This window comes from Syngnathoides biaculeatus, chromosome 2 (assembly GCF_019802595.1).
Source record: "Syngnathoides biaculeatus isolate LvHL_M chromosome 2, ASM1980259v1, whole genome shotgun sequence".
NCBI classification, from domain to species: Eukaryota; Metazoa; Chordata; class Actinopteri; order Syngnathiformes; family Syngnathidae; genus Syngnathoides; species Syngnathoides biaculeatus.
Window position 1 is genome coordinate 40,251,335 of NC_084641.1, and position 143,033 is coordinate 40,394,367.

Consider the following 143,033-nt stretch of genomic DNA (forward strand, 5'->3'; position numbering starts at 1 on the left):
CAAGGTGCGACAGGTGATCACTGTCACAGGTACTGAGATACTGGAACATTTGATGAACCAAGAACGGTTGATGGCACCATTGGGTGAGTCATTTTTCCTTACTCTTGATTTCCCACGATGGCCCTAAATTTTTCATGATGGCCCTAAATTTTTTCCGTGACAGCCCTAAATTTTTCGTGTCAGCCCCTCAGAATGCCCCTAAAAAGCCCTTACATTTTTTTGGTCAGACTGAGTATGAACCCTGCGAGCAGCAGCTCTTTGTGAGAGGCAGTGTGCTGCCGTGGTTAAAAAAAAAAAAAAAAAAAGAAGTCAGCCTGTAGTTCACTGCGCTGGATCTGTTTTCCTCTGCGCTATGAGTGTGTGACAAGTATGCAAATGTGCAGTTGTGCAGTTTAGAGGGAACATTGGCCACAGGTAATAGAAAAAAATCTAGAAGCTACTGGAGAATTACGCAGTCAAATCATTGAGGGTGACCACAGCATAACACTTCCTCCTTCCCTCGCAAACCATCACACCGCCACCAAAAAGGTAAATGATACACATTGCTTTAAGTTTATGCATTTTTAAACTTAAATTTAAACTAAATTTTTTAGGGGGAGGGGGGCGCTGTCGAGCAGCGAAACAAGATGGCAGCATAATATCGAGGCTACGCTCAACTCCACATAAAAACATTTAACTACCTGAATACAAATGTAAGAGGGACTTTGAAAAATGTTTGAAACCACATCAACGACCAGCGGTAAAAGCTACGGCTGGACTCGTGGGACACAAAAGCCAAAATCTAATCAGCAGCACGAAGAAGAGCACGAGGAGGCCTGTGAAAGCGTGCCAGACACGGCGGCTGTGCTAATGGAGCTAAAAGCCCTCCGCTTGGTTTTTGCTTCCAAGTTCGACACCATAACCCGCCAATTGAAAGACATGAACGACTCTATCAACGCTTTGGAGCAAAGGATGGTTGAGGTCAGGAACAACGCAGCCTCCAATACAACGCGTATAACTGAAGCCGAGTAGCGTATATCATCTCTGGAAGATGATTTAGAGGTGGCTAAAATGGAACTAGCCACTGCTGCCAAAAGCATCGGTCTTTTGGAAACCAAGGCGGAAGATTTAGAGAACCGGGGGCGCCGCAAAAATATTCGTCTGTTTGGCCTACGTGAAAATGCTGAAATGAATCGGTCCTTATTGGAGCTTGTGGAGAACGAGTTACCAACATAGTTGAAACTAGGCGGTGACAGGAGCTTCATTCTTGAGCGTGTACACTGGTGCGGCCAAAACCAGGGCAAAGTAGAGCTGTGATCATTCGATTTCTGAAGTTTCAAGACAGAATTTGTTCTACGCACCGCTAGGCAGCTCAACATTACCCATGAAGAAAAGAAGCTCACGTTTGCACCAAATTTGTCGGTCGAAACCATGCGCCAACGCAACGAGTTCAACATGGTGAGAAAGAAGTTTGTGGAGAAAGGGCTTTACCGTGGATTCCAGATTTTCCCCTGCAAGTTAAGAATCCTACATGAAGGAAGAATACAGCTGTTTGCCACGCCTAGAGAAGCTGAGAACTTTTATCAATCACTTGAATGTTATGGTGAGCTTCATGATACACTCTTATGTCAGACCTTTATAAGTTGTGCCCCTCTACCGGTTTTTGGTTTATTTTATACAGTTATTGCTCAGTGTGTGCTTGGTCAACATTGCTCATTTTTAGTTAGTTTGACCTATTACTTTTTCTTTTGATTTTATTCATTTATGTATTCTTGTGGAGGGGGGAAAAAGAGTAGTAAGTTTCATGTATGCTAGAGTTGCTACTGTATTATTTATTTACTTTTTGGACGGGTTAGGTGGATGCCACCATTTGTTTCTTTCCATTTTTCGTTTGCTCGAGTAGTTTTACCACCATATCTGTTTTATTTAGAGTAAGGGATGGGGATGCTTTATAGATTTTTGTTTATAAAGGTTCATGTTGTGTTGTTTAGTTTAAATTGCACAGACATTATGTTAATCCAAGTCATTGTTTTGATATTGTATTTTGTATGCTTATGGAAAGTACAAGTCATAAAATTGTTGATTTAAAGATTACAAGTTGGAATGTCAGGGGTCTTAAAAATCTTAATAAATTGAAACAGGTTATTAATACAATTAAATTATTGAATGCTAAAATAGTACTCCTTCAGGAGAGTCATTTGACTGATTCAGAAATCAAAAAGGTTAGAAATAAGTGGCCTGGAAATGTACTATATGCATCATACAATAATTATGCACGAGGTGTTTTAATTCTTGTTCACGAAACTATACCATTATAAATCACTAATACAATTCAGGATCCAGCAGGGCGATGGTGATAATCCAGGGTACTATTTTCTCTCTTGCATTAAATTTGGTATGTGTATATGGTCCAAATGAGGACAATCCTAAATTTTTTTTAAGACCTTTTTCTCACAATTTATAGTTACACAGTTATACAGTTATAATTGGCGGTGACTTTAATTGCACATTCAATCCTGTACTGGATCGTACTACAGGTTTAGATCCAAGTAAAGCGAAAACAAGGAAAATTTTAAAACAATATAGTGTTTATTTAAATTTAGTTGAAGTTTAGAGATATTTTAATCATTCTAAAATGGAATTTTACTGTTATTCAGGCTCCCATAAATCTCGATCGCGCATTGATTACTTTTTTGTCTCTCAAAACCTTGTCAAAGGTTAAAAACTGCTGGTATGACAGTATCGTGATTAGCGACCATGCACCAATATCTATGAATATTCAAATAAACAAACTTTGTCACTGCCCCTGCAATTGGCGATTTAAATCTATATGGCTGCAGAACTTTGTTTCCTTCATAAAAAGTAAAATTTATTTATTTTTTTAAATTAATACAGATCAAACGGGAGCCTGTACAAGATTGGAAGCATTCAAAGCTTACATTCGAGGAGAAATTATTAGTTATACAAGTTCTAAATCTAAACAACAAAAAGCAGAGATGTGTGATTTAGAGAAGCAAATAAAGGAGATAGAAAATTATTTAGGTCAAGTAGATGATCCACTTAAACATAAAGAATTGCTGTTTTTAAGAAGTAAATATAATAAATTATCAACAGATAAAGTGGCAAAAAGTTTATTATGGCTTAAGCAGCGTTATTACGATCAAGGTGAAAAAGCGGGTAAACTCTTGGCTTGGAGGATTAGGAAATTACAAACAGAACGGGCAATTAATAGTATAAAGACATCCAATGGAGATTTGACTGTTGACCCTCAAGAAATTAATAGTACTTTCAGGGATTTCTATGAACAATTGTATAAATCCGAGATACAACAGACTTCGTTTGAGAGGGATGCATTTCTTGATTCACTTGTATTTCCAGTGCTATCAGAGGAGGCAAAGCAAAACTAAGATAACCATCTCACAGAAGAAGAAATTTCTGCTGCCATTCAAAGTATTAACACTAATCGTGCTCCTGAGCCCGATGGCCTGACTATAGAATTTTATAAAGCATTTCAAAAACAATTATTGACTCCATTGATGGACATGTATATAGAATCATATAATAAGGAGACTCTTCCTCCTACATTGAGACTTGCGTTGATTACCCTGATCCTCAAACCTAATCAGCCTTCCACAGAATGTTCCTCGTACAGACCAATAAGCTTGATGGGATGCGATACAAAAATACTTTGCAAAGCCCTGGCAATACGATTGGATCAGTATTTACCTAGTTTAATACATAATGATCAAAACGGTTTTGTTAAAAAACGTCAAGGATTTCACAATATTCGAAGAGTTTTGAATATATTACATGAAAAGGCAGAGTGTAAAGACACAGCACTCCTGTCGTTGGATGCACGTCAGGCCTTTGACAGAATTGAATGGTCATTTTTATTTAATGTTCTACCGCGGTTTGGATTTGGCAATAATTTTCTTAAATGGTTAAAAATTTTATATTCAAACCCTGCTGCTAGTATTATCACTAACAGTATTTCTTCTAAACCAATTGTTTTGGAAAGGTCTACACGCCAGGGCTGTCCTCTTTCCCCAATTTTGTTAATTTTAGCCTTAGAACCCCTGGCCATGTCGATTCGATTATAAAATCTGGATGAGATCCATGATTCTGAAACAGGCATTTTCGCCAAGAGCAGCACAGTCGAACTGATGGCACAATGGCTGGGCATCCTTCGGAGTTTTGGCATTAAGCCAGAAAAAGTCAGTGCAGAGCCTCAAGTTCCATGATTTTTTTTTCCAACCATCCCCAATGCCGAGGCATAGTCACTGATGGGCTTGCTGATGATGCGCTTCATCTAAATTTCTGAGAAAACATCTCTCAGCTTATGATAGTGCGCTGGGGAAATATGACGAAAAGATAGCCCAAAGGGGCAGTCATCAATGAGTTCAATACGATGAACAAATTCCTTAGATTCCCAATGGTTCAGCTTGTCCTTAGAGACATATTGATAGGCCAACACCAGCTCAGCGAACTTCCTCTTCCATTCCTCTGACACCTCACAGCCACTGATGTTCAGGTCACTCAACCCACGTTATTTAAGCTGTTGAAACAGGTCAGGTGCTGAGTTGGTTTGGTCAGCTGGTCAATTCTGAGATTTGCACCGCCCTTGAAAAATGGAACTATTGTCAACAGCAACACAGGTGAACACATCATCAATCTTGACATTGTGCTTAAGTGTCACTGGAACAGTGTGGGGTTCAGAAGCTTCATGGGGATCCAGCAATCCCCCACATGGGCATTATGACTCGTTCCACCATGATGTTCTTAGAAAGTGGAACGTGAGGATGAAGGTTTGACCATAATAGTGCTCCCATGTGGGACTAGCACAGATGGTGGCAGTTTCCCCCACGCAACATACTGTGCCAATCAGGCTGCCATCTTGGTGCCTGATCAATAGGAAATACAAGATGGAAGCTGGAGAAACTTCACATTCCCTGTCAGTGTTGCTTGAGGAAACAAGCACCCAGTACTTTTCATCTGATATCTTGAATGAGCAACTTGGTCTCAATGATGAATTCATCTCTTTGCCAAAAACAGGACTCCCAGGCAAAGGCATACTGTTCAAAGTAGTTTTATTCCAAACTGAGGTCATACACGGTTTAAGCAGTCTGAGAAGGCAGAGGTACAAAAATGCAAGGTTAGAGGCAAGGTCCAAAATCATTCAGCAAGAGCCGATCACTACGAGACAAACTTGGAAACGTGAACAAAAACGTAACAAGACTATGGAGGCACAGATGCGCTGGGACAAATGGATTCTCTACACAAGGCTTGCAAACTTACGCACAATAGCAGAGACTCCAACATGCAGTAACGCAATGCAACAAACTGGCAAATGCAGATGAACTTAAATGGCTGGTCTAATTAGTGTCCAATGCAAAGCAGCTGTTTGACAGCTGCCAGAGGCCGTACAGCCCAGGGCAGTAGCTTGGCTATACCCCTTACAGAGCCCCCTCCCCTTTCCAAGGTGTGAATCCCAGATGCAACAGAATGACAAAAAATTACCAGGGGAGGGCACAAATCCCCCACCCAGTCTGTCTGGTGGCCGTCCAGGCCACCCAAATCGAAGTGTCTGGCCGGGCAGGTCAGGAGGTCGGCCCGGACGCCAAGCACCAGGGTCCCCACGGGACGATTCAGGTAGACGCCCTCGAGGAGGAACCCAAAGGCGAAGCAGGAACCAGAGGGGAGCAGGCGCTGGCCCCGGTCGAAAATCTCCCAGGACATGGTTATGAGGCAGCCAGGGATCACTCGCCATCAAGGCTTGGTCGTGAGGCGGCCGTGGATCGGTCGCCACCAAGGCTAGGTTGGGGGGGCGGCTGAGGATCGGTCACCATTGAAGCAGGAGATGGAGGCGGCAACCATCAAGACAGGGGCATGAGGCAGCTGTATACCTGTCGCTGTCGAGACAGGAACTGGAGACGGAAGAATACCTGTCGGCGTCAAGACAGGGGCGTGAGGCAGCCACGTGCCAGTCGCCATCGAAGCAGGAGCTGGGGGCGGCCACGGGCCGGTTGCAGTCTAGACAGGAATGTGAGACGGCCGAATACCTGCCACCGTAATGAAGGGGACCGTGATGTCGTTGTTGCCGGGGCGGGAACAGGAGACGTCTAACGAGCCTTTGCTGCTGCTGGGACAGGAATGTGAGGCGGCCGACAAACCTTCGCCACCACCGGGACAGGAACATGAGGGGGCCGATGAGCCGTCGCCGCCACCGGGACAAGAACATGAAGTGGCCGACAAGCCTTCACTGCCGCCGGGACAGGAACATGAAGGGGCCGATGAGCCGTCGGCGCCACCGGGACAAGAACATGAGGTGGCCGAAAAGCCTTCTCTGGCGCCGGGACAGGAACGTGAGGCGGCCCACGAGCCTTCGCTGCTGCTGGACAGGAACATAAGGCCGCCGAGTAGCCGTTGCCTGGACAGGAACGTGAGGCGGCCGACGAGCCGTCGCCGCCGCTGGGACAGGAACGTGGGGTGGCTGAGTCGATGTCGCTGGGACAGGAGTGGGAAGCTCTCGCGGAGTCATAGCTGCCGCAGGGACAGGAACGTGGGGCGGCCGACGAACCTTTGCTGCCGCTGGGACAGGAATGTGAGGCGGCCAACAAACCTTCACCACCACCGGGACCGGAACATGAGGCGGCCGACGAGCCTTCGCCACCGCCGGGACAGGAACATGAGGGGGCCGATGAGCCTTCGCTGCTGCCGGACAGGAACATAAGGCAGCCGAGGAGCCATTGCCTGGACAGGAACGTGAGGTGGCAGACGAGCTATCGCCGCCGCTGGGACAGGAACGGGGGGGGGCCAAGTCGACGTCGCCGGGAGAGGAGCGGGAAGCTGTCGTGGCGTCATCGCTGCTGCTGAGACAGGAACATGGGGTGGCCGACGAGCCGTTGCCGTCACCTGGACAAGAACCCGAGGCGGCAGAAGGACTGTCGACGTCACCTGGACAAGAACTTGAGGCGGCAGTCGGGCTTGCCGGGACAGGAACATAAGGCAGCCGAGGAGCCGCCGCCTGGACAGGAACGTGAGGTTGCCGACGAGCTGTCGCCGCCTGGACTGGAACATGAGGTGGGCGACGAGCTGTCGCTGCCGCTGAGACTGGAATGTGAGGTGGCTGACGAAGTCTCGCCGCTGCCTGGTCAGGAACGTCAACCGGCCGGGAACCTGTAACCGCCGAAACAGGAGCGTGGTCCACCAGGAAGACTGTTGCCACCACAATGTGGGTGTGGCTCGGCAGAGGGTCAGTTGCCACCGCAACGTTGGCGTGACTCGGTAGTGGATCGGTGGTTTCCGCTGCTTTAGCGTGGGTCGCCAGGAAATCTGTCGCTACTCCAACGTGGGTGTGGCTTGGCAGCGGGTCAATGGCGACTGCGGCGTGAACGTGGTTTGCCAAGAAGTGTGTCGCCACCGGGAAGTGGGTGCGGCGCGGCAGCGGGTCAGTTGCCACTGCAACGTGGGCTTGACTCGGTAGCGGATCGGTGGTTTCCGCTGCGTTAGCGTGGGTCGCCAGGAAATCTGTCGCCACTCCAACTCTAACCACACACACACACACGCACATATACACAGGGTTTTTCGATAAATATGCATTTAGTGTGTTTGTCAATACACAAAGAAGAAAGACACAAAAATATAAACTTTTTTTTCCTGCTATAATTTAATGCCATTCATCATTTCATTTAACGTCATTTCAGTGACTGTTGTGGGTGTGTGTGCTCAGTCGTAAAATTAGCTCCATCTGCTTGAGAATGAAAAGAGTTCATGGTGCCTCCGTGACACCCCCCCTCCCCAGCACTGTCATAGTGCACCGTTCCGACACCCCAGTTTTCAAACCACTGGCATAATGCACGATGTATCGTGTACTTTGAACTGGATTATTTTTTTGTTTGTTTTTTGTTTTTTTTGTCAGTGAGGATTTATCTCTTCTGATTGGACCAGTAGCCCTCGTATCTGCTAAAGTCAATGAAAAATATATTGAGACAGTGCTTGGGGCTGGTGGGTAGTGCCGTTCTTGCTGAATCATTTCATTTCATTGCCTGGTGTCCTCTTTACCATCTCCCAGAGGAAGCATGTAGTTAATTAAGAGATTGTAATTGAAATGTCCACTCAAGAATGAAGTTTACTGATACAATTTTGTGACGTTGTTTGCTTTTAGAAATATTTAACATGGAGTTAGATAATAAAAATATAAAAACTCTGAATTGTGATTTTTTTTTTTTTTTTTTTTTCAAACTTCTCACATAAAGGCATTTGGGATAGGCTCCATCGCACCTGTGGGCCTAATGAGGACAAAGACTATGTGGCATCTTCGATACACACATCTGCCGGGAGGAGCTTGAAGAGCTGGTGGCCAGGATGTGGAGGGCCTAAAAGGATCCTGCCCACTCCGGGAACCTTGTTCGCGTTGTGTGCATACAATACAAGATCTATGTGATCTTTTTCCAAGAGTCACTGCTAAATTGAAAATTCTGATTGTGTCAATCAAAAATATTATCTTTGTGGGCTAAAGGAAAAATATGCCACTCATATCATCATTTTTTCATCAACTAGAAAATATGTTTAAAATGGCAGCTATACCTTGCATCTCTATGGCATCAAAATGATCTTAACAACCAATCCCCAATAACAGAGCAGTGGGACTGGTTTTAGCATATTTGATACTGAAAATAAACTTAATTATATGTTACCCTTTTATTGTATCTTGGAGCCTTTGCTGACACAGCATATTAATGGTTAGCATTCCTACCTGAGGTTCGGGCTTTGAATGAAACCTCCGCCACCCTTGTGTGGACTTTCCATGCTCTGGCTATGCTTATGTGGGTTTCTCCAGCTTCATCACACATCAAGGATGCACATAGCTTTTGAACGTACTGTAAAGGTGAATTCTTGTTTGATTTAATGGTCTCCCGGCCATTCCAAGGTGTACCCTGCCTCCCTCCTGAATTAGGCGGGGATAGACTCCAGCTCACTCATGAACCAAAAGTAGACGGTTGTTAAAGAAATGGGAAGGACCATAGACTTAGTATGGTAGTCTTATGTTTTAGAAGAAAACCAGGGACACACCTTACTTCCCATTCCTCCCATCTTTGTCAGCATTATTTTTGGTTCCATGTTTTGATGATGAGTAACCTTACCTTAACAGACCGAGAAACTAATTCCAAAAAATCTTTGGAGAGGTTCTTTATCAACAGGAAAAGATCCAATCACAAGAAAAGCGGAAACTTTAAGAAAATGTATAGTGCATTTTTCTTCGCAGTTTAGAACTTTAAGTGATATTTTTTTTCATATGCAGGTCAAAAATGACCTGTATCACAATGTGTTGTTTTTTATGTTACATATTCACTTCGACCAGCATACTCGGTGTGTAAAAAAAATTGGTGTGGGCATGGTTATTATAGTATATGAATTGCTGTCACTGTTGGGTAACACGACACGGTGGACAATTGGTGAGAGAACTGGGGATCAAATCCCAACTTCGCTTGATAGGAGTTTAGATATTCTCCTTGTGCCTGCGTGGGTTTAGACCTTGGTAAGTATAAGTGACACTCTTTTCATGCCCAGTTTTCTCTGGGCACTCCGGTTACCTCCCACCTCCCAAAAAGATGCATTGATTGTAGACACTAAATTCCCCATAAGTGTGAGTGCGAATGCTTGTTTGTTCATATGTGCACTGATAGCTGGGATAGGCTCCAGCACTTGAAGGTAAGCGGCTCAGAAAATGGATGGATCGAAAGATGTTAGGTAGCAGTGGGCAGAAGTCCATTTTCCCTCGTTCACATGCACATTTTGAGAAATCGTAAACGTGGAAAAAAGTCAATCAATACCAACATCTACGATAATGTAGATCTTTTATGTTACATATCACTTTGTTACCATATATTTTTTAATCAAATGATGCTCATTTCTGAGTTGGCCAGATTGGATCTCTTTGCTTATCTGCGCTACTGACCTACGCCGTGGCTCATTTTGTTTATAAATGATTTGCACATCTGTCTTTGTTCACTTGAAAAAAATGTAACCAATTCCCTGCACCAAAGGTCACGTTGTTACGGAATCACCAAAATTCCATTTAAAAGTAATATTTAGTGCCATATATTCTGTATTTTGCTAAATGGTGGTGGGATTGGTATTTAGTAGTTCCACTAACTCCTTGTGCTAGATTTTGTACCAGAACTGCTTGCTTCTTTGGTTTCTCTGATATTTGTGTTTGCGTGAACAGTGAATTTCAACAACAGATTTGGCCAATGTTTGGTTAAAGACCATCACTTCAGATCATTTTTAGCTGGAGGCATGCCCAGCGTTCATGAGTTGACATAAAAAGAGAATGAGAAGTTGCAGTAGTAATATAAAAATGTGATCCTGTAAAGCCATAAATACGAACAAAACCAAATCCTGGATGAGACAAATAGTCTCAGCACTCCACCCCTTTCAGTAGCAGTTTAGTTTGCATAAACAAGACAGCTTCACCATCCGTGCCCCCCCAATAACATTGCTCTTTACTCCTCCCTCGTCCCTGCACACAGGCCGGTCAGCGTGCCAGTGTGTAACAACTTGTCTCTTGTTTGTCATCTCTCCTCACCATGTGAAGTGGGATCCTTCCAGCCATTTGCCTGCAGCATTACTCTGGTGATGGTGAACAAGTAGGTTTCTAGATATTTTCTTTGTATATCTGTGAATAGCTTGTGTTCCAGAGTGCATGTGTCCCATGGGCCAATCAGAGCATGACGCCTGCACTTTGTCCTACTCTGTACGCTCATTTTCCTTCTCACTGATTGTATATTTGACTTCAATTACAATATGCCAATAAGGCATTTGTCGACTTTCTGATATTTTTTGTGTCTTTTTCCATTGTCGTTTGCGATTTCTCTTAGATATCAATCAGAAATTTTAGTTGGCCCACAGGCATGCATCTAAGATGATAGAAACAATTGGATTTTCGTATTGTATTGCTCAAAATAGAAAGAACAGGATGAAATAACTATTCCTACAACAGTACAGCTCACGACAACAGTCGATGGCACCACAGAAGTGGGGCGGGTGTGATGAGTGAGAGATGTGAAGAATGGAGAAGTGGCATCAGTGCAGCTGCGCTTCTTTAGGATTCCTGGTTCCTACCTCCTCTCACCATTGCCAAACCGCTATCATTAGGTTTGGCAATTTACTGAACAACCATTGTGATGTGGCCGTGGCCCGTTAGTGTTTGCTTTTAAGTGCAGCTAAACTAAGTCCATTCACTTGTAAAAGAGTGCGGCCATTGGCAGATAGTTGGCAGGTTGCACAGAGAGGCCATTCACCTCTGTAGGAAGGAACTAGGGGTGAGCCTTTGAAATGCTCATCCCCGCTTGAATATTTTAATGGGAAGACTGGATGCCTCTGAGGTCCCTACATGGTCCTGTCTGCAGGACCTGACTCCACTGCTTTCCAACTATGTCAATTAGAGGGGACATTCCTTTTTTTTTATCATATAGAAGCTGCTAATGTTGCAGTTGGGATTTTTTTGGGGGTGGAGGGTGATTTTATTCAAAGAAAGAGCAATCAGATTTTTGAATCCCAGGAGCCAGGTGGGTGGCTGGGTTCAGTGAGGGTGATTCACTGTGCTTCTTGATCATGTTTGGATGGACTCCAAGTACTCTGAATTAGACCAGCCTCATCTATACAAAGTCAGGCGCAAGGGATTTCTTTTATTTGGGATGTCATGCGGAACAAATTAAATCCCTTTTGAATGAGGACATAACAACTTGTAATCAATATCCTTGTTATAAGTAAGGCCAGTAAAAAGTTCTTGACTGGATTTTAATGAAGCACTCCTCATGTGTGCATTCAGTGTTTTAGCATGTCTGTTGGTAGGAGGCTACCACAACAACTTTTCATCAAACAATATCATGTTTAAACTGTCATAAACAAAAAAGAAACTATATAATTTCAGGGTGGCACAGTGGATCAGCTGGAAATGTTGGCCTCAGAGATTTGAGGTCCCGGGTTCAATCCTGGACCCGCCTGTATGAAGTTTGCATGTTATTCCTGTGCCTGCGTGGGTTTTCTCCGGCCACTCCAGTTTCCTCCCACATTCCTAAAACATGCATTAATTGGATACTCTAAATTGACCCAAGGTGTGATTGTGAGAGCGGCTGTTTGTCTCGATGTGCCCTGTGATTGGCTGATAACCAGTTAAGGATGCAGCCCACCTCCTGCCCTTTGACAGCTGGGATAGGCTCCAGCACTCCCGCGACCCTCCTGAGGATAAGCAGCTAAGAAAACGGATGGACGGATGGTTAGTTTTACTGTTTAATTATTTGCTACTACACCACAGATAAGAGAGAAATGCTATTTCAGGTATGTCATTACGTCAATTTGTGATTGATAAATTATGCTAACCCAGATCAATCCGGTCCTGGAGGCTATAGGTGAATGTGGCTTTACAAAAATCCACAAATAGCGGCAAAATAATGAAAAAGATAAAGCACAAAACTGGAGCGCTAAAAGCTGCTGCACCCGTCCGCACCACTTGTCTCTGGAGTCATGCATTTTGTGTCCAAACCTCTATTCTGTTTATGACGATATTTACAGTAATTGAATACACCACAAAGAGACTAGATTTAATGTTCCAACTGGTAAATTCGATTGCTGTTTTTAGCAAATAATCATTATCCATGTTTCAAATTGTCTTTGGAAATTGTGGATGTCATGTCCTCCGTGCCAAAGAGGAAAAGAAACATCCGGAATTTTATGGATGCAAAGTCAAAAGCCAGCATCTGTTATGGTACGGGGCTGTGTTATTGCCAATGTCATTGTTAACTTATGCATATATGCTGACATCCAAGCAATGACTTTTTCATTGACATTTATTTCAGCAAGACAATGACAAACTACATTCTGCACGTGTTACAGCAGTAGTAAAAGTAGTAATAGACTGGCCTGCCTTCAGTCCAGACGTGTCTCTCATTGAAAATATGTGCCGCACTATGAAGCCTAAAATATGACAACAAACCCCACACTGTTGAACAGTTGAAGTTGTACATCAAGAAAGAATGGGAAAGAATTCCATCTACAAAGCTTCAAATTAGTGTCCTCGGTTCCTAAACATTTATTTCTGTTTAACACAATGTCCCAAGTTCATTGGAATTGGTTCTTGTGGCCTGGAAAGTATCTAAAACATACAAACTGCTGCTGCTGCAAAAAAAAAAAAAAAAAAAGAAGAAAGCAAGTTAAAATTGCACTTGGAGCAGTAAAGCTCAGTTTACCTTTCGTGCATGTTTTTGGGATGTGGGAAAACTTTTAGGGCTATGCTATACAACTGCTCTCTATGTTCTAATGTGACAATTTGTCTTTGATTTGTTATTCGATTTGTGTCATGCCGTGCAGGTGTGATGCATTCCGTACAAACCAAATCATGATGGAGTGGTGTGTTTACAGTGAAGAAAAAAAGTATTTGAACACCCTGCTATATTACAAGTTCTCTCACTTGGAAATCATGGAGGAATCTGAAATTTTCATTTTAGGTGCATGTCCACTGTGACAGAGATTATCTAAAAAGAAAAATCCAGAAATCACAATGTATGATTTTTTTTTAACGATGTATTTGTGTAATACAGCTGCAAAAAAGTATTTGAACACCTGAGAAAAACAATGTTAATATTTGGTACAGTAGCCTTTGTTTGCAATTACAGCGGTCAAACATTTCCTGTAGTTGTTCACCAGATCTGCCCACAATGCAGGAGGGATTTTGGCCCACTCCTCCACACAGATCTTCTCTAGATCAGACAGGTTTCTGGACTGTTGCTGAGAAACAGAGTTTCAGCTCCCTCCAAAGATTTTCTATTGGTTTTAGGTCTGGAGACTGGCTAGGCCACAGCAGAACCTTTATATGGTTCTTATGGAGCCACTCCTTGGTTTTCCTGGCTGTGTTCTTTGGGTCATTATCATGTTGAAAGACCCAGCCATGACCCACCTTCAATGCTCTGACTGAGGGAAAGAGGTTGTCCCGCAAAATCTCACAAAACATGGCTGCGGTCATCCTCTCCTTAATACAGTGCAGTCGTCCTGTCCCATGTGCAGAAAAACACCCCTAAAGCATGATCCTACCACCCCCATGCTTCACAGTAGGTATGATCTTGGGATGGAACTCATCATTCATCTTCCTCCAAACACAGTTAGTGGAATTATGACCAAGAAGTTCCATTTTGGTCTCATCTGACCACAGAACTTTCTCCCATGACTCCTCTGTATCATCCAAATTGTTATTGGCAAACTCAAGACGGGCATTGACATGTGCAGGTTTGAGCAGGGGAACTTTCCGTGCCATGCATGATTTTAAACCATGACGTCTTAGTATATTACCAAGAGTCATCTTGGAAATGGTGGTCCCAGCTCTTTTCGGATCATTGACCAAGTCCTGTTGTGTAGTCCGGGGCTGATTCCTCAGCTTTCTAAGGATCATTGAGACCCCACGAGGTGATATCTTGCATGGGGCTCCACTCCAGTTGCGACTGACCTTCATGTTTAGCTTCTTCCATTTTCTAATGATTGCTCCAACAGTGGACCTTTTTTCCCCAAGCTGCTTGGCAAATTCTCCGTAGCCCTTTCCAGCCATGTGGATTTGTACAATTTGGTCTCTGGTGTCTTTGGACAGCTCTTTGGTCTTGGGCATGATACAAGTTTGAGTCTTTCTGATTGTATGTGCTGGACAGGTGTCTTTATGCAGCTAACGACCTCACACAGGTGCATCTGATTCAGGATAACACATGGAGTTGAGGTGGACTTTTAAAGGCAGACTAACAGGTCTTTGATTGTCAGAATTCTAGATAATAGACAGATACTTATTTGCAGCTGTATCACACAAATAAATAGTTAATAAAATCATACATTGTGATTTCTGGATTTTTGTTTTAGATTATCTCCCTCACAGTGGACATGCACCTACAATGAAAATTTCAGACCCCTTCATGATTTCTGAGTGGGAGAACTTGCACTAGCAGGATGTTCAAATACTTATTTTCTTCACTGTATACTCCTCGTTCAACCACAATCAAAATCACTACATCGTGGCATTATTTATCCTGATAGTTTTTGTTGTGTTTTTGAATGTCAAACTGGAAAGAACACAATTCAAAATGAAATGAGGCTTTTTTTTTTCAGTGCAAGGAGTAGAAAGTACTTACATTTGCCTGATAATGTAAGGAGTGGAAGTAAAAATTGGGCTGAAAAAGAAACCTCAATAAAGTATAGACACGTCACATTTCTACTTAAATAAGGTAACAAAGTATTTGCACTTCATTACTTAGCACCTCTGACTGATATTGAGGTTCACTATAACTGGATAACAATGTTGTTGAGATTGACAAGCATCTTTTTGCCTTCTGCAGGTGGTTCCAGAATACCTTATAGAGGATTGGATGCAGTTGTAACTATGATCACAATGGGGTGGGGGGCATGGGCCCTCTCTCCCTGTGGCATCGTGCTGGTTATCAGCATACTTTTGTGTCTGTCCCGGCCACCCCCGATCAAAACTGCAGACTGCGATCGAAAAGACCATCCGGTTGTGTCCAACCAAGGTGAGTAAAATGAGTAAAAGTGGGTTTTTGAGATCTGATTTTGATGACAGTTAGCCATAGACCTTGTTTATGTAAAATGTATGTGTAACTGTCTCTTTCAATGAGCCACCAGTAATTTCTGTACAAGTGAATTTCAAGGGGGGGTGTGGTTATGAGGAAAATCCAGCCACATGTTGAGTTTGCATGTTCTCCCCATGCTTTAGTGGGGTTTCTCTGACCACTACGGTTTACACCATATACCTCAAGGAAAAAAGAAAAGATGCATGTGAGGTTAATTGAAGACTAAATTCTCCGTAGGTAGGCGTTGAATGGTTATTTGTTTATATGTGCCCTACAATTTGCTGCGGACCATTTAAGGGTATTGGTTTATTTCTTGATTCTGATGGATGGATGAATTTTGAGGACTACTAGATGAACTACAACAGTTATACTCAGCCATACTCTCATACACACTACATACTAAAGTCTCAAAAACTGTGCTGCTAAGGGGAACCAGTTTCTGCGTGTACATTGACCATGGTGCCTTGCTACTTTTAAAGGAAGACTCTGCCCGAAATTCATTTGTACAATAAACCCATCAATGTGGAGTAATATTATCAATACATATATTTTGGCGTAAAAATTGTGCCAAACATATATATGCGTTCATCTGAGATGATATGCTGTGGCGACCCCGAAAGGGACAAGCCGAAAGAAACACACATATTTTGGACATTAATTGTAAAAAAAATGAAAATAAAGAATATTTTTGAAATCCAAGCAAAATCTTGGTGTGTGCCAGCTTTGACAGCCAAACACGGAAGAAACATCCTTGACTCAGCCCCTGACGTCACTGTTGCCTAGCATTACATGCCTTTCGTTCTAGCTAAACCAAGATGCCAACGTGTTGTGCAACAAAACTATGAAAAAGCACCCAAATTTCTCCTTCTTTAACCTCCCATGGAGTTAACCTGACAGGATAAACCTGTGGCTGTCACAGTTGAGGCTCAAAATTTACACACATCTAATCATTCCTGGTTATTAGCTGCTTAGTTATAGCCTCTCGTGCTAATACTGTATAAGCAACAACATATTTTATAAGGCGGCACGGTGGCGCAGCTGTTCAATCCCGGACTTCCGTGTGTGGAGTTTGCATGTTCTCCCCATCTCTGCGTGTGTGTAAATGTGCCTCCTGTCCATTGTCAGCTGGGATAGGCTCCAGCATTCCTGCGACGATCGTGCGGCTAAGAAAATGGATGGATGGATATATACGTGTAAGCACACAACACTTCGCGGTTAGTATTTATGGTGATGCGCGCATGCAAACCCACTTGCACCCCTCTCCCCACCCATGCCGCCGGTGGATCACGAGAAGCTTTGCTGCTTGATAAGTACAACATGGTGTTAAAAAAAAAAGTCTGTCCACCTGCTATTTACTCTCTACATCCAAACCAATTCCTCAAAAAGCATCAAATCTCCACGTTCCATTTCATGGGACTATTATTGTTCGTCGTCAGCACCACTCCCCTCCCAACACATCGACTTCCGTGTGTGTTAATTCTGGCTCAAATGCTTGAACATTGTTATTTTTGTTTCGTATGCTCAATGGCGGGAATACTAATAGTTGGGAGGATCGACTTGTTGTCACACTCACTTTGTTGGCTCTGAGCACACAACACTTCCTGGTTACTGTTTACGGTGATGCGCGCTGACTGCTTGCAAAGTACAATTTGGTGGGTAAAAAAAGTATGGCCACGCTTGCTGTATAATCTCTATATCGAAAGCAACTCCTCAGAAAAGCATCAAATCTCCGAGGTCCATATAATAGGACTGTTATTCTTCGTCGTTGGTGCCACGCCCCCTCTATAACACGTCAAGTGTTGGATGTGTGTGTAGCGCCTCTCTAGTATAAAATACTTCGACGAGTAGGCACCTGAGTTCTTTTCTTACTCCAAAGTACGAAACTAATAAATTAACTCAATGTTAATTACTCTAAATGTCCATTACAATTTTACTCTTTACTTGTGCGTTTAATTCTCTATCAAAAGTCTCTGAAATAATATTTCCCCTTATGAGTTAATATTATCCTACTTTAAATAATCAAGCTACCAAATAAACTCACCACTATTTTAACTGTCTTGCAGATAGTCAAATAATAAACCTGGTTATGTAACAAAAAGTGTGAATATTTAATAACAAAATAAAGGATGGAAAAATCAAACATGTGTTCACAACAGTCAAATAAACAGTCAATTTAACAGGTACACAATGCACACATGCTGAGGGCCCAAACAAATATGAATATAGCTGGCAAGCAAACAAAATTCAAACCCCAATGTCACTGCGGTGCTTCCCGAGGCAGGAGTGAAGAAAGGTGAAGGTATTTTTTCCTCTGTCTGGCGTCCTCAAGGTCCTCGTCCCTTTTTCTTCCAAACACAGCCTTGCTAGCCATGTTAGCTCGACGCTAGCGCCTTTGTCCTCTCCTTCGTGGTCCAACACAGGCCTCTCTAGCTAGCGTTAGCTGGTTGCTTGCGCCCAAGCCAAGTCCCATGCATGCACTTTGCCCCTGTGGTAGCGGCTAACTCCACCACGTTATAGCATGATTTGAGTAGTCCACTCAAACGACACACTATCCCAGTTGAACTTTCAACAGTCCTTGTCGAACACGTCAATAAACTTTTAAGAAATGTCCACCGTTCACTTTCTTTCTCCTTTCGTTATCCTCCCACAACCACTCACCTCTCACTCCGGGTCACCCTTTTTTCTCTCTCTTTTTTTCCGTGTCTCCTCAACACGTCACTTCCTGTCCTTCTTAAACAATGGTTACAACAATAATATGACAAACAAAAGTTCACAAATGAATCAAACATATTTAAATACAAATCATGAGAAGAGACAGAAAATAAAGTCAGCACACACACAGTTTAACAGATATTCCACCACATTGCATAAAGAAAACCTATAAGCTAATTGCTACTCTATTATACAGAAATTTCACCTGTACCAACTTTTAACAGGGTTACATGTGTATTCTGGCTCAAGCGCCCAGGCTTCTATACTATTGTACGTCATGCTACTTTTGTTTTGTTTGTTTGTAATTATTTTTTCACAAAAATCATCCACAAAATGCCAGATGGTGGACATTCTCTGTTCGGTGGAACGTATCCATGAGAAATGGGGGGTCAGAACAGGAAGCACTGCAGGTGTGGCAAACGCTGATTGGCTGTCCGTTTTCCAGCCCAACTCATTGGAATGTCTGAGCGAGAGAGGAATTTCGATAATACTTTTCCAATTTAGAGATGTTTCTTGGTGAAATCTGTGGATAACTCTGGCATTAAAAGAAACACTGAACCCTCATCTACTAACTTTTAATGTTTGCTCCCATTCCTATTAGTTTCGACAAAGTCTTCCTTTAACCATAGAGCAATACTGTATGTTGATACAACAATATGGCCTTTGCATGTTATCACAGGCCTGAAGACATGGATGTCAGAGTTCTCACACCCAGGAGTAAAGGACTTTTCTCACCTGGTCTTGGACCTGAGCAGAAACCAGCTTATTGTGGGAGCAAGGTGCACATATTTACACACTAAGCAGAGAACAAAAGAGTAAAAATTATGACTTTGTTCCAAACTTATTTTTACAGAAACTACCTATTCAGCCTTAGTTTGAGCAATGCCTCCCTCATACAGGTAACACTCACAGTTTTGTACTTTCTGAGTGCTGCAGTTTGTGTTGGCAAGTTTTAAATTCCCAAAACCAGTTTTTGTTTGTTTGTTTGTTTCAGGAAACAGAATGGACACCCGATGAAGACACAATGCGCTCTTGCAAGGGCAAGGGGAAGTCAGAGGTAGTTCTTAAAATGTCACTTCAAAATGTAGTTAATGTCACTGGCTCACGTCACGCTTGTATGCAGGAGGAGTGTCAAAACTATATACGGGTTTTATTGCTTAACGGGAGGACGTTTGTCACGTGTGGGACCAATGCTTATACTCGTGTCTGTATGATCAGGCAGGTTGGTGCCATCTTGATGTTTCACCAATCGATAAAAGTTGTCATCTTCCAGACTACAAAAGTAACCTTTATACACACAGTGTCACGCTTTCCTATTTGCTGTCAGATTGGTAACATCAGTCAAGTGTTGGACACACTAAATGGTATTGCGCGCTGCCCCTATGACCCTGGCCATAACTCCACCGCCATGATATCAGAGAAGGGTGAGCTGTATGCTGCCACAGTGATCGACTTCTCTGGACGTGACCCTGTCATCTACAGGAGCCTGGGAAACATGCATCCACTCCGCACGGCCCAGTACAACTCAAAATGGCTCAATGGTAAACAATGACACATAGTCTGTCAGACTTTTCCTCATGTCATCCTTTCTGTTTATCACATCTCCCCCTTTAGAGCCTCAGTTTGTGTCTGCTTATGATATCGGCCGATTCGCCTACTTCTTCTTGAGGGAAACTGCTGTTGAAAACGACTGTGAAAAGATGGTGCTCTCACGAGTGGCACGGGTGTGTAAAAATGACATGGGCGGCCGTTTCCTTTTGGAGGATACCTGGACCACCTTTATGAAGGCACGATTAAACTGCTCACGCTCAGGAGAAATACCCTTTCATTACAATGAACTACAGAGCACCTTCTACTTACCAGAGCAGGACTTGATCTATGGCATTTTCACCACTAATGTGTGAGTGATCCTTAATAGTGCTGTGATTATACCCTCCTCTTTATAAAAATTATTGACTCTTAGTATGAGGACCCTGTCCACTCAACCTTTAGGTTTGATGAGGCTCCTTTGCACCAGGTCATGCTAGAACTATCTTTCACTGTGTAATTATTGCACTGACATTTAGGAATAACTGGTGTGGAGTGAAAATATTCTGATTACTTGAGTCATCATGTTATTTTTTTAATAGAGCAATGGGTAATGTTAACTGAAGTCAGTCAGTTAATATTATCCATTTCTTTGCAAATACATACATGTATTTGATCCAGCTTGCAGATTTTTTTCTTCCATAACACCCCTTCATTTTTTGAAAAACCCCTCACAGGAACAGCATGTCTGCCACTGCTGTTTGTGCCTTCAACATGACTGCCATCACGCAAGCCTTCAATGGACCTTTCCTCTATCAGGAGAACCCACGCATGTCCTGGCTCTCTGCTAAAAATCCCATACTCAATTTTCAGGTTACCCTTGTCCAGATATGGTTTCCTGTATTTAAAGTGCCACTGACACATAAAACATAAAATATTGTATGTTTTTAACCAAAAATAATCATCCGGAATGGACCCATCCGTTTTTTCACGGCAAGTCAGAATGTTGCAGAATATCATTTTTTTCCATCTCCCGCCATGGAAAGTCTCTCTAGGATTTTGTGTTGAGGAAGAACCAGGAAGTGACATTTTTTGCAGTAGCGGGGTCGAGTGTCTATACCTATTGTACCAATGAAAAATTACCTGTATTTTCTGCGTGTTAGCCAAAATTCCACCTCGCTGTATTGCTGGATTTTGCTTGAACGCTTGGGAGAATGGATTCACTCTTCACATGTTTCCAAAAGACCCGGTTCATCGTGAAAACTGGATTGCACAGGTGCAAAGGACAAGAACTTTGTGGGTTCTAAATGACAGGTAGGTGTGTATAGAGCTATTAAAAAAATGTATAATAATTGCAGGGAAATAATTTTCTCACAGTTCATAGCATATGTTATGTGAAAATTTAAAATAAATTCCCTTGGTCAACCAACAAAATCTAACAAAGCACTTCTATTGCATTTAAGAAAGTTTATCACACCCAATACAATACAATACAAAACAATAACAGAATTACAATGACAGTTTAGTAGCGTGTAACACGAGCTAACTAGCCAAACTCGAACAAATGTTATTTCAGTGAACGTTCCAGTAATCCAGTTTGGTATCTATGTACTTGTCCGAAAGCAGCATCATTAATAAAAAGCTCCGTCCGCGTCCGACAACATATTCCTTCTCTCAGAACGTACCAAAAGATATATCACTGGTGGCCGTCATTAGCCACCATTAGCCCTGACACGGAGGTGGAACGGGTGGGGAGGTGGTTTGGCCGCGTGCAGGGAAGAGAAACGAGTTCTCCTCCCCACCGGCCACTAGTGTCTGGGCACCCCTGAAGTAGTTACTTTGCCCGGCATGGGCCCTCCTGAGTACTCTACATACACAAGACTTGTAAAACACTTGGGAAATTGAACAATAATAGGCATGTCATTTTGAATATTTCATCGGGTTCCTCATCCATCTGTCGGGGAGTCTGTTGTTAGAAGTGATCCGCATGTCTTCTAAATATGGCTCGAACTGATCGGGTAATATGGCTCAATTCTGAGATGTTCTCTTCTTCGAAAAGAGCTTCAGTCTCAGAAGGGCCGTCAGAAAAATCTCAAAATCTCTCTTGTCCAGCTCCCAAAGCAGGTGGCACAGCGTGTTTTCAATGGCGAGTGTCCTTGTGTGACACCTGCAAGTGACGTTGAAGGCAATATGGCCACCAGTGGGATATCGAGTGAGATTTCTGCAACTTTGCACATTAATGACACACTCGCCGCTGATTTATTTTTTTATTTTTTGGATAGACATTGAAGTGATATTAAGTAACATTAGATGTAATTTTCATAACAATATCTATTTTAAAATGTATATCTGGGTGTCAGTTGCACTTTAAGCAGACATTTTCTTATGGATGAGCACCATTAAAGACTATTTTTTTCCCCATGTATTATCAGTGTGGCACACTGGATGAAGGCGGCACTGGTGAGAACCTGACTGAACGCAACCTGCAGGATGCTCAGCGACTCTTTTTGATGCACGATGCGGTGCAGCCGGTGACAGTCAATCCTCTGCTCACCCAGGACAACGTACGCTTCTTGAAGTTGGTAGTGGACGTCGTGCAGGGCCGTGATGCCCTTTACCATGTCATGTACATTAGCACCGGTAAGAGAGTAAGGACACTGACTAAAATCAGTATCCATATGAATGCCTTGGCTCTTTACTCTTCGCCAATCAGAATATGGCACCATCTTGAAAACTCTTGGGACAACAAATACACTTCTTCATGGCTGTTACTTGGAGGAGCTGAGGATCCTTCCTGATGGGCAAACTGGGTCAATCAAGAGCCTGCAGATCTTCCACAGAGACAGATCTCTGTTTGTGGGGCTTGATGACAGATTGGTGAAGATCCCATTAGAACGATGCTCCAGCCATCCAACTGAGCAGTATGGGAGTGTTTGTTAAATAATCCTGCATGCATTAACAGACTTTTGAGCATTGATCCATCACATGTTCTAACTAGACGCTGTCTGGAAGCTCGGGACCCATATTGTGGTTGGGATCACAAACAGGAGCGATGCACAACTATTGACGACACTGCCGGCATGAACCAGTGGATCCAGAACATCACCCATTGCCCAGTAAACCTTCCCCTTCTCTGTCTGTCTTTCTGTCAGTCTCTCTCTTATACTTACAGCACATTTGTTCCTTCTCAAGGTGAGGAATCTGAAGCAGGATGGAGGATTTGGCCCTTGGGCACCATGGCAACCCTGTGACCACAATGACGGCGAGGGTTCCATCAGCAGCTGCATCTGTCGGTCCCGCTTCTGTGATGGGCCTGTGGCCCAATGCGGTGGGGTCGACTGCAAAGGCCCAACCATTCAGGTGGCCAACTGCTCCAGGTAAGTTCAAAATCCTTCGGAAAAGTGTTTCTTTATAATTTATCACTAGTATTATTACAGCAATGGACAGCAAGCACTAAAGATCCACCTTTTACCAAGAGACAGCATTCAGTTTGGTTCACCCTGGTACAGTTAAATGAAATTAATCCGGATGAGTCTTGTGTTGCACAGCAAGGTGTGTCAACCTCATAAATAGTGAGATATATGGCAACAGCATGAAAATCACCAACCAATAAGACCCTAGCAGTACACCAGTATATTAGAGTCTGAACCACCCCCACGTTGACCACATCACTGGAGACATGTTCCATCTTAAGACTTCAAACGCCACATCAGGCTTCTATACTCCTTCCAACCTTAATTCCTTATAAACCCCATAATTCCTGTGGCATTCCTGAACTTCTGAATGTGTAGTTAATACCCGAGGAGTACAGGGTGTTTATGAGTAGAACAAGGACTGGAGTCCTGTGGTGCTGTAGTGTTCCAGGGTTTGGCCAGAGAAGAACTTGCTTTGGTAGGAAGGGGGGGGGGGGGGGTTCCAGGCAGGGTAACAGACAACAGGTCCTTGCCAGAAGTTTGGAGCGGATGCATTGTCATGAGCACGCGGCGAGGGACAGGATCCAAATGCAAGACATGACGTTGTGGGTGGTTTTATTCCAGGCTTAGGTCATACACAGGTAAGCAGTCTGAGAAGGCGGAAAGACAAACACGCGAGGCTGCAAGCAAGGTCCAAAAACATGAAAAGTGAGGTCCGATAACTACTAGGCAAAACTTGGAAACATGAATAAGAACGCAACAAGACTGTGATGGCACAGGAAGTCTGTAACGAGGTGAAGCACTCATATGCTTACTACACATGCATACTCACACACGATGATTCAATGTCTCACACACACACACACACGCACACACACACACAAACACACACACACTCACGCACACCCAGGCACACGTACACACACACACACCCACGCACACATACACACACAGACACACACACACACCCACGCACACACACATGCACACACACACACACACGCACACACACACGCACACACACATACACAACGAACTGGCAAATGCAAGAGACAAACTCAAGGCTTAAATGCCTGGTCTAATTAGCATCCATACGCCGCAGGTGTGGAGCTGCTGCCAGGGCAGTGGCTTGGCCATGTCCCTGACAGCTTAATGTGTGTCTCGATCCTTATCTTGGGCGCTGAAGCCCCACGAAGGGTAGCTTTGAGCGCGTGCAGGTTGAGGTTTGATTTGAGATTTGAGGTTGCTCCGATGTGTCCACTTCACCTAGGGTGAAGTGAGACCTTTTGGCTGGTCTGAGTGGTTGGAGGACACGACATGAGCGAGCCTGGGGTAAGAGACTGCAGGCAGGCAGCCAGGAGCGAAATCAAAGATGAGCCATGACCATGCATCGCCCCAACCTTTTTATGGCTGAAAATAGACAAAAAGGGGTATTTTTACACCTCCGTTCTCCTTCCTGTCTCACCACCAAACCAAATCGAACAGCACGCAAGACCCCGCTCACCCTGACCGTTACATTTCCATCCATCATCCATCCATCCATCCATCCATCCATCCATCCATTCATCCATCCGCTTTTTGAGCCACTTATCCTCATGAGGGTCGCGGGAGTGCTGGAGCCTATCCCATCTATGTGTGCTTAGTGGGCAATAGGCAGTTGCCAACCAATTGCAGGGCACACAGAGACAGACACCAGTCGCACACACAATCACACGTTGGGGCAATTTAGAGTCTCCAATGAATGCATGTTTTTAGGATGTGAGAGGAAACCAGAGTGCCGCGAGAAAACCCACGCAGGCCCGGTGGATATATAAAATATCACTTCTTTGATTTCAGATAATGAGACCATTTCCCACCTACCATAGTCCCACACTCATCTCTAATACCTATGACAAATGTTTCAAGTGTTATGATTATGGAAGACTGACATTTCAACATTTGTAATGTGACATTTGTGTGGAGATGTTTTTATTTCCATCTGCCGCAGTTGACAAACAGATTCGATATCGGCAAACAGAAGGCGCTCAGAGCTGATCCCTGATGCAGTCCCACATCCACCTGAATTTTTTCTGTCACACCAACGGCACAGCTCACCACTGTTCTGCTGCCCTCATACATGTGCTGTACTATTCTAACATACATTGAAGAAAATGAGTATTTGAATACCCTGCTATATTGCAAGTTCTCCCACTAAGAAATCATGGAGGGGTCTGAAATTTTCATCGTAGGTGCATGTCCACTGTGAGAGAGAAGAGAAATCCAGAAAATACAATATAGAATTTTTTTCAACTATTTATTTGTGCTATACAGCTGCAAATAAGTATTTGAACACCAGTCCATCACCAAGAATTTTGACCCTCAAAGACCTGTTAGTCCGCCTTTAAAATTCCACTTCCACTCCATGTATTATCCTGAATCAGATGTACCTGTGTGAGGTCGTTAAAGACACCTGTCCACCTCATACAATGATTCATCCATCCAACCATCCATCCATCCATCCATCCATGTCACGTCCCATCTGAACGAGAGGTAGGACCCAAATGCAGGAACTCGGAAGATGCAAGGTAGTTCAAGAAGAGACACGTTTATTGTATGCCGAGGTCGGGGATCGAGCAGGCAGTCCGGTGCAGCAGCGGTTGTTGGGGCGTCGGGCGAAGAGAGCAGATGAGTGGGCAGGCAGTAGTCGGTACACGGGGAAACAATCAACGCAGGCAGAAGTGTCAAGGAGTCAGGCTTACAGGGTTGGTCGGAGAACGGACGAAGGTCGGTACACACAGGTTCAGTCAGGAATACGAGAATGCTGGAACGGGACATAAAGCTCAACGAACTGGCAGAGGACCAGTCGTCACCAGGTCCTATATATATACGGGGGATGATCAGGCCGCATGAGGCACAGGTGTGTGCCTCCCAATCAGCGCAGCCGCACAGCTCGTGCTGAAGCGGCAGGATCATGACAGTACTCCCCCCTCAAAGGCACGGCTCCCAGACGTGCCTAAACGAAAAAAAAACAGACACTAATTAACACAGGCAGGGGTGGGCGGAAGGGGGTCCGGAGGAGGGCACGCCCCCCCCCCGAACCCCAGACTGGTGGCCATCCAGGCCACCAAACACGAGGCGTCCGGGTGGACAGGTCAGGAGGACGACCCGGACGCCAAGCACCAGGGTCCCCATGGGGCGATTCGGGTGGACGACCTCTGTGAGGAACAAAACTGCGAAGCAGGAACCAGAACGAGGCAGGCCACTGCTCCGGACGAGAACCTCCCACGCCGTCATTGCAAGACGACCAGGGATTGGTCGCCAACGAGGCCAGGTCCTGAAGCGGCTGGGCGAACTCAGGAGCGAAGAAGATGGAGAGCAGGACCAGAGCCATGACCGCCACCCCGAAGTCTCTCCAGCTCCTGGGTGGCTCCACAGAACTCCCCAGCACCTGCGCCCCCTCCTGGACAGCAACTTGAGAAGGCGGCGCCAGTACCTCCCCCTCCTGGACAGCAACTTGAGAAGGCGGCGCCAGTACCGCCCCCTCCTGGACAGCAAGTTGAGAAGGCGGCGCCAGTACTGCCCCCTCCTGGACAGCAACTTGAGAAGGCGGCGCCAGTACCGCCCCCTCCTGGACAGCAACTTGAGAAGGCGGCGCCAGTACCGCCCCCTCCTGGACAGCAACTTGAGAAGGCAGCGACCCCGTCGCCGCCGCCTCCTGGACAGGAACTTGAGAAGGCAGCGACCCCGTCGCCGCCTCCTCCTGGACAGGAACTTGAGAAGGCAGTGACCCCGTCGCCGCCTCCTCCTGGACAGGAAAGAGAGAAGGCGGCGACGTGAGGGCGTGCCCGTCGCCGACAGAGCAGGAATGGGGAGCGACCGCGTGCCGGTCGCCGACAGAGGAGGAGTGTGGAGCGACCGCGGGCCAGTTGCCACTGCCACTCCAGAGCACGGACGAGAAGCGCCTGTGGAGACGTCGCCACCTCCTGGACAGCAACGTGAGGCGGCGTCGGGTCGGTCCCCACTGCCACGTGAGCTTGCACTGCATCTGTTGAAACGGCAACGTGGGCGTGGCGCGGTGGCGAATCCGTTTCCAGGGCAACGTGAACCTGAGTAGGCGGAGAGTCAGTCGAATCTGACACGTGGGCGTGTCTCGGGAGCGGGTCAGTTCCGACTGACGCGTGAGCTCTGCTCGGAACCGCCAACACTGCGACGTGCACTTGAGGTGGCGAGTCTGTTCCCACTGTGGCGTGCACTTGACAAGGGGGCGGGTCGGTCTCCACGGCAACGTGAACCTGAGTCAGCAGCGAGTCCGTCGCCGTTGCGACGTCAGCGTAGCTCGGCTGGATCGCCAATCCTTGCTGGACCTGGGCCGTGAGAGCAGCCAATTCGGCGGTCTGCCTCTCTAACTGCGCTCGCATTTCGCGACAGAACGCCTCGTGATTTGGCAGCACCTCCTCCCTCTGGGCTGGAAGCCTCACCACCAGCTGCGGGTCTGCCGGTCTCACCGTTGCCGGCGAGGAGTGGGAGGACGGTGTCTTCGTTGCCGCGCAGCGAGAGACACCAGGGAGCGCCCGGCCGGGGCGTCTCCTCTGGCCGCCACGCGGAGGTGCCGGGTAGATGGCCAAGCGGGTTCCCTCGTACCGATAGGTGCACTTGGGTCTACCGGGCGAAGTCACTCGGGTGCTGGAAACGCGGGAAGGCGGGGCAAACTGACTGGGATCAAAAGCCGGGCAAAGAGACTCAAAATCAAAGTCGTCGGAGTCGTACTCAGGCAGGCCGGCATACAAATCACGGTCCTCCTCATATTCCGAAAAGTCAGAGTCCAGAAGAATATGAGGAGCCGGACGGGTCGTGTTCGGGACGTATTCGTACTTCGCTGGCGGAGCGTAAGACACGGAATCGGAGGACAGGGAGCCTACCCGGATCGGACAGGCTTGGTCCTCCGGCAGACGGTCTACTTTGCGTTGGTCCCGGCGACGCCGGGTCTTTCCTGCTGGGTCCTGTGATGGCCAGTTCGTTCTGTCACGTCCCATCGGAACGAGAGGTAGGACCCAAATGCAGGAACTCGGAAGACGCAAGGTAGTTCAGGAAGAGACACGTTTATTGTATGCAGAGTTCGGGGATCGAGCAGGCAGTCCGGTGCAGCAGCGGTTGTCGACATTGAAGAGAATAATGTTATATGTATTTTTCATGACAATATCTACTTTAGAATGTTTATAGGGATGACACCTGGGCTTTAATCACCCTTACCCGCTGCACGTCCTTCCCATCTCTATCCCTCTGTTTGGCCAACCTGTAGAGATCCTTTTCTCCTTCTTTCGTGTCCAACCTGATGTACATGTCGTCATATGCCTTTTGTTTAGCCTTCACCACCTCTCCCTTTTCCCTACGTCGCATCTCAATGTATTCTTTACACCTTTGTGGTGCATTTCAAATCCAAGGAGGCAGGGCGCATGGATCAGGAAACAAGATGGACCTGACACCCACAACCTCCCAACCCTGTACCAAACCCCCAGGAACCCTTTGATATGGATATATATGGATCTTTTTTCTTTTTTTAGAAGTGGTTTAATGGCAGCTACTTTAATAGGTTTAGGAAACTCACCGGACTGAAGTGTGGTTATTTGTGTGATTATTTCCTGTAAATCAGCTAGCACAGTTTTGATATTGAGTTAAGGCATCTTATTTATGGTTTCAGTTGCTGACCATTTTTTTTCAGTTGTTTTATTTTTCGGTCAACTGTATCAAATGCTGGCAGGGTGATAGAATATTTCCTGGGTGATTTGAGGTTTTTTATTGTCCTTTTTCTTTATTATTATTATTTTTTGATAATTTTGCTGATTTGTGCTATTTGATCCAATGGATTGTAGATGCGAAACACCATGAGTGTGGGTTCAAAGCAATAAATCTTTTAAAACCAATGATCAAGCCCAACTATTAAAAGAAAATGGTGAAACAGTATTAAAGGGAATAAAGCAACTAAATCTTTCAACTGAAGATATCAAAACCAATATAATATTTTAATAATATGTTGGATCACAACTAAGACTTGTGTAAAAGTATGTTGATTTTCCATTTCCCGCTCAGGAATGGTGGTTGGACTCCCTGGTCTTCATGGGGTCATTGCAACAGTAGTTGTGGTATTGGCTTTGAAGTGAGACAGCGGTCCTGCAACAATCCTTCGCCTCGTCACGGAGGTCGAATCTGTGTTGGTCAAGGTCAGGAGGAGAGGTGAGGGTTATAGATGAACGTGGATCATGACCATAGAGAAATATATATTTTTTGGGGTTCAAAAGGAAAAAAAAACAATTAGCAAGTTGCACATGGTGAGCATTAAACGTAAATATTTAGAAAGAGTTGTGTATTTGTTGTGTATCAGGCTGTGCAACGAAAAAAACCCATGCCCATCACCGGTGCTGTGGACTGCATGGAGGTCATGGGCGCAATGCAATGCTGAATGTGGAGGAGGGGTACAAGCCAGGAGCAGAACCTGTGAGAATGGAAACACCTGCCCTGGATGTGCCATGGTACTGTACTCTTGTGTATTGAATGTATTGAATTGTATTGAATCGCCTATCAGTTTTAGTGGCCTGTAACCGCAATCCGTTCTGCTTTTTAGGAGTATAAGACTTGTAACCTGGAGGCCTGCCCTGAGGTACACCGCAATACCCCGTGGACTTCCTGGATGCCAGTCAACATCAGTCAAGATGGATCACGCCAAGAGCAGAGATACAGATATATGTTCCGGGCATTATTAAAGGATGTCCAGCAGCTTCAATTTGGAAAGAAGAAAATAGAGACCAGGTTTTGTCCAAATGATGGTTCTGGAACCTGCCAGAGTGACTGTGAGGATATGAGATCACAACACATTTAATAACTGGATTGAGAAGTACTAGGCCTGATTTTAGAAACTGTTTTCTGTATATTGCTTTCCAGCACTGGTCAATGACTTGGTAAGTTCGAGTGGCTGGACTGTGTCACAGCCTCAAGGTATACACTGGGGATCTTGGGAAACATGGTCCACCTGTTCCCAGCAATGTTCCAGATGCTTTTGAACGCGCAGACGTGTTTGCTCAACAGCAGAGGGCAGGACCAATCCAAGTGCGTGTGTTGGATCTGCGGTGGATTATCAAGACTGCAACATGCAGCCGTGCCCAGGTAGAATGGTTGTCATATTTTGGCACCTTGGTCAAGCAATATTCTAAAACTGAACAACTGAGGGGACTAGAATACCTTCAGACAATAAGCACAAGCACACACAAAGTCCACAAAGACATTTTTGCGCATTAGATTGATCCAACCTGGAACCAAATTGCGTGCCTTCTAGTTGTATCGTGTGCCCAATACTACGTCCTACAAGAGATTTTATTAGGCGCACCACCAATTAGTAATTTTCATATGCTTACGAAAAAAACGTATTTTTTGTATTTCCAAGTGTCATCAGTTTATAACATGTCACCAAATTTAAAATGCGTTTTAAAATAGTCCTTTTTTTCCCTTTATTTTGTAACTGTTATTTACTTCTAAACAAATCATGTGTGACTTGCTGTAACAAGCCTCTGCTTGGACAAACAAAGTTGCAATAACTTTACCTGTCTTTTGCCGGATCTCCCTCCTTCTTTGTTCTGGACAGTTTCATTCATTTTAACTAGTTTACAAAGTTCTCTGGGTTCACAGAAATATATTCATCCCTCCCCGCAGAGAGCTCAAGAAAATACCGATCATGATCAGCCGGAGGAGGATGGGGTGGGTGAGACAGAGCTTGTTTAGCAATTTGATTTGTTATGATTATATTTGGGAATTGCTTTACGTGTGAACCTATTTTAGCGTTTTCATTTTTGTTGTTAAAGCATTGGAAATTTGGAACTTCCTCATGAAAACGAAGGATTTATCCATCAAAAATTTCATTTGGATTTCTTTCACTCAATAATCATCTTTTTTTATTTTTCTGATTTAATTTAGTATTCAATAGTTAAGTTAGGTTGGCATGGTGGAGCAACTTGTTAGAGTGTTGACATCACAGTTCTGAGGACCAGGGTTCAAATCACCGCCCTGCCTGCGTTTGGGTGACATTGCGTTAGAAGCTCGGTTATCCCAGAGTGGCTCGGAGTTGAGCCGCTGCTCCTCGGCATTTAGAGGAGTGAGATGAGGTGGCTCAGCCATCTTATTAGGATGACTACCAGACGCCTCCCTGTTGAAGTGTTCCAGGCACGTCCCACCGAGAAGAGAACCCAGGGGGATCCCAGGGTATCCTGGAGAGACTGTTTCTCTCAGATGACCTGGTAACGTCTTGACATCGTCTCAGAAGCGCAGGATTCGGTGGCTAAGGAGATGGAAATCTGTGCTTCCCTGCTGAGGCTCCTGCCCCCGTGACCTGACCTTGGATAACAAAGAAAAATGGATGGATGGATGATCTAAAAACAGAGCCTTTACCACTCATGCTTGTTGCTTCCCAAGGGAGAATTTTCCAGTTTTTCTTGCCTCTGTTCCCTAGTTCTGGGTTTTTTCAGGGCACTCCAGTTTTCTCCCACATCCCAAAAACATGGATTAATTGGACACTCTAAATTGCTCTTAGGTGTGACTGTGAGTCCCACTGTTGTCTGTCTCCATGTGCCTTGCGATTGGCTGGCAATCAGTTCAGGGTGTACCTCACCTCCAACTGATAGCTGGATAGGCTCTAACACTCCATGACCCTTGTGGGGATAAGCAGCTCAGAAAATGGTTGGATGGATGGACCCCGTTAGGGGTCGCCACAGAATATATCTCTATCTATCTATCTATCTATCTATCTATCTATCTATCTATCTATCTATCTATCTATCTATCTATCTATCTATCTATCTATCTATCTATCTATCTATCTATCTATCTATCTATCTATCTATCTATCTATCTATCTATCTATAATTTGGTAATCTCACCAAATGGCCAAGTCAGCCCTGCTGTATGGTCAAAGACTGTAACTCTGCCTCCATGTTTGACTGTGCTTTTGTTCCAGTGGCCCGAGCTTGGTCATGTTGGGCTTCATGGTCCCAGTGTTCTGTGAGCTGTGGGGGCGGCCACTTTCAACGGACGAGGTCATGTGACAATCCAGTTCCTGCCAATGAGGGTGGGATCTGTGTTGGTCTCCACACTGAAGAGGCACTTTGTAATACACACAATTGTGAAGGTACTGTACATTATTCATCAAGATGATTCCACTGTATGTGATTGTATAGATCGTACATTCATCCATTTTTATGCTGGCACCTATCCCAGCTATTTTCAGGCGAGAGACGGGGTACACCTGGAACTGATTGCCAGCCAATTACAGGGCACATACAAACAAACAACCATTTACACTCACATTCACAGTTACAGGCAATTTAGAGTCTTCCATCAACCTGTCAGACATGTTTTGATGTGGGAGGAATTTAGCGTACCCGGAATAAAACACGCACACATGCTCAGAACTTGGAAACTCCTCAAAGCCTAGTTCAGATTTAAACCTCAGAACTGTGAGGCAAATGTATTAACCAGTTCTCCCCCATGTCGCTCCTGTATAGATAATTTATACTGATAATTCATGTCATGCAAAGTGTTTAGATTAAGTGGAATTTGTGCAAAGTGTTTAGAAAAAGTACAGTTCATTCAGTTTATTTTAAGGGTTAAACATAACTATGTTAAAATGAGTTAAATCACCTGACTTCAATTAACAACAAGCGAAAGAGGAGCGAATGGGAACGCATCTGCGGCTGTCCATACTTTGGGGTCAGAACAATGCAGTAGGTGAAGTAATAAAAGAAGCAGTGAGACATTAAGGTGGGTGTGAAGTGGAGGACAGTTGCCCACCACCAAAGTGTGGCCAAAACAAGCAGAAAAACTGACATGGTGGGCCTCGTCCCATTCAAGGAGAGAGTCATTGTAATAATATAAAGGGGGTGACAGACAATCCTCTCACATGTGGCTGACTGATTACCCCACGAGGTTAATACCATGTATTTATTACAACTCGTAACAAATGTCTTCATAGAGCAAGCTACACTCAACCCTATGAGATAAAGGTTCATCTGTAAATATTATATGGTACTTGTAATAAATATTTTCAGAAGTACATTAGCATATCAAAGAGAATATAAAAAATGTTGACTCATGTTTAATGACTCAATTATTTTAATACACAGAGCACATGCACACTGATAAAAAGTCATGTGAATTAGATGTAATTTGAACATGTACATCTTTTGCACGTGATTAAAATGTGTTAAAAGGACATTTACCCCTCCTCTAAAAAAAAAAACAAAACAACAACCTAATTTTAACATTTTAATCATGTACAACCAATGTATATGTTCATCCACCCATTCATGCATTTCCTGAGCCACTTATATTGATAAGAGTCATGGGAGTACTGAAGCCTATACCAGCAAACTTTGGGCAGGAGACGTGGTACAGCCTGAACAGTTTGCCAGCCAATCACAGGGCACATACAAACAAACAATCATTTACACTCACAATCACACCTACGGGAAATTTAGAGTCTTCAGTTAACTTACCATGCATGTTTTGAGGAAACTGGAATGCCCAGGGAAAACAAATGCAAGGATGGAGAGAATATGCAAACTCCACACAGGCGGGTCGGGATTTGATCCCTGATCCTCAGAACCGTGAGGCAGACGCTCTTAACAGTAGTCCTGTTCCTCCTGTACATGTTCTAATTAAGTAAATTCAAAGGACTGTTTTTGGTCCGTGCATGTGCTGGAGTCACAAGAAGCAATTGAGGGGGCAATGGGTGGCGTAAATCACCTTGCTCAATGAATTTGAATTAATTAATTGTCTCAGTGATTCATTAAATACACTGGTCAACAAGTGAAATCTTAGTCCTTGCATTGTTTAAATTTTTGATATCAAATGTCGGGCATTAATTGTTCATGAGTGCTAATTCTTCATGTATTTCTGATGATTTATACTTCGGTATACACAGTAAGTGGTATAAAAGATGGATAGATACATGAATGGATGGAGTGTTCAATCAGTTTCCCTCATCAAATAATGTTTTTATATAAACTGCAGAAAAATTGCTTTCATATATTAAGGGGTCAATCAATATGTGCTTTGAGACGTCAAACAGTATCATGATGAGACTTAATCAGAATCATCTTTATTTTGCAGAGAATCTCAAAAACACAAGAATTTGTCTGCAGTAGTTGGAACCTCTCTAATACGATAGACAGTCAATTGACAGAGAATACTTTTGAGACATAAAGACATTGGAAAAAAACACAAAAGGACTTTAAGATATGTATGCAGTTTAAAATGGCTAGCACTGCGATATTCTGGGATATTGTCAATTGTCCAAATTTTGCAGATACTTCTCAGTCGATTGTGCAAATGGTGCTGATGACACTCATGCACATGAATAGCCAGTATTGCTCTAAAACAAATGTGCAAATAGTGCACCGTGGCAAGACTGCTCCACTGAGTGCATGAATTGTGTTTAATTGACCCGACAGAAATGTGACATCATACTCAAGACAAAAAAATTGGCAGCATGCTACAATGGAATTGTGACTGAAAGGTAGACTCTCCCCAAAATTATAGGAATGGGAGCACACATTAAAAGTTAGTGGATGAGGGTTCGGTGTTTTTTTTTATTGCCAGAGTTATCCACAGATTTCACCAAGAAGCATCTCTAAATTGGAAAAGTATTGAAATTCCTCTCTCGCATTCATTCCAATGAGCTCGGCTGGAAAACTGACAGCCAATCAGCATTTGCCACGCCTGCAGTGCTTGCTGGTGTGACACCCCATTGTTCATGGATGCGTTTCACCGAACAGAGAATGTCCACCATCTGGCATTTTGTGGCCAATTTTTGTGAAAAATAATTGTAAACAAACAAAACAAAAATCGCATGACGTACAATGTTCAAGCCTGTGCGATTGAGCCAGAATACACGGAGGCGGACATGTTGGAGAGGGGGCGTGGCACTCACGACAAACAATAATCCCATTATATGAACCGCTAAGATTTGTTTGATCCTTTTCTCAGGAGTTGGTTTAGATGTAGAGAATATACAGCAGGCGTGGCCAGACTTTTTTTTTTTTTACCCCAATTCTACTTTTCAAGCATCTAAGCTCTCGCGATCGACTGGTGGTGAGGGATTTGGGTGAGGGTTGCACGTGCACATTGCTGTAAATAGTAACTATGCATGATTTCAAACCATGATGTCTTAGTATATTACCAACAGTCACCTTGAAAATGGTGGTCCCAGCTCTTTTCAGGTCATTGACCAAGTCCTGTCATGCAGTCCTGGGCTGATTCCTTACCCACGGGGTGATATCTTGTATGGGGCTCCACTCTGATTGAGATTGACGGTCATGTTTAGCTTCTTCCATTTTCTAATTTTTCCAACAGTGGACCTTTTTTCACTAAGCTGCTTGGCAATTTCTCCGTAGCCCTTTCCAGTCATGTGGAGTTGTACAATTTTGTCTCTGGTGTCTTTGGACAGCTCTTTGGTCTTGGCCATGTTACAACTTTGAGTCTTACTGATTGTATGAGGTGGGCAGGTGTCCTTCACGACCTCACACAGGTGCATCTGATTCAAGATAACATATGGCGTGGAGGTGGGCTTTTCAAGGCGGACTAACAAGTCTTAGAGGGTCAGAATCGTAGCTGATGGACAGGTGTTCAAATGCTTATTTGCCGCTGTATCACACAAATAAATTGTTAAAAAATCATACGTTGTGATTTCTGAATTTTTCTTTTTAAATTATCTCTCTCACAGTGGACGATGAAAATTTCAGACCCCTCCATGATTTCTAAGTGGGAGAACTTGCAATATAGCAGGGTGTTGAAATGCTTATTTTCTTCACTGTCCAATGTTCAAGCATTTGAGCCAGAATACACACAGGCGGAACTTGACGTGTTGGAGAGGGGGTGTGATGCTCATGGAGGGCATAACATAGATGTTCCAGACAGGCTCGTTTCGAAAGACTGGTGTTCATGTTATCTTTGTGACCTAATGCCAACTGTGGTGGAATGCCAGTGTTGTCATGAGTTTGAAAAGGAGGAGGGAGGTTACACACACGCAGACACAGGGAGAACAACGGGCAGGAGGCAGGTTACACACACGCAGACACAGGGAGAACATGCAAATTCTACACACAGAGGTTGTGGATTGAACAGCTGCGCCACCGTGCCACCTCATACAGTATGTTGTTGCTTATACATACTGTGTATGACTAAGTGGCTAATAACCAGTAATGATTAGATGCGTGCAAATTTCACCGGCTGATGAATGATCAACTGTGACAGCCACATCTTTATTCTGTCAGGTTGACCCCACGGGAGGTTAAATGTCAAGTATCATCCTTATAAACATTCTAAAACAGATATTGTAATAAAAAATACGTATAACATTATTCATCTGAATGTCTATATAAAAAAATAAATATGAGCGGAGAGCACGTCATCCATGCCCAAAGTTGTGGAAGTGTCATTCGATGACATCCAAGTGGTCACCATATTGGCTGCATTTCCTGCCTGTGACGTCACCCCGGACATTTGGCATTGAAAACACGCTGTGGACTCTACTATAGGACATGCCCGTTCTGACACAAAAGCTCTTTTTGAGGAAGAGAACATCACACAACCGAGTGAAGTTACCGGGGCAATATTACCCTCTTGTTTCAAGCCATATTCAGATGATATGCGATCACGGCCAAACCGCCTCCCCGTCCGATCCACTTCCGCGGCGGAGATGAGCCATCGTGGGCTGGCGCCGCGACAAGACACCCTGGCCGACAAGGCCGGCCGGCTCAGCTTTGTCGACAAGGCCGCTAAGGCCGAGCCAGCCAGCCTTGTCGGCCAGGGTGGCTCATTTTCGCCGCCGAGGTGGCTTATCACTGCGCTGAGACGGCTCCAAACAACCCTGTCGGCAATAGTGCACTCAGCCGCATGCGATGACAAGACCATAAAGCGGCCCGGCTTGGCACCGTGATAAGCCACCTCGGCGCCAAAGATGAGCCACCCCAGCCTACCTAAACCCACACAATTGTTTGGTATGGTCTACCTACCTTCAGTGTTGAAGCATTATTATCCTTAAGTATTAATTTTTATCACATTTGTGTTATAGGGCGCTTTCAAAAGGTACTCAAAGACACTAAACAAATAATGAGATTTTTTTAGTCAGCAGTATTTTTCCCTTGGAACTCTGCCATGGAGGCCATTTTTTTCCAGTCTCTTCCTTATTGTTGAGTCACAACATCCTTGAGTCAAGGGAGGCCTGCAGCTCTTAAGATGCTGTCTTAGGTTCCTTTGTGACATACGAGGTGAGTCATCGCTGTGCTCTTGGTGTAACCTTTGAAGTCCAGCCACTCTTGGGAGTTTCACCACTCAAGATTTTTTCTTTACTTAAAGATAACTGGTCTCACCATTGTTCGCTGGGGTCTAACATTTTTAGAAATTGCTTTGTAACTCTTTCCATCATGATGGATTTTAATTACTTTATTTGTCATCTGTTTGTAATTTGAATGTGGGAATTTGTTGTAGTTTTTTGGTCAACTTCATTTTGTCGAACTGATTCTATTTAGGTGATTTCTTTATTGATTAGGTCTGGAGGTAATCAGGTTTGGGTGCGGTTAGGGAAAATTAACTCAGCATCCCCAAAAATATGATTCGCCAGTTAATTCATGGCTTAACAATATTACTATTCATATTGAACATTATTGCTTTTCAACACACAGGGACAAGTAGCTTTGAATATTTTTTTCCATTAATAAATAAAACCACAATTTAAAGCTGCAATTTATCTTTACTTGGGTTGTATTTATCTGACATTTACATTTACTTGATTATCTTGAACATTAAATTGGAGAAACTATGGAAATACTTTTTTCACAACACTGAAGTTTAACATTTGGATCTATCATAAAGGTGTGAAAATAAGTTGACCACTAGCTATATTAATTATGTTTTGTCTAACCCAAATTTTATTTCCATTTGTACCCTTTCAGTCATTTTGCCTGACCAGGAGGACCATAACTGTGAAAGTGAGTGAAAGAAAGCAGTCTTTCAATTTCTACGGATTATTAGCTCACCGCCCATTTTCTTTTTGACAGTCTTCACGTTGTTCCAGCTGGTCGCTGTGGGCATGGCCAGTTTTTTTGTAGCTGTTCTCTTGTCTGCACTGGCTGTCACCTATTGTCATCATTTGAGCCGGCCCTCCACAGATTCAGAGGTTATCCACCCCAGCACGCATAATCACCTCACCTACAACAAACAGGACAACGCCATGCCAAAGAACGAGAAATACATTCCCATGGAAGTCGTGGTGGGTCATGGTCAAATCTTTAAAATTTTCAATTTTCTACTCATGGCTGAATTTTTTGGTAACTCGGTCTTCGCCCATCTCTGCAGATGCGACACAAGAACAATCTCCACAGAAATGACGACACCAGCCACCACTTCCCTTCCTCTGTTCTTTCCAGCAACATGTTCACCACCACCTCCTACTACCCTCCCAACCTGAGGAAATACGACTTTCCTCCAGAAGCAAAGTGCAGGGCATACATACACAGCTAACAGCACACCAGCTCAAACTGAAACACCAAAAGCCGTCTGGTGCTCATAGATGCTAAAATACCCAAATTTCTTTGTGATTTTTTTTTTAAGCACACGGTGCCAACATCTTAACAAAGCATTGCCATTTGGGGGGTATAATACAAACAGCATGATACATTGCCAAAATAATTAACTGAAGAATAAATTTAGAAAAATGAAAGCAACAACATCCCGAAGTATTTGCTAAGCAAGAACACATTACTATTATTACTGGTTTATTATTATTTATACTGTACATACATACTATAGGTGTGTTACATAACTCACAGGATGGGGTGTTCTAGTTTTGACAGTCTTAGACATTTCCGACTTGTAGATAAAATAGTTCCTCAACTAAAGAATGCTGCTGAAATATGAATAAAAACAGTTAAGCGGCATTTTGTAAACCACACTTGCACTTGCAGGGCAAAAGCATGAAATAAGACCAAGAAGTCAACAGGCACAAAACAACAATGAAGACAACAATTGATGGTGATGAGGTTTGAGGCTTTTTCTTCATTATTATGACTACGAAAGAATGATTTTTGGTGCACGGTTAAGGGCCTGCCACAGAGTTCTGTGGGCTGGGATGCAAATCTTTGCATGTTCTACCTGTGGTTGTTGTTTTCATATTTTTTCCGGGCTCTCCAGTTTCCTCCCCCATCCCCCAAAAACATACATTCATTGGAGACTCGAAATTGCCCCGAGGTGTGAACGTGTGTGTCAATGTTTCTTTGCTCTTATGTACCCTGTGATTGGCTGGCTACCAGTTCAAGGTGTACCTCGCCTACTGCCTGAAGAAAGCTGGGATAGGCTCCAGCATTCAGACAACCTTTGTGAGGATAAGCAGCTCAGATAATGGCTTGATGGATGAATGATTTGTTCACATACAGTTAATGCTTTTTGTTTTTCATCCATTTCACATCACCTATCTGAAGACTTTTCTGGAAGAAAAAAATGTCTACTAGAATCTTCAATGCGGCACAGTGGCGCAACTGGTAAAGCATTGGTCCCACAGTTCTGAGGTCCTGGGTTCAATCCCGGACCCACCTGTCTGGAGTTTGCATGTTCTCCCTGTGACTGTGTGGGTTTCCACCAGGCACTCCGGTTTCCTCCAACATCCCAAAAACATGCAACATTAATTGGATACTCCAAATTGCCCCTAGGTGTGATTGTGAGTACGACTGTTTGTCTCCATGTGCTTTGCAACCTGTTCAGGGTGTACTCTGCCTCCTGCCTGAGGACAGCTTGTGTGTGTGTGTGTGTGTGTGTGTGTGTGTGTGTGTGTGTACACACACACACACACACACACACTGTACATCCACTACATCACGTGACGAGTTTGTAAAGTATTGCGGGAAACCAAGTTTTTAAAATCTGGACCTCGGTGTAAAAAAAAAAAAAACAAGGCTAAGGACTAAATGTACAACTACACTACAAATTTACTTTCTTTTCAAATGCTGCCACCTACTGGAACTTATCTGGACCATGGTGGGACGATGACAAACAGTGACTTGAAAAGGTACTCATCCTCTTCTCAAAATGTTCTGCTTTTGTATAGCTTCTCCACTTTAAAGTTTAAATTCATCATCCATCCATCCATCCATCCATTTTCCAAGCTGCTTATCCGCACAAGGGTCATGAGAGTGCTGGAGTTCATCCCAGCTATCATCAGGTTGGTGGCAGTGTACACCCTGAACTGGTTGCCAGCCAATCACAGGGCACATGGAGACAGACAACAATCACACTCACAATCACACCTCGGGGCAATTTACAGTATCCAATTCATGCATGTTTTGGGAATTTCGGAGGAAACCCGAGTGCCCAGAGAAAACCCACACAGGCACAAGGAGAACATATAAACGCTACACAGGCGGTCTGGGAATTAACCCTGGACCTCAGAAGGCCAATACTCTACAGCTGCTTCATCATCCCGCCTTAAGTTAATCAAACAAATGTTAATATGAGACAAACATAATTCAAGTGAACTTAAAGTGCTGTTTTTGAACGGTGACTTCATTTTTTATGTTTAAAATAAATAATGAATTTAAAGAACCCCCCTTTTGCCAAGTCATGACAAAAATAAAATTAATTGATAATGTGTGGCTTCAATTTCCTAATGTGCTCCCTCAGTTTAGTAAACTGCACCCTCAATTTAGAATCATAATCAGCTTTAATGGCCAAGTATGTAAAAACACACGAGGAAGGTACTCTGCACGCTCAGTTTACTTCTCTGTTCACTCTGTGTAATACATTTTCCACTCAATTTATTGAATGTCTACGTTTCTATCACAAGGATCAGCAACCCAAAATATTGAAAGAGCTATATTGGACCCCAAAAAACACTATGGAAAGATCTGTCTGGAGCCACAAAAAATTAATAGCCTTATTCAGGGCAGTAAAAAAGTATTTCACACCCTCCTGATTGCTGATTTTTTTTATTCTTATATTATGCACAAAGATTCAAAATTATCAAACCAATTTTAATATCACTCAGAGGCAACCCAAGGAAATACAAAATGCGATTTTCAAATAATAATTCCTTTTATTAAGGCACCCCAAAAAAATCTAAATCTCTCTGACCCTCTGTGAAAAACTAATTGTCCCACACTTGTTAAATAACATGACTAACCACAAATATGGGAAAGGTGAGTTAAATTTCATGAGCCACACCCAAACCTGATTACCACCGTACATGTTCAATCAAAAAAATTACTTAAATAGAATCTGTCAGAGAATGTGAAGTTGGCTACAAGAGGTCAAGAACCAATGCATCATGCCACAATCCAAAGAAATTCAAAAAGAAAAAAAGTGATTAAAATCCATCAGTCTGGAAAAGGTTACAAAGCAGTTTTCAAGGTTATCTGCGTTCATGTTGATGGTCACTTAACCCCATACGAATGAAAATGCACACCTGGGCTGTGTCACTCTCGTCGATGGATTCGTCCAACTGCAGTGAGAAACACAATCTCTAATGTCCTTCCACACATCAGGCATGCCTTCACAGCGCCGTGTAGCTGTATTCCTTTACAGCTGCAGAGATTTTATTGAAGATAATATTTCCGCCTTATTTTCAAAAGATCGGAACAACGAGTCAACTATCTTGTTATTCACGATGATGGTGGCTTTCGCTGTTGAACTATGTTGTGTGAAAAGTGACTGCTCTGCGGCCAATTGGGATTTTAGTTCGCTCACTTTTCTCATTCTCAGCTTGCTTTTCGCTGGAATGTTGGTCTCGTGTTTTCCATGAACAGTTTGACAATTTCACATTTCACTACACTGGCTGGTGAGGCAAGTGCATTTCAAAAATGACATTGTTAAAAAATTGTCCGCCTCCAATTCCATATGAAAGTGACATGTTTTTGTCCTCTTTACTGGAGCATCCATACTCATGTTTGTTAAGATTTCTTAAGCGAGAGTTTAAAATGGGGGAACTCACTGACAGTGTGTTTTCCTGTACTCTCGTTGTTTGCACATGCGCGGTCAGCTAAAGTTAAAAAAAAATACGGATGATGTCTTTGTCACCGACCGAAACTGCCTTCAATCGGTCGATCGCGATTGACGCATTGAGCACCCCTGGTATAGACACTAATTAGGCCAGGTATATAAGCCTTGAGTTTGTCACTCTCATGAGCCAGTTCATTATGTTTGTGACTGTAGTTGTCTGTGTAAGTATACGAGCCTCTTGTTATGTATTAGCGTTGTTGTCATGGCCAGCATTCCTGAGCTACCACAGCTAAGTCAATCTTATTTTTTGCCTAGTAGTATTCCAACCTCGTTTTCGTGTTTTTGGACCTTCCCTGTTGCCATGTGTTTTTGTACCTCTGCCTTTTTTGGACTGCTTATTTGTGTAAGACCTCTGCCTGGAATAAAACCACCCTCAACATCATGTCCTTGCCTCGGAGTCCTGCATTTGGGTCCAGCTCCATGTCGCATGCTCGTGACAATTATCCCCAAATGGAGAAAACTGGGAACAGTGGGAAACCTTCCCAGGATTGGACAACCAACTAAAATTACTACTACAATACTTACTTACTGGAGCGATTCACAGCCGAGTGTGAAGCAGCTGAGATGAGAATCAGCACCCCCAAATCCGTGACTATGGTGCTCAGTCGGAAAAGGGTGGCGTGCCCTCTTCGGGTCAGGGATGAGCTGCTTCCCCAAGTGGAGGAGTTCAACCATCTTGGGGTCTTGTTCACAAGTGAGGGATGAATGGAGCGGGAAATTGACAGACGGATCAGTGGAGCGTCTGCAGTGATGCAGACTTTGTATCTGTCCGCTGTGGTAAAGAGGGAGCTAAGTCGAAAGGCGAAGCTCTCAATTTACCAGTCGATCTATGTTCCTACCCTCACCTATGGGCATGAGCTGTGGGTCGTGACTGAAAGAACAAGATCCCGGATACAATTGGCCGAAATTAGTTTTCCTGTGCAGGGTTTCCGGGCTCTCCCTTAGCGATAGAGTGAGAAGCTCGGTCATCGGGGAGCGGTTCAGTGTCGACCCGCTGCTCCTCCGCATTGAGAGGAGCCGGATGAGGTGGCTGGGGGATCTGATTCGGATGCTTCTTGGACTCCTCCCTGGTGAGGTGTTCCGGGCATGTCCCACCGGAAAGAGACCCCGAGGACGACCCAGTACACACTGGAAAGACTATGTCTCTCGGCTGGCTTGGGAACGCCTCGGGATCCCTCCGGTAGAGCTGGAAGAAGTGGCTGGGGAAAGGGAAGTCTGGGTATCCCTGCTGAAGCTCCTTCCCCCGCAACCTGACCCGGAAAGGCAGTAGATAATGGATGGATGGATGGATGGATGGGTGCAGAAATCCCTATTACACTTTTCCACATGTGAAACCCGAGAGTAAGTATCGTCCTGTAATAACCAATAATAATAAGAATTGGATTGAGCGATAGAGCTTGTGCACCTACGTCACTGAAATCACGTGACTGGTCATATTGCCTGTCAAACAAAGCATTGTTCAATGCTAAGTCCACTGAGACGAGACAAAAATATGTCTTATAGCACGACGCCCAGCATTTTGTCTGATACCGTTAAACTTTTAGAAGGTGATAATAAACGACAGTATGTGGAAAAATGAGATACACTTGGCATGGAGGACCCATTTTTAATGCCGAAGTCAATGTTTTCGCCAATAAGAAATTGGACTGTTAATTTGCTTCCGCTTGTCTTGGACAACTGGATGTACACATGTATCTGGTGAGTAAGTCATTGAGATTCACACAGAAATGTTTGAAAGCGTATAAAATTCTGTACGCATACAAATACTTCATTGCTGGATCTGTTCTCAACGGGTAGATGGCTCGTAAACGTGGAAGCGTATTTGGCTACCTGTTAACTTCTGGCGAAATCCATCGCTCTTTTCAGCTGGTATTCAATACAAATACCATTATGTAAATAATAAATGACCCCTGGTTTTCTACAAACTCGCAAACATTAACTATGAATGAAAAAAAAAGACGATGGGTTGATGGCTCGTGAACATGGATTTGCATTCGGCTAAAAGTTAACCTTTGCTGAAATCCATTGGTCTTTTAACCTAGTATTCAATACAATTACCAATATTTAAATAACTAACCTCTGGTTTTACAAACGCGCATTCATTAACATGATAGGAAATGAAAAGTGGACAGCGAGTTTGCTCCTCCGTACACGGAAGCGCATTGCGGCCACACGTTAAACTTCGGTAAACCCTCTGTGACAGACGTTTTTTTTAAATATGCGTTGTTCTCAAATGACTCCAGTTCGTATTTAAAAAAAAGAAAATAAACCACTGGGATAGGCTTCAGCCCCGTACACAGAAGCGTGTTGCAGCCACACATTAACCTACATAAACCTCTCTGCAACAGACGGTTTATTTTCTTTTTTTAAATACACATTGGACTCATTTGAGAACGATGCATATTTTAAAAAAAAATTCCCTCAGGGAGAGGTTTACCAAAGTTTAACCTGTGGTCGCAACACGCTTCCATGTATGTTGGAGACGACTCCCTGTCTTTTTTTTTTTTTTTTTTTTTTTACTCATTGTTCTCAAATGAGCCAATTTGGCATTATAAATACTTCTTTGGAATTTGAGATTGAGAAGAATAATCCCTACCTGTAATGAAGTGATCACTCCAAAGTAGTGGGTATTGGGTTGGGCACCATCCACCACATTTAATTTCTGAAATCCATTGATCTTTTCTCATCTTTTCAGATGGTATTCTATAGAATGACCGCTTTGATAATCTGTCTCGTCTGTTGTAACAACCAACAGCACAAGTCTTGGGCATTGTGAATATTCTGCTCTGGTTTAATGTCCCCCACACTTTCGAGCAGCTCTCTTTGACCGGCAATATGGCAGCGTGCAAACTGTGGCGTCACGTGCACGAGCTCTATAGTACTTCTCGTAGATAGCAAGATCATAACAACTCTCACTCATAGTCATTGTGATTCAACCCTGTGTGTATCTTACTGGTAGTTTGAGTACGGTAACATTGTGAGTTTGATCCTCTTAGTTCTGTGTTTACCTTGGATGTCCTTCGGCTGCAGCTTTGTCCACTGGTCCAATTTGCTATTTAATAAATTATGCTTATTTTTACGTGGACCGTTTTGTCCCCACCAACTTTAGTGTGGACAATTACAGCTGTTGCTGGGGAGTTACACACACCTTGAGTTGCCCCATCCTCCTTGTACCCTACCTGCAACCCTTTGGTTATTAAATCAAGTGTACATAACTGCCACCAGTCTGCTTTTTGGGTTCCTTTATTTCCTTCTACTTTACACAACAGAATAATCTGGCCAAAAGCATTGACCCCGCAGACCCTTGTCAAGTCCACCTGGCCTTAATGAGCCAAAGCAAATTGGTGGGTCATCATGAGCAAGCATTGCAGAGGCTCATGGAGGTGGTGATGGTTTTGACCAATAATTTAGATACGCTACGCACACAGGTTAACCGACTTGGTGCTCAATTAGACGCGGAGAACCCCACCCACTCTGTCGCGGTAGGATCACTTACCAATGAGGTACGCAAACTGCCTCCTAAGTGTTCCCATCACAGGTGAACCCGATACACTGCATCCACCCTGTTATTCAGGGGAGTTTGGCTTGTGTGTGCAGTTTATTCACCAGTGTTCTTTAGTGTTTGACGCCCGACCATCCACTTATGCACAGGAATGTGCCAAGTCCACTAATGACTCATGACTTTACTTACCGGCAAAGCAGCAGCATGGGCGATGGTGGTGAGCAATGCTAAACCGGCTGTTCAGGTATCGCTTGACACTTTCTTGACCGAGATGCGCAGAGTTTTTGATCACCCAGTTAGTGGCAAAGAAGCTGGTGGTAGATTGGACGAGCCGGTCATGCCTTGTGAGTACCCCGTGGCTACAGAGACCTTCTGTGCGACTGATTTCCATTCGTGCTCAGATTATTATGGTCACTGCACTCAATGACTCTGGGTCGGATGAAAACTTTGTGGACATTTCTGTTGCAAAAAAATCATTATCTCCTTTGTTTATGCTGGAGTCTCTCATGGGGGTTTCAGACATTGATGGATGCCCTCTGGCAGTGGTGACCCTGTATACGGATATCTTATCATTTAAGATGTTGTACAATCACTACAAAGCCAAAGACCTTAATGTGATGCCCACGCATTGTGTGGTGTAATTTTGGGTTTTCCATGGTTGTGACTTAATGATGCACATATCAATTGGGAAAAACCGGGGATTGAGAACTGGAGTGTCTTTTGTCATGATAAATGCCTTGGGTCCCCGAGTAGCACCAGGACGCTCCCTAACAATACTGTCGAGCAGATTAACCTGGTCAATGTACCTTGACTTGTGGAAGGTCTTAAGTAAGGACCGGCCCCGGTCCCTACCACCACACTGTCCTTACGATTGCGTGATTGACCTTATACCAGGACCACTGTTTCCTAAAGCCAAATTCTATCACATCTCTCAACCCGAAGAGAAAGCTTTTAAGAAATACATCTCTTGCCTTGGGGCTCATACAGCCTTCTACTTCTCACGTAGGGGTTGGGTTCTTTTTTACTAATAAGAAGGATGAGACTCTTCGTCCATCTGTATATTATCATGGTCTTAATGACATCACTATTAAGAACAAATACCCGGTCCCATTTATGGACTCAGCCTTTTCATTGCTGCATCCTGCTACCATTTTTACAAAACTCGACCTCCGAAACGCCTACCATCTGGTGAGAATCAGGGAGGGAGATGGGTGGAAAACTGTGTTTAACACCTCATTGAGTCACATCGAGTACCTCGTAATGCCATTCAAGCAGACCAATGTGTTTTTTCAGTACCTAATTAATGATGTTATCCGTGACATGATCAACCGTTTTTGTTTTGTCTATTTGGATAACATGTAATTCCAACCCGAAACTGCCAGGACCATGTTCAGCATGCCTGCCTAGTTCTCCAACGCTTGCTGGAGATTCAGTTGTATGTCAAAGCAGAGAAGTGCAAATTCCATTCTAGTTTGTTTCAGTTCTTGGGATTCAACCTAGAGAACTGGAAACTTAGAGCGGATCCAGCCATGATCCAGGCGGTGGTAGATTGGCCTCCCCCCACTTCTAGGAGACAACTGCATAAAATAGTGGCGGCAGGGGCGTGTCAAGCCTGGGCAATGCGTTTATCTGAGTGCCTTTTATTGTACGAGTGATTGACAGGTCAGAAACGTCCATTGATGACTGCTGACCGCACGTTAACACGTTATGGCAGACATACACTGGAAGTGAATGGCTACTGTGAACTAACAAGCACATACAAAGGAAAGTCATCAGCAGAGAGCTTCTATATAGAGAACTGCAAAGGTCTGCAAATCCTTGGCTTCAAAGCTTGCAAAGCCCTGGGCCTCATCAAAGTGGTGTATGCAGTGGAAAAGCAAAGAGCATCCAGTCAGACCACATCCTGCATGAATATTCAGATATTTTCAAAGGTACTGGAACATTCGCAGGTGAATGCAGTTTTAGAATTGATCCTAACGTTGCGCCAGTTGTTTGCTCGCCACAAATGGTACCATTTGCCCTTAAAGAGCGTCTAAAGACCAAGTTAGACAAAATGGAAAAAGACGTGATAATCTGCAAGGTGACAGAGCCGACAAAATGGGTTAATGCCCTGGTTGTGTGTGAAAAGCCAAAGACACACAAACCTATGGAGTGCCTAGACCCAAGACTATTAAACAAATACATAATAAGGCTACACTATCCCCTACCCACATTGGAGGATGTGGCATACAAAGTAGCAGGGGCAAAGTATTCAAGGACTTTGGATGCAAGATTCATGATTTGGACCATCAAGTTAAGCAAGGAGTCCTCAATGCTCATTACATTTAAGACATTATATGGAAGGTACCGGTTCCTCAGGCTGCCCTTTGGCATCGTGTCTGAGAAGACGAATTCCAGAGGAGGGTGGATAAGACTTATGAAGCCCTGAGAGAAGTCGCGTGCATTGTGGATGATATCGTCCTGTTTGGAAAAACAAAGCATGACACCAATCTCCGAGCCGTGCTTACCTGCACCAGAGAGAGAAACATACACCTGAACCCAGACAAATGCCACATCTGTGTTTATGAGGCGAGTTACTTTGGCCACAAGCTCACAGCCAACCAGACCCACTCAAGGTGAAAGCCGTCAGAGACATGTCACCACCAAATCGTGAGGCAGAGCTTGAAACTGTGCTTGGCATGGTTACTTACCTGGCAAGATTTGCACCCAGTATAAATGACATGTGCGCACCACTAAAACAACTGTTTAGGCAAGAAACCGAGTACAAGTGGAATGTAACACATGAAAATGCATTCCAGAAGATGAAGGAGATCATCACAGCAGACCCAGTGTTAGCCTAATTTGATCCTGGAAAAGAAGTAACACTACAAGTGCATGCATCAAAACATGGCCTAGGTGCAACCATCATGCAGGAAGGCAGCCAGTAGTGTATGGATCCAAGCTGCTCAACAGCACTAAACGAAATTACACACAGATTGACATGGAACTCTATGCAGTCCTGTACGGGTTTAAGAGGTTCCATGTTTCTACGGGAGAAACATCACTGTGGAATCTGATCACAAACAACTGGAGACCATACTCTGAAAACCCCTAGCTCTTGCTCCACCACTCTTACAGGGCATAATGCTTGCGTTGCAAAACTACAGCATAACTCTAATCCACAGATCCGGCAAAGAGATCCCAGTGGCTGACACACTGTCAATAAAATCGCTGGATTAAGAGGACACGTCTCTAACCAAGGCTATGGAGACACAAGTCCACACAGTCATCAGCACAGCCCCAGTAAGTGCTGGTAGGCTAGATTACATCAGGACACAGACAGCTCAGGATGAGCAGCTCTCCACTCCGAAGCAAGTCATTTGGTCAGGCTGGCCAGAGTCCCGAAGGCAATGTCACCCACTCATCTATGAGTACCGGAACCACCGTGATGAGATCACAGAAGCTCATGGGATCCTGCTAAATGGTGAGAAAATAATAATTCCACACAAGCTCAGACCACACATGCTAAAATGTATTCACACAGGATATCTTGGTGTCGAGAAAACCAAATATGGGGAACGAGATGATGTTTTGGCATGGGACAATAGATTGAAGAAACAATGAAAAAGTGTGACATATGTCAATCACACCGCAATGAAATTGAGCATCTGCATAACATCACCACATGCCATTATCCAGAAAATTAAAGCTGTGTTTGCGAGGCTTGGAATTGCCCGCCAGGCTGTCAGCGACAATGGACCATGTTTCAACTCCGGGGAATTCAAGCAGTTTGCAGAATTGTGGCACTTCCACCATGTTACCTTGAGACCACATTACCCTCAGAGCAACGGGTTGGCAGAAAAAAATTGTCCAAGCTGCAAAGAAAATCTTCACCAAGGCCAAAGAGGATAAGAAAGACCCATATCTCTGTTTTAAGGAGAATAGAAACACACCTGCCGATGGCTGCAAATCACCAGCCCAGATCTTGATGAGCCATAGACTGCGTTCTATCCTGCCTGTGACAACACAGCAATTACAACCTCAGGTGGATCCTGAAGCAACTGTCCATGCAAGGAGGGAGAACTGTCAGCAGCGTCAGAAGAGACACTACGACAGATCCACTGTTGACACTACCTTCTAGCGCACCCATCCGTTTCCAGCAGGAAGATGGCACCTGGAAACCAGCGACATTCACTCAACCAGCTGAAACACCACGAAGCTACCACATCTAGAGGAGTGATTGCCAGTTCTTCGCAACCGGCGACATCTGCTGGACAACAGTGCACCTACCACAGAGCGACCAGAAACCAATGAGGGCAACTCCTATTCTACGCAAGAGCACCCAAATGAAGTGCGTCATCACACCGAGTCTGAGTGCGAACCTGATGATGCTGAGCCTTACTAACTCACCAGGTTTGGACATATCATTAAGCCGAGGAAAATCTTCGACTCATAATCGATTGAGTGTAGAGGGTGTAGGCAGCTCGCTACCAATGAAAAAGATAATATTTGTAATAAAAAACCCTGAACTGGTTGTCAGTCAATCGCAGGGCACATGGAAACAGACAACAGTCGCACTCACAATCACACTTTGGGGCAATTTAGAGTGTTTAATTAATGTTGGATGTTTTTGGGATGTGGGAGGAAACCGGAGTACCCAGAGAAAACCCACGCAGGCATGGGGACAACATGCAAACTTCACACAGGTAGGACTGGGAGTGAACCTTGTACCTCAGAACTGTGAGGGAAACGCTTTACAGCTTTGCAACCGGGCCTCCTGCTATTTACTAAATTATGCTTATTTTTACGCATCCATTTTGCGAGTTACACCCACCTTGAGTTGTCCTGTCCTCCTTGTACGCTATCACTATCCCTTTGGGAAATAACTTGAGTGTATGCAACTCTATCACGTGTCTGGTTTTTCCGGTCCTTTATTTCCTTTCACGTTACCCAACAGAGATGACAGCTTTGTGAATTAATTTTTAATAACATTTTGACATTTGTTCTCTTTTAACATTAAGCCCTTTTAATTCTATTTACTCAGATTTGTTTAAAAATGATGTCATATATTTTGTATGACCTTGTATATTATTCCAAATAGACCTGTTTCACGTGTGGGCCTGGAATAACACTTGTAATGTCTAAAATAGCCTTCAATTATCCCTTGCCGCAGACTAAATAAAGACCCCCCTCCCTCATCCATCACTCGGGTCCATCTGCTTATGAGTGGGCGTGCATCACAATCATCACCATCATTAACATCATCATCTTCATCATTCTTATCCTTATCACAAGCTTCCCAGCTCACAACAGCAGCAGCAGGAGCACCAGCATCCACATAGCTGAGATTAGACAGCAAGCGTCCATGTCCCGCTGCGCGGTGTGAAGCTGGAGCACACAGCCTGCAAGCCGCCACCCCTCCGCTGGGCCACACCGGAGCAGCCAGCAGTCTGGACCGATGTCCTGGCTGAAATGTCCCGACACATCTACATACGAAACAAGATTGGTGAGGGCATCCAAGCGCCCATATTCCAGGTATCTTTTCTAAATTGCTTCTCATGGACTGAAATCATCCATCTATCCAGCCATTTTCTTAGCCGCTTATCCTCACAAAGGTCGCGGGAGTGCTGGAGCCTATCCCAGCTGCCAACTGGCAGGAGGCAGAGTACACCCTGGACAGATTGCCAGCCAATTGCAGGGCACATAGAGACAAACAGCCACACTGACAATCACACCGAGAGGCAATTTAGAGTGTCCAATTAATGTTTCGTGTTTATGGGATGTGGGAGGAAACCGGAGTGCCCGGAGAAAACCCACGCAGGCACAGGAAGAACAGGCAAACTTCATACAGGCGGGTCTGGGATTGAACCCGGGACCTCAGATCTCTGAGGCCAACACTTTACAGCTGATCCACTGTGCCGCCCAGAAATTATATTGTTTCTTTTTTGTTTATGACAGTTTAAACATAATATTGTTTGATGAAAAGTTGTTGCAGAAGATGACAGCTTTTCCATGGGAACCTTTTTACTACAATGTTTAGATGATTTACTGATCTTTTTAAGATTTTTGCCTTTCAGTTTGCCCATCACCCTTTATCCAAACGATAGCAATTGTATAGTTCTAATGTGTGAAAACAATGCTGTACTGCTGTACAAAAGCTCTTAAATAGAACTCCATCTTATTTTACCAAGTTATTTTGAGACCTTTTGTTGGCATACATATGGCAACAGAGCGAGATGGTGACCCAGATGAATGGCCTTGTTTTAGGCATTGAGAGAGGTGGGGCTTGACTTCTCTGATATTGTCATTCACTCTGGAGACATGCACAGAAATGGGACAAATCACTGGGAGATAATTAATTATCCTCTCTGGAGTGTAAGTACGTTATCATTTATTCGAGTGTGACAAAGAGAGGACGTACTGAGGACAGCTCGAAGGAGTAATATCGCCATCCATTTTCTGAGCCGCTTATCCTCACAAGCGTCATGGGAGTGCTGGAGCCTATGCCAACTATCGGGCAGGAGGTAGGGTACAGCCTGAACCTGAAAACCTGTTGAATCTTGCACAAATTTTCTTTTGCGTTGTCTTATGTGACTGTGGGTTTTTTTTCTGCCTCTTTCCTGCGTTTACAATATATGGCCTTGAGCAGCACATTTCCCTTATTGGCCACTATAGAACCTGGTCTGGTCACCCACCAATCGCGTGGTCCCTACAGACAGAGAAGCATTCACAGGAACAATTTTGAGTCTCCAATAAGACTAACATGCATGTTTTTGGAATGTGTACACCAGTGATTCCCAAACAGTGTGCCGGGGTACATTAGTGTGCCGTGGGGAGTTATCCAATTTTATGTAATTGCTAAGAAAAAAACATTTGTTCCAGGAAAAAAATGTATCTTTATTCATCTATTTATGCCAGTGAGGCACAATGACAGACAGAACAAAAAAAATCTTCTCCTCGATGGCAGGAGGTACACACAGTAATTAATCGATCCATTTTTGGTGACATTTACTTTTGTTGGTGTGCCGCGGGATTTTTCAATTGTAAAATATGCCTTGGCTCTAGAAATGTTGGAAATCACTGGTGTACACAATGAAGTACCAGGAGATATCCTATGCAAGGGAAGAGAGAATATGGAAGACAACTATGATACTCTACACAGGAAGGCCCAAGCTCAGATTCTAACCTAAAAACTCTAGAATGTCTGCCAAATATGCCAGTGAACCCTGTCATAATGCGGTGGTTAGGGTCCCGAAAATACCCGTTTTTATCTTTTGTGTTTTTTGTTCATTATATATATATTTTTTCATTTACAGGATATTTATTTTCTTTGCAGTGCATGTGTTTTTCTTTACAGGTTTGTCATTTTGTTTAGTCTTATCTTTTTTTTTTCATTTACATTTGTTTTTAATTTCGTTTATGTTTTAAGGATCTTAAATCCCTAACCACACATATTATAAACTTTCTCAGAAAACAATTAACATTTTCTCATATTCCTCTAGTTTAAACACTCTCAAACTTCAAACATTTGTAGATTTAAAAAAAAAGTTCACAACTGTGTTCTAGAATTAAACCTAATATTAAACATTTTTGATGCCAAAGCATTTATGTGAGAAATAAATATATATTTATAATAAATATAAACGTCCCTCGATCCAGTTTCTCCTTTATCATGCACTGAGTAGAAATATTTTCCTATTCATCCATTCCTCCATCCATCAATTTTCTGAACCGCTTATCCTCACGACGGTTCCGGGAGTGCTGAAGCCTTTCCTACTCCTTGGGCAGGAGGCGGGGAACACCCTGAACTGTTTCCCAGCCAGTCGCAGGGCACATGGAGACAGACAGCAGTCACACTAAGAATCACCCCAAGGGGCAATTTAGAGTGTCTTATTAATGCATGTTTTTGGGAAGTGCGAGGAAACCGGAGTGCCTGGAGAAAACCCACGCAGGCATGGGGAGAACATATAAATGCCATACAAACGGCGGGGCTGGGATTTGAACCCCGGTCATCCAAGTAGAGCTCAGCTTTATGCCTCCCACTTCACAAAGCCCACCCCGTGCCAGGTAAAATCTGCCAGTGAGTCAACTTATTCTATATCACCCATGATTCCCATTTCACGTTCCCGAGTCTCTGTGCACTCTGCCCCTCTTGCATCGACTCCTACCAACCCCCGGTAGCAGCAGGCTGAGGAGGCACCAGCAGACCCCGCTCATGTCTCGGCGGTGCCTGACCCTGAGTTGTCTCTTGCTCATGTCTCGGCAGTGTCTGACCAGCAGCCCCCTGTCACCCATGTCTCTGGGGTGCTTGATGAGCAGCCGCCTCTTGTCCATGTCAGTTTTGAGTTATAAATGACTTAAACACGGAACACACACAAAAATACAACCAAGAGTAGACATTTATAGTATATTTAACATCTACAAAGGGGTTTAACTTAAGAAAGTAAACAACACTAATAATGATAAAATGGGCATACAAAAATAGAAATAGAACATTGTGTGTTGGACTAAAGGTGAAAACGTGAGCGTTTGCTGCATCTAGTGCAGCTGGGAGAGAGCAGACAAAATTGAGATTTAGTAATTTTCAACAAATTATTAAGCACTAACATTGTAGTCTGGAAAAACCTTGTTTTATAATGCTGTAATATTTAAAAATACACTAAATTTCCCAGAGAAAATCCTTGCTGCATGGGGAGAACATGCAAAGTCCACAGAGGGGGTGCCAGGATTTGAACCGAGGTCCTCAGAACAGTGATGCCAACGCTCAACCAGTTGTACACCATGCCGTGACAGTGATATTGAAATATTAATATTATTGTTATGATTAGCTATTCAACAAATTGATGCATTATACTTACATGGTAATAGCATTTTAATGGTGTAAAAATAGATAGATGGACAATGTGAATCAGTGCATTTAAAATAATGAAGTTTTGTGGTTTTCTTTTATGCTGTCTTTGCTTGGTCTAGGGGAACCGGGGGACATACTCAAGGAGAAGCCGCCTGAAGAGGTCTGACGGAAGCACAACATCGACGAGCTTCATTCTTAGACAGGTGCTGAGCAGTGAGATGCACACACACTCATGAAATTGTGATTGTACGCCATAACATTTTGTCCCGTGCACTCTTGGGTTCTTGTGCATGGCATCTGCATGTTGGTCACACACTTCCTATTGACTGCCAGGAGGTTGATGTACATTTGTGGTTCTCAAACTTTATACGTTACATACCACTTAAAAAGAACAGTCTTCCCTCTGAGTACAACCATAATTCCTAATAATCATAAACAGTGGTGTAATTAGCCTCGTGGTTCATCAAAAATAATAGTTTTCTTCCTAAAAAGTATATTTGATATTACTGTAAACTACTGTAACATTGCACAGTTTGAGCATTAGCGGTCCGTTGAAATATCCATGCAGCCCTCCATCCATTTTCTGTCCCACTTTTCCTCACTTGGGTGTTGAGCTACACCACACTATGAGAATCACTGCATTACACCAATTAAGGAGAGGATTTCCAGCAGCTTCATTTCACATCTTCAAACAACAAAAGATTAACAAAGCGACAGGCCCAGCCAGAGTGTGCCATCCTACCTGAAACTCTGCGTGGACCAGGTTCCTCAAGTCTTCACACAGATCTACAATAGATCTCTGGAACTATGCAAAGAATCATCCAGTTTCAAATGCTACAACATTGTCCCAGTCCCCAAGAAACCTGCAATCTCGGGTCTAAATGACTGCAGATCTGTCCCCTTACCTTCTGTGGTAATGAAGTCCTTAGAATGTGTTGTGCTGGACCACTTCATGAGTGTCACAGGTCCCCTACTGGACTCCCTTTCAGTTTGCCTACTGACCAAAGAGATCTGCAGATGATGCAGTCGTCATGAGACTGCATTTCATCCTAGAACACCTCAACGGCGAGGGGACCTCTGCGAGGATCCTTTTCGTGGACTTCAGCTCTGCATTGAACACCATCATCCCTGAACTGCTCTGCTCCAAGATCCTCCAGCTCAGCGTCTCACCTGCCATCTGCCAGTGGATTTATAGCTTGCTGACGGGCAGTACAGAGTAGATGTGGCTGGAAGAGATCACCTCATCTACACGCAACACCTGCATTGTGCATTGGAGCACCCCAAAGTTCTGTCCTCTCTCCGCTACTCTTTTATCTCTACATGAACAACTGCACCTCAACGTACCCGGTGTCAAACTCCTGAAATTTGCAGAGGAGACCACAGTTATCGGTTTCATCAAAGACAGTGACGAGTCGGCATATCGACAAGAAGTGGACTGGCTGGAGCTGTAGCATGGCCGACAACATGGAGCTCAAGACACTCCAGACTGTAGATATGATTGTGGAATCCTGGAGCCATCCTTCACCACAGCTGCCCCTCATTCTGTCCAAATGCCTTGCCACCTATTTCAAGGGCATGTCCTCTTGAGCATAAGGGAACATGACCTCTTCAAGTATTTTGACATATGCAAACCAATCCATGATCCCTTGCATGTGATAAATAGGCCCAACACATGCCCATATTATGATGCTTCCACCACCATGCTTCACTGTCTTCACTGTGTACTGTGACTTGAATTCAGAGTTTGGGGGTCGTCTCACAAACTGTCCGCGGCCCCTGGACCCAAAAGGAACAATTTTACTTTCATCAGTCTATAAAATGTTCCTCCATTTCTCTTTAGGCCAGTTGATGTGTTCTTTGGCAAATTGTAGCCTCTTCTGCACATGCCTTTTTGTCAACAGAGGGACTTTGCGGGGGATTCTTGAAAATAGATTCACTTCACACATGTCTTCTCACTGCCACAGTACTTACAGGTAACTCCAGACTTCAATCTCCCCATCCACTCCATCCAGCTATTCCAGGGGGATCCCGAGGCATTCCTATGCCAGCCGAGAAACCTAGTATCATGTTTTGGGTCATTCCCTGGGTCTCCTTCCAGTGAGATGTGCCTGGAATACCTCACCAGGGTGGGATCTGGCAAGCATAGGAAACCAATGCCCAAGCCACCTCATCTGGCTCCTCTCAATGCAGAGAATGAGCGGCTCTAATCTGAGTTATTGCTGGATGACTGAGCTTCTCACCCTAACCTGGACAGCCTGTAGAGGAAATTAATTTTGGCCGCTTATATCCGGGATCTTGTTCTTTTGGTCGTTACCCACAGCTCATGGCCAGAGGTGAGGGTAGGAGAGTAGATGGACTGGTAAATTGAGACCTTTATCTTTCAATTTAGGTCCTTCTTTACCATCCATCCATTCATCCATCCATCCATCCTTAACCACCTACTGTATCCTCACAACGGTCGTGGGAGTGCTGGAGCCTATCCCAGCTGTCAATGAGCAGGAGGCAGGGTACACCCTAAACTGGTTGCCAGCCTATCGCAGGGCACATGGAGACAAACAACAGTCACATTCACAGTCACAACTAGGGGCAGTCTAGGTGTCCAATATATGTTGCATGTTTTTAGGATGTGGGAGGAAACCGGACTACCCGGAGAAAACCCATGCAGGCTCGGTGAGAACATGCAAACTCCACACAGGCAGGGCTGGGATTTGAACACCGGTCCTCAGAACTGGGAGGCCAATGCTCTAGAGCTGTGTCACCATGCTGCCCTCCTTCTTGACCACAACAGAGCATTACAAAGTCTGATCACTGTAGACGTCGCACTGATATGCCCGTCGATCTTGTGTTCCACTCTTCCATCACTTGTGAACAAAAAATACTTCAACTCCTCTACTTGGGACAGGATCTCATCCCTGACCTGGAGAGGGCACGCCACCGTTTTCCGAGTGAAGACCATGGTCTCAGATTTGGAGGTGCTGATTCTCATCCTAGCCACTCCAGTGAGAGTTGTAGATCCTGGTTTTGGTGAAGCCAACAGAATCTGAATTCAACTGAATTTACCATCTGTAAAAAGCAAGGATGCAATACTAAGGCCACCAAACCGGACCTTCTCTATGCCTCAGCTATGTCTAGAAATGTTGTTCATAAAACTTCTGAACATAATCACTGGCAAAGGGCAGCCTTGGTGGAGTCCAATCCTCACTGAAACGAGTCTGACTTACTGCCAGCTATCTGGACCAAACTCTGACACCGGTTTGTTCAGAGACCGTACACCCCATGTCAGGGGGTTCGTTACCCCACAGGACTCCCAAAGCACCCCCTATGGGACTCCCTGAGGAACACGATCAAACGCTTTCACCAAATCCACAAAACACACAGGTACACTGGTTGGGCCAACACCCATGCACCCTCGAGGATTCTGGAGTGGGTGTAGAGCTGGTCCACTTTTCTACGGCCAGAATTAAAACCGCATTGCTCTTCCTGAATTTGTGATTCAACTTCCTGACAGAATATTCTCCCCAGCACCCCTGAATAGACCTCATTGGGGTGGCTGAGGAGCGTTATCCCCCTGTAGTTGGAACATATCCTCCTGTCCCCTTTTTTTAAAAAGGGGTTGTTGTCCCTCTTCTTAAAACGGGGGTCCAGCAGCCCAGTCTGCCAATCCAGAGGTACTGTCCCTGCAATGTTGCAGAGGCATTTCAACTTGGACAGCCCCACAACATCCAGACCCTTTAGGAACTCCAGGCTAATCTCATCCACCCCTGGGGCCTTGCCAGCGAGAAGCTTCTAAACCCCCTCTATGACCTCAACTCTGGAGATTGAAAAGCCTGTTTCAAATAACCCCAAGTCTGCTTCCTCACGGGAATACATGTCAGTGGAATTGTGGAGGTCGTCGAAGTATTCTCCCCACCGATTGACAACGTCCTGAGTCGAGTTCAGCAGCGCCCCATCCTCACTGTGCACAGTGTTGATGGTGCACTGCTTCCCCCTCCTGAGATGTCGGATGGCGGTCTAGAATTTCCTCGAAGTCGTTTGGAGGTCTTTCTCCATGGCCTTACCGAACTCCTCCCATCCACGGGTTTTTGCTTTCAGGGAGTCTGAAATCTTTCCATTGTTTTGGCAAAATCTTTTTCTGACACCATAAGTAAGGAAGCAATCGTATCTTTGTGGGTTTTTATTACTAAAAGAAACAAAAGTTTTTGCAAAGAGAGGAAAGTCCAAAAGGTTGTCACCCCTTCCTGAAGTTCAGTCTAGACGTCCCTTCTTTATATTAAAGTGAGAGGGACAAAGAAAGACAAAATCTAAACAATGATCTATATCCAGCTGCACCAAGTTTTACACTCGTGGAGCCAGTAGAACAACATAACAATAAAGCATTTATGGACACGTTTTTACAAACAGCATGATCAGGAGAGCTAGAAGCCACAACAGAACAAATGCTGGGAAAGTTGAAGGTAGACTAATAGAACTAATATTAGATATATATGAAATACCTAAAATATCCAACACACCATATCTACTGTAACAACTCACAGGTTCCCACTAATGTTTAGACACTATAAAAGTACACCACCACACCACTCATCAGTAGCTCAGCGTTTCTCATTTCCCACATCCTGTCCATCTTGTCCTATTTACTTTGTAGTTAGCTCTTGCACCAGGTGTCTGCCCTGTCCACAAAAAAAGAACACAATTTGATCTTGTAACACTCCTTCTTTTTCTTTCGGATTGTCCCGTTAGGGGTTGCCACAGCGTGTCATCATTTTCCATCTAAGTCTGCTCTCTCTCTCACCTTGTCTCCAAAACATCCAACTTTGGCTGTCCCTCTAATAAGGTCATTTGTAATCCTATCCAACCTGTTCACACCAAGCGAGAAACTCAGCATCTTCATACTCACCATTGCTTTGTATTGTTAACCCCAAGTATTTGAAGTCGTCCACCCTCGCTATCTCTTCTCCCTGGAGCTTCACTCTTCCCCTCCCCCCTCCGCCCCTCTCATTCACACACATATATTCTGTTTTACTTCGGCTAATCTTCATTCCTCTCCTTTCCAGTGTGTACCTCCATCTTTCCATTTGTTCCTTCACCTGTTCCCTGCTTTCACTGCAGATCACAATATCATCCACAAACATTATGGTACAAGGGGATTCCAGTCTAACCTCATCTGTCAGCCTATCCATTAGCACTGCAAACAGGAAGGGGCTCAGAGCTGATCCCTGATGCAGTCCCACCTCCACCTTAAATTCTTCTGACACACCTACGGCACATCTCACCGCTGTTCTGCTGCCGTCATACATGTCCTGACCTAGTCTAACATAGTTCCCTGGTATTCTGTCATAGACTTTCTCTCGATCCGCAACCACACCAGACTTGCACATCCAGTTCCACAGTTTCTCTTTTGGTACTCTGTCATAGGCTTTCTCTAGGTCTACAAATATACAATGTAGCTCCTTCTGTCCTTCTCTGTACTTTTCCACAACCATTCTCAAGGCAAATAATTCATCTGTGGTACTCTTTCTAGACATGAAACCATACTGTTGCTTCAGATACTTACTTCCATCCTGAGTCTAGGTTCCACTATTCTTTCCCATAACTCCATTGTGTGACTCATCATCTTTATTCCTCTGTATTTTCCACAGTTCTGAACATCACCTTTGTTCTTAAAAATGGGGACTAGCAAACTTTTCTTCCATTCTTCTGGCATCTTCTCTCCTGCTAGTATTCTATTAAATAAGTTGGTCAAAAACTCCACAGCCGCATCACCAAATTGCTTCAATACCTCCACTGGTATATCATCGGGTCCAACTGTCTTTCCATTTTTCATTCTGTTCAGTGCCTTTTTAACTCCCATTTTCTTCATTCATTAACTTCTCAAAGTACTCTTTCCATCTACTTAGCTCACTACTGGCACCTGTCAACATATTTCCATCACTATCCTTAATCACCTTTACTTGCTGCACATCCTTCCTATCTCTATCCCCCTGTCTGGCCAACGTGTAGAGCTCTTTTTCTCCTTCTTTCGTATCCAACCTGGAGTACATGTCGTCATATGCCACTTGTTTAGTCTTTGCCACCTCTACCTTTTCCCTTCGACGCATCTCAAGGTTTTCCTTACGCCTCTCCTCAGTCCTCTGCGTGTCCCACTTCTTCGCTAATCTCTTTCCTTGGATGACTTCCTTACACTACTGGTAGTATTACACTTATGTTACACGACTTATCTAACTATTGTTTTGCTGTGGTTCACACCCCAATTCTTCTTCTCTGTACTATCCCTTGGTCTATCCCCTAAAACTCTTTTCTGTCAGGTTGCATTTTCAATCAACATCAGAATGGTTAAATTGAAAGGGCAGGGGAAGCATTACAAACTTCACTGTTTCTGTCCTCAGTTCCTGAACGGTTATTGAGTGTTCTTAAAATAAAAGGTGATGTGTTAGTGTGTTAGTGATATGTCCCTTGTCCATCTTTTTTGGAACGTGTTGCAGGTATCCAATTCAAAATGAGTGAATATTTGCGAAAGAAAAAAAAACATGCCAAACAAACATCAGGTGATCGGTGTGACCATTAGATATCCTATTTCTGTCACGACCCATCGGAACAGAGGTAGGACCCAAATGCAGGAGGACACAGAAGATGCAAGGTAGTTCTGGGAAAAACGTTTATTATTAAATGGTCGGGGATCGGGCAGGCAGTCAGGTGCAGCAGCGGTAGTTGAGACGTCGGGCGTAGAGAGCAGGTCAGCGGGCAGGCAGGAGTCGGTACACGGAAGGCAGAAGTGTCAAAGGAGTTAGGCTTACGGGGTCAGTCAGAGAACAGGCGGAGGTCGGTACACACGGGTTGACGATCAGGGATACGGGAGTACTCGAACGGGGCATGAAGCTCAACGATCTGGCCGAGAACCAGTCGTCATCGGGGTCCTATATATACAGGGGATAATCAGCCCGCATAAGGCACAGGTGTGTGCCTTCCAATTAGCGCGGCCGCGCGGGCACCCGCACAGCCCGGGCTGGAGCGGCAGGATCATGACAGTTTCTGTCTCCCCAAATAAATATAGGTTGAAAAAGATTTGCAAATCATTGTATTCTGTTTATATTTATTCATATTTAAATACTGTATTATAGTTTTACACATCTCAACTTCATTGGAATTGGGGTTTGTATAATACATAATAATAATAATTATAATGATAATAATTATTAAATTAGTACCAATAAAGAAATTATTTATTATTTGTATTATTGGCAGTAGTAGCTTATTTTTATTAGTTGGTTGATTTTAAGAAAATATCTGCTCTCCTCTGAGAAAGCACTCAAAAAGAGAAATGGTTGGAAGCTGCTTCACCCCCCTCCAACGCTGATTCCTCCTTCCTCTAAGGTGACTGGCCCGCAAGCCGGCCAATCATATTGATGCACACTTGCTCAGTCATCAGACTTGGATATTCAGGCAGGATCTGCTGCTACTACTCGCTGTTTGCCTGTGATGAAATGAAATGCCAGGATTGGGCTACCTCCAGAGAGAGTCTCTCCATCTTATAATGTGAAGCAGCTCTGTGGGACCAGGGAGACGCTGCATCCGTCAAGGCTCCAGAGGACCATACGCCATCCAACGGGAGGAGACAGATCTCTTTTTTGAAAGAGCTTTCTGTGCTGTGAAAAGAAGAGATTGTCGTCATCCCATCCATCCTTCTCCCCCTTCTCTGGTGCCCCCTCCTTCTTCATTTGCCTCTACACTTGCTCTTCCCCCTCATTCCGTGTCAAAGCTGTGCATTGGAATAACAAACCTCCATGTATGACAATTTGTATCTGCATGGATTTGAAGACTCTGAGGCGGTGAGTCTTTGGATGTTTGGTGCGGTCTTTGTGCATACACGCAGCATGCTCGAAAGGCCTTTGAGCCAATAGAGTTTGATGGTGGGCTCTGCTTTGGCTGGAAGGGGGGTTGGGTGGATGCGTGTGTGTGTGTGGTGTGTGTGTGTGTGTGGTGTGTGTGTGTGTGAGTCAGGGTGGGGGTGCACATTTGGCAGATGGCTTCTGATGTCTGTCTTCCATCAATTTTATCTATTTCCACACCATATGTGTGCATGATGTGCGGCTGCTGCTGCAGTGTGAAGCCATTCAGCATTCATCACGCTAACGCTCACAGATATTCAGCTCATCCTCGGACCAGGAAGAAGACTGAACGATGATCATTTTGACATGGCTCTTCTCACAATAGACGAGACCAAGCATTTTCCTCTCTACTAGGGCAGCCCGTTGTGTAGGTTCTACTCGGGCTGGGACAATCACACATCGTGATGTCATTAAGTGGATTGAGATGTTGATGAGTCACATACTGAAGATACTTGGACAAGGGCTTGGATGCTGCAAAGCATCCAGACAGATGAAAAGATGCTTTGCTTAGTGATTCGGCATGGAAGTTAAAAATGGTGTGAGCACACATGCTGTTATTTCGTTACTTGTGATGGAAAAAAAATATGAGCGGCATTGGACCTCACACTCATTTCCTCGGAAACTCAACACCAATCCACTTCAGATGCCACATTATTGTCTATATTTCATAAATTTGTAAATGAGCTGAAGTAACCGTTTTGTCTCTTTGAGCCAGTTAAGAAAAAGCCATTACACAGATGACTTCCTCCGCTAAGCAGAGCATGCTCTGCCCAACTGATCTTGCTGTACGGAATCAGCAAAATGTTCCTTTTATTTAATAATTCCAAAAGCGATCAAATCAAGCAGCGGATACTATTTTGTCAGTGGCATTTGTGTTCTATTTAATTGTGGTCCACATTCCACCCTGTTGTCTAAATGATGCCACAATCACAATGTTTGTGGCTGATCTCATGGGAGAGTAGTTTGTACATACTGTATCGTAGATAGGTTGCAAGTAAATATTGATTTGATATCAACCTTGAAACATCTGAATGTGCTGCCTTTTCCACCATTCCTAAATGCATTATTGAACATTCCAAAAATCCTGAAATTGCTGATCCTATATTGCTGCTAGCTGAAGGAAGCCTCTGCTTCTGTATGACATGTTTGCAGGGCTCAGCGGATTCATATACTAGTAGACCATCAGACTCAGATGTCTCTCTGGAGGAGGAGCGTGATGTGCAGGCCCAGGTCCAGAGCCAGAGCCCAAGCCAGAGCCAAGGACCGGGACAGAGCCGACAGGAGCGGGAGCAGCAAGCCACCATCCAGCTAGAGAGAGCCAAGGTAGCCAAATACATCATACATATGATTGGTGTCAAGATTTCAGGTACTTTTCTAGTCACAAAACACAGTGTGACTGTGCCTTCAGACCAAACCTGTAGCGTTTGCTGTGAGGACCAATGTCAGCTACTGTGGCGCTCTGGATGAGGATGTTCCAGTTCCCGCCACAGCCATCTCCTTCGACGCCAAGGACTTCCTCCACATAAAAGAGGTTCTTTTGAACTTTTTTGGTTACTCTATTTCTCACGAATGATGAACAATTTGGTGCTGTTGTGTCCTATCTTCTGTCGCTAGAAGTTCAACAACGACTGGTGGATTGGACGTTTGGTGAAAGAGGGCTGCGAGATTGGCTTCATCCCGAGCCCCCTGAAGCTGGAGAACATCAGGCTCCAGCAGGAGCAGAAAAGAGGGCGAGTCCAAGGGTAAGTAGCAAAAGACCATGCTCTATATTGTTGTTTACAATTTGTGGGAATTTAGCTTCCTCTAGTTAGGAGCCTATGGACAAATCTTTGAAATGCCTAATTGAGATAATATTCTAACTATGTGAAAGTGTCACATGCAAAAATGTAGAATGGGACTTTAAAAAAACACCACACTCTGCATACATGTGATATTTGAATAAAGACTTTTTCTTTAAGTACTGTGAGTTCATTGGCAGCAGTAACGGTGTCGTAAATATATGCATGCTTTTGTAGAGAAGTACAAAAACTACTATCATGTTGCAGTCCACCTGGGTTAATTTTATGGATACCCATACTTATACGAATGCATACTGTTGTCTGATTTAAACACGAAGCATTAACAGTTGGTTACATTGAAATGATAACAGTTGTTTTTCCAGAATCTGCATTTAAAACCATGTTTCGTTTGCATTTCCAATGTTTTTACTGAATTTAAGTATTAAAGTCCCTGTAAAGTGAAAATAAAAATCCCTTGACAAGCACACATACTTGACACACCATAGAATAGTGTTAACAAAACTGTCACATTTGAATAATTAAAAAAAATCTAGAAATACAGGTACAATATTGTAAAAACAAGAAACTTCCTCCCAGCTGTCATCAGGGCATGTCCACCGACTGAAAATACAACCTAAAAAATCCAAACAGCTGAAATGTGAGCACTATATTGGTCTGAGTCTTTGGATATTGTTTTAACTTTGAAAATGTTTGGTGTATTTAGAAAAAAAAAATCACTGAAATCACTACACCAGAGCATAGAGGGTCTTTATAGCTAAGTAAATGCTAAAAACCTCTTGAACTCTCGACTGGGTACAAACCTGTTTAACTCATGCCTACATAGACCATCCAATCTACTCAAGCAATGGCTTTCAACGGCCCTAATAATAGGTCCCATTAACTTTGTATGCGATTTCTTGTGTGCTTAATGTGTCTTGAAGGTTATGTCACCCAGCTTTTGTACAGTAACTCGTGCACTTTTTCATGCCTCATAGTCGGCCTTAACACTAACTCTGTGGAGTTTGGTGACTGACATCAAAGCATCTCAGACACGCGGACACTTTCAATTTCACTATAGTCGGAATTCCTGGACTGATCTCTTGTCGTTTCATCACATTTTCTGCATTAATGCCATGCTGTGTTTCTGTCTCTCTTCATCCCCCTCTTATGTTTTCCAGTAAGTCTGGAAGGAACTCTTCTTCCAGTGTAGAGGATGAGGTTTCTGCCTCTGTCCGACCCCTGATATCCTCGGCAGGTGAGCGCATCAGGCAGGGGGAGAGGGCCCTAAGTAGCCAGCCACCTACTTAGAGATGAGTCTCCAGAACCACAGCAGTCTAGAATAAGAGCATAAAACCTTACCGTGTCTCTGCTTAGAGCCTACGGTTGTTGGTACATTTTTCCATGATCCTCCTCTTCCTCCAGTTGAGGACTGCAGGCGTTCTGAGAGTGGGGCTTACCACAGTGTGAATCCAACGACAAGACTATGAATCCCCCTGAACAGCACTCGGGATTTTGTGACTATAATAGGAGCATAGAAACACATTTTCTCATTTTCTATCCTAGTTGATAGTTGCTAGGTTTTCTTTGCTCATGGCATTCAAGGTTTCTGACTGTGACTCCTCCCCCAACCAGCCACTGATGACAGTCTTTTCTCCCCTTCCACAGGAAAGCAGAAACAAAAAGTGGTAAGTTGGTGAGACCCACTCATGAAGCATCCACTGAGTTCTTGTGGCCTCCATTGCTGAATGACAGGAGCTTGTGCCGCTACAGCAAGCGGCCACATATCACTTGGAGCACAATCCTTCAGACTCACTGAAGTATCAAAGTTGTCTTTTTCTACATCTATCAAAATACAAACTGTAATCAACTAGTTAAGTCTGTTTCAAGACAACATTGCCATGTTGCTCCTCATCCTTTCATTCTCTTCTTGCATTCAAGGCTTGTTTTCATCAATCATTACGGTTTGATTGAGTACATTTACATTGTTGTTAAAGTGACCAAAATACAACATTCTGTGGACCAAAAAGGGTGGCAATGGGGACAAACAGTTCATGCATTGATTACAACAAAAACTTCACATCAAAAACAAATGGGAATGGAATGGGAAGAGCACAAAATACCTTTTCTCAAACACATTTGTGTTATTCGTATAAGATGCGAAATAAATACCACACATACTGCTGGATGTGCTCTGTCTTCATTACTTGTTCACATACCTTATATGTGTCCACCTATTTGAATATTTATCTCGGATAGGACACTATTTTGTATTTAGATTACACAGCTAACCCCCTCCCACATAAATGTTTTCCAATGGAAACACAGTACTTTAGGACATGCTGTATTGTTCCAAATTAAACCAAACTGTACTGCTTGGTGGAAACATGGCTTTTGTGAGTTTGCATCATTTCAACAAGTGATTGTAATTGACCCCTCCGTACAGGGCTCTTAACCACGCCTCCTGAAGTGACGTCACGTCACGTGCGCTAACGTCAGACAAACAATTAGCAAAAATGGCAGCGCAACAAGAAAAGAAAAGGGCGAAACTGTCCGATTTACCGGCTGATTTCTCACTCGCATTCTTAGCTAACAGTGAAATATCGTTGAAAAGCAGACAGCAGGGCTTCAAGTATTTCAGCGAAGGGTATTTCAATGGTATTTACATGCATATCGACGGAGAAACCATTGATATTAGCGCGAGATCTTTCCGGAGTCAGAGGAAGACCGAGAAGCCACATAATATAATATATTATAACCCAAAGACGAATTCGTCATTGACAGTTTCCTATTTTCGTGTTACCTATCACACTTGTGTGCAGAATCTGTATGTGTATCTGTATAGCCGTTTGTGAACCGCCGCATGAAGGAAAAGAAGAAGGCGAGGCTTGATTTACGAGTTGTTTCTCTCGTTTTCTTTGCGTAACGTCACACGCTCCCCTCAATAATTATTCTTAAATTAATGCCGAACCTATGTAAGTCCCGACCGAGTACGGCAATCACTACTTTATAGTGTCCTCAAACATCCTTCCTTTAGTCTTGGTGTCTCGGTGCACGTCGAAGGCTTTTAGGACTCGCTAGTCCGGTTTAGCTTAGCTCGGGAGCCGCCAACAGAGACACGTTTGTGCAGTCAGATCATCGCAAAAAATCGCTCAACACAGATCAAATGTGTCAATCATTCACACGTAGCTAAGTTATGCAAGCGAAGAACTGCTAATTCATTTATATGAGACATGTATTGAAAATCAAATATAGGGCATACCTTCGTGCAAACACAGTCCTGTTTACCGTAGCTGGCAACAAAGCGACACGTTTGTGCAGTCAGATCATCGCAAAATATCGCTCAACACAGATCAAGTGTGTCAATCATTCACACGTAGCTCTGTTATGCAAGCGAAGAACTGCTAATTCATTTATAATTTCTACAGAGGGGTCTATTCACGTTCATTCGCTGCCCGTTGGAGGTGTTCAATTCTGTTATTTTGGCTCCATTATCTCCCTCTCCTATTAAGCAGGCTGCTGCTGACTAAATGTTTCGATTGACAGACGGAGCACATCCCCCCATATGACGTTGTACCCTCCATGAGACCAGTGGTGCTGGTGGGACCCTCACTCAAGGGTTATGAGGTGAGCTTTAGAAGCCTTTGTATGTGATGTACTTGCAGTGGGTTTTCGCCGAGTACTCTGGCTTCCTTCTTTCCTGAGCCATCACCCTATAGTGACGTCCCAAGGAGCTACAATAAACTGTCAAGAGTTTACAGCTCAGGGAAAATAGCTCCAAGATGAGACACCAGACAAAGCATGCTCTCGAAACTCCCTATAAAGAATAGAATTATTAGACAATGTGTACCCTCTCCTGGATGGTCAATGTGCTTTAAGTAATAATATGGGTCAAAGCCCAAAGTGATAACTTGGTCCTGCTTCCCATGGGTACCCTCTCCTGGATGGTGAATGTGTTTTAAGTAGTAATATGGGTCATAGCACATAGTGATAACTTAGGTCCTGCTTCCCATGGGTACCTGTAGGAGGGGCCAAGGGAGTCCGATGCATAGTGAGTGAGTCGGATGGCGACAAGGATGGGAACCAAGAATGGAAGCTGCGAGCTGGTTCTAGGGGATGTGGAATGTGCCTCCTCTGGCAGGGAAGAAACTTGAGCTAGTGTGCAAGGTCAAGACGTTCTGAGTTGACAGCCAGTCTCACCTCAACACAAAGCTTGGGCATGGGTAACTATCCTCTTCAGAGAGGTTGCACTCTCCTATTCTGGAGAAAAAACAGTGAGAGGTACTGAGAATGTGTGAGCTTACTTATTGTCCCCTGACTCAGTGCCTGCAGTTTGAGGATCACACTGGTGGATGAGAGGGTAGTCTTACTTGGTCATCAGGTAATTGGACTGATCCTGATTTTTGTTCTTGTTGTTGTTCCCTTTGTTCAAACACCAGCTCAGAGCACCAACCCTTTTTTAGCCCTTGGAGAGGGTCCTGTCGAGTACTCATGCTGGGGAACACTAATTTTCCTGGGGTGACTTAATTCACGTAGGCAATGATAGTAGGCAAAGATAGTTACACTTGAATGGGCATGATGGGAGAAACGGCCAGAGCCAAAGAAATGTTCTCTTATTGGGCTCCTGTGATTATCATGCACGGCGGTTCAAGCACATGATTTGCTCTCACGGGCCACAAAAAAAAAAAAAAAAAATATATATATATATATATATATATATATATATATATATATATATATATATATATATATGGCTGCCAGGATCTGGCCCCCGGGCCTTGAGTTTGACACCTGTGCTCTAGATTAACTGTAAATGTGAATGATTGTTTGTCTATATGTGCCCTGTCATTGACTAGTACTGATCAGACCCGGGTGAACTGTCTCTCAGACAAAAAGATTTTGGATAAACTCCAGCTAATCATAAACCGGACAAGTGCATAGAAAAATGGATGGATGGATGGATGGATGGATTAAAAAAAATGACAACAGCACAAATAAGAGCTTTGTAGCAGATGGCATTACAAATGTAAAACTCATCTGTGCAGGTGACTGATATGATGCAGAAAGCACTCTTTGACTTTCTGAAGCACCGATTTGATGGCAGGTGAGAAAACTGCAATGCTTCCTTTGTTTCTTTCTCTTTTTTTCAATCAATCTGCAGAATATTTGCTTCACTCACAGAATATCAATCACAAGAGTCACAGCAGATATATCTTTAGCCAAGAGGTCCGTCCTCAACAACCCCAGTAAGCGGGCCATTATAGAGCGATCCAACACCCGTTCCAGCTTAGGTAAGAAATTACACTTTAAATACTGCCTATTAGAAAGCTACATGTTGTACGGATAGAGTTCTGTGTTAGTGTCTTCAGCCGCTCCTCACTCATGTCTTGTGTCATCAGCTGAAGTTCAAAGTGAAATTGAGCGTATCTTTGAGTTGGCTCGCTCACTACAATTGGTAGTGCTCGACGCCGACACCATCAACCACCCTGCTCAGCTCCTTAAGACCTCCTTGGCCCCCATCATTGTCCACGTCAAAGTGTCCTCACCAAAGGTAAGTTTGAGCAAGTCCAGTATAATGGAGGTCATGTTCGTCGGCATAATATAAAGCTTGTTAAGAGGTCACAGAAAACTCATTCAGCAAGGACAAACTCAATTCCATAATATTTTGGTAACAGTGACATGTTAGGTGGGTCATTTTCTTGCTTTCTTCAATCTAAATTGAGTGATTTTCACCACAGTACCTTTACATGGAGGTGGGTTACTTGATGTACAACAACAACTACTAAAAATGATACAAATATTCCAAAACAAATCTTCATCTAGATAGAATTAGTGTACAGACCTTCCTCTCATCCCCCCTCGCCTGAAACCACCATCAACTAATCAAAAGGCCTTGCCTCCACCCATGAAGACTATCTGTAAATCTGACTGATAATTACCGGGTCTTTTCCAGAATAACTCGGACCCCTAAGGAGATCAGGGATTTTTCATCCTTGTAATTACAAGGGACAGAAAGTTGGTCAAAAAGATATGGCACCAAAAAAGTAGAACCTTCGACTTAGTGAGGATAAAGTGTGAGTCTATCGAACCATTCTCTCCAGCCATCTCAGCAAGACTAGCTCTTTTTAATATCAGGTCACTGGGTAACAAATCAATGTTGATCAATGATATCATTACAACCTATGGTCTGGACTTTTTGTTATCAAATGAAACATGGTTAACGGAAAGTAGCTATAATACCATTTTAAATGAGGCAACACTAGCAGAATTTAATTTTATGAACAAGTGTCAAACTGGGGAAAAAAAAGGTGGTGGTATTGCTGTTATTTTTAAATCATCATTTCAATGTAAATAAATTATACTGGGTGATTTTAGCTCTTTTGAATATCTGTGTTTTTTTAGTTAAGGGTGACCCAAAGGTTATCATTTTAATAACTTATAGACCTCCAACACACTGTGAAAAATTTAAGGAGGATTTTTCAGAACTGCTGTCAGTTATTTGTACTAAGTACAACTATTTTGTCATGGCAGAGGACTTTAACATTCATGTTGACAATAACATGGAAAAAATATCCAAAGACCTTTCTGCAATACTAGACACATTTGACCTCCCTCAACATATTAAGAGTCCAACTCACACTCAAGGTTACATCTTAGACCTGGTCATCACTAAGGATGTTGAAATTCTATCACTTGACATTAAGAATATGGCTATATCTGATCATTTTTGTGTATTTTTTTGAATTACAGATTCTTCCAAAAGTTCAGACAACCTCTATCTCTATTAGGGAAAGGTACATAAATGAGAGTATTCCCACTAAGTTTATAGACACTTTGACTGTGCTACAGACTTTGAATCCTGAGACAGTTGATGAACTTTTGGACAATTTCACCTCGAAAATCACAAATGCCATGAATGCTGTCGCTCCTGTTAAAACCAAGACCATCCTGAGGCGACCTAGAACACCATGAAGGAGCACAATGATGGTCAAGGGATCTAAATCGGAGTGTAGGAAATAGGAACACAAGTGCAGAAAAACTAAATTCCAATTTGACTATGACCTCCACAGACAGTCTCTTTGTAATTTTAACCAAGAGTTAGAGCTATACAGCAACACTTTTCTGAAATCATTAGTAAGATTGTCAACAATACTCGTGCTCTATTTGGTGTGGTTGACAACCTTACAAGCCCCCCCCCAAAAAAAAATCAGATCCAGAACTCGTAACAGCTGACAAATGCAATGATTGCCTGTTATTTTAGAGAAAAAATAAATCCGTTAGGTTAAACGTCAGCACAAATCAGCAAAAAGATAGAACGATCTCAGATATGAAGCCACCTAAAGAAAACTCTAACTATAAAACTTGTCAGAATTTGATACAGTTGACCAACAAACTGTAGAGAAAACTGTTCAGCAGTTGAAACCATCAACGAGCTGTCTCAACTCAATACCATCTGACTTTTTCAAAACTATTGTGAAGTCAGTGCTACCTGATTTGCAGCAAATAATCAATTGCTCACTTCAATCTGGCAAGGTTCCCCAAGCTCTCAAGTAGCTGCTGTTAAGCCTCTTCTAAAAAACAGAGCACTGGACGACTCCATGTTAGCAAGCAATAGACCCATCTCAAATCGCCTGTTCATAGCCAAGATTCTTGAGAAAGTTATTTTTAATCAACTCAGCAATTTCTTGAATTTAAATGGACTTTTTGACAAATTTCAATCATAGTCCTGAACGTATCACAGTACAGAATCTGCTCTTATGAAAGTGCTAAATGATATAAGGTTCAATACTGACTCAGGAAAGGTGTCAATTTTAGTCTTCTTGGATCTCAGCGCGGCTTTTGATACGTTAAATCATAATATACTGCTAAACAAGTTGGAAACGTGGTTAGGACTGAATGGAACGGTCCTTAAATGGTTTACGTCCTACGTAGAGGAAAGGAGCTACTTTGTGACCATTGGAGGTGCTTGGTCTCAGCGAATGGCAATGACCTATGGGGTCAATCAAGAGTCAGTTCTTGGACCTCTCCTGTTCAACCTGTATATGCTACCCTCGGGTTAAATTATTCAAAACTTTAATTTTGACTACCATAGCTATGCAGATGACAGACAGTTATATTTAGCAGTGTCTCCAGATGACCACAGTTCAATTGAGGTATTGTGCCACTGTCCAAATCAGATAAATTACTGGATGAGCCAAAATTTTCTTCAACTAAATCACAACAAAACTGAGACAATTGTTTTTGGCAATAAAGAAAAGAATATTGCTATTAGTAAACACCTGGACTCTCTATCTTTAAAAACCAAAGACCAAGTCCGAAACCTTGGTGTTCTGATTGATTCCGACCTGACTTTCAACAATCATATCAAATCAATCATAAAAACTGCCTTCGACCATCTGAAAAACATATCGAGAGTGAAATCTTGTATGTGTCAAGCAGACCAGGAAAAGCTCATCCATGATTTTATCTCAAGTAGACTTGACTACTGTAATGGTCTTCTGAATGGACTCCCCAAAAAGATTATTAAACAGCTGCAGCTCATTGAGAATGCTGCAGCTCGCGTTCTGACCTAAACAAAGCGGTCAGAGCATATAACTCCTATCCTAAAGTCCTTGCACTGGCTTCCAGTCAGCTTTAGAATAGATTTTAAAATTCTGCTACTGGTCTATAAATCACTAAATGATTTAGGTCCTGAATACATGAAAGGAATGCTTACGGAATACAAACCCAGTAGAGCTCTGAGATCGGCTGACTCAGGTCAAATAGTGGAGAGCAGAGTCCAAAGCAAACATGGTGAAGCAGCATTTAGCTATTATGCTGCACACAAATGGAATAAGTTGCCAACAGAGGTAAAGTCAGCCCCAAGAGTGAATGTTTGTAAATCCAGTTTGAAAAGACTTATTTTTTTCATGGTTTTTAGAATCTATCCACTTTTTGATCATATTACTTGCACTGTATGCAGTTTTAGTTGTCTTTTTTTTTAAATATTGTGTTTGTCATTTTTATTGTTTTTATCCTGTTTTAAATGTTTTGTCCCTTTGTTTTTAAATGCTTTTAATCATGTAAAGCACATTGAGTTACCTCGTGTATGAAATCTGCTATACAAATAAATTTTCTTTGCTTTGCTTTACATTTTAAGGGCAGTGATGCACTGTTTATGTGGAGCTCACAAAAACTTACACTGACCATATGCATTACATACTCGTGACTGACTGGATGTCTGCCCAGGTCCACCAAAAAGCTGCAACGTGATCATAGGAACACATTTGTCTTTCAGGTTCTGCAGAGGCTCGTCAAGTCCAGAGGGAAGTCCCAGAGCAAACACCTGAATGTCCAGCTTGTGGCTGCAGACAAACTTGCTCAATGTCCTCCAGTAGATGACCGATTTCATATCATACTGGCCTATTTTCATTGAAATGATGAAAAATAATAATTGTCGAGCTTTTGCTGCCAACAGGAAATGTTTGATATCATTCTGGATGAGAACCAGCTAGAGGATGCCTGCGAGCATCTTGCAGAATATCTTGAGGCCTATTGGAAAGCAACACATACCTCCTTGGCGACGCCCCTCAACCCCTTGCTGGGACGCAACCTCGGGACCAGCACCCTCACGGCATACACGACCACCATCTCCGGACTACAGGTATGTGCTGTCCAATTCAGGCTCTTGTTGGTTTGACACATGGGACCCTTTGTATCATGTCTTACTTGTCCCTTATTAAAGCAGAGCCAAAGAATGCAACAGAACAACCACACAAGCGACCATTCTACAGCAAACGAACGTCGTAACCTGATGACATCTGACGAAAACTACCATAATGAACGGGCGCACAAGGGACGCAATCGAATATCATCTGGCTCACAGAACAGCCGAGAGGCGCAGGACCCCTATCAGGACTACCAGGACCCCTATCAGGATGCATACAAGCCACACCGGAACCGCAGCTCCCCGGGCAGCTACAGTCATGACTCCCGGCATCGGCTCTGAACCTATGTGAATCGTCACGGGTCCCCAACTATTCTAAATTCTTTCCATAAATGATCACTACAACAGAGCCAAGATCGTCCCGAGTTTTCCTTATTTTCAGGGAGGTTTTTTGTGTATGAAACCTCCAAAAGATTCATAAAAAATTGAGTTTCATGATGCGCAGCCTACTGCTGGACCTTCTGGATTATATTCTGAAGACGTTGCATTGATTGTGCTTGCTGCCATCAGCAGTTTTCACACGTTACTGATGTGAAGTCACAGCAGTGGAAAGGTTGTCCAGTGGACACCGAGACCCTTGCCGAACAATGTAAAATCCCTCTCACCTTTTATCTTACTGCATGCTAATAGATGAATGTCTGCTTCCTTCTTTAATAGATCTTTTGTGTCTATCCTAAGGTCAGATTTTCTCAAAGACAAGATTGTAGACACGTGGTCTGGGGTTGTCTTGAAAGCGGGTGTATGGGCACTTGTCTACCGAGCTGCCAGTTGAAAAATTGGTGCTTAATATTATTGAACTATTTTGGTCATCGAACGTTACTTCGTGGTTCATCTAAGAGAGGAAAAGTGCTGCAAACAGGTCAGACTGAAATGTAGAAATAAGTGTTCTGCTTCTTTAATCAGTTTGGAAACTGGAATAATACTATTTGGAGAACCTTTAAGGAGCGTCTGCTCGAAAAGTTTCAATTCAAAAGCATTAAATTAGAGGTGGGTTGTTTTTTTTTTTTTGGGGGGGGGGGGAGGGGTGGGGGGGGTTCAGCGTTCTTTTGGTGAATTACTCCCTGTGACTTGTTTCACCAGGGGTTCCTGAGGTCCTTCCCAGACCTGTCCACCTCCATCATTGCATTTAGTTCCTGGTTTTCTAGGTGCATATTTTTGCAACTTGTTTTTTTGTCTTTGTACATTACTAGCTAAGTTGTATTTAGTTTCATTTCCACCCTTGCATTCCATAAATCATGCAAAACATCTTCATTGACACATTTATGGCAAATGAAACTACAGTACAGTAAGTCTGCATAGCCAGCTGGACATTATCCCCCTAAACTTGTATTTCAATCCAGCACAGCAACGACTTTTAGAAAGTGTTTGCACCGTGACCAAATAACTGAACATACACTGAAACAATAAAGTGGAGATGTAGCTACTAATGATTTCAAGGTAACTTATGTTGCGGTTTTGCTGTACCTAAAATATTTGGGGGAAATAGGATCCCATGAAATTAGTTTCTAATGACAAGCACTACCAGTCAATGTTGTTGACACAAACAATTGAGAGTAAATTAGTGGATTGATTTAATATGTGAATTTTGTAGCTTAGATAGCAGTATCTTCCATTGGGGATAATAAAGCAAACATTTTGCCCTGTTTCAGTCTGTTAAAATTTTGAAAACACATCAAATATAAAAAAAAGTAACTGGAACAACTTTTTTGACCATTTTGTCCCATAGTATAACCAACCATCTGATTGTAAGAGAGGAACACTTTGAAAAGGTTACAATAATAATAAAAGATTTAATAGGGTGTACATTTTTCTTTTTTGTTACATTAGCTGAAATGTTGGTAAATTGAGGGAAACAGTAAGAAAAATAACATTTATTCTGGTCAAAAAGTAAAAAAATTAGCATTTTTGATTCTGATAATAAATGTACATATAGTATTTTGAGAGATGCTCTGCACAGAGATACAACTACAAAAGGTGCCAGTCATGTGCAACTCAAAGCAGCGTGGTTAGCATTAAAACGAGAATCTTCATGTACTATGCAATTCCAAATTTCATGGTGTGGCCTCTCTGCACCTCCCATTTTCCACATAGCTTCATCTGGACCACTGAGAGAATCTTGTGTTTATTGTAGATTTGTCCGTGGAAGATGAAAATCCCCAACTCCTAATGCAGTATTGCATGCGTAATATACCATTCTAATTTATAAGGAGATTAAAGAAAACGGTATGACTTTGGAGGCAGCTGTGTTTAAGACAGCTTTTGGTGATGACATTTCTTTTGCAAAATAAAAGCCCTGATATTGTCTGCTGTATTCTTTTTAGTTCACACATGCAAAACAACAGTTAGTGGTAAATAGAGTTGATAAACAATAAGGAATTAACTTAATATGTAAAGAACAATCAAAGGTTTTGTGACATAAGAGCCCAAGATATTTAATTACAAAGCTTTTTACACTATTAATGTTACCAACAACATGTACAACTCAATTGAACAAAAAATCTTTTCTGGAGGTGATGCAAAAAAAATCAACCACTGTCAGCGGGCAGGAGGTCCTGAACTCGTTGCCAGCCATTCACAGGAGAAACTCAACTCAAACTTCTTAATCATGAATAAATTTCAGATACTCTAGTAGGCCACATGACCCCTATGATGAAAAATCAGAATGGATTGAGGTTACCCTCGCCGGAACACTGGTCACTCCGTCCCCCTCTGGAGCCAGGCCTGGAGGTGCGGCTCGAAGTATAGTGTCTGGTGGCCTTTCTTGCACTGATGGGGCTTGATTGGGCACAGCCCAAAAGAGTAACGTGGGTCCTCCTTGCCATGGGTTCACCACCCGTAGGAGTGGCCATATAGGTCAGGTGGAATGTGAGTATGGCGGTCGGTGAAGGGACCTTCGCGATCCGATCCCCTGCTACAGAAGGTGGCTCGAGGGACGTGGAAGGTCACCTGTCCTGCAGGCAAGAGCCCGAACTGGGGTGTGACATCGAGAAGTTCCAACCAGATAGAGTCGGGGCCGCCTTCACACATGGCTTGGACTATGGTACCAGTCCTTTAGAGGGGTTGGACTCTCTTCCATTCTGTAGTTGCGGTGAGAGCTGCCGCGCAGGTGAGGTATACTTACTCGCCCCCGGCTCAACGCCTGTATGCCCGAGAGCCTCTTTCCACCTTCGTGTGGGGAGATAGGTCCTGACTTTAGTTTGTGCCTGTGCACCAAACAGCACTTCAGATTACCCAGCCTTTTTGGGGTCTTGGAGACCACTCCCACTCAGAACTCTATTGTTCTGGTGAGGGAATTCACTGCTCACATGGGCACAGAGAGTGACACCTGGAAGGGCATGATTTGGAGGATCATCCCCCCTTCCCCACCGGATCATAACATATGCGGTGTATTCTCTTATTGGACTTCTGTGCTCATCACAGATTGTCCATAACAAACACCATGTTCAAGCATAAGGGTGTCCACACGTGCACCACGACATCCTGGGTCGCAGTTCAATGATTGATTTTGCATTGAGTCTGAGTGGACTATGTTCCGCGGCTCCTTTGTTGTGGCCTTAAGGTGGTCAGTGCCTATCGTGGTGGCAATCCTTGGAGGGAGGGCGTCAAGAGGAGGAAGAGGAAAGGAGGAGTCCTATTGGGCCTTTATGGCCTGTGAGACTTCTGAAGCAGTTGTTGGATCCCGCCTGATTAAGCGGATTGGAGCTTCAGTGGTCGCTAAGGTGAGGCCATATAGAAAAACTTCCAGAGGGCTTCAAGAAAATTCTGGTCGACCATCTGACATCTCAGGAGGGGAAAGCAGTGCACCTTTGTCACTGTGTATACTGGGGATGGGACACTGCTGACCCTGATTCAGGATATTGTGAGTCAATGGGAAGAATACTTTGAAGACCTCCTCAATTCCACCAACACACATTCCTCACATGAGGAATTCCCCCAGAGTTCTTAAAGGCTGTGGATGTTGTAACCCTCTACAACATTGCGTGGACAGAGAAAGGGACAATGCTGCTTGATTGGCAGACTCAGGTGGTGGTCTCCCTTTTTAAGAAGGGGGGTCAGAGGGTGTGTTCCAACTACAGAGCAAACACAATCCTCAAGCTCCCTTTTAAGGTCTATTCAGGGTTGCTGGAGACGAGGCTCTAAGATTCAAGAGGAGCAGTATGCTTTTCATCCTTGCCATTGAACAGTGGACCAGCTCTACACCCTCGGCAGGGTAGTTGAGGGTTTACGGGAGCTAACAGCCCTTCCAGTCTACATATGTTTTGTGGACTTTCAGAAGGTGTTTGACCATGTCCCTCTGGGAGTCCTGTGTTGGGTGCTCCGGGAGTAACCCTGAACCGAACCTACTGATAGAGGTTGTTTGGTCCCTGTACGACCGGTGTCAGAGTTCGGTCCACTTTGCCGGCAGTAAGTCTGCCTTTTTTTTTCCAGTGACTGTTGGACTCCCCCAAGTCACCGATTCTGTTCATTACCTTTTGGGACAGAATTTCTAGGTACAGTTGATTAATAGAGGGGTTGGGTTTGCTGGCCCTACTAATGCATCTCTGCTTTTTTCAGATGAATTTTTCTGTTGGCTTCATCAAGCCATGATCTTAAACTCTTACTGGAGCGTTTCATGTGCGAGTTCAAGTGTGAATCGAAGTCCAATGACAGAACACTGCTCGGGTTGTAATCGTTCTTCCCAACCACGCCCTTCCAGGTTTCACTGTTATTGTCCACGTGAGCATTGAAGTCCCCCAGCAGAACAATTGAGTCCCCAGTGGGAGCGGCCTCCAGTGGTCCCTTTAAGGACTCCATAAAGGGTGGGTACTCTGAACTGCTGTTTGGTGCATCGGCAGAAACAACAGTCAGGACCCATCACCCCCACCCAAAGGCGGAGGAAGCCTGCCCTCTCGTCCACTGGAATGAACCCTAACGTACAGACACCAAGCCTGGGGGTAAAAAGTATACCAACAACGATTTGTCACCTCTCACAGTGGGCAACTCAAGAGTCCAATCCATCTCACTATTCCTTATAACAGGGGTCCCCAACCCCCGAGCCGCGGATTGGTACAGGTCTGTGGATCAATTGGTTCCGGTCAAAGAAATAATCAATTAGTTCCGTTGCATTCATTTTCCAAGTCTGAACAATCTTTTATTTTGAAAAATGACTGGATTCTTTTGGTTACATCTCGGTCATTTCAGCGCCAAAATTTACCCCCACAGGCTTGCAAAATGAGTAAAAAACACATTGTCAAAAATGAGACTCGAGGGCAGACCCAAATGCAGGACTCAGGTGACAGGTAAGGAGTGAGGAATAAGCCTTTATTCGTTCCAATGTCAGTTACCAGGGAGTCAGTCCAAACAAGCAACAGGATCAGTAACGGCTGGCTTACGGGGTAGGTCGGGAGACAGGCGTTGGTCGGTACACGGAAGGTTTGCGTCAGGAGGACGGAAGTGCGGGAACGAGGCATGTAAAGCAACGATCTGGGTAAGACCAGTCATCTCCAGGGTCCTATAAATACCGAGGTTAATCAGTCAGGATGATGCGCAGGTGTGCGCCTCCTAATCAGCGCCGGTGTGCTGGCCACGCCTAGCCAGGACTGGAAGGCAGGATCATGACACACATCTTTATAAAATTTCTTTTCGAACGGGGAAAGGCTCAGTGAAGAGACAAGAGCCTACAACTTCCAAGAAAAGAAAGTTATTAACAACATCAAAGCACACGGCCTTAACTCGCGACTTTTTGACGTGGAGCTCACACAGCTTCTCTTATTCATAAGAAGTTATCCAGAAGGAAATCGCTCGCAAGAGTGTTTGAATGGACCTTTCCAACGGGCGATCTTCAGCTCCGTCCCCCTTAGCAACAATTGCCATGCCTCACAACCTTCCAAAATGGCAAGTGAACAATACATGTTTGAAGTGGATTCTCTATCACGTATTCCCGGTAACATTGCGGTTGTTTGTTTGTTGTATGTTTTTTGCCAAATGCGCCAGACTTGTCCAAGAGGGTTCTACAGAGAGGTCGCAACTATTTCATGCAAGGATATGTTCATGGAATTAAGATTTTGGATGGAGCAGGACACAGTGTGAGAGTTCCAGCTAAATGTTGGCGATCGATGCTAAAAAGTTTGGCGCCTCACAAACGTCATGTTGAAATTCAACAGGATAAAATAGTGGAATCATACTGCACATGTAACTATGGGGGCACAAACCAGTGCAATCTGTAGGCCGGTCCCAAGCCCGGATAAATGCATAGGGGTGCGTCAGGAAGGGCATCCGGCATAAAAACTGTGACAAACAAATATGAGCGTTTCTCAGAGATGTTCCTAGAAAAACAGTTCAGACAAGCCTGAGGACTGTAGAGAGTGAACTCAAACAACCAACATTGTCTTTTCGTGCACGGGACAGAGGGAGGACACACTGTGAGAGTGCGCTACCTCAGACTGCCTGAAGTGGTAGTCCCTGTCTGCTCTTTTTTATTGCATTCTCAGGTCAAAGGGTTCCATGGTTACACAATGAAAATGCTGACACAGATGGCTACACCAACAGCACACAAACACTAAGGTACATATTTCTTCAAGGCCGCAAGAGTGTCCTGATAAACCCACAAGAGAAAAAGCAGGGCAATGTTTAAAGACATGTTTATGGCATTTGGGGTTTTCCTGCGGTAGAAGGGTGTTATCTCCTCCCGGTGTTGAGGAGTATCTGCTGAAGATCAGAAGGGAAACATGCTGAGGCCAGGATGGAGACATCGCTTCCCAGTGTTCAGGGGCATCATCTTGAGGTCGGCAGGGGGGCATCACCTCCCAGCTGTCACTGGGTCACACTTCAAGACACGCACGCAGCTCACAAAGAGAGCAATTCAGACTAAGACTAACAGAAACAAATGCATGATAAAAACAATCCTAACAGCAACTATAGTAGTAGGGATATACTTTTATCATGATAACTAACATGGTAATAACTTCTTTATCAGCGTTCATCTAAAGAATCCCATACCGGATCGGTCGTGGCCCGGGTTAACAACGCACGCCCCCGTCACTGCTAACCTGCAGGGCATCAGTGGAAATTCAGCAACTGTGGGTCGAAGACAAAGAAGAGGAGGAAACCCGATCCGTCGTCAAAAGAAAAAGAGGAATGCACAGAGCCTACAACTGAGTGTAGGGACTTTGGATGTTCGGACTATGACAGGAAAAGCTTAGGAGTTGGTTGACATGATGATTGCGAGAAAGGTTGACATACTCTGCATCCAAGAGAGAAGGTGGAAAGGTAGTAAGGCTAAAAGTTTAGAAGCAGGGTTTAAATTATTCTACCATGGAGTAGATGGGAAGAGAAATGGAGTAGGGGTTATTTTAAAGGAAGAGCTGGCTAAAAATGTCTTGGAGGTGAAAAGAGTATCAGATCGAGTGATGAGACTAAAATTTGAAATTGAGGGTGTTATGTATAATGTGGTAAGCAGCTATGCCCCACAGGTAGGATGTGACCTAGAGTTGAAAGAGAAATTCTGGAAGGAACTAGATGAAGTAGTTCTGAGCATCCCGGACAGCGAGAGAGTTGTGATTGGTGCAGATTGTAATGAACATATTGGTAAAGGAAACGGGGGTTGAAAAGTGATGGGTAAGTACGGCATCCAGGAAAGGAACTTTGAGGGACAGATGGTGGTGGACTTTGCAAAAAGGATGGAGATGACTGTAGTGAACACTTATTTCCAGAAGAGGGAGGAACATATAGTGAGCTACAAGAGCGGAGGTAGAAGCACGCAGGTGGATTATATTTTGTGCAGACCATGTAATCTGAAGGAGATTACTGACTATAAAGTAGTGGTAGGGGAGAGTGTAGCTCGACAGCATAGGATGGTACTGTGTAGGATGACTCTGGTGGTGGGTAGGAAGATTAAGAAGACAAGAGGTAGAGCAGAGAACCATGTGGTGGAAGCTGAGAAAGGAAGAATGTTGTGCTGCCTTTTGGAAAGAGGTAAAACAGGCTCTCGGTGGACAGCAGAAGCTCCCGGAAGACTGGACTACGACAGCCAAGGTAATCAGAGAGACAGGCAGGAGAGTACTTGGTGTGTCTCTTGGTAGGAAAGGGGAGAAGGAGACTTGGTGGTGGAACCCCAAAATACAGGGAGTCATACAAGGAAAGAGATTAGCGAAGAAGAAGTGGGATACTGAGAAGACTGAGGAGAGGCAAAAGGAGTACATCGAGATGCGACGTAGGGCAAAGGTAGAGGTGGCAAAGGCTAAACAAGATGCAGATGAAGACATGTACACCAGGTTGTACACGAAAGAAGGAGAAAACAGATCTCTACAGGTTGGCCAGACAGAGGGATAGAGATGGGAAGGATGTGCAGCAGGTAAGGGTGATTAAGGATAGAGATGGAAATGTGTTGACTGGTGCCAGTAGTGTGCTAAATAGATGGAAAGAATACTTTGCGAAGTTGATGAATGAAGAAAATGAGAGAGAAGGAAGAGTTGAAGAGGCAAGAGTGAAGGACTAGGAAGTGGCAATGATTACTAAGGGGGAAGTCAGAAAGGCATTACAAAGGATGAAAAATGGGAAGGCAGTTGGTCCTGATGACATACCGGTAGAGGTATGGAAGCAATTTGGAGAGATGGCTGTGGAGTTTTTGACCAACTTATTCAACAGAATACTAGCGGGCGAAAAGATGCCTGAAGAATGGAGGAAAAGTGTTCTAGTTCCCATTTTTAAGAACAAAGGGGATGTTCAGAGCTGTGGGAACTATAGAGGAATAAAGTTGATGAGCCACACAATGAAGTTATGGGAAAGAGTAGTGGAGGCTAGACTCAGGACAGAAGTAAGTATCTGCGAGCAACAGTATGGTTTCATGCCTAGAAAGAGTACCACAGATGCATTATTTGCCTTGAGGATGCTCGTGGAAAAGTACAGAGAAGGTCAGAAGGAGCTACATTGTGTCTTTGTGGATCTAGAGAAAGCCTATGACAGAGTACCAAGAGAGGAACTGTGGTACTGCATGCGTAAGTCTGGTGTGGCAGAGAAGTATGTTAAAATAGTACAGGACATGTATGATGGCAGCAGAACAATGGTGAGGTGTGCCTTAGGTGTGACAGAGGAATTTAAGGTGGAGGTGGGACTGCATCAGGGATCAGCTCTGAGCCCCTTCCTGTTTGCAGTGGTAATGGATAGGCTGACAGATGAGGTTAGACTGGAATCCCCTTGGACCATGATGTTCGCAGATGATATTGTCATATGCAGTGAAAGCAGGGAGCATGCAGAGGAACAATTGGAAAGATGGAGACATGCACTGGAAAGGAGAGGAATGAAGATTAGCCAAAGTAAAACAGAATATATGTGCGTGAATGAGAAAAGTAGAGGGGGAAGAGTGAGGCTACAGGGAGAAGAGATAGCGAGGGTGGACGACTTCAAATACTTGGGGTCAACAATACAGAGCAATGGAGAGTGTGGTCAGGAAGTGAAGAAACGGGTCCAAGCAGGTTGGAACAGCTGGCGAAAGGTGTCTGGTGTGTTATGTGACAAAAGAGTCTCTGCTAGGATGAAGGGCAAAGTTTATAAAACAGTGGTGAGGCCGGCCATGATGTACGGATTAGAGACGGTGGCACCGAAGAAACAACAGGAAGCAGAACTGGAGGGAGCAGAAATGAAGATGTTGAGGTTCTTGCTCGGAGTGAGCAGGTCGGATAGGATTAGAAATGAGCTCATTAGAGGGACAGCCAAAGTTGGATGTTTTGGAGACAAGATTCGAGAGAGCAGACTTCGATGGTTTGGACATGTTCAGAGGCGAGAGAGTGAGTATATTGGTGGAAGGGTGCTGAGGATGGAGCTGCCAGGCAAAAGGAAGACCAAAGAGAAGGTTTATGGATGTGGTGAGGGAAGACATGAGGGCAGTTGGGGTTGGAGAGGAAGATGCAGGAGATAGGCTAAAATGGAAAAAGATGACACCCTATGGCGACCCCTAACGGGATAAGCCGAAAGGAAAAGAAGAAGATACTGCAGGGTAATACTAAAGATACTAAAAAGATAAAGATAAAGATACTAAAGCAGGGTAAGTACTTTTTACTTGGAAAGATGACGAATAATATAATTGTAGTCTTGATAAGTGAGTGAGTGTATTCATTTGACTTGGCCCGTAATCAAACCCAGTGCTATGTCTTAAAAGTCCGATGTGATACAAATAGGCAAACAGACATTTCTCTTGCATGACATCGCGCAATTACATATCCCAAACCTGACTTGTTGGCATAAAACATTAGACACGTCATTCAGCAAGTCAGTGATACACTAACAAAGTGAAAGTTGTCCTCCTGCAATGTATAAAGTACTGATAATAATGAAATCAAACTCAGAGAAGCTACTTCTCTCACTTACCTTCGAACATACAGCCTTGTGTTTGTTGATATTTTTCACACTGAGTTGTACGTGAGGTCTTCTGCAAGCTTTAATCACTTCGCCAACTGTGTTTTAAGCTTTGGAAAATTAATCAACCGGGCCCCTTGTAACGTAGCAGGATATCTTTCGTCAGAATTGTATGTTCCCAAGCGAATCTGAAGACCGTTTTCTTCCTAACATTAACTTTTCACAACGAACACCACCAACAAACAATGTTGTTTGTGGGACATAGCTGCGGGAGGGGCAGGACCAGCCAGGGGTTAAGACAAAGTGGCTATCTGATTGGGTGTTATTGTACAAGTGGTTGACATGTCGGAAAGGTCCATTACGAGAGCCACTGCAAAGAACTCTCTTAGCAAAGAAGTCGCCACCAACCGCACATTCATTCTCCCAGTTGATGCACAATCACCTGTCTTTGCTATTAAAAGAATTCAAGCGCTACTTCCCAACCAAAAAGGACCAACAAACTGCCAAGGGATGGATCCGTGACCCATTTATCAACAAACGAGGTGAATCCAGCATGTTTGTGTAAGAGGAGCAACTATTGGAGATGGTAAACGACGGTGGCTTTAAAGAGCCCCTGTCATAAAATGCATGATTTTTCGTATGTTATTAATGAAAAAAGAAAAACGGCAGCCGACATGGGCCCATGCGTTTTTTCACCACAAAACATGATTTTGACTTATACAGCTTTTTGTAACTCACGCCATGAAAATCCTCTCGAGGGATTTTTTTCGAGAAGCAGCAGGAAGTGACGTACATGGCAGGACTGCCCTCTAGTGGACTCGTTTGTTTCTATTAGTTTTACCTCTAAGAAGGCAGCTCGTTGTTCCTTCGTGTTAGCCAAAATGCTGGCTTGTTGCATTGCTGGACATTGCTTGAACACTCAGGAGTAAGTTTGCAAGTTTGTGGTTCTCGTGAAAAATGGATTGCACAGGTGCAAAGGACGAGAGCTTCGTGGGTTCCAAATGACAGGTAGGTGTGTATACAGCTACTAAAAAAAATAATAGTTTGGGGCGGACTATGTAATCGGTCTCTCATAACGTAACAAAAGATCTGCGTACGTATGACAGGTGTGCTAAATGTGTCCATGTGCGCGTCAGACAGTGTCGGGCTCACCGGCGAAGGCTGCTGCATCACCTCCCCAGCGAAGGCTCCCGCGTCGGCTCGCGGATGGCAGCGGCTATTAACAACGCTCCTGACAATGGTATCGTAAAGCACCACAGTTCGGCGGTGTTGTTCATCGCGGACAGCGCCGGCTATAAACGCCGTAAAGCGGCCCAGCTCGGCGCCATGATCAGGTACCTCGGCGCCAAAAACGAACCACCCCGGCCGGCAGCTGTGCTGGGGTCACTTGTCGCAGCCGGCCACCGGGTTGGCTCGTCGCGCCGCCGGGCTGCGATGGCTCCTCTCCGCCGCAGAAGTGAATCTGACGGGGAGGCGGTTTGGCCGTGATCGCATATCATCTGAATATAGCTCGAAACAATATCATAATATTGCCCCGGTGACTTCACTCGGTTGTGTGCGAAAAGCACTTCCATGTCAGAAGGGGCATGTTCGTCTCCCATAGTATTGTCCACTGTGTTTTCAATGGCGAATGTCCTGGGTAGCGTCACGGACAGGGGATGCAGCCAATATGGCAACCACTTGGATATCGTCGAATGACGCTTCTGCAACTTTGCACATACATGGCACTCTCTCCGCTTATATTTTTTCGTATAGACATTGAAGTGAATGTTATGAATTTTTCATTACAATACCTCTTTTAGAATGCTTATGGGGATGACACTTGACCTTTAAAAGGTATTTTCGAGACAACTCTGCTTATGCTCTGGATTAAAGTCATGGCAGAAATCCCAGAGATCACCACCAAAGCACTGAAAACCCTGTTGCTATTTCTGACATCTTATCTGTGTGAAGCGGAGTTTTCTGGAGTGATAGCAGCCAAAACAAAACAGAATAAACTGGACATAAGCAACACATTTCAGGTGACATTGTCTCCCATTACCCACAGGTGGGACCATCTCATTGCAGAGAAACAAGCTCAGGTGTTAGCGTTCATTTTCGTGGCCTATCTGTATCTTACTTTGAAGGCATATTGAAACATTATTATAGTAACCAGTCACGTTACGGCTGTGGTCGCCAACAGAGTGAAATGAGGCAGAGGGGAGAGGAGATGGTTCAAACTGACCAATTTATTTAATCTATTGAAAAATTTAGTGTTTAATTTAAAAAAATGTTTTGTGTAGATATGTATCAATAAAGAAATATGGAAGTGCTGCTTCTTGTTTATTTTTCCACGTGTATTTTTTTTATTATTTTATTTCATTATTATTATTATGATCATGTTTATAATATTAAATTTTCAATACAAACAATATTCAATACAAACAATCTACGTAACATAACCCTCCCTCGGTCCGTGTAAAAATTGTAAAGTATTGACCGGTACAGTTATAAAAAGGTTGGGGGCCACTGCTTTATACAGTAAGACATGCATATAAACTCTACACAGGTAAGTGTGATAGCGTCCCACATTGTTTTAAGATAGTACAGAGTGCCTTTACCTGTTCATGGTTCTCCTTATAGAACATTGCAATGTCAATTGTGCAAAGGGAGCAGTTTCAAGTGACGAATCGTGCCCTCCGGTTTCCTCCCACATTCCAAAAACATGCAACATTAATTGGAAACACTAAATTGCCCCTAGATTTGATTGTTAGTACAGCTGTTTGTCTCAATGTGCCCTGCGATTGGCTGACAAGCAGTTCAGGGTGTACCCCGCCTCCTCCCCGTCGACAGCTGGGATAGGATCCAGCACTCCGCAACCCTTGACGATAAGCAGTGAAGTAAATGTGTGGTGTTTACATAATTCACCCGCGGGACCTCGAGTTGGGGTGCGGGGTTCCGCACGGACTGTTTTTGTTGTTGCGCTTCCGGAGAAAAAGTTAACAGAGTTCCCGCCGTTATGCGAGTAGTGTTTTGATGTCGAACAATAAAGCAAGTTCTGTTCCTGTGTCCGACATTCCGCCTCCGACTCCTTTTCTCCGGCGCTACACTGGTGACCCTGACGTCAGTCCCGGCGTTTTCGAGACTGAAACGAACATGGCAACCGCCATCCTCAAATTGCCGGAGTTTTGGGAGATGTCCGCGGCAGCGTGGTTCGCACAGACTGAGGCTCAGGTCGCCCTCCGCGGGATCTCAGATGATTCCACGCGTTACTACCACGTTGTCTCAGCACTCGGGAGCTCAACGGCGGCCAGAGCAGTGAACTTCATCACCTCTCCCCCGGCCCGAGATAAGTATGCTGGGATCAAGGCTCACCTTCTTAAGGTTTTTGAGCTTTCACGGCCGGAACGTGCCCGACGTCTGTTGGCTATTAATGGACTGGGGGACAGCAAACCTTCCAAACTCATGGAAATGATGCTAAACCTGCTGGGCACGGAAGAGCCCAATTTCATTTTCATGGAACTATTTCTCAGGCATATGCCACCGCATGTTCAGATGGCGCTCGCGAACAGTACTGTCACTGAGCCCCGGGCCCTGGCCGAGGAGGCCGACCGTTTCTTCCTGGCAACCCAGCACTTCTCTCCTGAGACGCTGGCCGCGACGCGCAGTTACTCACCTTCGGGCGCGGGGGTGGCATCCAGCAGGGGCCCCTTCGGCACCAACGGCCGTGCTGGCACAGGCTTGTGCTACTTCCATGCCCGTTTCGCTGCGAAAGCGAAGAGGTGCCGCGCCCCTTGCAACTACGACGCGTCGGGAAACGCCAAAGCCCACGCTTCGCAGCGGCCGTGAGCGTGGGCGCGAAGAGCCGGCTGCTGTTCGTCAAGGACAACCTTTCCGGGCGCAAATTCCTTTGCGACACCGGCGCCCAGAGGAGCGTCCTGACGGCCACTGCGGAGGACGCCGCTGGCGGGACTCATGGGCCACCCCTACTGTCCGCTAATGGCTCCCCTATCCGCTCTTATGGCATGAGGACTGTGGACTTGTGTTTCGGGAGTCAGCGCTTCACATGGGACTTTGTCACTGCGGATGTCTCATTCCCTCTCCTCGGCGCTGATTTTTTTTTTGTGCCCACGGGCTGCTGGTGGATATTAAGAGGGGCCGTCTGGTGGATGCACTGACTTTTTCCACGGTCGCCTGCGTCCGCAATGAGGCGACTTATGGTGGTCTCTCCAGTTCGCTATCGGACGGCAACAAGTACCAACTCCTCCTTGGTGAGTTCCCTGGCTTGACACGGCCCACTTTCTCCTCTGCCACGACTAAACATGGGGTCGAGCACCACATTGAGACCAAGGGCCCCCCGATCCACGCGAGGGCCCGACGGCTTGATCCCGAGAAGCTAGCAGTCGCTAAGTCCGAGTTTGCCAACATGGAGCGTCTGGGCATCGTCCGCCGCTCGGATAGCCCGTGGGCCTCGCCACTACACATCGTCCCTAAACCGAGTGGTGGGTGGCGACCGTGTGGTGACTACCGCCGCCTTAACGACGCCACTACGCTCGACCGCTACCCTGTTCCACACATTCAGGACTTCTCAGCCCACCTGGCAGGCAAAATCTTGTTCTCCAAGGTCAACCTGGTGCGTGGGTATCACCAGGTTCCCGTGCACCCCTCAGACGTTCCCAAGACAGCTGTAATCACTCCGTTTGGACTGTTTGAGTTTCTGAGGATGCCGTTTGGTCTTAAAAACGCGGCACAATCTTTCCAGCGTTTAATGGATTCTGTGCTCAGGGACTTGCCATTTGTGTTCATCTATTTGGATGACATTCTCGTTGCCAGCTCCTCGGAGGATGAACATCTGATGCACCTCCGCGACCTCTTCGCAAGACTTAAGCAGCATGGCCTGATCATCAACCCGGCGAAGTGTGTTTTCGGGGTGCCCTCTATCCAGTTCCTCGGGCACCTCATAGACAAGAACGGCGCCGCCCCCCTTCCGGCAAAGGTGGAGGCCGTCTCCGCTTTTCCCCGACCTCGCTCGGCTCGGGGCCTCTGGGAGTTCCTGGGGATGGTGACTTTCTACCACCGGTTCATCCGCCGGGCGGCCCACATCATGCGCCCGCTCTATGAGGCTCTTAAAGACAAGGCCCCCAACCGGGACGTTGAATGGACGGCCGAGAGGATGGAAGCCTTCGAGGCTACGAAGGCCGCACTGAGTCGTGCCGCTATGCTGGCCCACCCGACCCACGGGGCCCCTGTCGCTCTCACTACCGATGCATCGGACTACGCTGTTGGAGCCGTATTCGAACAGTGGGTCGGCGGCGCCTGGCAACCGCTTGCCTTTTTCAGCCGTCAGCTGGTCCCCAGGGAGCGCAAATACAGCACGTTCGATACAGCTCCTCGGCCTCTGGCTGGCGATCCGCCACTTTCGCTCCCTATTGGAAGGCCGTGAGTTCACGGCATGTGGACCATAAACCCCTCACTTTCGCCATGTCCAAGGTGGGCGAGCCGTGGTCCGCCCGCCAGCAACGCCAACTGTCGTTCATCTCTGAGTACACTACGGACATCCGACACATCGCCGGCAAATCCAATGTGGTCGCGGACTGCCTCTCCAGGGCGATCGTCGGCACTGTGCATCTGGGTCTTGACTACTCCCGCATGAGCGCAGACCAGGCCTCGGACCACGGGCTGCAGGCCCTCAAGACTTCTGACACAGGTTTGCGCCTGGAGGAAGTCGCGGTTGGTGACTCGGGCGTCAGGTTGCTGTGCGACCTCTCAGCTGACCAGCCTCGGCCGCTGGTCCCTGCAAACTGGCGAAGAGCTGTTTTCGAGGCGGTCCACAACCTCTCCCACCCCGGAAGGAAACCGTCCGTGAGGCTGGTGGCCCAGAAGTTCGTGTGGCGCGGTCTCAAGAAAGATGTGCAGGCCTGGGTCGACTCGTGCGTGGCCTGTCAGCGGGCTAAGGTGCATCGCCACACAAAAGCCCCCTTGGAGCCCTTCGCTGTCCCCGAGAGGTTTGACCACGTCAACGTCGACTTGGTAGGTCCACTTCCTCCCTCGCACGGATTCACCTACTTGCTCACCATGGTGGACAGGACGACCCGCTGGCCCGAAGCCGTTCCCCTCTCCGCAACGTCGTCAGACGTGGCCCGGGCGTTCATCGGCACGTGGGTTGCACGCTTCGTGACACCGTGCGACCTTTCCTCAGATCGTGGCCCTCAGTTTACCTCTGAACTCTGGAACGCAGTCGCTGAGAGTTTGGGGGTCAAGCTGCACCGCACTACCGCCTATCACCCCCAGGCGAACGGTCTTTGCGAGCGGTTCCACCGCTCCATGAAAGCAGCCCTGCGTGCCGGCTTGACGGCAACTGGTTGGATAAGCTCCCGTGGGTCATGCTCGGCCTCAGGTGCGCCCCCAAGGAGGACCTGTTGTCCTCATCCGCCGAACTCGTCTACGGCCAGCCACTGCGGGTCCCCGGCGAATTCATCCCGGACGCCACAACGCCCTGGTCCGCAGCCAGGCAACGGTCCTCCCTGCTGGAGGCCGCAAAAGGGTTCGCGCCGGTTCCCACGTCGCAACATGGCACCCCAGCTGCCCGGCTGCCCAGTCACCTGCGCTCTGCGGATTTTGTGTTTGTTCGTCGTGACGCCCAAAGTGGACCTCTCCGCCCCCCATACGACGGGCCGTTCAGGGTCCTGGAGCACGGGGATAAGAGCCTGCTCGTGGACATTGGCGGCAGACCCGAGACTGTTTCCGTGGACAGGGTCAAACCCGCGCACCTGGACATTGCCCAGCCTTTGGGGTTGGCCCTCCCCCCGCGCCGGGGTCGTCCCCCTTTGCCCTGTGCCCCTGCGCCTGCCGGGGTACCCTTGACCCCGCCTGAGCCCTTGTCCCGTGACTCAATGGACAGTGCGGCCTCGCCCCCCTCGGCCCCTACAGTGCACACCCGCCGGGGTCGGGTCATCATCCCTCCACGGCACAAGGATTTTGACTATGGGTGAATTCTGGGGGCGCTTGTGTGGTGTTTACATAATTCACCCGCGGGACCTCGAGTTGGGTGCGGGGTTCCGCACGGACTGTTTTTGTTCTGGAGAAAAAGTTAACAGAGTTCCCGCCGTTATGCGAGTAGTGTTTTGATGTCGAACAATAAAGCAAGTTCTGTTCCTGTGTCCGACACTCCGCCTCCGACTCCTTTTCTCCGGCGCTACAAATGGATGGATATATATAAATCAATCAGATGTACTTTGTCCAGGTTGTCCAGTACTGTGAACAGGATGTGCCACAGCTCCAGGGACCCACGACACTGGTACAGCAAAACATCCTGCTCTACTTTGCCTGCACGTAAAGAACAAAGACACGTTAGTCCAGGGGTAGGCAAACTACGGCCCGCGGGCCACATCCGGCCCGTTGGTCTTTTTAATCTGGCCCGGCTAAGATTTGTACAGAATTAAGGTTTGGTGTGAATGATTTCATTTATTTCATTTGACTTTTAATGACAGGCATTTCAACACCAGATGGCGCAGTAGGTGCAGTGTCTTGATTTTACTGAGTCCGAGCCATTTCCAGTTATCTCTTCTTCTACTGGTCAGATCAGAACCCATCTACAGCAATGTCAAAGAAAAGTCGACAGTGAGTGCCGGGTGTTTAACAAAGAATGGATGCCTAAGTACTTTTTCAGTGAAGTCCGATCCAAAGCTGTGTCTTATTTGGCAAGAAACTTGCAGTTTTAAGAGTACACTTTTACAACCAAGCATGCTAATTACGCCAGCAACCTTTCAACACAAGAACGTACGGCTACCGCTGACAGGTTGGTAGCGAGCTTGCAGGCTCAGGAAAACACCTTTATTCGAGCAACTTCCATCCCAGAAGCACAAACACAAGTTCTTTACTGGCATTCAAACTAGCAAAAGCCAGCAAGCTTTTCTCCGAAGGAGTTCCTTAAAGAGTGCATGGTAATGTCCTGAGGAAAACCACGTGGAGAGGATTTAACAGCGTGTCAGCGGTCATACAGAAGCACAAGTTAATGTAGAGAACGCTCACAAACGTTACTACAGATGGATCACCAAATCTGACAGGAAAAACGTTGGGATGCTCAAGAGAATTCAGGACAGGGTGAAACAGGACAACCCTGACCAGGTAATTTTCCTACACTGCATAATTCACCAAGCAGTGTAAATATGTGTTGCAGCTTGAGGATGTAGTGAAGCCGGTTGTGAAAGTCAAACTTTATTCAAACAAGGGGACTTCACCATCGTCAGTTTATTCATTTTCCTGAAGAAACTGATGCTGATCACGCGGACTTACTTTACCATTCTAATGTCCGCTGGTTAAGTTTGGGAAAAATATGTCAACGTGTACGGGAGCTCAAACAGGATATTATTTCATTTTTGGAGCTACTTGAGAATACTGACAATTTTCCTGAGCTGAATGATAGATTGGCTTTGTGATTTAGCTTTTACTGTGGACATACTGACACACATGAACAAGCTGAATGTGAAGCTACAAGGGAAACACCGGTTTGTTCATGAAATGCAAACGTCAGAGCCTTCAAAACCAAGATGGTTTTATTTTTGAAGCAAATGTCAGACTAGTCATTTGCTCATTTCCCCACACTGGCTATATTAAGAGGCCCCACGACATGTGAAGAAATATAGGAAAACACTGGATGACCTGCATGAAGAACCGGAAACGGCACCACAGGAGTTGGAGTTGAAACTGATCTCCAATGTGACATGGTGTTAAGGACAAGTTCAACTCCCAGAAACTGGATGAGTTTCATGCTTCATTAAGTGCAGCCAAATTTCCAAACATCCAGAAGATGGCGCAGAGGATGCTGTTATTTGGCTCTACATGTGTGTGTGTGAACAGACCAAGCAAGCCTGAGTGATGAACACCTCAGATCTATTCTGAGAATTGCCACAACAGAAATACCACCAGACTTCGATGCACTGGCTAAAATGGGTGATCAACATTGTTCTCGTTAAAAAGTATGTTCATACTTCAATGCTTTTTTTTTTTCGTTTGATATGTAGTTAACAAATGCAGTTTTTTATATGTATTGTATCTTGTGCTGACCCGGTCCGTCTGTCAAATTTTAAAAGTCAATGTGGCCCCCAAGCCAAAATTTTGCCCACCCCTGCTTTAGTCTGAATTATCTGCCAAGTGACCAGTTGTTGCTCTTACTCTCCTGTCTGGCCGGGACAACACTATTGTCGTCATAATAGAAGGGTACTTCTGTGTCATGAGCAAATCCTGCCAATGGAGAATGAGTTGAACAATGAAGGATGAGGTAAACAGACCTGCATCCCAATTCTGGTACAGGACTGACATTTTTCCAAAGGATGACAACTAGCAAGTTTGCACCTCTCCAATATACAAAGCTGAAATGTGACATCTTAATGGCTTGAGTGGGCTTGTCCAGGTGAAGGATCACATCCTTCCAAACCAAACTGAATTGAATTGAATTGAATTGAATATCGGGCTGTACTTGTCCATTTCATTACACAATGTGTCAAGGTCAAAGTCCCTTAGCTCTTGTTCGATGGTAACATGGTTGTATGTCGCCATGCTAGAACCTCCTGCCTTTGGGTAATGCAGATCCACCATCTCCTGTTTACAAACACCACCATTACCACCACCTGGAACCAGAGGCTCTGATGTGTCCCACTGCCACACCGGGCAGTTGTATCGCTGGAGTGAGGGTTGAGCACGTTTGTGCTTTTCTTTGCCGGTAGAAAGGACAAACATGGTTCTGACGTCTGCCACTGAATCCTGGAAGGAGATTTGCAGATTTACATACTGGTAAATGCAGTGAAACCCATATAAAATTCCCCTCAGACGTTGTAACGTTTTTAGAAAAATAGAATTCAACCAGTGTCCGAGAACGGATTTTTGTTCAATCTTAAAAATGACATCATGTGAAATTTTAATTGCTTGCATACAAAGAGCTGAAGTGCCTGGCCTTCCATCAAGTTGGAACTTAATCAAGTAAATCTTTTGTTTGTAGCATATTTTCGAAAATGTGGCTGTGAGGGAGCTATTCTGAAACTTGCCAAATTTTGACATCACAGATTGCAATAACAACTGTGCCGCACCATGTTGCTCAGTCTTCCTCCCCACTTTCAAGCCCTGGCCAGACTCATGAGACGCTCCGAAACAAGTTATCATGCTAAACTTGGACGCAGAGAACAGCATTAGCATAGAAGCGGAACTTGATTGCTTGGTTAAGGCATTGGCGCAGCGAGGGTGGGAAAAACGTGTTTGGCGATGAGTCTGCATTTTTCACTGACTAATGCAGTTTGAGAAGGGTTGGGGACTGAAGTCACATGACTTGACTCGAGTTGCATTTCAGTTGCCATTTTTAGGACTTGGACTTGCTTGGCTAAAATCTGCGAAACTCTCGATGTTGACAGTAATCCTGAGACGTGACTTGACAACGTGACTTAGTAATTCTTGCTCGTTTCACATTGAAATCTGCATTTTTCCAGTGTGACGTTTTTTTATTTTTAGTATTTTTGGGGGCATTATGCACAAATCTGTGAACCCACCAAAAAGTGATGATGTAAATTACAGAGGTTAGTGGAGGTGATTGGACAAAAACAAACATAAAAAATATTCATACTCAGTTTTGCTCTGAACCAAAGGCTGGAGCGAGGCTGCCAATGGGTGAGTGTGGCAATGCAAACTGATGGCTTTGATTGCTATGTGGCATGTGGAGTTGGGATATGGGGCAGCCAGGTACCTGCCTCGTGGGACTGTTAGAGAGTCGCCGCCGTTGGGGTGCAGCCCTCGTCAGGCAGACGAAGCCGGGCGCACTAGGACACTTGAATTCAGCTGCTTTCCTGTCATGAGCACCGTGGAGATGAGGAACCTTCGGCTGATTACACTCTTATACTCTCTTCCAGGCAAGTGATCCTGTAAAGCCACATGTGTGGGTGACAGGCCCTGCAGGGGGACAAGTCTTTGGTTGGTCTGGACTCTAACTTCGCTTCGCTGATTAGCGGCCTTTCAAGCATCACCACAAACACGCAACAGGAATAAAACACCACTTTTGGTTGCATCCCGTTTTTCTTTGTGCCTGAGAATCAGTAGATGGGCTAGAGGACCCCCCCTCGCTCTCTCACTTTCTCTTCCTCCCTCTCTCTCTCCTTCTCCGTGACATTGTTCCCTCACCTTGTCTCTGAACAGTACAAATCAACCTAGACAGCTGTGATATACACTGAGTATCCATAAACTGATGCGTGTTCACGTAGTTTAGTTTTATTTAGCTTTACCTTTTCCAGGTAAGGCAATTGTGAACAGATTCTCATTTGCAATGCCGACCTGGCAGCAGACAGCAGAGTAAAACAAAGCAAAACAAATGAAAATACAATTTACATTGAAAACTAACTGTACAGTGTTATTATACAAAGTGAGGCGAGTATTTCTAGACTTGTGCAAAAGTGCCCTAAAAAAAAGCGTATGTTGCAATTTGGCATGATAGATATAAAACTAAATTGAATTTAATTACATGGAAGAAATCTTTCCTGCCTAGAAAGTAGACATAACACAATACACAATTGTATCTAATTGTGTATAAATCGATCTTACTCACCCATCAAGTATCAAAAATAAGCTAGTAATTCTTTTGTTCGTAACCTATTTCTGAAAATGTGTCAGTGAGAGCTATTCTGCACTTCCTTCCACCCAACTCTTACGTAACAAATGGGGCTAGTTTGGACAATAACCGCCACAACGTGTAGTTTGTCCTCAAAGATGCAAGCCAATGAATGTGGTGGAGGCATTTGTGTTTGGCAATGTGTCCATGCACTATATGCACATGTACTGCAACACTGTATTGTACACTTGGACAGCCTCTGCAAGTAAAAATGCTTTTTACAAAAACATCACACAGACATGTCAGCAAATTGTTTAAAATTAATTCATTAAACCTGGGTATACCGTGCCTCCCGCCCAAAGATAGCTGGGATAGGCTCCAGCACTCCCGTGACCCTTGTGAGAAGCAGATCAGATAATGGAGAGGATTTTTTTTCTTTTTTTTAGAAACACGTCTCATTTAAATAACTTAAGTGTTCCTCAGAAAGTTTGTTCCAGGCACAGTGATCAACTCACAGTTACTGGACTGGAAATCTGGATGTCAGGTTTTAGCAGCCTAGGACATTTAAAGTAAAATTATCAAGGAAGGAAGAGGAACTTCTGGGTCGCGAGGAGAACGTGGGATGTGTCTCTTCCACAATCATAGTCATAATCTTATCACAATTTGGCAAAATCAAGACAGTGCTTGTCACGAATACTTTCTTTATGTTGCAAAATGCTTTTTTCGCTTCAGCCCTCCATTTCAACAATGTAATTTTTAAGTCTTCCTTATTGCATCATTTTGTGTAATGGAGCTGTTAATTTGGTACCCAAATTCAGCATTTATTTGTCAGTCCCAAAAAATGACAAATTGTTAATTTGTTGTGGCTTTAGTGTTTGTAAAATGTTTAAGCTGTTATTGGCAAATTTCGAGTTTCTTTTTGCTTTTTGTCTGTCCTCAGCCAGATGCTTTAAAAGAGCCACTGTCTCATGTTTCCTTATCAGGGGAATCTATCGGTACATCATCTAAATAACCAATGGAGTTGAAATTTTGACTCCAAATGTAAATGCAAACCAAATTTGGCCTTCTTTACACACTGGGGTTGAGAAAAATGCATTACTTATCTATTACGGTGAATATTATTGCACCAAATCTGAGGGAATTAAAGTGTCAGGGTCAGGCACGCAAGCTAGTCTTATTTTGTATGTCCTGAGGTGCAGTCGGCACACTCCCCTTAAAGTTTTGTCCAAGTCCAGTCTGTCTCACTTGGTCATTATTTTATGATGTCATGTCATATTGTGAAAAAGGCAGTTGGGGATAGAGAGGAGCGTGTACTCACCTCTCTGGTCTTAATTTTTAACTTTCCATGGTTGTCCTGATGTCAGTCCTGTCTTGTCATCATCTCTTCTATGAAACATTTAATTTTCTTTCTCTCACCTTTCTCATCTTTGACTCCTGATATTTTCATCCAATATTCTACATATCTCTTTATTATTACTTATTATATACTCTTGCAAGGTCGCTATTTTCTGGCTATTTTACTGACCAGTGAAATTGTGTTGATTCTTCTTCTTTTCCTTTTGGCTTGTCCCATTAGGGGTCGCCACAGCGTGTCATCTTTTGCCATCTTAGCCTATCTCCTGCATCTTCCTCTCTAACACCAACTGCCCTCATGTCTTCCCTCACCACATCCATAAACCTTCTCTTTCTCTCTCGCTCTTTTGCCTGGGAGCGCCATCCTGAGCATCCTTCTACCAATATACTCACTCTCTCGCCTCTGAACATGTCCAAACCATCGAAGTCTGCTCTCTCGAATCTTGTCTCCAAAACATCCAGCTTTGGCCGTCCCTCGAATGAGCTCTTTTCTAATCCTATCCAACCTGGTCACTCCGAGCGAGAACCTCAACATCTTCATTTCTGCCACCTCCAGTTCAGCTTCCTGTTGTTTCTTCAGTGCCACCGTCTCTAATCCGTACATCATGGCCGGCCTCACCACTGTTTTGTAAACTTTGCCCTTCATCCTAGCAGAGACTTTTCTGTCACATAACACACCAGACACCTTTCGCCAGCTGTTCCAACCTGCTTGGACCAGTTTCTTCACTTCCTGACCACACTCTCCATTGCTCTGTATTGTTGACCCCAAGTATTTGAAGTCGTCCACCCTCGCTATCTCTTCTCCCTGTAGCCTCACTCTTCCCCCTCTACTTTTCTCATTCACGCACATATATTCTGTTTTACTTCGGCTAATCTTCATTCCTCTCCTTTCCAGTGCATGTCTCCATCTTTCCAGTTGTTCCTCTGCATGCTCCCTGCTTTCACTGCATATGACAATATCATCTGCGAACATCATGGTCCAAGGGGATTCCAGTCTAACCTCATCTGTCAGCCTATCCATTATCACTGCAAACAGGAAGGGGCTCAGAGCTGATCCCTGATGCAGTCCCACCTCCACCTTAAATTCCTCTGTCACACCTAAGGCACACCTCACCATTGTTCTGCTGCCATCATACATGTCCTGTACTATTTTAACATACTTCTCTGCCACACCAGACTTACGCATGCAGTACCACAGTTCCTCTCTTGGTACTCTGTCATAGGCCTTCTCTAGATCCACAAAGACACAATGTAGCTCCTTCTGACCTTCTCTGTACTTTTCCACGAGCATCCTCAAGGCAAATAATGCATCTGTGGTACTCTTTCTAGGCATGAAACCATACTGTTGCTCGCAGATACTTACTTCTGTCCTGAGTCTAGCCTCCACTACTCTTTCCCATAACTTCATTGTGTGGCTCATCAACTTTATTCCTCTATAGTTCCCACAGCTCTGAACATCCCCTTTGTTCTTAAAAATGGGAACTAGAACACTTTTCCTCCATTCTTCAGGCATCTTTTTGCCCGCTAGTATTCTGTTGAATAAGTTGGTCAAAAACTCCACAGCCATCTCTCCAAATTGCTTCCATACCTCTACCGGTATGTCATCAGAACCAACTGCCTTTCCATTTTTCATCCTTTGTAGTGCCTTTCTGACTTCCCCCTTAGTAATCATTTCCACTTCCTGGTCCTTCACTCTTGCCTCTTCAACTCTTCCTTCTCTCTCATTTTCTTCATTCATCAACTTCTCAAAGTATTCTTTCCATCTATTTAGCACACTACTGGCACCAGTCAACACATCTCAGTCTCTATCCTTAATCACCCTTATCTGTTGCACATCCTTCCCATCTCTATCCCTGTCTGGCCAACCTGTAGAGATCCTTTTCTCCTTCTTTCGTGTCCAACCTGGTGTACATGTCTTCATATGCCTCTTGTTTAGCCTTTGCCACCTCTACCTTTGCCCTACGTCGCATCTCGATGTACTCCTTTCGCCTCTCCTCAGTCCTCTCAGTATCCCACTTCTTCTTCGCTAATCTCTTTCCTTGTATGACTCCCTGTATTTTGGGGTTCCACCACCAAGTCTCCTTCTCCCCTTTCCTACCAGATGACACACCAAGTACTCTCCTGCCTGTCTCTCTGATCACCTTGGCTGTCGTCGTCCAGTCTTCCGGGAGCTTCGGTTGTCCATCGAGAGCCTGTCTCACCTCTTTCCGGAAGGCCGCACAACATTCTTCCTTTCTCAGCTTCCACCACATGGTTCTCTGCTCTACCTTTGTCTTCTTAATCTTCCTACCCACCACCAGAATCATCCTATATACTACCATCCTATGCTGTCGAGTTACACTCTCCCCTACCACTACTTTACAGTCAGTAACCTCCTTCAGATTACATCGTCTGCACAAAATATAATCTACCTGCGTGGTTCTACCTCCGCTCTTGTAGGTCACTATATGTTCCTCCCTCTTCTGGAAATAAGTGTTCACTACAGCCATCTCCATCCTTTTTGCAAAGTCCACCACCATCTGCCCTTCAAAGTTCCTTTCCTGGATGCCATACTTTCCCATCACGTCTTCATCGCCCCTGTTTCCTTTACCAATATGTCCATTACAATCTGCACCAATCACAACTCTCTCGCTGTCTGGGATGCTCAGAACTACTTCATCTAGTTCCTTCCAGAATTTCTCTTTCAACTCTAGGTCACATCCTACCTGTGGTGCATAGCCGCTAACCACATTATACATAACACCCTCAATTTCAAATTTTAGTCTCATCACTCAATCTGATACTCTTTTCACCTCCAAGACATTCTTAGCCAGCTCTTCCTTTAAAATAACCCCTACTCCATTTCTCTTCCCATCTACTCCGTGGTAGAATAATTTATACCCTGCTCCCAAACTTCTAGCCTTACTACCTTTCCACCTGCTCTCTTGGATGCACAGAATATCAACCTTTCTCCTAATCATCATGTCAACCAACTCCTGTGCTTTTCCTGTCATAGTCGCAACATTCAAAGTCCCTACACTCAGCTGCAGGCTCTGTGCATTCCTCTTTTTCTTCTGACGCTGGATCCGGTTTCCTCCTTTTCTTATATATATATATATATTTCTTATATATCTGATATCCATTTGTATAAATATTGGTTTTGTGTTGGATTTAATTTTTCAGACATATTTCCAATCTATACACTGCAGTGTGTCCCTAAATTTTTCCTTACAATATTTTCCCTCATTTTAGTCCATCTGAACCAGTCAACAACTCCTATGGAGTTCGAAGTGGCTTTGTTCTGGAGATCTAAGTGGATTTGTTCTCTAACTCTTTCAAGTGGAGAATTCTTGCCTTTATTTTCCAAAGTGATGTGTTAAGTTTACCACTGAGGCTATACCTCTTTCACACAATTTTCTCTTGCACACGCGGGATTAGGGGTGTTTATTTATTGCGAAGCTATTTACACACGGAATTTAAGTGCGCGACAGGGCTCCGCGACCCTCGGGGTGTTAGGGAATTTTAGGGGCAAAAGCTATTTTCACACAGAATTTAGGTGCGCCCTAACCCTAATATGAGAACTTTATATCCAATTAATCCAACACTGGGACAAACTGTTCCTCATCAGGAACAGGAGATCTGGTGGCAAGGAGCAAAATAGAAGAGTCAAATGCTACACACTATCCATGCATCCATTTTCTTAGCCGCTTAACCCAACAAGGGTCGCGGGGAGTGCTGGGGCCTAGCCCAGCTATCAACGAGCAGGAGGCGGGGTACACCCTGAACTGGTTTCCAGCTAATCCCAGGGCACATCGAGGCAAACAGTCGGACTCACAATCACACCTATGGGCAATTTAGAGGGTCCAATTAATGTTGCATGTTTTTGTGATGTGGGAGGAAACCGGAGTGCCTGGAGAAAACCCACACAGGCACGAGGAGAACATGCAAACTCCACACAGGCGGGTCAGGGTTTGAACCTGGGACTTCAGAACTGTGAGACCAACGCTTTATGCTAGATACTAATAAACAGTAGATGTCCCACAATGCATTGACCTGTACTTGCTGCTATCCAGATTTCTTGAAGGTGGCTCAGATCTTGGAAAACTTCTGCAAATCAGAAATACAATTACAACTGTAGACATGTAAACACACAAAGTATTTTATCCACAATTCTCACACCTTCTGAAAATTTCTGGGAGGTAAGACATTGTGCATATACACTGTTTCTTGAGCCAAGGCTGCATCCATCAACTTTCTCTTTCTGTTGCTGAGGCATCACTCGTTTCCATTTGAGTGACATTTCTGTACACAAACAGCTAGGTTTAAACATCAACTGAAATTATTTTAATTCCTTCATAACAACAAACAGCGATTTGCGGTCCAAACTCACGCACTCTGGTACCGCAAAGGGAACATGTTGGTCATAAAAGCGATCCATGCTGCAGAAGTCTTCACCCTGGAATATATACTGAAGACTATTTTACTTTTATTACACTTTCATTATTTGCTTAAATATGACCTTGTACATTTAATCAACAGATAAAGTGTTGTCCTTGATCTTTGTACACAGAAAACCGGGTAGTGGCATCCTCCTCTCCCAGGCATTGCCGTGGAGACGAACGACACCAGAGAAGGAGCGGGAAGTTACCATCCGGCCCAGGACGAGACTGCGGGGGGGCAGCCACTTTTACCATGGACCCGTTCCCGGGCAGCTCTTGTCTTCTTCTTTGGCTATCCTGCCAGAAGACACAGGTCTCGTGTGCGGCAGATACCTAGATAAGACCCAGACGTCTGTACTGCACATTACTTTGTAATAAATCCATTTGCTGTTAACTTTTTCGAATCATTGGTCATATCTTCCTCGACTCGTGAACACACATAGGGTCCTTCGTGAACACACGTAGGGTCCAAAGTCACAAATCCCTATAATACATAAACATTGGAACCATTGTCACATTTTCAAAATGATCTATTGCCATTTGATTGTTTGTTTACATGTTTGTAAATGAATAATTTCAAAAAGGGTAGTGTTATAAAACCTCCTCATTATACCAGTGGAATATGCATCTGTCATGTATCATGCAGTAAATTGTTGCAGTTTGTAGTGATTTAAATTGCAAAAAGTATATGGATTCTGGACACTATGTAACGTTTTATTATTATTGTAAGGTACAGGTTGAGTGAAACTGGAGCCATAATATTCCAATCGTAAACCTATATCAAAGTACAAATGAAGTTAGACCGCAAGGGGCGGAGGGATGTTTTTCACGATGAACTGAAAATTTATCCTAGCCTGAGTTCTTCATGATTAAGTAATTTAATACGAACGCAAAAGAGTGTTGGGGGTCTGAATAAAACACTTTCGCAATAGTACAAAATAGTAGTTTTTAAATAATGCACGCATTGCTGCCTCTCCGTTATAAAATGGCGAATAACTTTATACTCATCTGCTTGAACGAAGAAGCCATGCCACGATCGCAAAGTCAAAGCATAATAATTGAAAAATCACGCACGCCTCACCGAAAGTGAAACTCCGCTTTGGTTTCCAGGGCAACATTTCTGCAGATTGTCAACTCAAAACTCGATTACAAATGTTGTCAATGGAGACGCCTCGGACTCTTCACATGGGCTCACAGATATGTCAAAAACAACCAATCGGCTATGCGAGCACCATTCGGTTCACACGTCTCTATTTTTGATAATGACGCCCTTCATTCGTCAACGTTCTCTTAAAGGGCCAGTCGTCCCAAAACGTCATGACGTTATTCAATTGTTTGGCGTCATCATCTGAGTGTTATTATGTCAAAATGTGAACTACAGGAAGAGGATCGTTGTAAATTATTTCCCATTTACACTAGACCAGTAAAATGTTAGCTTGGCTGGCTACACCGAATTCTAGCATGGGGCTATTTACGGAAAGAAAGAAAATTTACAAATAAAACAAAAATACATCATGACAAAATTTTGTTGGTATTTAACCCCCAAAAAATCTAACCACCGATATTACAAAACAGGTAACTACTGAATTCTCAACTTTGTCCCATTGTAAATGCATTAAATAGTATATTTTGAACAGATGGTACTGGTAATATCAATATTTACATAAATAGCCTGTGTGAAATTCTGGTGTCGAAAAAACTCCAATAGAAGTAATACACAAAAACAACCATCCATCCATTTTCTTAGCTGCTTATCCTCACGAGAGTCACAGGAGTGCTGGAGCCTAACCCAGCTGTACACCCTAACTAGCTGCCAGTCAATCGCAGGTCAGATGGAGACAAACAGCCACATTCACAGTCACACCTAGGGACAATTTAGAGTTTCCAATTATGTTGAATGTTTTTGGGATGTGGGAGGAAACCAAAGTGCCAGGGGAAAACCCATCCAGGCACGGGTAGAACATGGAAACTCCACACAGGCAGAGCCGGGATTGAACCCGGGTCCTCAGAACCGTGAAGCCAACACTTTCTAGCTGCCCCACTTATTTTTAAGTTGTTAACCTCCATAAACAATGAAAGTTGTAACTTGTTTTCACTTCATTTTTGCCTTTCAGTGAGAATAATCCAGTCATTCTTGGGTTTCTACGAGAATGAAATTTGTCTGAATGTCTGTGGTGGCTTTGCAAAAGACACTTGAGATGTCGTCTTCAGTGACAGCGGATCTGTTTGGATTTCTTGAACTTATATATTCCACAATTCCTACTTCCATACACGATTTCAAGTACTGGGCTACTCGAAATACACTGCAACCAAATATTTGTCCAACAGCGTTGTCAGTTCAATTAATATTTCCCCCATTTATGGTGAGCATGAAGAGTGCTTATGGCCACGCTACCCTGAGAACGCCTGATCTCGAAAACTAAGCGCGTTTGGCCTTGGTTAGTACTTGGATGGGAGACCACTTGGAATTACCAGTTTCTGTGAGCTCTCTCCGGCTAAAATGCAGAGGGGTTGTGTCAAGCGTTTATCTGAGATGACACACTGGCGACCCCAAATGGGACAAGCCGAAAGGAAAAGATTATGAGCATGAAGAGATGCCCTAAATCTAACTGTGGAGAAAATGTTGAACAAAAAATTATAAAAGGTCTCTGTGTCGTACTTATTCTGTTCACAAGTCATTCGTTTATAATAAAGAAACACAAACATCGTATTTTCTATTTTATTGCAGTGAGAGTTTGAGTCGTTTCACTAGTGACTGAGTTGCTGTGACTTCTTTCGTTCACCAGATGTCACTAAGTTTCTCATCGAAGAACCAAAGCTGTTTGGCACAAATTGAAGGAATTTCAGCCACGCATTATAATTACGTCGCGTAAAAAGTAATGTATTCGTATGTAAAAAATATTCCTGAAAATGCATCCGCATTTAAACAAGAAAATGTGTTTGAATAGGCTTTTTTCGTTTTTTTTTCCAATTGAGCCGTTGGCCTTAGTCACCTCACTCCCGTACATTCCAATTGTAAACTAATCTTCAGTATTCCACCAAATTCCATCGGTTGAGAAATGATCGAATTACGACTTAATTTTAGAGTGCATGAAGAAAACGACTTAGCCGCAACTTCGCTAGCGTCTTTATTGGATGGGTAACAAGCTACATCTAGAGGCCACGCTTCCTCCATTCTTTTGTTGCGGTTAGATCAGAATCGCCTCTTTACTCAGTGTCCGTCGTGGAATTTGGAAAGAAACCAAACCCATTCCGAACTAGTATATCTGATCAATTCATCATTTCTGACCACAACTTTATAAGAGTGGAGGCCCTTAACGTCGAACTCGTGCCTGTTCCTCATCGCCGCCGAGGCTAAAAAGGCGCTTTTCTTATCACTTCCGGTCACAGTCGGGCCACAGCTAGAACCGGATCAAATAAGATCAATGTGTAGCTTTTAGAGAAAAATCACACGCATTCTACATTCACGCAGTCAGACGCAACACCATTCACAAACACGCGCACAGCAGCTAATGTTCCTCAGCAGCCACTCAAAGTACGCCGTCACCAAAAGCTTCCGGGGAGGATAAACCGCCTTGCATCAAGGGAAAAATCCAACCCCTTTGCTTATTTTCGAACAACACGTACACTCAACGACAAAAACGCAATGTCAGATACAACAGGGGGATTAAAAATGCATAAGAACATAAACAGACGTAAACACATTGTTGGTCTTAAAATAACAAAAGGCTCTAAGAGGTAGAGTAAGTTTGATTTGAGGACGATTGCTTCATGTCTAAGAATTTAGATGTCTGAATACAAGATTTGGTTAAAACTTGTTATCGATCAAACTAAAAAATTAATCAGGTTTATCAAATTGTGACGGCATACCGCAACGTCACCCTACGTCACGACCGGACTGGTAACCTTGGAGATGCTTCAACAACAACATGATCAAATTAGGTCGAAAGCGCAAAGCTGCTAAAATAATCATAAACATTACGAGAAGAGGACGCCAAAGTGTGAACAAATAACGAAGTGCCTGACTACGTGACCACCTCCAAAAATCTGCTTTTTGGTTCTTATTTTGATTTAAAGGTCAGTTATCACGGCCACTGGCTCATTTGTTTAGTCCAGTGGTTGTCAACATTAACAGAATGTTCGGTATGATACCACGTTTACAACAAAAAAATAAATAAATAAAAAAAACTTTAGCTCTCTAATTAACACCAGAACGACCGACATTGAAATACGGCAATAAATAAATGAGTAGTGGAGCCCATCCGAGCTGTCAACAGGTGGGAGGCAGGGTACACACTGAACTGGTTGCCAGGCAATCGGAGACAAAGAACAGGTCGCACTCACAATAACACCAAGGGGCAATGCAGAGTGTCCAAATATATGCATATATAAATATATAACATTTTTAAGAAACAAGAGATTAAATATAATGGAATTGGTTTGAACACATGCGGACATCCCCACAGTCAACAGCCCTTGTAAGTAAAGGCTACAAAAATTGTCTTTACCTGCTAACCAACTTCATTTTACTTTTCTCTCTTTTCACTTCTGTCATCTGGTGGAAAAGCAATTGATAACTGTAATTCATTGATCTGCCTGTCACTATACGTCACTGGCATAGATAGTTGAACAAACCTACATATTCTTAGTAAATAACTAAATAATTTTTAGCCCAATTAACGGTACTCTATTTTAGGTGTTTAAACCTGCAGTGATGCAGTCCCACCTCCACCTTAAATTCTTCTGTTAGACCTACAGCACACCTCACTGCTGTTCTGCTGCCCTCATACATGTCCTGTACTATTTTAACATATTTCTCCGCCACACCAGACTTACGCATGCAGTACCACAGTTTGGAAGTCATACAAGGATAGAGATTTGCGAAGAAGTGAGACACCGAGAGGACTGAGGAGAGACAGTGATGGAAATGTGTTTATTGGTGCCAGTAGTGTGTTAAATTGATGGAAAGAATACTTTGAAAAGTTGATGAAGAAAGAAAATGAGAGAAGAGTAGAAGGGGCAAGTGTGAAAGACCAGGAGGTAGCAATGATTAGCAAGGAAAGGCACTACAAAGGATGAAAAATGGAAAGGCAGTTGGTCTCGATGACAAACCTGTGGAGGTACAGATGCAATTTGGAGAGGTGGCTGTGGAGTTTTTGACCAATTTATTCAACAGAATACTAGCAGGTGAGAAGATGCCCGAACAATGGAGGAAAAGTGTTCTAGTCCCCATTTTTAAGAACAAAGGCGATGTTCAGAGCTGTGGGAATTGACCCCTCCGTAGAAATTGCGTAAGCCGCGTCACTGACCAATCAGAGGCCAGAGATTTGCCTAAACTACGCCCCTTGTTGTCGTCCGACTGAAGGAAGGATGTTTGAGGACACTAAAGTAGTGATTGTCGTACACGGTCGGGACTTACGTAGGTTCGGCACTAATTCAAGAATAATAATTGAGGGGAGCGCGTGACGTTACACAAAGAAAACGAGAGAAAGAACTAGTAAATCAAGCCTCGCCTTCTTTTCCTTCATACAGCGGTTCACAAACGGCTATACAGATACACATACAGATTCTGCACACAAGTTTAATAGGTAACACGAAAATAGGAAGCTGTCAATGACGAATTCGTCTTTGGGTTATAAAATATATTATGTGCCTTCTCGGTCTTCCTCTGACTCTGGAAAGATCTCGCGCTAATATCAATGATTTCTCCGTCGATATGCATGGAAATACCATTGAAATACCCCTCGCTGAAATACTTGAAACCCTGCTGTCTGCTCCTCAATGATATTTCACGATTTGGTAAGAATGCAAGTGAAAAATCAGCTGGTAAATCGGATAATTTCGCTCTCGACTTTTCTTCCTGCGATGCCATTTTGTCCAATGTTTGTCTGAGGTAAGCAATAGTGGGGTGACATGACTTCAGGAGGCGTGGTTAAGTGCCCTGTACGGAGGGGTCAATTATAGAGGAATACTGAGGACACTGAGAGGACTGAGGAGAGGCGAAAGGAGTACATCGAGATGTGACCGAGGGAAAAGGTAGAGGTGGCAAAGGCTAAACAAGAGCCATATGAAGACATGTACACCAGGTTGGACACGAAAGAAGGAGAAAAGGATCTCTACAGGTTGGCCAGACAGAGGGATAGAGATGGGAAGGATGTGCAGCAGGTCAGAGTGATTAAGGATAGAGATGGAAATGTGTTGACTGGTGCCAGTAGTGTGCTAAATGATGGAAAAAGTACTTTGAGAAGTTGATGAATGAAGAAAATGAGAGAGAAGGAAGAGTTGGCACTACAAAGGATAAAAAATGGAAAGGCAGTTGGTCCTGATGACATAACGGTGGAGGTATGGAAGCAATTTGGAGAGATGGCTGTGGAGTTTTTGACCAACTTATTCAACAAAATACTAGCGGGCGAAAAGATGCCTGAAGAATGGAGGAAAAGTGTTCTAGTTCCCATTTTTAAGAACAAAGGCAATGTTCAGAGCTGTGGGAATTATAGAGGAATAAAGTTGATGAGCCACACAATGAAGTTATGGGAAAGAGTAGTGGAGGCTAGACTCAGGACAGAAGTAAGTATCTGAAGCAACAGTATGGTTTCATGTCTAGAAAGAGTACCACAGATGCACTATTTGCATTGAGGATGCTTGTGGAAAAGTACAGGGAAGGTCAGAGGGAGCTACATTGTTTCTTTGCGGATCGAGAGAATGTCTATGACAGAATACTAGAGAAATATGTCAGAATAGTACAGGACATGTATGAGGGCAATAGAGCAGCGATGAGGTGTGCTGTAGGTGTGACAGAAGAATTAAAGTTGGAGGTGGGACTGCATCAGGGATCAGCTCTAAGCCCCCTCCTGTTTACAGAGGTAATGGATAGGTTGACAGATGAGGTTAGACTGGATTCCCCTTGGACCATGATGTTCGCAGATAATATTGTGATCTGCAGTGAAAGCAGGGAGTGACGCAGGAAAAATTAGCATGATGGAGGGATGCACTGAAAGGAGAGGAATGAAGATTAGCCAAAGTACAATAGAATATATGTGCATGAATGAGAACGGTGGAGGGGGAATAGTGAGGCTCCAAGGAGAAGGGATAGCGACGGTAGATGACTTGGGGTCAACATTCCAGAGCAATGGTGAATGTGGTACGGAAATGAAGCAACGTGTCCCAGCATGTTGGAACAGCTGCCATAAGGTGTCTGGTGTGTTGTGTGACAAAAGAGTCTCTGCTAGGATGAAGGGCAACATTTATAAAACAGTGGTGAGGCCAGCCATGATGTACGGATTAGAGACGGTGGCACTGAAGAGGCAACAGGAAGCAGAACTGGAGGTGGCCGAAATCAAAATGTTGAGGTTCTCGCGAGGAGCGAGCAGGTTGGATAGGATTCGAAATGAGCTCATTAGAAGGACAGCCAAAGTTGGATGTTGTCACGACCCATCGGTATGGAGGAGGACCCAGATGCAGGACTCCGAAGACGCAGAGGTAGCTTAGGAAAAGTGTTTATTCATTCCAAGGTCAGGGATCAGGCAAACAGTCAAGTCGAGCAGCGGTAAATAAGACGTCAGGCGTAGAGAGCAGGTCCGCGGGCAAGCAGGGGTCGGTACACGGGAGATCGATCAGAGATAGTAGGAGTATCAAAGACGTCAAGTTTACGCGGTCGGTCGGAGGACAGGTGGAGGTCGGTACACCACGGTTCACGATCATGAATGCGGAAGTGCGGGAACAAGGCATGGGTGGCGACGATCTGGCAAAACCAGACCGTCCACTGGGTCCTATATATACAGGGATTAATCACTGCCGATGAGGCGCAGGTGTGACCCGCAGGACCATGACAGGTGTTTTGGAGACAAGGTTCAAGAGAGCTGACTTGGATGGTTTGGGCATGTCCAGAGGCGAGAGAATGAGTATATTGGTAGATGGGTGCTGAGGATGGCGGTGCCAAGCAAAAGATCGAGAGGAAGCCCAAAGAGAAGGTTGATGGATGAGGGAAGACATGAGGGCAGTTGGGGTTCGAGAGGAAGATGCAGGAGAGAGGCCTCAGATGGAAAGAAATTACACACTGGCAAGCCCTAACGGGACAAGCCAAAAGGAAAAGAAATATATAAATTAAAGAGACACTACAATATGTTCTGTAGACAGTATTTTGCCTCAAAAAGGTGAAAATATTTTCACTTTTTTTTCTGCATATGTGAATGTCGAAACCCAAATATGCAGGAGTCCACTGATATTGTTTTTTTAAACAGCAGAGTGAATATAATGCCTGTGAGTATGGTATTTTATCCGGGTAGCATGTGTTGGTGCGTGATGTGTTGTTTTGTAATTACCGCAACATCAATGCTAATTTCTATTCACACTATAAAGTATATTGCCATTACACTATTGATTAGTTTTGTTGTTATATGGTTTGGTTGAACATATTATGTTCTGATATGCAATATTGAACTTTGTTGTATTTGTCACTTTTACAGAGTAAAATAACGAGGAGTGACATAAACAGCTTGACACAAACACATTTTGCCTCTTAGTAGAAAAACTGCAATTCTTTTTTATCAATTCGCAAGTGGGTCTGAAATGTACTCCCTGCCATAAATGTGATTCACTGGCTTTTTCTTTTTTAAATGAGAAACATTGTCCTTGTATTATCTGTAAAATAGTATTCATCATACAAACCCTAATTCAAATGAAGTTAAGACATTGTGTAAAAGCATTCCAAACACTACAATGAAGATATTTTTATTTATATTTGGATTTGGATGTTGTGAGGAAGACATCAGAGCAGTGGATGTTAGAGAGGAAGATGCAGGAGATAGACACGCTGTAGTGAGCCCTCATGGGAAAACCCGAAAGGAAAAGATTTGCATTCAAATCAGGTCAACATTGATTATAGCAGTTCATATCCAGTCTATGCCTCACACCTTTTAAGCGAACAATAGGTAATAGTGCAAATTAACAATCATTGGCTCCTTGTGACGATAAGCGGGTTGAAAATAGGTTGGAAAAACATCTCTAACTTTTCACTTTTTATTACTTGGTTGCAAAGCCTTTGTAGTCAATAATCGTCTGAAGTCCGGAAAGCATAGACATGAGCAGAAACTAAGTTTATCATCCCATGTGATTCTCGATCAATCCACTGCAACCATCTTAATTTCCTGCTTGTTCTTGGGGCATTTCCCTTCAATTTTGTTTTGTAAAATTATGCTCAATTAGGTAAATAGTATTGCTCAATTAGGTAAATAGTATATTTATATATTATATTTTTAAACGGTATATTTTTTATTGTTACACGTCAAACAAGTTACCAGTAGGTGCAGTAGATTCTCAGTAAACTAACAAGACCCAACATTCACGATACACAAACTCTTATGGCTGTGCAATAGGGCAATTTGTTGAAACAGGTGTGTTTAAAAAAATAGCAGTCTTCCGTTGACTTTACAAACCCAAAACTATTTTGTGCAAACTATTTTTATTTCTCGGATTTACCAATCTTTTGAATCACTGAACTAATCAATTTAGTATTCAGTTATATGACCACAGTTGTTTTAAATAACTGTTTCATATCTGTGTGGCATGGAGTCAACTAACTTGTGCCACCTTTCATCTGTTATTCCATCCCAAGATTCCTGAATGACATTCCACAGTTTATTTAGATTTCATGGTTTTGCTCTTGTGCCACCCCACAAATTCTCAATTGAATTAAGGTCTGGGAATTGGGCTGGCCACTCTATGACATTAACTTTGTTGGTTTGGAACCAAGAATTTGCATGTTTACTAGTGTATTTGGGGTCATTGTCTTACTGAAACCCCTATTTCAAGGGCATGTCCTCTTCAGCATTAGGCAACATGACCTCTTCAGGTATTTTGACATACCAGTATGCAAACCAATCCATGGTCTCTGGTATGCGATAAATAGGCCCAACATCACGGTAGGAGAAACATGCCCATATCATGATGCTTGCACCACTATACTTTACTGGCGTCACTGTGTACAGTGACTTGAATTCAGAGTGTGGGGTCGTCTAGCAAGCTGTTAGCAGCCACTGGACCCAAAAAGAACAATTTTACTCTCATCAGTCCACAAAATGTTCCTCCATTTCTCTTTAGTCCATTTGATGTGTTCTTTGGCAAATTATAGCCTGTTCTCCACGTGCCTTTTTTTAACATTGGAGATAATTTTAGCTGATCTTTTTTTTTAACCTTTTTTTTTAAGAATTCCCCTCTCCAATTAAACCTTTAATCAAAGTATAAGAGTTTGTCTATCATGAATGCTGGGTCTTGATGAGAATCTACTGCACCCACTGGTAACTTGTTTGACAAGTAGCAATGAAAAATATAATGAAAACATGGATAAATCTTACTCGTCATATTGGACTGCTATTACAGTATTTTGAACACTACTACAGAAGCAAAAGTTGACCAATATTGCTTTCCTTCATTCTTTTTCTCCACTGCTGAGCTTCACTCAGGTCACAGGCATCCTCGAGGCTATCCAAGCTGACTGCAGGCAAGAAGCAGGGTAGATCCTGATATCATCACCAACCAATTGCAAGGAATATGGAGAAAAACCATCACTCACGCTCACATTCGCACTTATTGGCAATTCAGTCTTCAATTGACCGATTATGTATGTTTTTGGGATGTGAGAGGAAACTGGAGTACCTGAAGAAAACCTATGCAGCCACAGGAGAACATGCATACCCAGGACCTCAGAACTTTGTGGCTCATGTGCTGACAAGTCTTATGATGTGTTGCTCCCGTCTAATATTAATGTTAGAAATAATAATACACACTATAAAGTGTTCACTTCAATGACTAATGATGAGGAGTAATAAATGTAAAATAGAATCAACCACCAAAAGTTATGTAAAAAGTTAAAATAAAAATAATAAATCTCTATTCTCTTTGATAACAATTGATTTGTGTAAGAAATAAATGACCTAATTGACAGAAGGTCCTAATCAATGTCTTTTGCTGTGACAAAGCTCTTCCATAGCAGTTGAGATTCGTTTTCAGCCAATGACAATGGAACCAAACTGGTAAGAAGAAACCTGATAAAGTAAGAGATGTGTCACGGACGAGACTCGGGGGTGGACCCAAATGCACGACTGAGGTGAGAGGTAAGCAGTGCGGAATAAGCCTTTATTCGTTCCAATGTCGGTTACCAGGGAGTCAGTCCAAACAAGCAGCAAGATCAGTAACGGCAGGCTTACGGGGTAGGTCGCGAGACAGGCGTTGGTCGGTACACGTCAGGAGTACGGTAGTGCGGGAACGAGGCATGAGAGGCAACGATCTAGCAGAGTAATAGTCGTCCCCCGGGTCCTATATGTACTGGGTCTTAATCAAAGGTCATGAGGCGCAGGTGTGCACCTTCAGATTAGCTGGCCACGCCCAGCCCTGGCTGGAATCCAGGAGCATGACAGAACACCCCCCCCCCCCCCCAACGGCCGGCTCTGGACGGCCCAGGAGCATCAGGGTGAGCAGCGTGAAAGTCCCTGATGAGGGAGCGGTCCACGACGAAGCGGGAGGGGATCCAAGAGCGCTCCTCCGGGCAATATCCCTCCCAGTCCACCAGGTACTGGACCCCCCTTCCTCTGCGACGGGAAGACAGCAACCGGCGCACAGTGTACACCAACCCACCGTCGACCATGTGGGGGGGAGGGGGGGGATTTGAGCGGAGGAGCCAGCGACGATGTGCGATTCGGGCGAAGTCTGCTGACGTGGAACGTAGGGTGCACCCTCATCGACCTGGGCAGTTTCAACGAGACGGCGACCGGGTTAATAACTTTGTAAACCGGAACGGGCCAACGAACCTGGGAGCAAGTTTGCGGGATTCCGTCCGCAGCGGGAGATCTTTGGTGGAGAGCCACACTCGCTGTCCCACTCTGAGCTCTGGTGCGGCCCTCCTCTTGCGGTCTGCTGCGGCCTTGTAGGCGCTGCTCATGCGCAGCAGTGTCCTCCGAGCTGCTTCCCAGGTCCGTTTGCAGCGTCGCACCACGGCCAGGGCCGACGGAACTGTGGATTCTGTGACCAGTGGAGGAAACAGGACGGAGGATACCCATGCACGACATGGAGTGGAGCCATACCTGTTGAAGCGGAGGGTAGAGAATTGTGGGCATAGTCCACCCACTTGATGTGCTGGCTCCATGTGCTCTGGTCCCTGGATGCCAGACATCGAAGACCGGTCTCTAATTCCTGGTTAATCCTCTCAGTCTGGCCGTTAGACTCTGGGTGATGACCCGATGTCCGACTTGCTGAAGCGCCGATGAGGTTGCAGAACTCCTTCCAGAAACGGGCGGTGAATTGCAGACCCCTGTCCGAAACGATGTCCTGGGGTAGGCCGTGGTAACGGACGACCTCGTCTAATACCAACTGGGCTGTCTGCTTGGCTCGGGATCTTCGGAAGCGGCACGAAGTGGACCATTTTGGAAAAATGGTCCACTATGGACAGCACCACTGTGTTCCCTTGAGAAGGCGGCAGGCCGGTGACGAAGTCCAGCGCGATGTGTGACCACGGACGAAAGGGGATGGACAGGGGTTCCAACTCACCAACAGGCCGTAGGCGGGAAGTCTTATTGGCAGCACACACCGGGCAGGCGTTGACGAACTCCCTTACGTCCTTGCTGAGGTTAGGCCACCAGAACCTTTGTTTGACCACTGAACGTGTCTTCGCCATACCCGGGTGGCAGACCGTCTTGTTGGTATGGGCCCAGTTGATGACGTCTCCCCGCAGAGATGGGATGACGAACAGGCGGCCCGACGGACAATCCGCGGGTGACGGTGTCTCTCCCAGAGCCTCCTTCACCCGCGACTCGATCGCCCAGGTGAAACCGGCCACGAAGCACCTCGCTGGCAGGATAGTAGCAGCGTCTGAATCCGTGCGCCCTCCCTCGTGGATCCGCGAGAGTGCATCCGGCTTGCCGTTTTTGGAGCCTGGGCGGAAACACACCTTAAAGTGGAAGCGGGTGAAAAATAGGGCCCACCTGGCCTGACGGGCGTTCAACCTCTTCGCCGACTTCAGGTATTCAAGGTTCTTTTGGTCCGTGAAGACAACGAACGGTACTTGCGAGCTCTCCAGCCAGTGCCGCCACTCCTCCAACGCGCTCTTGACCGCCAGCAGTTCCCTATCTCCCACGTCGTAGTTCCTCTCTGCCGGGGTCAACTTTCTAGACAGGAACGCGCACGGGTGGATCCTTCCATCCCTGGGACTCCTCTGCGACAAGACTGCTCCGATTCCTGAATTCGATGCATCCACCTCCACCACAAACTGGTTATCTGGGTCCGGAATAATGAGAACGGGCGCAGTAGTGAAACTTGCCTTGAGCCTGCTGAAGGCCTCCTGGCAGGTCCCGGACCAGTCGAAGAGGGTATGTGGCGAGGTAAGCGAATGCAGAGGAGCGGCCATGGAACTGAAGTTCCTTATGAATTTCCTATAGAAATTGGCAAATCCCAGAAACCTCTGTACGTCCCTCCTGTTGGTGGGGGTAGGCCACCGCAGCACCGCGTCGACCTTCCCAGGATCCATCCGTATCTCTCCCTCAGCCAGGACGAAGCCCAGGAAGGACACGGATGCCCGATGGAACTCACACTTCTCCATATTCACGTATAATTGGTGCTGCTGCAGACGCCGGAGCACCTCTCTGACTTGTTGAATGTGAGAGGTTAGGTCTGCTGAAAAGATGAGAATATCATCCAGATAAAGACAGATCTGTTCAGGAACTCCCGAAGCACGTCGTTAATGAAGTTCTGAAAGACGGCCGGAGCGTTAGTCAGTCCGAAGGGCATCACCAGATACTCATAGTGCCCTGTGGGGGTGTTGAACGCCGTCTTCCACTCATCCCCTTCCCGAATCCGCACCAGGTGGTAAGCGCTGCGCAAGTCGAGCTTGGTGAAGATCCGGGCTCCCTGGAGGAGTTCGAATGCTGTAGAGATAAGCGGCAAAGGGTACCTGTTCTTGATTGTGATGTCGTTCAGGCCTCGGTAGTCGATGCAGGGTCGCAGCGTGGAGTCCTTCTTCTTGACAAAAAAAAAACCCCGCACCGGCTGGTGAGGATGAGGGGCGAATGAGTCCGGCTGCCAGCGAGTCCTCGATGTAGTCCCTCATGGCTTGATGCTCTGGTCCGGTTAAAGAGAACAGTTTCCCTCTGGGAGGAGAGGTGCCTGGCAGGAGTTCAATCGCGCAGTCGTATGACCGATGTGGCGGCAGAGACTTTGCTTTAGATTCAGAGAAGACCTCCCGTAGGTCATGGTAGCAGGAGGGCACTGCGGTCAGGTCCAGGGCGGTACTAGGTTCTGTTAGCCGAACCGGCGCAACTTGAATACCCCTGTCTCTCCGGACAGCGACACAGCGACTGAGACAGTCCTCTCCCCAAGTCTTGATCTGACCCGTGGCCCAATCTATGTGCGGATTATGTTCTTTGAGCCACGGGCTGCCCAAGATGATGTCGCTACTACGTGCGTCGAAGACATGAAAGCTAATACGCTCCGAGTGAGCGTCCGGAAAGCTCATACGTAGCGTCTGAGTGCGATGTGTAACCCGACAAAGGAACTTGCCGTTGGCGGCATAGGCGTGACGAAAACGTTGCATGGGAAAGGTTGCTGCCCCCAGCTCCTCGACCACGCGGGTATTTATCAGATTTGCTTCCGACCCAGAATCAATGAAAGCCGTCACAGAGCATGAACGGGAGTCCGTTCCCAAGGTGAGGTGAAGAAGGGACCTCCCTGACCCCGTCGCGGTGTACCGCACACTCACCGGAGTAGCGATCCTGATGTCAGAATGCCCTGCTCGAGTCGGGCAACGGGCGATCAAGTGTCCCAAACGCCCGCAGTAAAAACAGCATCCCTCTCGTCGCCGACGTAAGCGCTCCTCCGCTGAGCTGCCAAGCCCCTCCACTTGCATGGCTTCTGGTGAAGCTGACAACACGGGTGGCCGGGAAGCGGAACCAACCGGACTGCGACTCTCCCTCTCCTCCTCCCTCAGGCCCTCCATCTGTCTCTGCACGGTGAGGCGCTGGTCCACCTTGAGGGCCAATGCGATGAGGGAGTTAAGCGAAGGCGGAAGATCCATGGCCACGATGTGACCACGGATCTGTGGGGACAGTCCCTCGTAAAACGCGTCATGGAGGGCTTCCTCATTCCAGCGGCTCTCGGCAGCCCGAATCCGGAACTCGATGGCGTAGTCGGACACGTGGCGACGCCCCTGGCGAATTGTCATGAGTGACGACACCGCCTGGCGTTCCGGAGCCGCATACTAGAACACCTGGGTGAGCGCGCAGACGAAGCTCGCCCATGAGCGGCAGGTCTCCGAGTTACGGCTCCACTCGGCGGTGGCCCATGCCTCCGCCCTCCCTGTCATGTGGGAAATGACGAAGGCGATCCGGGAGCGGTCCGTGGGAAAAGCGGAAGCTTGCAGCTCAAAGTGGAGATCGCACTGCGCCAGGAAGGGCTTGACGTTACCGGAGTCGCCTGAGAACCGCTCTGGTCGAGAGAGCGGAGTGATGGTGGCACGGGGAGGCACAGGAGCGGCCGTGCTAGCTTGGGAGGCTAGCCACGGTTGCAGCTGGGTGCAGAGCTCCTGGATCTGGTGAGTCATACCCTGGAGAGCAGCCTCTTGCTCACCCAGTCGTTTGCCCTGCACTTGCAGCGCACGGCGAATGGCTTCAGAGTCGGCTGGGTCCATGTTCTTGGCTAGATCGTTCTGTCACGGACGAGACTCGGGGGTGGACCCAAATGCACAACTCAGGTGAGAGGTAAGCAGTGCGGACGAGACTCGGGGGTGGACCCAAATGCACAACTCAGGTGAGAGGTAAGCAGTGCGGAATAAGCCTTTATTCGTTCCAATGTCGGTTACCAGGGAGTCAGTCCAAACAAGCAGCAAGATCAGTAACGGCAGGCTTACGGGGTAGGTCGCGAGACAGGCGTTGGTCGGTACACAGGAGGTAGACGTCAGGAGTACGGTAGTGCGGGAACGAGGCATGAGAGGCAACGATCTAGCAGAGTAATAGTCGTCCCCCGGGTCCTATATGTACTGGGTCTAAATCAAAGGTCATGAGGCGCAGGTGTGCACCTTCAGATTAGCTGGCCACGCCCAGCCCTGGCTGGAATCCAGGAGCATCACAAGATGTTACAGTGCAATGTCTTAACAGAAAAAATATGCGCGATTAGTCATCACATGACTACTATCTTGAAACCGAATTACTCACTAAGGCTGGACAAAAGTACTTGGACACCACCAGAGACTTTTCTGTTTACAATGTGAGCGTGCATATTTCACACTGACTTTTCATCTATTTTTCCTCTTTTGCCACCTTCCTTTAAAAAATGTTTTCAGCAAAAGCTACACAGAACTAAACCACAAATATTACATTAAATAATAATATAGAATAATATGTCACTGATGGGGGCATCAAAGTGCCCGATGGCCAAGCACATCTGCCTCACAGTTCTGAGGATCCGGGGCCAAATCTAGCCCTGGCTGTGTGGAGTTTGCCTGTTCTCCCATACCTGCATGGGTTTTCTCCAGTTTTCCTCCTACATCACAAATGCATGCATGGTAGGTTAATTGAAGACTAAATTGCCCATATGTGTGACTGTGAAAGCAAATGGTTGTTAGTTTATATGTGACCGGTGATTGGCTGAACGGCGGTTCAGGGTGTACCGTGCCTCTCCCCGAGAGTCAACTGGGATAGGTGCCAGCGTGCCGGCAACCCGTGACCATAGTAGTACAGAAGATGGATGAATGTCATTGATGATGTACTGGTACTGTATATATTTTTTTACTTCTCTAAAGGCAGTTCCTATTCAGTGACAATGTAGATGTGTGTGAATGGATGTCTGTGTTCTGCAGTTAACGCTATGCCCTATGATTGACTTGTTACCTAATCTGGGTGCAGTCTGACTTTCACAGGATGTCAGGTAGGAAAAGCTCTCCTTCCGGACAGGATACAGTTGAAGCCAGAAGTTTACATTCACTGCGGAAAAACACAATTCATTTTTGTCTCACTGTCTGAAGTCAAATCAGAATAAAACCTCACATTTAGATGCGTCAGTAACGATCACCAAAATTATTTAATTTTGTTGGATGCCACAATAATGAGAGAATTTCTTATTGTATTTTCTTCTATTATTGTATTATGTTCTTTGAAGGTCAAAAGTTTACATACATATTCTGAGTATCAAATAGCATTTCCTTAGAACTGCGTGACTGGTCAAACATTCTGGGAAACTTTCCACAAGCTTCTGACAGTACTCTGCTGAAATCCTGGCCCATTTGACAGAACTGAAGTAACTGAGTCAGGTTTGTCCATTGCCTTGCTTACACATGCCTTTTCAGATCTGCCAACAAATTTTCGATGGGATTCAGATCAGGGCTTTGTGATGGCCACTCCAAGACATTGACTTTGTTAACCTCAAGCCACTTTTTAACCATTATGGCAGTATGTTTTGAGTCATTGTCCATTTGGAAGACCCTTTTGTGCCCAAGTTTTAGCTTCCCGGCTAATGTCTTGTTGCCTTAATATCTTCCTGTGTCATAAGCACACAGCAAGGGACTGGACCCAAATGTAGGACTCCGAGGCAAGGGCATAATGTTGAGAGTGGTTTTATTCCAAAGTGAGGTCATACAGGGCTAAGATGTCTGAGAAGGCAGAAGCACAAAACCCCGGGGCTACAGGCAAGGTCCAAAACATGAAAGGTGAGGACTTGGCTTGGGAACATGAACAAAAATGTAACAAGACTATAATGGCACAGGAATGCTGTAATGGAGGGCAGCGCTACAAAACACTTGCGTGTTCATGCACGATAAAGCAGTGTTCAACATACACAAACACAACGAACTGGGAAATACAGAAGACGCACTCAAGGCTTAAATGCTTGGTCCTATTATTGTCCAAGCGGCGTAGGTGTGGGACTGCTGCCAGATGGTGGAAGACGGCCAAGAGGAATCCCCCCACTCCAACCCTAGTCTGTTTGGTGGCTGTCCAGGCCACCCAAAGTGAGGAACCTGGCTGAGCAGTTCAGGAGGTCAAACAGGACACCAAGCACAAGGGTTCTCACGGGGCGACACAGGTGGACGTCCTCGACGGGGGTCCCAAAGGCAGAGCAGGAACCAGACGGGAGCATGTGACAGCTGAGGACGAAGTTCTCTCAAAGTGTGGTCGAGAACTGGCAGCTGGCGATGCTGGCAGAGGGCCGCCAAGGCTTGGGCGAAAATCCACTGTGCTTCGGGTGCCGCTGAAGTGTGGGCGAGAGTTCGCTGTGGATCGAGCTCCGGCGAGATGTGGATGTGGATGTGAGCCCTGGATTAGTCACCGCCAAGGCGTGGTCGTGAGGAGGCCATGGATTGGTCGTCGCCGAGACATGGACATGAGGAAGCCGTGGATCGGTTGCCGCCAAAACATGAGCGAGAGGTGGCCGTGGATTGGTCGCCACCCAGTGGATGGGTTGACACAGTAGCAAAGGGCAGCCGTGGAGAGGTTACCACCGAGACATGGAGGGGGCTCCACCGTAACAGGTGGCCATGGAGGGGTTGCCACAGGGACAGATAACCAAGGAGGGGTCGCCGCAGAAACAGGCGGCTGTGGACGGGTCGCTGCCGAGACAGGCGGCTGTGGAGGGGTCGTCACCATAGCTTGAGCAAGAAGCGACCCGGGGTCAGTTGCCACCAAGCCATGGGTGAGAGTCGGCTGTGGCTCGATCACCAGCGAAGTAAGGGAAAACTATGCACTGTGGGTCGGTTGCCGACGAGGCATGGACGGTAGTCGGCTGTGGCTCGGTCGCCTGCAAAGCATGGATGGAAGTGGGTTGTGGCTTGGTCAGAGTGGAGCGGGAGGCATAAAGCGGCACTTTACTTGGGCGCCTCCTCTGGCCGCCATGCAGAGGCCCTGGATAGATGGCCAAACAGGTGCCCTAGAAAGGATTGGAGGAAGAGGACTCGGGCATACAGGGCCTGGAAACGGGGGGAGGCAAAACATATTGACTAGGACTGAAGGGGAGGGGCGGGGGTGTTTGGGGAACAAAAACAGTCTCCGGGTCAGAATCTGGCAGGCAGTCATATAAATCCAGGTCCTCCTCGAAATCCAAAAAATCTGAGTCCTGCAAAACATGTGTTGGTGAATATGGCAAGGTAGGAGAGGATAAAAAAAAAGGAGTGAAGCACTACAAAACCCTTGCATACTCACGACAAAGCATTGTTCAACATACACAAACACAACGAACTGGTAAATACAATGTAATATATCGTAACCACATATTTTTCTCACAATTTCTTTTTCCTTCAAGTTGTTTGAATCCTTTGCCAACCCTTCATGGACTCTAAGACGGAGCAATGGATTGGTAATAGTGCCGTGCTATATTGGATTTAAGATGCATTTGCGTCGGTGGCAATTAACTAATCCAACATGCTACGCCTCGTGGAGGCCAGTGAGGTCATCTTGAATCGCATAATCAGATTTGACCGTCTACTACCATGGAAGGTGACACTTCGCCCATGTCAACAACAATACACTTTCGTCAATGCATTGTGAAGAATCAGACAGCAGCGATTATGTGAAGAGGTGGCATTGTTGTGTTTTATTTTGTTTTTTCCACAATGGACTAAAAAAAAAAAACTGGACCGAAAGAGACAAGCTCCGCTCTCTGTACAATGGAAAAATCCAATACAAACAAAGTGAGTGGTTGCGTTTTGTGGCTCACCTTTTATGTTTGTGCTCGACATACCACACTAATATTGGGCCAACCTCGTCACATTGCTATCTCTACTTTGTTTTAAGGAAGATTCTTTAAATTCTCAAGGGCTCAGACTAAAAGTGTTCCAGTTTAACACTGATGCTGAATAGAGAATAATGACAGATGCATGTGACTGAGTTTTGTGTTTGAAAGTACCACCACTGGTGACTTGAATTGCCATACAGTAACACAGTAATTCACAGTTTAATGAAACTTTATTACCTTCACATGTGTTTGGCTTTTCTTTTTCTTCGTTTTTTTGGAGCGTGGGGCAATTACGAGACTATGTCCAACAATCCCAAGAGAAAAAGAAAGAATATTCACGGGAAGTGTCTCATGAAGAGTGCAAGGGTAGCGCTGGTATCTCATATTTAGCATGGCTACCATGATTAATTTGGTAGGTTTCTACTACTTTATATATATTTTTTTCCATTTCATTTGACATGACAGGTCACTAACCTGGTATGTAATAGCTTTTTGTGGACAAAAGAGTTTGAGTTGTATCTTCTTTAAATGTGATGTACATGCCTGGAACACATTACAAGGGAGGCATTAGAGAGGGACTCGAATGAGTTGCCCGAGCAAGTTCATGCACAGTAGATACGGAAAATATTCGGATCCCCTACTATTTTTCACTTATTCTTACATTGTAGTCATTTGATAAAATCATTCATCCATCCATATTCTGAATCGCTTTTCCTCACGAGGGTCACGGGAATGCTGGAACCAATCCCAGCTGTCATCGAGCAGAAGGCAGGGTACACCTTGAACTGGTTGTCAGTCAATCTCATGGCACACGGAGACAGAAAACAGTCACACTCATCATCACACCTAGGACCAATTTAGAGTTTCCAATTAATGCATGTTTTGGGGATGTGGGAAGAAACGGAGTGCCCGAAGAAAACCCACGCAGGCACGGGGAGAACATGCAAACTCCACACACGTGGAGCTGGGATTTGAACACTGGTCCTCAGAACTGTGAGGCCAACATTTTACAGCTGCTCCACCGTGCCGCCACTTCTGTAATTTTAATGCTAAAAAATATGTTGATGGAAATATATTATCCATCCTTATTTCTAATTTAAGAGAGTGTCAGTACAGTTAATACATGTTTTTAAATCATTAAAATATACTGTTGAAAACAGACGTTTACATCCACTTTTTAAAAATATTGTGGTTTTTTTCTCACTGTCTGACATTAAATCAGACTATATTTTTCCTGTTTTGGTCCATTTTAATCACCAAAATTATTTATTTTTGCTAAATGCACGTATAATGAGAGGCCAATTTCAAATCATTTTTTGAAGTCATAAATGTACATACGGGGGGCACAGTGGATCAGCTGGTACAGCGTTGGCCTCACAATTCTGAGGTCCCAGGTTCAATCCCAGACCCGCCTGTGTGGAGTTTGCATGTTCTCCCCGTGCCTGCATGGGTTTCCTCCTGGCACTGCGGTTTCCTCCCACATTCCAAATACATGCAACATTAATTGGCCACTCTAAATTGCCCCAAGGTATGATTCTGACTGCGGCTGTTTGTCTCAATGTGGCCTGTGATTTGCTGGGAACCAGTTCAGGGTGCACCCCGCCTCCTGCCCGTTGGCAGCTGAGATAGGCTTCAGCACTCCTGCGACCCTTTGATCCTGCGAAAAGCGGCTAAGAAAATGGATGGATGGATGGATGAATGTATGTATGTATGTATGTATGTATGTATGGATGGATGGATAAAATGTACATACATTGAAGTGATGTTTTGTACCATTGCTTAAAACTATGAATTGGATCACACATTTCGGATATCCTTCTACTACGTTTTACAATAGTTGACGGTTCTGACATTCGTTCTGACAGAACTGGTGTAACCGAATTCAGTTTGTCAGCCAGTTCACTTGCAGATGCCTTTCCATGTCTACCCATAAATTTGCAGTCAGATCGATGTAACCAGTTTAGCAGTATGCTTCAGGCCATTGTCAATTTGGAAGACCCATTGAGATGTTGCGTCAATATTTTAACATAATTTTCTTTCCTCATTAGGCTTTCTATTTTGTGAAGTGCATGAACCCCTCCTTAAAAAAACAACTTCACAAGATGGTGCTGCCACCCCGGTATTTCAAAGTTGGGATGAGTTTCTCAGGCTTGTAAAATTCCCTTTTGTTCCTCCAAATACGAGAATGCTTTTTATGCCCAAAAAGATCTATTTTCGTTTCATCAACCCGCGGGACATGTGTCTAAAAATTAGATTTTTGTCTTGTGTGCATTCACAAATATATAATCTAGCTTTCGATGCTTGTTTTGGACTTCCTGGCAGAGTGCCTTTCCAACCCATGTTGGAAAAGTTCGGTACTTAATTCACTGCAGATAATGAAACACTTACCAACTTCTGCCAGCATCTTCAAATGGTCTTTTGCTTTTGTTCTTTCAGATATAAACACATTCATCCTTTGGACACAGAACCTGCCTCCTTCCCGAGTTGTTTGATGGATGTACATTCCCATGGCGTTTATACTTGCATATAATTGTTCAGACAACTGAACATGGCATTTTCAAGCATTTGGCAATAGCACCAAAGGATGAACCAGTCCACAGTTCTCTGACTAATATCTTGGCTGATTTCTTTTGATTTTTTCATGATGTTTCACAAAGAAGCGGTGTGTGAGAGGTGTGCTTTGTGTCATGAGCCAGCAGCATGGGGGCAGACCCAAATGCAGGACTCCCAGACAAGGGCATAATGTTCAGAGTGGTTTAATTCACAACTAAGGTGATACACAGTTTAAGCAATCCTAGAAGGCAGAGGCACAAAAACACTTCAAGGTCCAAAAACATGAAACGAGGTCCGATGACAACGAGGCAAAACTTGGAAAGATGAACAAAAACATGACTTAACTAAGGTGGCACAGGCTTGCTGTGACAGAGGATTTCTTTACACTAAACTTGCGACTTACGCACAGTAGAGGAGTCTCCCAAGATGCGGTAAAGCATACGCAATGAACTGGCCAATGCCAGTGACACATTGCCCAATTAAGTGCTTGGTCAATTAGTGTCCCAAATGCAACACAGCTGTGACAGCTGTCACAGGGGGCACTGCCCAGAGCAGTGACCTGGCCACGGTCCTCAGAGGAAGCGTCGCCCACGGCAGTGGCCAGGCCATGCCCATGAAACCTTGTTCTAATAAATCACCAAATGTCTAACTCAAAAGTTGTCAATAAACAAAAAAACAAAAAAAATTCAGACGTTGTTTTTGTCGCTGTAAAGCGTTGGCCTCACAGTTCTGAGGACCCGCGATCAATCCCGGCCTGTGTGGAGTTTGCCTGTTCTCCCCGTGTGTGTATGGGTTTTCTCCGGGCACTCCGGTGTCCTCCCACATTCCAAAAACATGCAACATTAATTGGACTCTCTAAATTGCCCCTTGGTGTGAATCTGAATTTGGCTGTTTGTCTGTATGTGCTCGTTCAGCGTGTACCCTGCCTCCTGCCCATTGACAGCTGGGATAGGCTCCAGCACTCCCGCGACTCTCGTGAGGATAAGGGGCAAAGAAAATGGATGGACGGATGACACCCTGAACTGGTTGCCAGCCAATCGCAGGGCACATAGAGACAAACATCCACAGTCACAATCACACCTAGGGGCAATTTAGAGTGTCCAATTAATGTTGCATGTTTTTGTGATGTGGGAGGAAACCGGAGTGCCCAGAGAAAACCCACACAGGCACAGTGATGGCATGCAAAATCCAGAAAGGCACGGCCAGGATCGGACCCAGTTCCTCCGAACGCTGAGTCCAACGCTTTACCAGCTGATCCACCATCCCGCCTGGATGCATGTTTATAGGCATATTATTCTTAGTGTAGTCTTTAGACTTTGAAAGTTAAGTCTGGTTTCATGTCCGACAATGAGGAAAAGGATTTTTATAGTCTACATACACATCTGGTTTGAACTGTGAATTGATTAAATTGTACCAATAATCACTTGAAAGTGAGTGATGGCAGGTTTTTATGCACTTCTTTTCCCAATGAGATGAGCTGTGAGAAGTTGACTGCACTTGTATCCTGTCAGGACCACTCCCTGACCCTACTGTCTATCCAGCAGAGATGTTACATCACTCTTGTTTGCATATGAGTGTAAAAGCGTCCCAGCTGACATGTTTGTATGTCATTTAGATGACCCACCAAATCCGTTGTATTTGTTCTGGTCAGAAAAATTTACGTTTTTATCTAACTTTTTTCCCCTCCCGCACTCTTCCTGATGTATTCCCAGAAAGACGAATGTGGACATCACCAAAAAGGTAAACTGAGACACAAAAGCAATTATACATCGATCTAAAAGCACTCTTAAACTACTCGTGAAATATATTAAGAGTTCTTTTCCCAAAAAAATTGTAAAAAGGATTCATCTTTCAATGCCATCCATCTATTGTGCACAGACTATTAACTTTAACTGAACAGGTGCAGACTGAGCCAATTGCTTGAGGATATCTTTCTGTTGTATTTTATAAAAATATATTAAATTGCCCCTAGGTGTGATTGTGAGTCCGACTGTTTGTCTCTATGTGCCCTGCGATTGGCTGGCAACCCGTTCAGAGTGTACCCTGGCTCCTGCCCGTTGACAGCTGGGATAGGCTCCAGCACTCCGGGCGAACTTCGTGAGGATAAGCGGCTATGAAAATGGATGAATGGACACAGCCTTGAGTGTGTATATCATGAATGCTGGATCATGTTAGTTTTCTGAGAATCTACAGCACCTAAGTGTAATTATACTGTATTATGTATTCTGACAAGGTTTGCAAGTCACAACTTTGTAAATTCACATTTAACAACTGCAGAGAGTACCTGGCCTTTATTGGAACAAATACCTTTTTCGAATATTACTTTAGCTCTGTGTAGCTGCGCTGTGTATGTTGATATATAAAGTGCTTATTGAATGTCAATATGTTTTGACTTGAAAACTTTAAGAGTGAAGAATGTGGTCCATGGTGCGATATAAGAATGTTGGACTTTCTCAGACACATCACTTGGCCACACACAAACAGTCAGGCTTTGCACAGTTGACAGCAGCAGTGATACCCAACCACGGAAACTTAATGGCTCTTCTGTGGAGACACCAAGCTACCAGAACTTACACCGGGAGCTGCTGCTTAGCCACAAGCTGTATGTGAAGCCAAGCACTGTTGTTGTCCAAATTAATTTGTGCTTAACTGCGAATTTATGCCGGCACCTACAGGGGTCTTGTGCTTGAGGAGAAGCCGGAACTGAAGAGAGTACTAGAGCAGCGGCGACTGGAGCTGCACAGGGAGCAGGAGATGGCTCAACAGCGACCTTCAGACCTGGAAACGGAGCTCCGCAAAAGACAACAGAAGCTACAAGAGGTCAGAAGTGCTTCAGAGAGCAGATACAAACCCTTAAAGCAAAGGTGTCAAACTCAAGGCCTGGGGACTAGACACGCCACATAATTTCATATGGCCCGCGAAAGAAAATCACGTTTGTTAACCTCTGTATTTTTGGACAAATATGCATGCAAACTCCAGATTGTGATATAATTAACAATAATGTTAAGATATTGCATTTACTGTTCCCAAACCATTTTTATAGAGTAACTTAAACAAACTTGAGCATATTATCCTCGTATTCTGATTTCAGATCCCTCAAGTTATGTAATGGTAATAATATACTTTGTTGATTAAACATTTACATGGTTTCACTCTTCAAACAACCCTCTGGGGGAAATCGTAACTAAAACACAGCCTGAGACAAAAACGAGTTTGACACCCCTGCATAAAGGTTACCTGCCACACATTTTTTTTTTAAATCTTTGATCTTTGATGTAGTGACATTGGGTTTGCAAGATCATCTTGATTAGAAATGCTCATGATCCCCTTTTTTATTTGGGGAAAAGGGAAAGTATAATACAACAAAGTGGTTGTACTTGTCAAAGGCGTGTCCTTCCTTAACCCAGTGTGGACCTGCTCCAGTGAGCAGAAGGGCCCACCTGCTTCTTGTTGCACTGATTATGGTCTAAATATATTGCCACGCATCCTGTCTGGTCCTTCACCAGATCGTTGTACTTTCATGTCACATTCCCGCAAGTCCATGTCCTTGTCCTTGATGCTCTGAGTACCAAACCCTGCCTCGTTGATGACCTTCACTCTCTGGCCAGTGATTCTGACTCTGCGGCCTGTTTCGACTGCCTGCCTGTGGACCGACCTTGGACTAAATAAATACGCTCCCCGAACTGTACCTGGTCTCGTGAGTCGTGCATATTAGGTTCAGCCTCGTGTTCTGGTCGTGACAGAACGATCTGGCAATGACGTGGACCCAGCTGACTCTGATTCAATGCGCAAGGTTCTCCGGGCTCGAGGGCTCCACCTCACCCAACATAAAGAACATTTACTGGGATTTAGTCGCCAGTTGGAGCAGTAGTTTTATCATGCTGGACGTTAGAAGTGCATACCACCTAGTGCGGATACAAGAGGGGGGTGAGTGGAAAACGGCAGACAACATGCCCACGGGTCATTATAAATATTAGGTGATGCCTTTAGGACTCACCCAATGCCCCTGCAGTATTTCAGAATTTCGTCAACAATGTTTTACGCGAAATCCTCAACATGTGTCTTTGTGTACCTACACGACATTCATATTTTCTCCCGGGGTGAAAAATCCCATGTCGGGCACGTTCGAGCTGTAATACAGCAGTTGCTGCATCATGACCTGTATTTCAAGGCAGAAAAGTGTGAGTTCTATTAACCCTCCATATCATTCTTGGGCTTCATCCAGGCAGAGGGTGAGATCCTCATGGATCCCCACAAGGTTGAGGCTGTTCTTCATTGGCCCACTCCTACTACTCACAAGGAGATAGAGATTTATAGGGTTCTCCAACTTCATTTTGAACTTTAGTTCAGTCACGGCCCCATTACATTCACTAACCTCACCCCACAATTACTGTCCTTCAATTGGAACCCAGCATGTCAGGCGGCCTTCCGTAAGCCCAAGGCCAGCTTTACCTCTGCTCCAATTCTAAACCTTCCGGATCGTGATCGGCAGTTTGTCGTAGAGGTTGTCACAGAGGAGTCCCAAGGACCGAAAGTTGCACCCCTGCGTGTTTTTATCCAGAAAACTGACATCAGATGAATTAAATTATAACACTGGGCACCGAGAGCTATCAACAGTCAAAGCAGCAATGTCTGAATGGAGATACTGGTTAGAGGGGGTTCAGGTTTCATTCCTGGTGTTAACTGATCACAAAACCCTGGAGTATCTTAAGTCAGCCAAAAGGCTTAATGCTAGGCAAGCTAGCTAGAAGCAAGCTAGAAGAACGGGAAACCCAATGCGCTGTCACGGGTTCATGATGGGGACAAAATCAAGTCTGTCCCCACGCCTATCCTCCCCGAAGTTTGTTTTGTGTCAATTTTCACCTGGGAAATTGAATCACGTTAATGATGAGACTTTCACACACCCGAACGGTGTCCCGATGACAGGCTCTATGTCAGCCCCCCGCTGAGGGGTAGAGTAATTGAATGGGGCCACACAAATCCTACAGTTTGCCACCCAGACATGGCACAAATGCAATCTGTGGAAGAGCAATGCTTTTGGTGGCCAAATATAAAGAAGATGTCAGCGAGCATGTCAACGTGTGTCCTTCTTGTGCGGTGAACAAACCTTCCTGGGAACGCCCCTCAAGGGGAGTTATGACTTCTGTCTGTCCCTGGTCACATATTTCTCTCATCTTCGTGACTGGGTTACGGGCTTCGCAGTGTCACACCACTGTTCTCACAGTGGTGGATCGACTTTCCAAGATGGTACACTTTATTGCACTGCCTAAAATTCCTTCCGCAAAACAGATGGCCAAGCTAATGAGGACTAGCGTATTGAGGTTGCATGGTCTTCTCACTGACATAGTCGTTGGGCCATCACCCGGAAACCATTGGCCAGACCGAGCACAGAAACCAGGACCTGGAGATTGGGCTACATTGTCTCGCCTCTCATGACCCGCGTTCTTGGAGCCAACAGATAATTGGGGAGGAATACTCCCACAAATCTCTTCCCTCAGCGTCCACTGGGTTGTCACCTTTTCACATTGTGCATGGTTATCCACCCTGTCTTTTTCCATCCATAGACTCTAGAATCGATGGTGAGACACTGGAAACCGCAGTAAGAAGAACTGGAGTAATGTAAAAAGACAAAAAAAACTTTCAGATGTAATCGAACCAGGTGGCTTGAACCATGTTGCTGCTGTGTTACTGCCGCGTCTCTGTGACTTTTACCGTTATGTGTTTTTACCCAGCCCTGTTAGTGCTGTGCTAGTACTGTATTGCTGCCGTGTTACTGCCGTGTCACAGGTACTGTTTGGAAAGAAAAGCCATGGTGTATCATTAAAACTTTGAAAACTCTTTCTATGTACTGTCTTTCTTTGTAAATATCTCGTGTTTCAATGTGGGCACATGCGGCTTAATGACAGGTACGGCTTATGTATATACAAATGTACTGGGTGAGTCTTATAATCAGGTGCGGCTTATGGTCCAGAAATTAGAGTAACTTGAAATTACAGCTAAGAGAGGAAGATTTAGAAATTAGAGAGCCAAGCAATGAATACAAGACAAATTAACCTGTCCCAGATATTTTCAAGACTACGTTAATATTCCTTTTTTTTTTATTTAAAAGTAACTGCGCTTTCTCCAATCATTTGTCAGATCCATCCATCCATTTTCTTAGCCGCTTTTCCTCACAAGGGTTCCAGGAGTGCTGGAGCCTATCCCAACTGTCAACAGGCAGGATGTGGAGTACACCCTGAAGTGGTTGCCAGCCAATCGCAAGGTCCATAGAGACAAACAGCCGCGCTCACAATCACACCTAGAGCGTCCAATTAATGTTGGATGTTTTTTGGATGCGGGAGGTAACCGGAGTGTCCGGAGAAAACCCATGCAGGCACGGGGAGAACATGCAAACTCCACACAGGAAGAGCCAGGATTAAACCAGGGTCCTCAGAACTGTGAGACCAACGCTTTCCAGCTGCCCCACCGTGCCCATTGGTCACATATGCACCCAAAATAAAATTACTGCAACTTCAAAAGTATCTCAAAGCAAACAGTTATTGTATCGCTAGCCAAAGTCATGCCATTTGCCTGTATATTGATAAATTATTAATTGTTTCAATGTATCCTGAAGGGAAACAATTTAGTCTTCATTAATCCATCCATCCATTATCCGAGCCACTTATCCTCAGAAGGGTCACAAGATTGCTGGAGCCTATGTCTTACATTGTCAATCAAAAAAAAAAAACCCTTTAGCATCTGTGTCAAAGCAGAATAACGGACCAAAACAGACAGCATTCATTGATGCTTCCATCCACTAAATAATGTCACTGCAGCTTTTAAGTTGATTTTGATACATTGTTAACCAGGCAAAGGGAAATTATTCTCTTTGTTTTTCATCAATTGGAAATGAGGGGCTTAGCTGACCACACAGTGTTCTTTTTTTTTGGATACAATTTTACAAACACTGTAAAAAAGAAAATTGTCAATGCTATTAACATGCTTCCCGTGTTTGTGTACTGTATTTAAAAAATCACAGAATTAACTATGAATCTAACCTTATACTGTATTGTTTAAAATTTAGACCATAAACAGTAAAAAGCTAATTTTGAGTCTTCGTCACCACATTCACTCAATTCCTGTGCATCTCCTTGTAGCGCTGACCACCTTCTACGCTAAGTAGATTTGGAACGGGCCTTAACAGTCCAGGGACAACAGACTACAGGAACGAATAGGCAGTAGAATGCGCCACAGAGGCTGGTTTTTGAGCTCCACTTGTTTAGCGTATTCATACATTGTAAACTACATGATGTAGTAAACATGGCTCATTTTTAGCAATGTAGTACTAACTCAACTGACCATATCAATGTGAATAACTCTTGTAAACACTTTTGCTCTTCGGTATGTTTATCATTCTTCCAGTGAATAATGTAATTTCTGGGGTCTGAAACATGCCCAAAAACTCACCAAGGTATGCAAGCATATGTATCCTTAAAGGTCAAGTGTCATCCCTATAAATATTCTAAAATAGATATTGTAATGAAAAATACATATAACATTATTCACTTCAATGTCTATACGAAAAAATAAATGAGCAGAGAGCACGTCATCCACGCGCAAAGTTGCAGAAGTGTCATTCTATGACATCCAAGTGGTTACCATATTAGCTGCATCCCCTGTCTGTGACGTCACCCAGACATTCACCAATGAAAACTCGGGGTGGACCCTACTATGGGAGACAAACACCCCCCTTCTGACAGAGAACATCACACAACCAAGTGAAGTTACCAGGGCAATTTACCCTATTGTTTCGAGCCATATTTAGATGATATGCGATCACGGCCAAACCGCCTCCCCGTCCATTCCACTTATGCAGCGGAAATGAGCCATCGCAGCTCATCGCAGCCGGCCGGTGTGGCTAATTTTCGGCGCCGAGGTGCCTTAACAAGGAGCCGAGCCGGGCTGCTTTAGGGCGTTCATAGTAGCCGCAGTACGTGATGAACAACACCGTCGGGCCAGGGCGCTTTACGGCATTGTCGTCGCATGTGGCTGAGTGCGGCATTGTCCACAGCGTTCTTCAGAGCCGCCACCGTCCGCAAGCCCTACGCGAAGCCTTCGCAAAGCTGTGACCGGTGGACGCGGTGCCTCAACCAGTGTAGCTCATTTTTGGCGCCGAGGTGCCTTATCACGGAGCCGAGTTGAGATGCTTTAGGGAGTTGTTCATAGCTGCCGTCCATGATGAACAACACCATCGATCCGTGGTGCTTTACGGCGTTGTTGTCGCACGCGGCTGAGTGCGGCATTGACGGCAGCGTTCTTCAGAGCCGCTCCCGACGCGTAGCCTTCGCCGAAGCCGTGACCGGCGGATGCGGTGCCTCGGCCTGTGTGGCTCATTTGTGGCGCTGAGGTGGCTTATCACAGAGCCGAGCCAGGCTGCTTTAGGGCATTGTTCATAGCCGCCGTCCGCGATGAATAACACCGTCGAGCCAGAGGGCTTTACGGCATTGTCGTCGCATGTGGCTGAGTGCGGCATTGTCCGACACTGTCCGACCCACACATCGACACGTTTAGCACGCCTGTCATATGTACGCAGATCTTTTGTTACGTTATGAGAGACCGATTACGTGGTCCGCCCCAAACTATTATTTTTTTATAGTAGCTGTATACACGCCTACCTGTTATTTGGAACGCACGAAGCTCTCGTACTCTGCACCCGTGCAATCCATTTTGCACGACGAACCAGGTTTCTTGCAAACTTATGAAGGGTAAATCCATGCTCCCGAGTGTTCAAGCAATGTCCAGCAATGCAACGAGCGGGCATTTTGGCTAACACGAAGGAACAACGAGCTACCTTCCCGGATGTAAAACTAATAGAGTCCATTTGAGGGCGGTCCTGCCTAGTTTGTCACTTCCTGCTTTTTCTCGAAAACCAATCCCTCGAGAGGATTTTCACGGCGGGAGTTACAAAAAGCTGTGTACGTTAAAAATTGTGTGGTGAAAAAAACGCATGGGTCCATGTCGGCTGCCGTTTTTCATTAATAACATACTAAAAATCATGCATTTCATGACAGTGGCCCTTTAATGTGAATTTTAGAGGTTCCCACTACAATCCCCCCAAAAGTAACCTATTTGTTCCCCATTGGATAGTTAGCAAAAACATCATCCCCAACGACAATTTCCCCAAATACCCCAATCGGAAACACAAAATTGAAACATTTTTCTTGGCTATGGTATCTAATGTGGGCAGAATTTCGTGTGAAACTATGACAATCATTTAAAGAATTCACGATATATATATATATATATATATATATATATATAGAGGCCCCGTAGCTCAGTGGTTAGAGCACTGGTTTGGTAAACCAGGGGTTGTGGGTTCGTATCCCACTGGGGCCTCCACTCCCTGAGAAGGGTTGCGTCAGGAAGGGCATCCGGCGTAAAAATCGTGCCAAACATATGTGCGTTCATCTGAGATGACACGCTGTGGCGACCCCAAAAGGGACAAGCCGAAAGAAACTTACTATATATATATATATATATTGGTCTGCCAGTGATGTTTATCATTCATTTTTAAGTGTGATTATTGCATTTGCTGTGACGACTCTTACTATAGTGTCACTCTGTTGCCATAATGGTGGTGTGGCGGGAGAGTGACTAAATTGTGTTGCATTTTAATCCTTGCAGTACGAGCAGGAGGAAATCCGGCAGAGGGAGAACCAACAGAAGATACCCGAGTTTGTTCGTGTGAAGGAAAACCTGAGACGTACGCAGATGTACGAGCAGTGAGGTCCCTGCCACACAAGCCCAATTACTCCATCTCATTCAGTGGGTTTTAAACTGTCTTGTTTACAACTCTGAAACATAACGTATGCCAGGAAACACAAAAGTCCTATACTGAGCTATACATGCAAGTGTTGTTCAGTTGGGTTTGCACTGAGTGGGTGTTTTTGATGTTTTTTGTTTTTTTTTATCTTTATGATATTATTTAACCCCAATCCAAATCAACTCCTAAGAAGCAGCGAAAGGGTCACACCTGTCCAGTGAGGCACTAAGAGGGTTTTTGGGGAACACTGTCTTTACAATATTTCTGTCAGTGTTAGTAATTGAAAGGCTACTGTCATGTATCACGTTTGCTGTTTCCAGAGTGCAGTGGAAATAAAGTGTATGGTTCAAAGAGACTCGCTCACGTATCATTGTACACCATTCAAATGGTTTGGCAATCAATTTGCATGCAGTTTTTTTCCCCTAGGACCCCATGCCTCTTTTTCACATGTGTCTGACTCTTGGTGAGCTGATCTTTTCATTCCTTCGTGGAGCGAGAGGAGAAAGCAGACCATCTGGAGGAGGCTCTTCAGTAATACTCAAAGGTATTGTTAAATCTGCAGTATGTAATTTAAAAAAAAAAAAAAAAAGCAATTTTTACCTAAGCCACTGCTCGATGTTGATTAAACCTGTCAGGTCAGTTAGCATCTTTTTGTATTTTCAGCATTTGATTTTTTTTTTTTTACTTTATATTAATAGATTTACCGAATTGGATGGCGTAGTGGAGCAACCGTTTAGAGTGTTGGCCTCACAGTTCTGAGATCCAGGGTTCAATCCCGGCCCCACTTGTGTGGAGTTTGCATGTTCTCCCCGTGATTCCGGTTTCCTCCTCCATCTAAAACACATGCATTCATTGGAGAAACTAAATTGCCCCTAGGTGTGATTGTGAGTGGGACTGCTATCTGTCTCTGTTACCAGCGATTGGCTGGCAACCAGTTCAGAATGTGTCGGACACAGGAACAAAACTTGTTTTATTGGCAGACATCGAAACACGACTCGCTTAACGGCGGGAACTCTGTTACCTGCCCACTCCGGAAGAGCAACAACAAAAACAATCCGTGCAGAACCCCGCACCCCAACTCGAGGTGCCGCGGGTGAATTGACCCCTCCGTACAGGGCACTTAACCACGCCTCCTGAAGTTACGTCACCCCATGTGTGCTAATCTCAGACAAACAATTAGCAAAAATGGCTGCGCAGCAAGAAAACACTAGAGCGAAACAGTCCGATTTACCAGCCGATTTCTCACTCGCATTCTTAGCTAACAGTGAAATATCGTTGAAAAGCAGACAGCAGGGCTTCAAGTATTTCAGCGTATTTACATGCATATCGACAGAGAAACCATTGATATTAGCGCGAGATCTTTCCGGAGTCAGAGGAAGACCAAGAAGCCACATAATATAATATATTATAACCCAAAGACGAATTCGTCATTAACAGTTTCCTATTTTCATGTTACATATCACACTTGTGTGCAGAATCTGAATGTGTATCTGTATAGCCGTTTGTGAATCGCCGTATGAAGGAAAAGAAGGCGAGGCTTGATTTACGAGTTGTTTCTCTCGTTTTCTTTGTGTAACTTCACGCACTCCCCTCAATAATTATTCTTGAATTAATGCCGAACCTACGTAAGTCCCGACCGAGTACCACAATCACTACTTTATAGTGTCCTCAAACATCCTTCCTTCAGTCTTGGTGTCTCGGTGCCCGTCGAAGGCTTTTAGGACTCGCTTGTCCGGTTTAGCTTAGCTCGGGAGCCACCAACAAAGACACGTTTGTGCAGTCAGATCATCGCAAAATATCGCTCCACACAGATCAAGTGTGTCAATCATTCACACTTAGCTATGTTATGCAAGCGAAGAACTGCTAATTCATTTATATGAGACATGTATTGAATATCAAATATAGGGCATACCTTCGTGCAAACATATCCGTTCCGGTTGATGGATTCAGTTGATCATGTGGTCTTCCACAAAGTTTGATCCATCGAAGACATTTTTCGTACTCGGTCTTCTGTTCCGGTTGATTTTAGATGGATTCAGTTGATGATGCGGTCTTCCACAAAGTTTGATCCATCGAAGACATTTTTCGTACTGGGTCTTCGGTTTTGGAAAGGGTACGAATTGAACTCCACCAACTAGCCTTTCAGGATACCTGTCGTCACTATTACAAAGTCCGTGACTACACCTCTTAACCATATCTATTGTTAAAGAACCCAAATATGCGATAAAACACTAACAAAAGCTATACTGGACCATGCAGCGTCGTCTGAGGGAACGGCGGGTGCAAAGAAGGGGCGTGGTTTATGCAGATCTCTGGCCTCTGATTGGTCAGCGACGCGGATGACGCAATTTCTACGGAGGGGTCAATTATGTAAACACCACAAGCGTGTGCAAACGCGTCATTGGGGCGCGACGAGCGATTTGTCAACGTAAGACGAGTCTGTTGAGCGTGTGACCAATGGGTGAATAACGACAGAAAAACGTTTTGCTGGCGTGGAATTCTTACAGTGGAACCGGCACTAAAACGTTGGAAAGTTCATAGTCACTTCAGCTGTTGTCGTGAGTTAGAACAGTGAGCATCATGCCGCCGAAAAGAAAAAAGATTAGGGCGCGGACTTCAGCAACTAGCGCTGCTAGTGAGAAAGCTAAGCCTCTTTCATCACAAGCAATGTGTTTGGAGGAAAAACAACAGCAGAAGGAAGAGCACGCCCGCGAAGTCACGCACCATGTGACACCCCCTGGGGACCCTAAACACCTTGCAAACCCCAGTGAGGACGGTCCGACAAAGAGACAAAAGAAGCAGAGAAAGGATTGCAGGATCCTGGACCGGGCTGTTGAGGATAGTCTGGTGGAGTTTTACCGAGAAAACGAACTGCTGCTTTCTGGATCTTCCATAGTAGGTGCTTTCTACTGTAGCTTAATATTAAATAGACCTTGCTTTTACAAAGCATTGGTTTATATACCCATATGCATGGAAGTTCGGGAAACCCTCGAATGACGCTCAATGGACACAAAACGACGTTTGTTTTACTTTGGTTACACGCTGTATGTGCTAGGGGATTGTTCAGTGGGCGTTGACAGGTTGCCAGTGAGTCGTTCACTGCAAAGCAAACGATTCAGTAACAACCAAGTAAAGCTAGAGTTACGACTGACTAACGATAGCCAAACGCGTGCAACGCTCGGCGAACCTTAGTAAAACGTTCCACGGATGTTCTTGAACGTTCTGCAGCATTTAAAATTAAACATTGATGAACGCTGGTCTCGGTGAGAACTTTTGTGCATGTTCAAAACTTTTTTTCCGGACCGGCGTTCTCCGCCGATTCCCAGCAATCATTGACGTTCACTGGCGTGGAAACAACGCTACTCTGGGGCTATTCCAGCGACCATGGGCGACTACCAACATTTCCTCAAACGCTATAGGACGCTGGCCAGAACCTCATGGTGTGACGGGGCAGTAAGTGGAAAGCCCCGATCTCATGCCACAGGTTTGATACCATCCATAGTCCGCCCTTCTGACAAGATAAAGGATGTGTGTTTTCTCTGTATCTTCGCACTTCTGATCTGCTTTCTACAGCCATTGTCTGTAACTCATAAGTGCCCAGAATATTCTGTAAGTAAATTCTTAGAAGAAACTGTTCATCATCTCCAGCCTTTATTTGGATAACCAACATTCTCACTGTCCGAAATTAAACGAACACGCGGAGGAAAAAAGCGTCCTCCAACAGACTCCAGAACCCCCCTGCAACCATAGGGAAGATAACCAGTATGGAAAATGGACAGATGGACTTTGGAAATGAAAGCAATAGTTGGAAAAAAAAGAAAAAAAACTTGTCTGAACGAACACAGCATTTGAGGCCCTAGGTGCCTGACGTAAATTACATGAAGCACAATCTGCCTGCATCGTACTGCCTGTGTTATTTCTGTTTGATATCATCACAAACAGAAAGGCTTCGATGTAAAATGAAAACAACTACCACATAGTCCACACTGTTGGGCTTGGTGTAAATCCCTTTTTTTTTTAAACTGTCGATACTGTACTGACTATACTAAGCCCACTGTCCCCATTTTGCTCCAACTGTCCCTAACGACTATTTAATTTTTCTTGCTAAAATATGTAACAAAATCACTAATCAGAGTCACGTTTAATAATTTTTTACATCTTGCAAACATTTGTAAATATAATGATATTCACAGTGATAATTGTTGTGACTAGAACTTGAGGCTGAACCCAAGGAACATGACTGTGGATGGAGACCAATGAAGTTCAATAAAAACTAGACTGAGCATTCTGCATCGATTATGTCTGCCACCAATAGGCTTTGACTTCCGGTCAGGGCAAAAAGCATGGTAAGCATACACACATTGTTATAAAAAATGATGTGATGAATCTCAATACTTGGGATGTTTTGGATCCCTAGAGATATGAATATTATTGAAACATTTGCAGCATACTCCGGAAGGTTTAGAAGATACATTGACACATACATATATAATAGGAGGTACATACCTTAACGAGATTCCCCATGCCAAACGTTAACTGCCGCACCCACCTCTCGTCTTAGTGGAGCAGGCATTTCAATTGATATATTCCGCAAATTACGAGGAATTTTTCCGATACTTTTTGTTCAGGAGGATGAACAATCTCGCAAATGTTATCAACAAATTCCACAGTATCGCTCTCAGGTTTATAAATCATTCATTTGAGGCATTTACGTTATTTTTGTTTATCCAAATAGGCCGACTCAATGTTACAGCCATGTCAGGTTTACCAATTCGACATTCATAAAACAGGACAAAAATGAAGCAAAGACACCAGTTCAAGTTTGACAGCTCACGAGGAGAGAGGAGAGGAACTGTCTCGTCCAATTCACCTCTGCACTCTGATAATCCTCTCCTCAGCACCTCTATTTATTTGGTTTCAAAACGCCCCTTATTTCCATGGACGTTACAAAAAGGAGACAACGGAGCAAAACATAATTGGAAACAAAGTGTACCTGTTTGTTCCTATGTGTGTGTGTGTATGTGTGTGGAAGATAGCTGAGTACTTGTGTGGTCATCATTTCTTTAACAGACAACAGAGGTGGTCCTGGTTCTCACAGTTCTGATGATTAGATGTTCTTGTTTTTGTGCTATCTCCTGTTAAGCGGCTGCCACGTTATCTAAAGCAGAGCAAATCATTTCTTTATTGGAAGCAGATGTATAATAGTTAATTTCACTATTATTCCTACAAGCCATTATCCTTTTCTTCATAATTTATGACTTTCTTTCACTCTTATTATTTTATAATAATTAAATACAACAGGAAACTTTTCCAAATCTAGTATATTTTCTTTGGTATACGTTATCTGAAAGTGAACATGAAAAATTTTCGCAATATACGCATTCACTTGTTTAAGGATTTCCGAGTTTGGACCCTACGTGTGTTCACGAGTCGAGGAAGATATGACCAATGATTAGAAAAAGTTAACAGCAAATGGATTTATTACAAAGGAATGTGCAATACAGACGTTTGGGTCTTATCTAGTTATCTGCCGCACACGAGACGTGTGTCTTCTGGCTGGATAGCCCAAGAAGAAGACAAAAGCTGCCCGCTAACACAAGGTTTTTATATGTATAGGTCCATGGTAAAAGTCGCTTGCCCCCCGCAGTCTGGTCCTGGATGGTAACTTTCCGCTCTTTATCTGGTGTCGTTCGTCTCTACGGCAACGCCTGGGAGAGGGGGATGCCATCAGTCGGTTTTCTGTGTACAAAGATCAAGGACAACCACCGGCTCCACAACACATCCTTGTCTGATTCGTAGATGGACAACACTTTATCTGTTGATTAAATGTATAAGGTCATATTTAAGCAAATAATGAAAGTGCAATAAAAGTAAAATAGTCTTCATTCCCTCTCTTGATCTATAAAATAGATCACAAAAACAATCACGAAAATCCCCAAAGTAACACTTCAAGAAATATAGAAAACATAAAACCCTCTCTAATCATCCAAACATACCTTTTAACAAGTGCATTGTCTCATGATTCAGAACACCCGTAAGGTTTAAACCTGCAGGACAGTACTAGACAACTCAAAAACAGCAAAACATTTCTAAAAAAGTAATATCACGCAAAAAGTATCACTTGAACAGAAGGGCAAGGGCAATGCAATCACGGGTCATGTCAACATCATGACAATCAGGAAGTGGTGGAAGTTAAGCATCATTTTCAAGCGGAGCGATAGCAACAGTAAAATAATCTTGAGGAGTGTGTCAGGGCGGTGGTCTAATGAGCCCTTCCATTTACCAAACACATTCATCCATTTATCCCAAATAGACGTGTCGACACCAGAGTGATCCTTCATTTTCTTAGTAAGGGTTCTAAGTCCATCTATGGCCTTAGTGAGGCATCCGCCTGGTTGGGTGTTATTCGGCAAACACCTCGTTTCTCGGCCAACAGTGCATCTAATGCGATTATATTTTGGAAAGTCATACTAGATGTAGCCTTAAGTTGTTCATCTACAGCTTCAAGTCCTTCAAGGGTGAAATTGTACATACATTATACATTATAATGTATGTAATTGATACGGTTGACAGTTTCGTTAGGAGAAACGGGGAAAAAAGTGGAAAACCGCAACTACCTGTTCAGGCAGTTTATACTCATCTGGGGCACCACGGGGACGCCAATAGCGTCAATTTAGGTGGGGTCGTCAGCCCCGAGCCAGGTTGGTTTGGACCTACGTGAACGGTGTAATAGGCCAAGAGCTTCATTGAAGTGTTCAGGAGCAACCGCCAGATCATCTAGGGTGACAGGAACAACGGAAAAGGGCAAAAGAAAAGTTACTTGTGCACATCTGCCCGTACTGTTGCGCGGGAGGCAGTCGAAGATTCGGTCCCTTCCGCACCACCACCACACATCAGTACGGCTGACAGGTTGGAAGAAAGGTGTTTCCTGGGTCTCTGCACACTGATCATCAGAGATATTGTCAATTGGGGCACCATTATCTTTAAGGAAAATACAGGTGAAGTTTTGGCGTGCCACAGCACGATTAAACACAGGTTTGTTCTTGTGGGCTGGTGTTACTAGGTGGGCAGTATCTCAAATTCTGCATTCATTTTAGTCGGCACATAATTTTTCACAAGATGCAGAACACAGGTGGGGTTGACAGAAGAAGAAACAACACGTAACAAAGGTCTAGGTCCCATATATACAACACAGTCATTCGGGGTTTTATTAGCCACTTGTTCTGCCATTAGTAACCAATTATTGTTTACTTAGCTAATCCCTGTCAAAACCCTAAACCTCTCATCAACAGATAGGGCTTTGTTTATAATACAAGTCTTCTCTGTGGTAAATATTTTCCGGGTGGGTTGTGCTAACAGCTGGCACTGATGTGGGTGGAGGTATGGGGTATTTTTTAACGATTTCCCAGATCAAAATGCCAAGAACAACAATAACACCAATAATAAGAATGCCATAGATTTCCTGCTCTCCCTCTCTTGGTCCGAAAAGCAATTGGACCATCTGTAGGAAATCATAAAACAACAACAAACAATAAAATAAAAGTGCAATTAAGAGTCTGCAGCAGGGCGAAGCATAGAATAATGAAACCACTTAGTTCCTTTTCTCTCCAAGAGGACGGGTTTGGAGGTACGAGCTGACACCTTGTGTGGGCCAGACCAACGGGGTTCTGACCACTTACGGGAGAGTCCTTTAAGGTAGACAGATGACCATTCAGGAAGATCAAGTGTAGGAGGTGGTAATGGAAGCGAGTCCTGGATCTGTAAGGAGAAATTAGAAGTGCAAGTGAAAGAATCCAGTTGTGTCCAAAACAGTTTATGAGAAAACTTGGGAGACACAACGCCCTCCCCCAGCGGTTGAAGTGAGGAGGAAGTTCCAGGCATCACACGACCTGTAAGAAGTTCGTAAGGAGAGAGAAACCAGTAGAGCAAGGCAGTTTGACTCACAGACATTAGAGCAAGGGAAAGAGCATGAACCCAGTTTATGCCGAAAGAGGTACATAGTTTGGCCAGTTTTTCTTTCAATGTGCGATTCATACGTTCAACTGAACTTTGACTGGGTGATAAACACAACCAAACTTGTGAGTTAACCTTAACCACTTCTCGACAGTAGCTAGGTGTGTGGATGTGAAATGTGTACTGTTGTCCGAGCGGATGAGAGCGGGAAAACCATGCGTTGGAATCCAGTGGTTCACCAAAGCTCTCATGGCGTCTTCACGAGCGCAGCGGTAGGCTTCAGGCCATCCAGAAAAGGAGTCAACAAAGACAAGAAGATAGCGTTTACCTTGAACAGGAGTGATCATGTCTGTAAAATCGATGACCAGCTCAGCACTGGGCCATGTGGGTGGGTCAAATGAACCTGGCAACGGTCTTAGTGTGGGGCGAACATTGTGTAGCTGGCAAATATTACAGTCACGACAGTGGGCGTGACACAAGTCAGACATTTTAGTATGCCGCCACATGCGAAGCTTGGTTAGCATGGCTCTGGGGCCAATATGAGCCATAGAGTGAGTTTGGGTCAAAATATGTTTTGTTCAGGAGAGGCGTTGTGCTGTGTTTTAACCAATTCAATATGAGACGGAGGTTCGGGCAGGTCAGGAGAGGATTTGTCAGATAATTGCATCTGTGGGACATATCCCGCTGCCTGCTTGGCAGCCAAGTCAGCAGCATTATTGACGAGGTCTGTGGTTGAAGTGGATTTGGAGTGGCCAGGGATCTTGACGATAGCCACCGCCGAAGGTTTAGCCAGGGCTAATTGTTCTATCAGTGTCAAATGTGCAATAGGGGTACCTTTGGCTGTTTTAAAGTCATTTCGTTTCCATACAGACAGGAGCAACACAGCAGCAGAGACAGTGTAAAGTGAGTCAGAACAGATAGTGACAGATTGTTCGACCGCCATTTCCAGTGCGAGACAGAGTGCGAGCACTTCCGTTGCCTAGGCTGATGGGGCAGATGTTAGTCGGGAAGGGGAAACAGTTAAAAATTCACCTGAGGGCTGATGCTCCACTACGGCAGCCGCTGCAGCAAAAGAGCCATTCGGCTTATGGTAACAGCAACCATCAGTGAACAGAACCCTGCCGTTAGTCAGAGGTTGGACAGAGAGATCAGCAGTTTAGTTAGAGACAAACACGACTCTGCTGTTGGGGCTGCCAACAGGAGGTCATCAACATACATCAGGAGTTTACATTCGTCTGGGAGTTTTAGATGCTACAGCAATGATTTCAAACATTGATTAAAAATTCCAGGTGAATTGTTAAAGCCTTCTGGCAAACTGGTGTATTGCAAATTGTGTCCCT

General features: G+C 44.7%; 3 protein-coding genes and 2 non-coding genes across 10 annotated transcripts; 4 read left to right on the forward strand and 1 right to left on the reverse strand.

Annotated features, from left to right (window-relative positions):
* Nucleotides 1-311: 311 nt before the first annotated feature.
* On the forward strand, nt 312-38,804 carry LOC133492583 (semaphorin-5B-like). Of its 5 annotated transcripts, XM_061805002.1 has the most exons (22): nt 312-528; nt 594-1,582; nt 15,351-15,539; nt 18,991-19,090; nt 19,165-19,210; nt 19,306-19,533; nt 19,639-19,852; nt 19,926-20,211; nt 20,576-20,711; nt 22,271-22,478; nt 22,552-22,759; nt 22,837-22,954; nt 23,031-23,215; nt 29,318-29,461; nt 29,610-29,757; nt 29,850-30,075; nt 30,167-30,220; nt 30,311-30,388; nt 32,229-32,399; nt 38,224-38,259; nt 38,329-38,540; nt 38,627-38,804. In XM_061805002.1, exons 2-22 carry the CDS (start codon nt 1,411-1,413, stop codon nt 38,789-38,791), a joined length of 3,324 nt encoding a protein of 1,107 aa, XP_061660986.1. In that variant the 5' UTR covers nt 312-528; nt 594-1,410; the 3' UTR covers nt 38,792-38,804. The 5 variants fall into 5 exon arrangements, 4 of the variants coding, with proteins under 4 accessions (XP_061660986.1, XP_061660997.1, XP_061661005.1 ...); XM_061805013.1 differs by lacking the exon at nt 32,229-32,399; XR_009792701.1 differs by lacking the exons at nt 38,329-38,540; nt 38,627-38,804 and having other exon boundaries at nt 30,167-30,183.
* Nucleotides 38,805-51,197: 12,393 nt separating this feature from the next.
* Nucleotides 51,198-75,001, forward strand: LOC133492612 (voltage-dependent L-type calcium channel subunit beta-4-like). Of its 2 annotated transcripts, none has more exons than XM_061805056.1 (14): nt 51,198-51,332; nt 54,768-54,851; nt 63,687-63,857; nt 63,943-64,065; nt 64,149-64,276; nt 65,491-65,567; nt 65,978-65,997; nt 67,856-67,936; nt 69,355-69,413; nt 69,491-69,600; nt 69,709-69,860; nt 73,587-73,682; nt 73,767-73,952; nt 74,034-75,001. In XM_061805056.1, exons 1-14 carry the CDS (start codon nt 51,270-51,272, stop codon nt 74,295-74,297), a joined length of 1,614 nt encoding a protein of 537 aa, XP_061661040.1. In that variant the 5' UTR covers nt 51,198-51,269; the 3' UTR covers nt 74,298-75,001. The 2 variants fall into 2 exon arrangements, with proteins under 2 accessions (XP_061661040.1, XP_061661050.1); XM_061805066.1 differs by having other exon boundaries at nt 74,037-75,001.
* A 29,871-nt stretch (nt 75,002-104,872) lies between these two features.
* On the reverse strand, nt 104,873-105,194 carry LOC133497359 (small Cajal body-specific RNA 2). The gene has a single exon (XR_009794040.1). It is a non-coding gene; the product is annotated as a small Cajal body-specific RNA 2 (non-coding RNA).
* Nucleotides 105,195-125,100: 19,906 nt separating this feature from the next.
* On the forward strand, nt 125,101-134,095 carry zgc:195245 (uncharacterized protein LOC565483 homolog). The gene is made up of 5 exons (XM_061805086.1): nt 125,101-125,540; nt 125,651-125,678; nt 126,396-126,540; nt 126,614-126,758; nt 133,602-134,095. Exons 1-5 carry the CDS (start codon nt 125,535-125,537, stop codon nt 133,701-133,703), a joined length of 426 nt encoding a protein of 141 aa, XP_061661070.1. The 5' UTR covers nt 125,101-125,534; the 3' UTR covers nt 133,704-134,095.
* trnat-ggu (transfer RNA threonine (anticodon GGU)) lies at nt 133,241-133,313 on the forward strand. The gene has a single exon. It is a non-coding gene; the product is annotated as a tRNA-Thr (tRNA).
* Nucleotides 134,096-143,033: the final 8,938 nt, after the last annotated feature.

What these genes read in the sequence shown, in the direction of transcription:
- LOC133492583 (XM_061805002.1), top strand. Translation starts at nt 1,411, where the DNA reads ATGCGCCAACGCAACGAGTTCAACATGGTGAGAAAGAAGTTTGTGGAG. An exon ending in TCAATCACTTGAATGTTATG is followed by an intron (nt 1,583 to 15,350) that starts GTGAGCTTCATG and finishes TGCCTTCTGCAG; the next exon opens with GTGGTTCCAGAATACCTTAT. An exon ending in AGAACATCACCCATTGCCCA is followed by an intron (nt 22,955 to 23,030) that starts GTAAACCTTCCC and finishes TTCCTTCTCAAG; the next exon opens with GTGAGGAATCTGAAGCAGGA.
- zgc:195245 (XM_061805086.1), top strand. An exon ending in CTGCTGCTTAGCCACAAGCT is followed by an intron (nt 126,541 to 126,613) that starts GTATGTGAAGCC and finishes CGGCACCTACAG; the next exon opens with GGGTCTTGTGCTTGAGGAGA. An exon ending in GACAACAGAAGCTACAAGAG is followed by an intron (nt 126,759 to 133,601) that starts GTCAGAAGTGCT and finishes TAATCCTTGCAG; the next exon opens with TACGAGCAGGAGGAAATCCG.
- LOC133492612 (XM_061805056.1), top strand. Translation starts at nt 51,270, where the DNA reads ATGTCCCGACACATCTACATACGAAACAAGATTGGTGAGGGCATCCAA. An exon ending in GAAAGCAGAAACAAAAAGTG is followed by an intron (nt 65,998 to 67,855) that starts GTAAGTTGGTGA and finishes TTCGATTGACAG; the next exon opens with ACGGAGCACATCCCCCCATA. An exon ending in CAACACCCGTTCCAGCTTAG is followed by an intron (nt 69,601 to 69,708) that starts GTAAGAAATTAC and finishes TTGTGTCATCAG; the next exon opens with CTGAAGTTCAAAGTGAAATT.